Source organism: Salvia hispanica, chromosome 3 (genome assembly GCF_029641045.1).
Source record: "Salvia hispanica isolate PSC_SH4W2 chromosome 3, Shi_PSC_v1, whole genome shotgun sequence".
NCBI classification, from domain to species: domain Eukaryota; kingdom Viridiplantae; phylum Streptophyta; class Magnoliopsida; order Lamiales; family Lamiaceae; genus Salvia; species Salvia hispanica.
The window spans coordinates 37458875-37586585 of NC_142694.1; the positions used below are offsets into that span (position 1 = coordinate 37458875).

General features: G+C 34.0%; 19 protein-coding genes and 2 long non-coding RNA genes across 30 annotated transcripts; 6 read left to right on the forward strand and 15 right to left on the reverse strand.

Annotated features, from left to right (window-relative positions):
- The first annotated feature begins 8635 nt into the window (after nucleotides 1-8635).
- On the forward strand, nucleotides 8636-12138 carry LOC125211661 (cytochrome P450 734A1-like). The gene is made up of 5 exons (XM_048111553.2): nucleotides 8636-9135; nucleotides 9330-9553; nucleotides 9623-9867; nucleotides 9933-10323; nucleotides 11353-12138. The coding sequence occupies exons 1-5, from the start codon at nucleotides 8853-8855 to the stop codon at nucleotides 11776-11778; spliced, it is 1569 nt and encodes a 522-aa protein (XP_047967510.1). The 5' UTR covers nucleotides 8636-8852; the 3' UTR covers nucleotides 11779-12138.
- A 5210-nt stretch (nucleotides 12139-17348) lies between these two features.
- Nucleotides 17349-21391, forward strand: UVR3 (DNA photolyase family protein). Of its 3 annotated transcripts, XM_048112245.2 has the most exons (15): nucleotides 17349-17870; nucleotides 18275-18346; nucleotides 18499-18579; nucleotides 18671-18850; nucleotides 18924-18995; nucleotides 19244-19330; nucleotides 19412-19510; nucleotides 19595-19678; nucleotides 19921-20007; nucleotides 20119-20190; nucleotides 20273-20386; nucleotides 20501-20588; nucleotides 20670-20765; nucleotides 20889-21070; nucleotides 21211-21391. In XM_048112245.2, the coding sequence occupies exons 1-14, from the start codon at nucleotides 17532-17534 to the stop codon at nucleotides 21065-21067; spliced, it is 1650 nt and encodes a 549-aa protein (XP_047968202.1). In that variant the 5' UTR covers nucleotides 17349-17531; the 3' UTR covers nucleotides 21068-21070; nucleotides 21211-21391. The 3 variants fall into 3 exon arrangements, with proteins under 3 accessions (XP_047968202.1, XP_047968201.1, XP_047968203.1); XM_048112244.2 differs by having other exon boundaries at nucleotides 20889-21391; XM_048112246.2 differs by having other exon boundaries at nucleotides 18701-18850; nucleotides 20889-21391.
- Nucleotides 21392-22336: 945 nt separating this feature from the next.
- Nucleotides 22337-26069, forward strand: LOC125209114 (Rubredoxin-like superfamily protein). Its single transcript, XM_048108722.2, has 6 exons — nucleotides 22337-22647; nucleotides 22781-22860; nucleotides 22925-22975; nucleotides 24882-24948; nucleotides 25062-25141; nucleotides 25702-26069. Exons 1-6 carry the CDS (start codon nucleotides 22497-22499, stop codon nucleotides 25768-25770), a joined length of 498 nt encoding a protein of 165 aa, XP_047964679.1. The 5' UTR covers nucleotides 22337-22496; the 3' UTR covers nucleotides 25771-26069.
- Nucleotides 26070-30556: 4487 nt separating this feature from the next.
- Nucleotides 30557-31732, forward strand: LOC125212227 (uncharacterized). The gene is made up of 2 exons (XM_048112327.1): nucleotides 30557-30689; nucleotides 31224-31732. Exons 1-2 carry the CDS (start codon nucleotides 30636-30638, stop codon nucleotides 31599-31601), a joined length of 432 nt encoding a protein of 143 aa, XP_047968284.1. The 5' UTR covers nucleotides 30557-30635; the 3' UTR covers nucleotides 31602-31732.
- Nucleotides 31733-39049: 7317 nt separating this feature from the next.
- On the forward strand, nucleotides 39050-42505 carry LOC125211685 (Single hybrid motif superfamily protein). Of its 4 annotated transcripts, none has more exons than XM_048111579.2 (9): nucleotides 39050-39196; nucleotides 39499-39687; nucleotides 40286-40368; nucleotides 41036-41095; nucleotides 41218-41445; nucleotides 41527-41589; nucleotides 41891-41959; nucleotides 42114-42159; nucleotides 42272-42505. In XM_048111579.2, exons 1-9 carry the CDS (start codon nucleotides 39187-39189, stop codon nucleotides 42340-42342), a joined length of 819 nt encoding a protein of 272 aa, XP_047967536.1. In that variant the 5' UTR covers nucleotides 39050-39186; the 3' UTR covers nucleotides 42343-42505. The 4 variants fall into 4 exon arrangements, with proteins under 4 accessions (XP_047967536.1, XP_047967538.1, XP_047967537.1 ...); XM_048111581.2 differs by having other exon boundaries at nucleotides 40289-40368; XM_048111580.2 differs by having other exon boundaries at nucleotides 39499-39684.
- A 1359-nt stretch (nucleotides 42506-43864) lies between these two features.
- LOC125211019 (uncharacterized) lies at nucleotides 43865-45405 on the reverse strand. The gene is made up of 4 exons (XM_048110690.2): nucleotides 45277-45405; nucleotides 44530-44740; nucleotides 44148-44429; nucleotides 43865-43989 (listed from the first exon to the last, which is right to left on the reverse strand). The coding sequence occupies exons 1-3, from the start codon at nucleotides 45369-45371 to the stop codon at nucleotides 44148-44150; spliced, it is 588 nt and encodes a 195-aa protein (XP_047966647.1). The 5' UTR covers nucleotides 45372-45405; the 3' UTR covers nucleotides 43865-43989.
- Nucleotides 45406-46322: 917 nt separating this feature from the next.
- On the reverse strand, nucleotides 46323-51090 carry LOC125210551 (peptidyl serine alpha-galactosyltransferase-like). The gene is made up of 8 exons (XM_048110093.2): nucleotides 50572-51090; nucleotides 50061-50231; nucleotides 48955-49198; nucleotides 48589-48789; nucleotides 48030-48508; nucleotides 47765-47929; nucleotides 47403-47646; nucleotides 46323-47317 (listed from the first exon to the last, which is right to left on the reverse strand). Exons 1-8 carry the CDS (start codon nucleotides 50874-50876, stop codon nucleotides 46610-46612), a joined length of 2517 nt encoding a protein of 838 aa, XP_047966050.1. The 5' UTR covers nucleotides 50877-51090; the 3' UTR covers nucleotides 46323-46609.
- Nucleotides 51091-52486: 1396 nt separating this feature from the next.
- On the reverse strand, nucleotides 52487-54598 carry LOC125212503 (uncharacterized). The gene is made up of 6 exons (XM_048112698.2): nucleotides 54449-54598; nucleotides 54256-54316; nucleotides 54046-54159; nucleotides 53427-53506; nucleotides 53184-53308; nucleotides 52487-52820 (listed from the first exon to the last, which is right to left on the reverse strand). Exons 2-6 carry the CDS (start codon nucleotides 54306-54308, stop codon nucleotides 52749-52751), a joined length of 444 nt encoding a protein of 147 aa, XP_047968655.1. The 5' UTR covers nucleotides 54309-54316; nucleotides 54449-54598; the 3' UTR covers nucleotides 52487-52748.
- A 979-nt stretch (nucleotides 54599-55577) lies between these two features.
- LOC125213388 (phosphatidylinositol deacylase) lies at nucleotides 55578-64657 on the reverse strand. 3 transcript variants are annotated; one of them, XM_048113903.2, is made up of 19 exons: nucleotides 64147-64304; nucleotides 63506-63866; nucleotides 63135-63377; nucleotides 62621-62793; nucleotides 62345-62516; nucleotides 62035-62172; nucleotides 61773-61962; nucleotides 61352-61494; nucleotides 60760-60936; nucleotides 60551-60661; nucleotides 60321-60440; nucleotides 60063-60219; nucleotides 58874-59037; nucleotides 58670-58756; nucleotides 57706-58034; nucleotides 57393-57465; nucleotides 57001-57140; nucleotides 56287-56533; nucleotides 55578-56124 (listed from the first exon to the last, which is right to left on the reverse strand). In XM_048113903.2, the coding sequence occupies exons 2-19, from the start codon at nucleotides 63818-63820 to the stop codon at nucleotides 55810-55812; spliced, it is 3294 nt and encodes a 1097-aa protein (XP_047969860.1). In that variant the 5' UTR covers nucleotides 63821-63866; nucleotides 64147-64304; the 3' UTR covers nucleotides 55578-55809. The 3 variants fall into 3 exon arrangements, 2 of the variants coding, with proteins under 2 accessions (XP_047969860.1, XP_047969859.1); XM_048113902.2 differs by having other exon boundaries at nucleotides 56287-56557; XR_007174937.2 differs by having other exon boundaries at nucleotides 55986-56124; nucleotides 56287-56523; nucleotides 64147-64657.
- A 5514-nt stretch (nucleotides 64658-70171) lies between these two features.
- Nucleotides 70172-70593, reverse strand: LOC148930661 (uncharacterized). Its single transcript, XM_089067466.1, has 2 exons — nucleotides 70429-70593; nucleotides 70172-70387 (listed from the first exon to the last, which is right to left on the reverse strand). Exons 1-2 carry the CDS (start codon nucleotides 70591-70593, stop codon nucleotides 70172-70174), a joined length of 381 nt encoding a protein of 126 aa, XP_088923592.1.
- Nucleotides 70594-76592: 5999 nt separating this feature from the next.
- On the reverse strand, nucleotides 76593-78467 carry LOC125208908 (uncharacterized). 3 transcript variants are annotated; one of them, XM_048108434.2, is made up of 7 exons: nucleotides 78378-78467; nucleotides 78038-78100; nucleotides 77657-77724; nucleotides 77349-77543; nucleotides 77120-77282; nucleotides 76873-77006; nucleotides 76593-76801 (listed from the first exon to the last, which is right to left on the reverse strand). In XM_048108434.2, the coding sequence occupies exons 3-7, from the start codon at nucleotides 77659-77661 to the stop codon at nucleotides 76708-76710; spliced, it is 591 nt and encodes a 196-aa protein (XP_047964391.1). In that variant the 5' UTR covers nucleotides 77662-77724; nucleotides 78038-78100; nucleotides 78378-78467; the 3' UTR covers nucleotides 76593-76707. The 3 variants fall into 3 exon arrangements, with proteins under 3 accessions (XP_047964391.1, XP_047964392.1, XP_088922385.1); XM_048108435.2 differs by having other exon boundaries at nucleotides 77982-78100; XM_089066259.1 differs by lacking the exon at nucleotides 78378-78467 and having other exon boundaries at nucleotides 78038-78347.
- A 3162-nt stretch (nucleotides 78468-81629) lies between these two features.
- Nucleotides 81630-83551, reverse strand: LOC125213853 (peptide deformylase 1A, chloroplastic-like). Its single transcript, XM_048114612.2, has 4 exons — nucleotides 83189-83551; nucleotides 82386-82475; nucleotides 82238-82305; nucleotides 81630-82055 (listed from the first exon to the last, which is right to left on the reverse strand). The coding sequence occupies exons 1-4, from the start codon at nucleotides 83534-83536 to the stop codon at nucleotides 81815-81817; spliced, it is 747 nt and encodes a 248-aa protein (XP_047970569.1). The 5' UTR covers nucleotides 83537-83551; the 3' UTR covers nucleotides 81630-81814.
- A 6055-nt stretch (nucleotides 83552-89606) lies between these two features.
- On the reverse strand, nucleotides 89607-91080 carry LOC125213851 (uncharacterized). Its single transcript, XM_048114611.2, has 2 exons — nucleotides 90933-91080; nucleotides 89607-90833 (listed from the first exon to the last, which is right to left on the reverse strand). Exon 2 carries the CDS (start codon nucleotides 90827-90829, stop codon nucleotides 89792-89794), a length of 1038 nt encoding a protein of 345 aa, XP_047970568.1. The 5' UTR covers nucleotides 90830-90833; nucleotides 90933-91080; the 3' UTR covers nucleotides 89607-89791.
- A 1470-nt stretch (nucleotides 91081-92550) lies between these two features.
- LOC125213854 (uncharacterized) lies at nucleotides 92551-93170 on the reverse strand. The gene is made up of 2 exons (XR_007175030.2): nucleotides 92960-93170; nucleotides 92551-92791 (listed from the first exon to the last, which is right to left on the reverse strand). It is a non-coding gene; the product is annotated as an uncharacterized LOC125213854 (long non-coding RNA).
- A 1710-nt stretch (nucleotides 93171-94880) lies between these two features.
- LOC148930662 (secreted RxLR effector protein 161-like) lies at nucleotides 94881-95576 on the reverse strand. Its single transcript, XM_089066579.1, has one exon. The coding sequence runs from the start codon at nucleotides 95574-95576 to the stop codon at nucleotides 94881-94883; it is 696 nt and encodes a 231-aa protein (XP_088922705.1).
- Nucleotides 95577-97957: 2381 nt separating this feature from the next.
- On the reverse strand, nucleotides 97958-100515 carry LOC148930663 (uncharacterized). The gene is made up of 3 exons (XM_089067091.1): nucleotides 100500-100515; nucleotides 98094-98936; nucleotides 97958-97986 (listed from the first exon to the last, which is right to left on the reverse strand). The coding sequence occupies exons 1-3, from the start codon at nucleotides 100513-100515 to the stop codon at nucleotides 97958-97960; spliced, it is 888 nt and encodes a 295-aa protein (XP_088923217.1).
- A 4723-nt stretch (nucleotides 100516-105238) lies between these two features.
- Nucleotides 105239-105919, reverse strand: LOC148930664 (uncharacterized). Its single transcript, XM_089067030.1, has one exon. The coding sequence runs from the start codon at nucleotides 105761-105763 to the stop codon at nucleotides 105239-105241; it is 525 nt and encodes a 174-aa protein (XP_088923156.1). The 5' UTR covers nucleotides 105764-105919.
- LOC125209915 (uncharacterized) lies at nucleotides 105780-107776 on the reverse strand. The gene is made up of 2 exons (XM_089066580.1): nucleotides 105877-107776; nucleotides 105780-105787 (listed from the first exon to the last, which is right to left on the reverse strand). The coding sequence occupies exons 1-2, from the start codon at nucleotides 107774-107776 to the stop codon at nucleotides 105780-105782; spliced, it is 1908 nt and encodes a 635-aa protein (XP_088922706.1).
- A 3115-nt stretch (nucleotides 107777-110891) lies between these two features.
- LOC125212407 (glyoxylase I 4-like) lies at nucleotides 110892-112117 on the reverse strand. Its single transcript, XM_048112573.2, has 3 exons — nucleotides 111528-112117; nucleotides 111361-111466; nucleotides 110892-111296 (listed from the first exon to the last, which is right to left on the reverse strand). The coding sequence occupies exons 1-3, from the start codon at nucleotides 111680-111682 to the stop codon at nucleotides 111051-111053; spliced, it is 507 nt and encodes a 168-aa protein (XP_047968530.1). The 5' UTR covers nucleotides 111683-112117; the 3' UTR covers nucleotides 110892-111050.
- Nucleotides 112118-117185: 5068 nt separating this feature from the next.
- LOC148930665 (uncharacterized) lies at nucleotides 117186-122405 on the forward strand. The gene is made up of 2 exons (XR_016136481.1): nucleotides 117186-117447; nucleotides 121757-122405. It is a non-coding gene; the product is annotated as an uncharacterized LOC148930665 (long non-coding RNA).
- A 2992-nt stretch (nucleotides 122406-125397) lies between these two features.
- On the reverse strand, nucleotides 125398-126506 carry SHN1 (Integrase-type DNA-binding superfamily protein). Its single transcript, XM_048117668.2, has 2 exons — nucleotides 126348-126506; nucleotides 125398-126220 (listed from the first exon to the last, which is right to left on the reverse strand). Exons 1-2 carry the CDS (start codon nucleotides 126425-126427, stop codon nucleotides 125743-125745), a joined length of 558 nt encoding a protein of 185 aa, XP_047973625.1. The 5' UTR covers nucleotides 126428-126506; the 3' UTR covers nucleotides 125398-125742.
- Nucleotides 126507-127711: the final 1205 nt, after the last annotated feature.

Here is a 127711-nt window from a genome sequence, read left to right on the forward strand (position 1 = left end):
TTCGTTCGACGAATACCTGCACGTCGGAGAATCAACTGGGAGACTTTGTTTGTTGAACTTCTGCAAAGGCGTCCGGGCAGCCTTCACCGACGAATTTCTGAAGAAGCCAACCACCGTAGATTGTCAGTTTCTGCTCCGACTTCACAAACAAGTGCACGGATTCCCCAGGATGCTCGGGAGTGTCGATTGCATGCATTGGCAATGGAAGAATTGCCCTGTGGCGTTGAGGGGGTCATACATGAGCGGCCACAAAGGCACCCACCCCACCGTTATACTCGAGGCCGTCGCCGACTACCGGCTATGGATTTGGCATGCGTATTTCGGGGTCCCCGGCTCGAACAACGACGTCAACGTGCTCAACAACTCGACCTCTTCGCTGAAGTTCTGAATGGTAAAGCGCCAGCCATCAACTTCATCGCTAACAATCGCCAGTATAAAATGGAGTACTATCTTGCCGACGGCATCTATCCGAAGTGGCCAACCTTCGTGAAGACGTTCAACAGGCCTGCGGACGAAAAGCAGTCTCTTTTTGCGCAGAAGCAAGAGTCTGCTCGCAAGGATGTGGAGAGAGCGTTCGGGGTTCTCCAAGCTCGATTCAACATTATCAAAGCCCCGGCTCGACAGTGGTTTATGGAGAATATGGTCGACATCATGTATACGTGCATAATCTTGCACAACATGATTGTCGCCGACGAAGGACCTGAGGCGGGAAATTGGTTCGACCCTGAATCCCCGGGAAGCTCAACCGCAAGTAGTCCGCCTCGAACGGGAGTGCATCCGTCTTTGCAAGAGCGATTGTCTATTCGGGCAAGGACACGTGATTCTACCGCCCACGCCCAACTCCAGGAGGATCTAATGGAGCAAATTTGGGCAAAATTTGGCAACCGTTAGATGATCGTCACTAGAGAACTCCTTCTGCTTCTTTGCCTCCATTTTTTTTATTTGAGTTTAAGTGTGCAATTTGTAATTTCTAGTTTTTTATTTATGTCTTTTATATTTTTTTAGGTATTTAAATTGTAATTTTATTTTATTTAATGAAGTGTGTTTTTTATTAATTGAATTTGTTGGAATTAAAAATAAAAAATGAAATTGAATGAATAGTTAAGAGATGGTTAAGAGATGGAGGGATGCAGGTGTTGTCTCTTAGTTAAGAGATGAGTTGAAAAGTACAGTGGGGTCCATGAACAGTTAAAAGATGAGACGGTTAAGAGACTGATAAGAGACAAGAATGCGGATGGCCTCACGTGAGTGACAGAAGATGCAAGCAACACATGCTTAAATTTATGAAATTGAGAAAACCTAGGTAAATTAGAGTGATAATCATTATTCACACACAACATCAATAGTGCACTGCTATTTTGCCTTTTAGTGAGCCAAGGGTCCCCATAATCCCAGTAAAATACAAGTGTTTTTTGTTTTTATCATATTAATTACTATATACTAGGTGTACTATATTTTATCATATCATCGTATGTCTAGTGACTAAGGTCTAAGATTTCACTTTCATTCAAAATATATATACTTATTACTTTTTCTAATGTTTCATGTGATATGATCATGTCACGACTCACGAGTGAGCATATTATTTGTTTTTTTTTTTTCTCGAGATTTTTTTAAGCACATTAAAGAGTTGCAAACGATTCTCAGAAGAAAACATTAAAATAAAACAATCCAACAAAATTACAAAATTGCTTTCCGTAAACATTAAAATGTATATATAGTACTTGTAATTAAATCTGTTTTTCAGAATATTCTAACTTAATATAAACTTCTTTTCGCCCCTTATTTCTTAATAAATCAACTTGTTTAGTAATTGAAGTTATTTTCGCAAGATGCGCATTTTATTACTTAATTACTACAAGCTAATTAATCCTATAACTAATTCCCATAGACTAATCTCTTCAAGGGTATAATGGTCTACGAACATACTTTGATGGATGCCTATGATGAGACAAGTCCAGAATCTTAGTAGTTAGAAAAATACTAGCAATTGTTATATCAAAACAGTTGCTAACTTGATGGTGAAGATGCCTGTTGAATAATCAATTTAAAACTCCATCACCAAATTGGTTTTCATGGTGCAGAAAATTGATATAACAAGAGCTGTGGAGAGAGAGAAAGAGAGTGACAAAAGAGGCCAAATCTACATGATTGGATGATGCAGCTAGCATAAGATGATGATAAGAATACAAAGACAACAAACAGCCCATAGTGGTCAGCTTTTGGGAAGTTTAATTATATCTTCATATTTTAATTTTTTTTGGAAAATGTTGATAGATTCTTTAATGTTGGAAAGGAACTGAATTTCAGTTGCAGCTTGGCAATATGTAGATGATTGCACTGCAGAAGATAATGATGCATGATTGATCCTTGTTTGTTTTTGGAAAACCATAAAATAACGTAATAGGATTTTCATCCCCCTTATTTATCCATTTTGAAATACTACAATACATTACAAATGATAACCATATCATATTTAATAAAATAAAAACAATTGCTCGCTTTTGCCACTTGAATTAGACCTTCTCACATTTCCCTTTAATTTAATTAATTAAAACATGAGTAATTAATTTAATAAACGAATACGATGATTAATAGTGAGTAAAAATTTAGATATGCGTAAGAAATTAAAAAATTGACTACTAGCTATTAATATCTAATTTAATGTTCAAATATACTCGAATGGAAATTATTGAAGGAATATTGCTGTTTTTGAAAATCATGTTTGGCGTTCAATGAGTCGATATTCTAAAAAAGTACTCCGTATTATATTTATAAAAGAAAGTAGTATAATAATATTGTAATATGAGTTCCCAGCCTAATGATTCCATGATGATGCGACAAACATGCATAATAGTAGTATAATTATAGTGAACGTCTTAAATTTTTTTTAAAAAATTACCTAGTTTGGCCGTATGCATAATAGAGACACGGCCTAGCTAGCTAACCAAAAAATAGAGATTCACTTTTTAATGTGAATTAAAATTTAACCATTTAAAATAAAGGGACTATAAGTCTATAAGACTATAACTACAATCTTCTCATATTAATAAATAGTAAAAGAAGTAGTGTTAAAATAATTACAACAAACCTCGCTAATAATATAGACGGAGTATAAAATAATAAGGAAATTTACCTGCCGAACTATACGTCTATAAGTTAATATCGTCGATTCGTCGAATAGTAGTAGTATTACCATAGGTTATTGATGTGGTGGAATGAAAGGAATATAATGAGTATTTCCATGTTTAATAATCTCATTTCAATATGATTTGTAATTTACGTTTATTAAGGTTAATTGGTACACCACCTACATTTTAAAAATCGTCTTAACTCAATTTTGGTTTCCCAACTAAAATTAAATGACACGGACGAATAGTTATCGCTTTAATTAAACTGAAAGTATTTCTATTTCGAGAATTGGATTCATCCGTCATTTGTGTGAGCTTACCCTAGACATTCGTAGCCTTCTAACGATATAAGCTAGATTTCTCAACTTTTATCGAGGAACTAATATTAAGGATGTACTCAAGAACACATAAAAACATCTTTTGAGATTCTTTTAGATTTACGTTGTGAAATTACAATTGTATGCATCAATCTAGATATACGTTGTGAAATTACAATTTTACGCACGAACCTTCTGTGGTGTTTGAACACTAGCTACTATATACAATCAACGTCATTTCTTAAAGAATCAATTAAACATAAATAAATAATTGTGTATAGAATAACAACCAAAAAAAAATATGATCACTAACGGATACATATTTTCCATGTCATATTAGAGATAACCCACTTTTGTGGATTTATCCCGATTAAGATACCACACAAAATTTTTTTAATTTATTGCAACGATAATGATTTATTTTTTTCTACTCTTAATATACAAAGGAACATAGAATCTCATATCTTCCTAAAGAGGGCCATCATCATTAGGAAGAAAGGAGTATTGAAATATTTGTAAAAATAAGGATCTCCCATACACAATCAACTTTTCCTTCCCCTTTTTGGCGTTCAAAATCTTGTCGAAGGACATGTCGATTTAGCATTTAGTTGAAATCAATGAAATATGCTAATTCCTTATAAGATACTTCCTCCGTCCCCCATAATTTGTCACCATTTAACTCGACACGAGTTTTAAAAAATGTTAAAGAAAGTGAGTTGAAAAAGTTGGTGACGTGTGAGTCCTACTTTTATATATTAGTTTTATAATAAAATGTGGGTGAGAATGAGTTAGTGGAATACGAGGTCCACTACCAAAAATGGTAAAAGCGAAAGGTAACAAATTTTTAGGACGGATGAAAAGGAAATAGGTGACAAATTTTCAGAGACGGAAGGAGTAATAGTAACTTCTTTGTGGAATTATATAAATTCACAAAATTGTGTCAAAGTTGCTATCAACACTATCCATCTTTCAAAGATACTATTACTATTAAAAAAGTATTAGTAGTACTCTTTCAGAAGGATTAATATAATTGACAAAATATAAGATTATCTAACCTACCAATTTGCCATAAATTTCCCAACACCACACCCACTAACACATTAAATTCACCACCGCCAACTTAGTGGTGATTTATTGTTAAAGTGTGTGGACAGATATAATCTAAGTACAAATAAAATCTAAGTACAAAATAATCTAAGTACAAAATCAAAGTTATTATGTATAACACAAGTCAATTTTAGTGTAGTAGTACAAAATATTTAAAAAGGAAAAGAAAATAGATATAGAGTGTAATTTTAAATTGAGTATTTTTGGTACCAAACTCAATCAAAAAATAAATGAAACAGATGGACAAATGTAACGGATTGGTCAGTTTAATTGCACAACCAACAGGTAGTGGACTGGCAAAGAGTACAATCAAGCAATTCTGTGCTCTCTTTTATAAAAAGCACATGCCATTCACACATCTACCAGACAAACTCTTCACAGTGCTGTACTTATTGTTGCATTTCTATTTATTTTTCCAAAATAATTAGGAGTACAAAAAAAATGAGCTAAGAATAGGGATCAGTCACCTACACTACTACCTCATGGGAGGCCCTCCACCCATCCATGCTTAATTCTTGTTACTTATTGAATTTACATTCTATCTATGCATGTCTCTTTGCTTTGTCTTCACTTATTCATTTGAGTAACTATATATTCACTACCTACTAGGCAACCTGCCCTCTGTTTAAATAGCTTGGTCCACTTTGTTTTTGGTTAGGTAGTTTCTTTTCAATTTATCATTCTACCAAGTATTCAATGTTTAGTTACGGACTTGTCCCACGTCGAAATTGTGAAGTTTATAGAGCAAATGAGCTATCTCACTTGATAGGCCAGTGTAATCGTCGATACATAGCACAAACTGTGAGCGAATCGTACTTAAAAAAAATGAAGGAAGTTATGACATCGGACACTTCTAAGATAGGTGACCCAGTGATATGTTTTTCATACGCGATTGAGAACAAATTACATTGCAAAGACTTGAATTGGTATATGAGGATAACCGTCAATTTGGAAGTCGGGTTGTTAATGCCTGTCGTTTGGATGACCTGTCGTGGTTGGCTAATGAGTTGATGCTTTCATTAATAGGCCCAACGACTTGGAGTGGTGGGCTGGTGGCCTATGAAATAAGCCAAAGCACGATGAAAAGATTTGTATTGGTCTATAAGGACAACTGCCAGCCTGAAAGTCGGATCGCTACATCCAAACTTTTAAACGAGTTAGCTTGTTTGGCTTATAATATTGAGGCTTTTATTGAGAGATCCAACAACTTGAGGGCCGACTTATGAAATGAGCCGGCAATGGCCGATGAGTATTTGACAGCTAACTTAGAATATATAGTAGTCAATGTGGCTCATGTTAAATAGCAAAGGCACCTTTTGAAAGAGTAATATGAAACTGAAATAACTGAGCATATATCCATTAAAGCCCACGTTCGAAATATTTATTGATTTATAATTAATCCTAAATTCACGCTTAACTCATTTATTATCAATCGCATTTGAAATTTATTTATTGCAGCAAGATCTGTCCCTCTGTTGTCAACTGCGCTACACCCCTGCGGGCTAAAATTTATTTATCACATATTGCAAGGGTGAGCTTACTAAAAACGTTTATCACTCCAGAATAAAAGAGTACGTAAGTGAAGGGGGTTTGTTGTTGAGAACTCTAAAGTCGAAAAGAACTTTCAATATTTAATACTATAAATTATTTTTAAAATTACTTATTCTGAAAATATATACTCCACTCTACCTTATATTACGTACGTAATAACATTTATTATTAATTAATTATGAGGTTGCAAGGTTAGAAAAAAAGGTAGCACAAGGATTTTACCTACATATAATTAATTTGTTAAATACATGTAGTAGAGACAAGAGACATAGTATTAATATATTCTCATTTTTATAGGAAAAGGGAAAAACATATGCTAACCAGTTTTCTAACACTGCTCTCTATTTCTTGGAAAAGGAGACATCAACTCTGCAACTGTTTTGGAGAATAATGGTGTTTATATAATTTGATCTCATATCTTATTCTATCAAAAATTAAATATTTAATACATGAACATCTATATTAGTGAATTATAGCTTTAGCACAAAAAAAGAAAAAAAGAAATAAGGGTGGCATGTAGCGTAGTGCCAATCTTTTATATTTTGGTAAAAGTAATTATAAATGAAATAACAAAATAGAACTTATAGAAAACGTATCCGAATATAAAAAATACAAAAAGTAGCAAAAAATAGGTGCCCAATGTTCTAAAAAGTTGTGGGCCCCGGGCTGTTGCCTCCAGGCCCATCAAACGCCCCCAACCAAGCAAAAAAAAACGTATACCCTCAGTTTTTTGATTAATTATCCTAATCCTCAATAATATTAAGAAAATTAAAAAGTTAACTTACTATTTTATCATAATAAAAATATATATACAAAATTTTGAAAGCATAAAATAAATATAAAATGAAAAACATAACATAATCACATTCTCAAGTTTTGTAATGTGTTATTCTCCAAGTAGCGTATGCGGTAAGCAATTTTTTTTGTCAATTCAATTTATCTGCAGTTAGAGTCTCATTTTGGTAAACAGACTCTATATTTCAGTAACTCGTCTCAATTATATTTTGTTATAAAATACTCCTTCCGTCTTATAGAAATAGGTTATTTGGTATGAACACGAATTTTAATGCATAATTAGTAAAGTAAGAGAAAAAGAGAAAAAAGTAATTGAAATTGTGTAGTGAATAGTGCGGTCTATAAATAATGAAGTAGTAAAAGAGAGTGAGAAAAATGTTACTATAAATGAATATGAACTATTTGTATGAGATAGACGAATAAAGAAATATAGCCAATTTGTATGGGACGGAAAGAAGTATATTAACAGTTGAGTTGCATTACGTAAACTTTTTGAACCTCATATTAATCCGATACATTGTTGTGCTGGGTTTTGAGCTGGAAAATAGAGTAGTGAATAGGAGAGAGAGGGAGGAGAGTGGCCCCATGATGTTTTGGGAGTATTAAGACAAGATTAAGAGAAGTGGGGTAGTGATGGTTTGGGACAAGCAAGGCACATCCCCCCGCTAACACAGCAAAAAGGGAGCAATAAAATAGACACCCTTGTTCCCATGTGCATCAATTTAAGAGCATCCTTCCAAAACACAACTCCTCCCTTGCCTCCTTATTTCATCAAACTAACCACTCTCCTCCAAACACCCCGACCTCCTCATCTTCCTCTTCCTCCTCCTCGTCTTTCCAATCCAACTATTCAATCACCCCGTTGAAAAATTTTTCAAATCAAACACCATACATATGCGGATTTTTTTTGAAAAAAATATAGTACTAATTTATTTGTAGGCTTCACGCGTAAACATTATTGAAGAAATGGGGGCAGATTTGCGTGACATATATAATAGAAAAAAAGTGGGGAGGGGATTGATATTGATTAGGTTTGAAATCATAATTTTGTGAAACACATAAATAAATAGGAATATATCAAATCAATTGAAATGGATAATTTGTAGTAATAATCTAAATTTCCTGTCATTATATTACCTAAAACGTCGTGGAGACCCCCTAATATAAACTAGGGTCAAACATGCATGTGCCTCTTCCATTATTTCCTCCCCAAAATATGTCACAAGATAATTTTGTATAGAATAATATAAAAAGATTGCATCATCTTTTTTTCATTTTAAAATATGAAAGAAGAACACAGCAGAAAAAAAGGAGGCCAAAATTAAGCATGAAATTTCAATTTCCAAATAATTTGAGTGTAACATATGGAGTACATTCATAGCAAGGCATGGTATCTATTTGGTGGGAAAATTAAAGGCTTTTCAGGTTGGCCAAAGTGTTGTTTCTGGACACATGACATGATCAGAGCAATGGCCACAGCCTAATATTAATGTATGTCTCATAAATGAAATTCTCATTTATGATCACTGTTTTCTCAACCCTCTCTTCTCCACAATTCCCAAACTCCTCTCGTTAAATCAGTAAATTAGAAATCAAGAAAAGTCTGGTAAGGCCAATCTCGTCTTTCCATTCCCATTGAGTAGGACTGACTCGATTGACATCCCTACTAGAAAGTTCTCCCCGGCCAAGGCAAGGCAGGGGCAGTGTTGTCATTGGAAAGAATTAATATAGAATGAGGACACCTCACTTTCATTAATTTCATTTGCTCTCTCAACTAGTTGACCTTAAATTCTTTTAGGTTGCTTCTCCCCTCTGCCTGTTTAAGCCCATCTTCATCCTGTTGTCCTACACAACAGACAAGAAACCTCTACTTTCTCTTCTCTGTATAAAAACAAACACAATCCATCCAGCCACCAAAACAATATTCTCTCTCAACCAACACTTGAGAAAAATGGAAGATAGCCACTTCCATATGCTATGGCTTCTTCTCATCTCATACATTCTGATTGTGGTGGTGCTCAAAGCTGTGGTTCATCTGTGGTGGGCACCAAGGAGAGTTGAGAATTTCTTCATGAAACAAGGAATCAAAGGCCCCAAATACCAGCTCTTCTTGGGGAATTTGAAGGAATTAGCCAGCTTGAATATGATGGCTTCTGCTCAATCCATGCCCCCTCTCTCACACAATATTCTCCCTAGAGTCCTCTCTTTCTACCATCATTGGAAGAAGATATATGGTATGCTTATGCTTCTCAAATTCACATGTTACATATACATATACATACACCTTTTTTTCAAAATGCATACACACAAATAAGTTGGTGTGAGCTGTGAGGAACATTGTTTGTGTGTTTGTGTAGGGTCTACACTATCCATTGCCTTGGAGTAATGTGATTTAAATTTTCACCTTTAGTTCACCTCCTCCATGCAGGCTCCATGTTCCTAGTGTGGTTTGGGCCAACAGCAAGGCTGACAGTGTCTGATCCAGCCCTAATTAGAGAGATCTTCATCTTGAAATCAGAGGTGTTTGAGAAGAATGAGTCACCACCACTGGTTAGGAAAATTGAAGGTGATGGCTTGCTCAGCCTCAAGGGGGAGAAATGGTCTCACCACAGGAAGATCATCCAGCCAGCTTTCCACACTGAAAATCTCAAGGTATAGATAGCAATTAAATTTGGATTTAAAAAATAATGAATTAATTTGGTAAAATGAAATGTTTGGCAGCTGATGATGCCAATGATGGGGAAGAGCATGGAAGCAGCCATGATGCAATGGAATGAGGAAATGAGCAATGGTGGGAAAGTGGAAGTGGATGTATCAGATTGGTTTGAGAAAGTGGTTGAGGATGTGATCACAAGAGCCACTTTTGGGAGAAGCTATGAGGAAGGAAAGGCCATTTTTGAGCTGCAATCTCAGCAGATGGAACATGCCACTGAGGCCTATCAGAAAGTCTTCATCCCTGGGTACAGGTAAATTGCCAAGATCGATAAATCAAATGGGATAGTAAGTGAAAATCTCGTTCTATTTTGATCAGATTCTTGCCGACGAAAAAGAACAGAATATCTTGGAGACTGGAAAAGGAAATAAGGAAATCGCTGGTGAAGCTGATCGAAGGAAGGAGGAGGTGTGAGGGGGTGTCAGAGTCAGACGAATGTCCGAACGATTTATTGCAGGTGATGATAAAGGCGAGCGAGAGGGACGGCGACGGAGAGGAATCGGCGGTGGCGATGACGGCGAGCGACGTGGTGGAGGAGTGCAAGACGATATTCTTCGCCGGAAAGCACACCACGGCCAATCTGCTGACGTGGACCACGCTGCTGCTGGCCATGCATCCCCAGTGGCAGGAACAGGCACGTGAGGAGGTCCTCAGGGTGTGCGGATCACGTGATTGCCCTACCAAGGATGATCTCCCCAAGCTCAAAACGGTATTATTATTTATTATTAATTCCCTTTTCTTTCTTGGTCCCCTCTTCAATTCCTCTCATTACTGTCAAATATCTGCCTTGATTATTGTGTCTTTTTGAGTTCACAAAAAATTACGTAGTTGATTAATTAGAATGTCCAACACCAAATCTTGGGTTTAAACTTTCCATTTCTTTACTGTCCTACACAACACACACATTTCACAAAAATTCCCACCTCCAACCACGCCTCTTCACGCCTACCTATAAAGCGCACCTACTGCTATTACATTACTTAATTCGCCCTTCATTATTCAACATTACTTTAGTTTCACAGATATAATCACAAAATTACCATTTTACTTATATCCACCAAATCTAAATTCTATAATAATTAGTAACTTATAGTAGTAATTGCTGACATTGCCGTTAATGGACACACTAAGAATGGAATACGAGATTAAGCCCACAACAATTTCTTTTTTATTATTTTGATATTTTTAAATTTGCGAAAATTATCAGAAAGAAATTATTAATCTGATCTCTTGAAAAATTTAAAAATAGTTGAGGTACATCAACATTTTTTTTTTCTCTGCATCCACCATTGGCATTAAGAGCGGACACACACTAGAAAAAAATATTGTAGGAACTATATTCCTTTAAGTTGTCTAGTATTTAATATTTTTAGATGAGTGTTAGATAAAGGATAGGGAGTTTTGTATGATACTCCAGTTTACATAAAATTTAGTTAAATTTAAAGTCTTTATAAAAGAAAATATGATTTATAGGTGCTTAACCAATTAGCCCCTTTGATGTTAAGATAAGACATTCTCCACTCACATATCTCAATCACTTTTTATTTAAATTCGTATTGCACAAATTTGTGTAGTGAATGAAGGGAGTAACATAATAATTCAAGTCATAGTTCCTAATAATGTATATAATTGAAACTATTTTATTTGATTCATATCCAAGTAGTACTAATGATCAAAATCAAATGCATTTTGATAAAATGTAAAATAAATGGATCTAATCTGGTGGTTGATGGTGCAGCTGGGAATGATCCTAAACGAATCACTGCGGTTGTACCCGCCAGCAGTGGCAATAATCAGACGCGCGAAGCGGGATATGCAGCTGGGTGGGCTCCACATCCCCCGCTCCACGGAGCTCCTGATCCCAATCCTAGCCGTCCATCACGACCCGACCCTGTGGCGCCACGACCCGCACGAGTTCAACCCGGCCCGCTTCTCCAAGGGCGTCGCGCACGCCACCACCCACCCCATGGCCTACATGCCCTTCGGCCTCGGCGCCCGCCGCTGCGTCGGCCAGAACCTCGCCATCTTCCAAGCCAAGCTCGCCGTCGCCATGATCCTCCAGCGCTTCTCCTTCCACCTCGCGCCCACCTACCAGCACGCGCCCTCCGTGCTCATGCTTTTGCACCCGCAGCACGGCGCGCCCGTCGTCTTCACTAAATTATAATAATACTAGCAATTTTTTTATTTATTAGTAAAAAAGTATTGTTATTATTATGAAGAAAAAAAAAAGAATTTTCCGCCAATTAGGGGGGTTTTAATTTCTTCTAACTTGGGATGGGGAGTGTTTGGTAGGATTTCATCTAACCCTTTTTCACGTGTTAATTAGCTCATCAGCCCTCTAATTTACTAGGGTGATCGGCTAATTAAGTTGGTGTTAATTAGGTCATTTTGTCAAGGATTGATGGAGTGATCAAGAAAATCTATATATATGTATCTTCTCTATCTTTTGTATTTCGAATATGTAAATTCTTGGTTGTACACATCTTGATTTTTGGTTATTATATTGGCATTTGAGATGTCTGCATTTTCATTTCTTTTAGGTACAGATATTTGGACGCTCTAGCTAGTTATCATTTCAATGGGATATTGGAGGATTTTATTAAAAAATAATCCAATAATCACTAGTAAAAATTAAATGATGCGAATATATAATATATTAACACGTAATATATGTTTGCTATTATGAGTTTGTGATTGATCAAACTAAGTACTACTATCATAATAAGTTCAACTTACTAAATTTTTATTCCCGTAATCATACCTTTGAAGGAGTACATAGTAGTCCATATAGTTATGATGTTACTAGAATTTAATCTTTTTAATTAAAAAAAAGACTAATAACTTCATATTCTTGATTTTTTTTATTGTGGGCCCAGTGGCCCCACTACCATCCTTCTAGGTTCGTCATTTTGCCATGAGTCATAAACTATTAAAAGAATGTTGGAATTTAAAACTTATAAAAAAAAAAAAAAAAAGTGAGCCTAATTTATGATTTCTATTCCTCACGAAGAATGAGATTTAAATAAAATGAAAATGAAATATAAAATGCTAACATGTACTACTAAACTAGTTGTGTTTAAAAATAGTATGTAGTGTATTACACTTCATACCCTTTGAGGTTATTGACAATTCAAACAAAAAAAAAGGAAATGAAATCAAATTAGTACTACATAAATAGTTCAAAATAATGACTGGTGTCTCTATTTCTTTTCCTCTATGAAGTGTCCTTGCTGTCAAGACTATTTCTTGAAGTCTAGAAATCATATTCTTGGATCTGCCTATATTGTATAGCATGAATAAAGAATACGAATACAGCTATAATGCCTATAAATATAACTTAGAATCACAGTTTTGTACTAGTATTTATGAATAGCTGTTGAAGTGTCCCTTTTGTACTAATCTTTGCTTCCATTGCAGTTTATTTTAATTACATTTCATTTTTTTCTTCCAGAGTTTGCTTAAAATTGTGCAATTTAAATTACATTAGGCTTGCTTGTCGGAGCAATCACAAGGTCTTTCAAATAATTTTGCTGGTGTAAAAGTCAGTTGATGTATAGACAATTAAATAAGGAATTTATGATCTAATGAGATCTCAATTTTGGAATAGAAATTCAACTTCTTTTATGGAGTCTTGTCTTGGTTTCAATATTTTTCTCTTCGTCACACCCTTTAGTATGATGATGTCACAATCTATAATATATATTGCTACTACTGTAGTAAATTAGCTAAATCACCTTTGCTTTGTATGTTATGTTAAGATTTTCTATCTTTAGATAGCTATATCTTTAGTTCGCTTGATTGGTGGATATTTTGGCATGCATAATGTGATGTTTCTTAGCTGAATCCGATAGTGCTATGTTGTGATTTTTTTTCCTTCATGCTTACCTTCTTCTAGGGGGTCATGTTCTAGTTTCAATGCTTTAATTTTGTCTCTACATTCATCAATTTTTTTATTTTAAAAGTATTTTTTGTGGTTGTTTGTTTATTTCTTTATTTTGAGCTTTCTATTCACCATTAGAGGAATTTTACTTCATCATAAAAATACAACAAGAGGTCTGGTAGAGAATTTTAGATATTTATGGAATAAATTCTCCTCTAATTTCACATAGAATGAAGAATCACCATAAGGTGATAATGATATTCGATATAATATATTAGTAGAATATTATGTGGCACTAATATGATAAAAATGAGTGATCATGTGTTATACACATGCACCTTATAATAATGAAACACAATAATATACTCAAAGTTGAAAATCCAACTAAATTAGGTATTTTGCAATATTGTGTCTATACAACACGCATTGACTTATCATGATCGGATTAGATGTATTGTTGTCATATCCTGTGGCATACTACCAACATGCAATAATACAAACCAATGGTTCAATAATTAAAAATTTTACTTCAGAGCTCAGTTTTTTGTTTTATTCGATTTTACATTATTTTGTTCAGAAGAATCCTGGCACACAATGTAAGTATTTTATAAAGATTTTATCATTTCCATAAATGATTAAAAAACACATACAAATATACCAATATAGTATGTGTATGTGCCGAATTTTGCAAATTTTGATATGCAACGATTATCTTATTTACCGGAAAAATAGATGCACAGACAGCCTGTCTAAAGAATATATACAATTTATAATTGGTATTTACATAAATATCGTGGCATTAATTAAGCAATAATTGATCAATAATTTGTTGCAAGGAATTTATCGCCAATAATGCATTACTCATTAGAGTGAAAAACATGGGTAGTTGACTCTAATTAATTTATTTCAACTGTATGCTGAGTTATTAATTGTTATATCATGGAATAAATACTATTAAATGAGGTTCTGAAATTATAAATTAAATTCGGTTTCCCTCATAGGAACAATTATATTACTTCTTTTGATTAGTTTTGATCTTGTCTTGCAGAAGAAATTATGCTTCTTTCATGAATACTTTAACTATTCTCCTCCAACGCTACATATATTTTGCTTAATTACATATTATTATTATTATTTTAAAAGGACAATGATGATATCTTATTTAGTCCGTCGACATTATTCAAATTATACTACTAATTTTCTTCACTATTTATATTTGAGGTAATTTATAGGGTGGACTTGGAGGGAATACATCTTACCAATAATAACGGTCTTTTATATGCCAAATTCGGAATATTCATTTTGGATTAGAGGATTTAATTTGGATTTGAATAAATTTCTTTGTAGAATCTTTTTGCTTTAAAGAAATTGAACCACATACAGAATCTGAGAATAGGAATCTTGAATACTTTACCAAGTCACATTTACTGCCAACCAAAAGAAAATATTACTAGTGATTTTACATTCCTCGAATTTTTCTACGAAATTCTTTTTGTATTTAATACTCCATGAAATTTACTTTCTTGAAATTTCCCTTTCAGAATCATCCATGCATTTATTTATTTGTTCTGTGTTCTCCCAAAATTATAATTCACACAAAGCATAATTTAATATGCAATCATTTACACACAAATATTATTTAATAAGTGAAGACTTATTTATTTGTGCATAAAAATATCAAGAGACAAATCCCAGTTATAGTGCGATCGAGGTCGGCCAAATGTAGCACAATCCGATCGAAGTCAATCAATTTCTAAATAAAGAGGGTAAAAATCATCATTCTAATTATTTTCCTAATCGGATTCTGCTATTATTGTTATTAATATTAATATTTATTGTTATCGCATTGCTACACACCCACTCTCTCAGTTTTGATCTTGTCTCAACAATGTTAATATTAATATGTCATTGTAGTTATAAGTTACTAAGCAATTTCTTGGAAAGTCGAGTTCCTTATTTAATTTTATCTCAACAATGTTTTTGTATGAACAGAAAAGTTTTATAAGGCATCCCTCTTAGTTTTACCCTAAAGTAAAAAAAAAACTTCTACTAATAATTTTATTTAATGAGCTTAGCAGGTGGTTATTTTCTTTTTCATTTAGACACAATAACTGTATTATGGTCCAATAATTCGACCGTGGGCCTAGTGATTAGTAACTTGTAAATCATACATACGGCCCAATAATTAGTGTTGCACAATCAAACTTTTACGGACACTCGTGAACAAATATTACTCCCTCCAATCCTCGTTAACAGAGGCATTTATTTTCGATACCTAAGAATAGTGGGTTAAATTAATAATGAACAAAGTAGAATAAATAAAAGAGAATAAATAAAAGAGACAGAAGAGAGAATAAAGTAAAAGAGAGAATTATTTTTTATCAAATATATAAATGATGACTTAATTAACTTGGAATTTCTCAAAATATAAAAATGACTCTATTAACATGGAACGAAGGGAATATACTTTGACTCGATATACTCCCTCTAATTAAGTTAATATAAAACTTTTGGGCACGAAGATTAAGGAATTGTATTGAATAAATTAAATGAATGTAAAATAAATAGGAAATGGAAGAAAATAGGAAGATGAAGAGAAAATAAAATAAATGATGCAATAAAGGAAGATTGGTTGGATATTTTTTTTAGAGTGAATTACGTAAATGGTACCTGATCTTTCACTTTCGCACATAAATGGTACCTGATCTTTATTTTATATCGTTTTTGGTACTCAGTGACAAAAATAACCCTAGGTACTAAACATGTGATTTTTTTTTCATGGAGGATATTTTTGGAAATTTCAACTAAATAGTAGTACCAAATATGTGATTATTTTTTCTTCCTTTCTTATTTCTCTTTTTCTTCTTTCTTTTTTCTTCCTTTTCTTCTTTCTTTTTTAGTATTTTATCTTCCTTTCTTTTTTTCTATTTTCTCCTTAGTTTATGTTTCTTCTTCCTTCTTTTTTCTTTTCTTTTCTTTTTCTTCTTTCTTTTTAGGGTTTTTTACATACATCTAATTGCATTCACAATATAAATAAAAAACAAAATACCTAATTAAATTAATTATTTAAAATAATTAAATTAATTGAATATCTTTTATTAAATTATTGTATATTCATTTTAAAGTTGAAACACCTAACTAAAAATATCAACTTTTAATATCATTATGAATACAATTCACAATGTTAAGTTTTTATTAGGTTATATTAATTAGTTACTAATTTAATTTATAATGATAATAATAATAACAATAACAATAATAATAATAATAATTATTATTATTTGTGATTCATAATTTATATAATTATACTATAATTATTTATTAATTACTATCAGCTTTTAATATTATAATAATATTATTATTAGGGTTTAAATAATCAAATATAATTATAACTATAAATATATTTATGTATATTTGAATGATAATAATAATGAATTAATTATTAATTTATAACACTAAAATAATAATATTAATATTGATTAAAAATAATAGTATAAAGAGTGAGGTGAATGAGAGAAGATATTATAATATCACTTTTGATACGAATTTTTTGTATGCCCAAAATGCCCTCTATGATATAAATGAGAAAATATATTTTTTTAAGGGGCATTTTGGGGAGAAAATTATATCAGATACCAAAAATGTGATTTATAGGTACCGAAAATGATATAAAAGAAAGATCAGATACCATTTACGTGTAGATACCATTCACGTAGTTCACTCTTTTTTTTATTAAAAAAGAAAATGACTCAAGAAAAAAAAAAAACCTTCCATTTCAAAATCTAGTCATAAATAAATGCTGAAATAGCCATTAATAAAGCGGTAGGCTTTTGCGCAGACGCTACGTGGCATTTTCTCAGCCAATCCAACAATTTACCTCTCTCGCTACACTATCCTGCGCCAAGTGCGCATCGGACACGGAAAACACCTCGTTAAACGGCTACTATCGAAGCACCTCACCTAGGCGCATAATAGTGCAGTTTATGGCGGGAAACACGTCAACAGTTTAAAAACCGCTCACTTTCCGAATTCACTAAATGCGCTTCCCCGCTATCTCGCACCCGACGACGATGGCACCATCCGGATCGAACTCTCTGATTTGGTTCAGGAAGGGGCTCCGCATTCACGACAACCCGGCGCTGGAATACGCGGCCAAGGGATCGACCGCTTTGTACCCAGTTTTCGTGATCGATCCGCGCTACATGGAGCCCGACCCCAGCGCCTTTTCCCCCGGGTCGAATCGGGCCGGGTTGAACCGGATCAGGTTCCTGCTCGAGAGTCTGGCGGATCTCGACCTTAATCTTAAGAAACTAGGATCGCGCTTGCTGGTGCTCAAGGGTGAGCCCACCGACATCTTGTTTCGCTGCTTGAGTGAGGTACTCAATTTAGCAATTTTCAGATTTTTTTTCCAGAAATTGAATCTGAGTTTTGAATTGAAACAGTCGATGCTAAATTTGGTGAACAGATAAGATTAAGTAGTAGCTTCATCAGAAGTTTCATCTAAGCTAAAGTGTAAATCTGCTTTCTAATCCCTAATGTAGGAATTCTACACTTGAACTTGTGTATTTGGAGTCACTCGATGAATATGTAACTACTGCCTGCTATTCGTTGATTATGATCATAATTCTGCACTGGGAAGTTATATGTGATATTCAAATTGGGATTTGGGACAATTTACCGAGCTCTAGTCGACATGATTATTCTGCACTGCAGTGTATTTCTAACTTTATATGTTGTAAGTGTATATCCTAATGTCATTTATTTCATTCTGAAACACCAGTGGAGCATAAAGAGGCTGTGTTTTGAGTTTGACACTGAGCCGTATTATCAGAGTTTGGATGACAAAGTCAGAGTAAGTGTTTTTGGAATCATAATGCATTCTCTGCTAGTCATAATGTTACTTGGGAAATAGCCATAATGTGTTCTTTGAATGCACGAGGATTTAGCAGTTTTCGACTTTTCATCAATATTCTATAAGAAGAGGTTTAACATTGGCTCGTACAGAAATATGCTACTGCTGCTGGTATAGAGATTTACTCTCCTGTGAGTCATACACTCTTCAATCCTGCAGATATCATAGAGAAGGTTAGTATGCTTTGTTTAAAATTTAGTGGTTCCCTACTGCTCATCTTCAACGTATTATTTTCATCAACTCCATTTCATCGTTTGATCCTAGAACGGTGGAAAGCCACCTTTGACTTATCAGTCTTTTGTCAAGCTAGCTGGGGAGCCCTCTTGGACCTCATCTACACTTGTTAGTGATCTAAACCGGCTCCCATCAGTTGGAAATGTGGGGAATTGCCCCATCATTGAAGTCCCATCAATCAAGGAGCTTGGCTATGAGGACACACCAGAGGTATGCAATGACTTCTTCATTAAAAAGAGTGCCGAATTCAAACTCTTTGTAACAAACAAACACTGATTATCAGGATGAAAATACCCCCTTTAAGGGTGGAGAATCAGAGGGATTGAGAAGGTTGAAAGCTTCTATGGAAAACAAGGTATTCATGAGTACAATCTCCATTCTCCCAACTCTTCTTAAAGTTGCTGTGTTTATGGTGCATATATCTGTCTATCTGTGATAATATATTCTGAAATACTCTTGAGCTATGACTCTGGGCTCCTAGGCCTGTATTTAAAGGGTTAACCTCGGAATTTGATAAATTTTAGTACTCCATAGTTGAGATTCTGCTGGCTTCCCTTTAGTCTAAAAATATTGTACATGATATTCCTAATTCTCGTTTTGCAGGAGTGGGTTGCTAATTTTGAGAAACCCAAGGGTGATCCATCTTCATTTATAAAACCAGCAACAACTGTTTTATCACCCTACTTGAAAGTAGGTTATGCATAGTTTTCTCATTTTTTTTTTAATTTTCTTGAATCCCCCTAATCTTTTCTGTTTCCAAATTGTTGGAAGTTTGGCTGTCTTTCTTCCAGGTACTTTTACCAATGTATACAAGAGGTTCAGAGAAATTGCAAAAAGCACACATCTCCCCCAGTTTCCCTTCTTGGACAGGTTGGTTATGAAATTGCAAAAAGCACACATTTGTATACAGCCAATTTCATGAATTCGTCAAACTGACATTCTGAGTTGTTGTAGCTGTTATGGCGAGATTTCTTCTACACGGTTGCCTTTGGTACTCCTAATTTCGATCAAATGAAGGACAATAAAATTTGCAAACAGGTACTAATAAAGACTGTATTTTATGCCTTGAATTACAAAATACTGGTCATTCTTTGATATTAGAGGCTCATTTGTTCCTGTTATCATTCATGAAATAATGTTGCATGCTTTGTTTCCATCGTTACAAGTTCCGAGTGGTATAGGATATAAGCATGTTTTCGAAAGAAAACTACCACATAGTTGTCTCAGAGTAGGCCATGAGCTATATATCTTGTTATTTCAAGTCAAATTATTTTGTACAGATACCATGGAAAAATGACGATGAACTGCTGGCTGCTTGGAGAGATGCCAGGACCGGATTTCCTTGGATTGATTCCATAATGATGCAGGTCAGATTTGAAATTTGGCCAAACTTGTCAAGTCTTTCAACTTGTCTGCTAGTTCTGTCATGGATTGCTTTGGACAACCTTCACATCTACGCTTACTTTTTGGTCTAGCAGCTTAGGAAGTGGGGCTGGATGCACCATCTTGCCCGACACTGTGTTGCTTGTTTCCTTACCCGTGGAGATCTGGTACGTTACTTCAGAAGAATCTGTAACATACAAATACATCGTTTATACTCTTTGGTTGACAGTGTTGTGGCTATCTTCACAGTTTGTGCATTGGGAAAAAGGACGTGATGTTTTCGAAAGGCTTCTTATTGATTCGGACTGGGCAATCAATAACGCCAACTGGATGTGGTTATCCTGCTCATCATTCTTTTATCAGGTCTTCAAAAACTCTTGCCTATTTTCTTCATACTCTGCCGTTATATGCATGAAGCCATGAACTACTCAGGTCATTAACTGATTCTGATCATCTTTCTTGTCTTTTATTTTCCAGTATAACCGTATATATTCTCCTATTTCTTTCGGGAAAAAGTATGACCCTAATGGAAATTATATCAGGCATTTTCTCCCGATACTAAAAGGTACCCTCATACATTGCTTTACGATTCTTCAACTTTTCATGCACGATGGTTTGAACTTTGAAGCTCGCGTTGGTGTTGCAGACATGCCTAAGGAGTATATCTATGAGCCATGGACAGCTCCTATGAGCATACAAGTGAAAGCAAAATGCATAATTGGAAAGGATTATCCAAAGCCAGGTTTGTTGCCATACTAAAATGAAATCTTCTCATATTGTGTCATTACCAAAATTTCAGTACGGAATTTATACATACTGGTTTTTAGGTTTTATTTGAAAAAAATCTTGGTTAATCTGTATGCAGTGGTAGACCATAATCTTGCTAGTAAAGAATGCAAAGAGATATTATATGAAGCATATGAGTTAAACAAAAGGCTTAAGGGGAACTTGAGTGGAGAAGATCTTAAGAATCTGAGGAATAAACATGAGGAAGACAAGAGGCCGTCCAAATCCAAAAGGCTAAAACAGACCACCATTGACTAAGAGGTTCAATCTGTCCTTAAATTGGAGTATTTACTTTAGAATATCTTGTATGTCTGTAATCTTGAAGCAGAGGAGAGACTAGAGACTAGAGAGATATATGTGTAGTTCCATATGGTGATAATATATGTATGTAACTTTTGTAGAACTCACGTATGACGGAACTGTCAATGAATTCGATGAGTACTTGCACATCATCAAAAGGACGGTGCGAGAATGGTAGATGATTAGGCCGCGCTACATGTTCATCACATCATCAACTAAACAAAGTTGTAACTAGAGCAACAACTTGAATCAATATGGTTGAAGGGTTTGTTTAATTTTCAATTTGACTCTCTCTTTATCGTTGAGTGTTGTGCTCGTCCTTAAACGAACAAAAAATAGATGTCGTGTACTAGGCTCCTGAAAGCATTCCCAAATAATATACGAACAGAGTTAGTTGTAAAAAAATTACACGATAAAAAGGTACAAGATTTAACAATAGATCGTCAAAAAATGCAGGTACTCTAATGCTACAAGCGTTTACTTAGTGCCTGTTCGGTTTATTGTATAAAATAATAGTGGATGCAATATAGGACAAGAGGAGGACGGGCTTTATCTAGGATTATTTTAATATTAGATTTTAGATTACTGTTCGGTTGATTTGATAAATTTAAGACAATTGAATAAGATTTGCATATAGTGGAAAAGGATTACTGCCTATACAAAATATAAAAGCATAATTATAGCACAAGCATTAGTATTTATTTAATTATTTAATTTTCACCACCTCCTCCATCACCATTCCCCAAACTTAAATATTTAATTTAATTTAATTAACATGACTACCCATTTTCCCAAATTTTGCAGAGCCCTTCTTTTCATACTAGGAAATAGTGCACATCAGCTGCCGATAACAATTCACACCCGACCACAGAATAAATAGATCAAAATAATTTGTTGTATAGTTGGCGGTGCACAGCGGGGTGAAGCAGAGGTGGGAGAGAAGAGAGATGCGACAATTTTAGTCGCAGGGGTTAGGCCCAGATGGATAGTCACGAGATTAGAGTCAAAAACAGTCGGTCAATGCGGGCCGTGATAAAAGAGACGCGGGCCGGCGGGCCGAGTGATAGGCTCTGTCATGGTAACCGAACGCTGGATAATCCAGTGACTGAGATTGAGTCCGGTGGAGTAGCGGCAACCGAACGGGCACTTATAATTTTATTTTATTTTGTAAAACAAATTTAGTCAAAATATTTGATCCGACACGTGCGACAATCTCCACACAAGCGCTAAAATTGAGGCACCCTACCCCTCTGTCCGCTGCCGCCGCCGCTCACTCGTCTCCCAACTTTTACCTTTCTACAACCAACATTTGCTTTTCTAGAGAGAGAAACAAGCTGTCACCAATCAAAGGGGGGTGATCTTCCGAGGCCACAATCGGATCCGAATCATGTTCACACGCCTCGCTGTCCGCCTCCGCACTCTCGCCCCGCCCCGATCCGCTTCCAAAACCGCCCAATTCTCCCTCGGATCTTCCAGACCATCGGAGAATGTCGTCCGTTCGGCCCCCGTTTTTTCTCGCCTCTTCTCTTCTGAATCCGGTCTAATTTCTGCCCTTTTCAGGATCTTTTCTCTTCGATTTCGGTTCGCGTGAATGTGAATGTTATTTCAAGTGTTTGCGCGTTTTTCCTTTTGGCTGTTTGGTGATTATAAGTCAATGCTGTTTATTGATAGGGAATGTGCCTAAAAAAGTAGAGGATATAGTGCCGATTGCTACTGGTCATGAGCGTGAAGAGCTTCAGGCCGAGATTGAAGTGCGTCATTTTTGCTGTTTTTTGTTTGGTGTTGTTTATCTTACCAGAGTTTTGTTTGGTTCAGGGAAGGGACATTCTGGAAATTAACCATCCGTCTGGTCCATTTGGAACAAAGGTTAGTCCATAAATCATTTTGTTATAGCTACAATTTCGGTCCATGTTTTATCTGCTACGAGATTTTCTTAGGCTCTTAATAGTCTACTAGTGATTAGAAGTTCTGTGTTGTATTAATTTTGATGAGAAGGATATTTAAAGTGTGACGTGGCAGATCAATATTGGGTTTAATGGGAAGGCGCCCTATCTTAGCTCGGACTTAATGAGTATTGGACACTGTGCTGTAAGATTATGTTTTGAATAATGAATATAGAGACATGCCACAGGAGCCACTATATAATTGCTGTGCTTATAGCTATTGTGGCTCTTTAAAAGTTAGTAAGTAGCAGTATTGTTTATCTAGGAGTATTATGTTTGGAAAATCTGCTGTTTAATCTTAATAGATAGGTGCATAACCAAGAAAAATCTGAAGGACCATCTTGAGTTGCTTTGTGGCCTTTTTACATCAATATGTGTCTCATATAATACTCTAGTAAATGATCACAAGAACTCTCTGTGTGTGTGGAGGAGAGAGAGAGAGAGAGAGAGAGAGATGAATAATCACTTTAGTGCATTTCAAAGGTATTTTCAAAGGATTGACTTGCATATTTGCACATTCTTATTAAACTAGTGCTACATGCATGTGAATGTTGATATGTTTACCTGATGCAAAACAAATGTTTCTAGGCCTTGTCTCATGGTAGTTAGTAGATATGTGTCTCCCTTTCAGTTACCCCTCATACCAAAAAGAGTAACAATGAATTATGATACTTAAATATTGAATTGAAATTTGAAAGTTCCATATCCGGATGTTAAAAACAAATGTGCTTCTTTACTCAAATTTACCACCAGTGCGCTGGTTCAGTAGACGAAGTGAAATGCAATGTTGATCCCCAGTCCTACTTTTGGCATGCTGCATTCACCCAGGTTTTCTTGGTTGTGTTGATTAAAGAGGCAATAATCAATGTTCATCCTTCCTACACCTACCCTTTGTCTTTTAGTTGGCTAAGTCTATCTCAGCAAAGTGCAAATCCAAAACAATCACGTCAAAACAATGAGCTGCCTTGTTGTGGTTGAGAAAGTAACCGTTTTGGGGATAGTTATTGAGTATTGACTTAGTTGAAATCCTGCTAATACCATTCAAATGTTGTTGTATGTATTTGTATGATGAATATCTAAGCTCGTAAAATTGTGTGCTTCATTATGTGTTCGTATTGTGTATATCTATGGTCATAAAAATGTGTACTTCATTAGCTCTCACATATTTTAGCATGGAAATAATATTTTTAACAAAGATTATAAGTATATGTTTAGTGTATAAGAGAAATATGCATTTTGAAATTTTTCATGGTAAAAGATTTACATGACTTTGTAAATTTCTATCTGTTATTTATTGTAATTATTGCATTTTAAATGAAGTAATGGTCCTTGTCAGTAACTCTATTGTCTCTTATTTAGAAGATTATGGTGATATGTTTCATTAAATGCATCTTTGATATTCATAAAAATAAAGCAGGTCTAACATATTTTCCGAAAAGGCCTTAACTTGAGTAGGTGATGAACTAAGTCCATTAAAATCTATATTGAGAGCCAGTTCCCTTCCCTATCCTATTAAGCCAACCTTAAACCCAACCAGTTGTAATTTCTGTGCTTCTATTTTAGTTCTGCTTATTCCTTACTGTTGGTGGTTTGCTCATGTGGAACTAGCAACTAGTCGAGTGCAGTAGTGACAGGTGATCTCTGGGCAGAAAGCCAGAATATTGTATTTAGCATCTCGTTTGGTAGTTTGTGTTGAGTAGTCCATCCCGATGCATTAAAAAAATATTGGAAGTTTGGAACAAAGAATAACCTAGACATTAACTTATGGATGAAGTCTGTGTGTGTATATATTAAATTTTATGCTCATCTCAACCTGTGGTTGCTGGCAGGAAGAACCTGCTGTGATCAAGTCTTATTACGACAAAAGAATTGTGGGATGTCCTGGCGATGAAGGCGGTAAGCCAATATGCGTCTATCTTTTGTATCTTTTTTTTTTTACTATACAACTGTTCTATTTCTGCATGCACCTTGAGTCTCTGACCATATGATCTGCACCTGTAATTTTTCAGAGGATGAGCATGACGTAGTTTGGTTTTGGCTGGAGAAGGGTAAGCCACATGAATGCCCAGTATGCTCACAGTACTTTGTGGTAAGTCACACTAAATTTACTAGCATATGTGGGGACTATGCCAACCTCGTGGACTTGTTAATAATTCATTCATCCTTAGTCTTTGCATGACATATCTACAGTTTTGCTATATTTTTTAATCTAATGAACGTAACTATGATTTCATAGCAACAATATGTTTTACCGTTCTTAAGTATATCAAACTAGGTGCAGTTTACCTTTCTTGTTCGTTTTCAGACCTGATTTGTCGCAAATGCTGAATCACTTTTGATTTCCGGTATTTAAATGCTGGGAAGCATGAAAGATTTAATACCCTGCTTTTGTCTCTATGATATTATTTTATTGTAAATAGCTTGGTCTTTTTATGCCATGTGGAAAAGGATGCCTTGTTAGACATTCGAAGTTCTATAAGGAAACCGTTTGTTAATGTCATTGTTATTTGGAATGCTTTTTAAGAGCATATTGAAACAGAAATTAGAAATTAATGTGTTAAAAGATAAGCCATTTTATTCTTATGTATGCTTTTGGAACTCCTCACAGTTATTGCCCAAAAATGTCATGACCCCTTTATTTGTTGACAGCTTGAAGTGGTGGGCCCCGGTGGACCTCCCGATGGACACGGGGATGACGAAGATGATCATCACCACTGAAAGTCGATACGGTCATAGATTTTGCTGGTAAAAGAAAGACTTGTTCAGGCGAGAGAATGATGGATCTTGTAATATTCTTCAGGACAATATTATTGATTTTGCTTGGTTTTCTAAAGGATATTTTAGTCTTGGTGTTGCTTTGGCAACAATTGAAATTGTTTCTCTTGGTTTTGGGGCTTTAAAGCATGATGGCTCATTCCGCCACTCCAAATAACACTCAAAATAATTTATGCCAAATATATCGTCTTCAAACGTGAAGATATGCATTTAGAGCTACCATGCTCGTGCCATTTTCTCTATGTTTTTTTGTTTAGAATTAAATAACTTTTCTTATTAATTTCAACTTTACATGTGGAATGATATTACTAATCTGTTTTCAATTTGTTCGATTATTTCAAAAACCTTTCTGAACCTTTTAATGTTTCATGAATTTATTTTCCAGTTATACTATTTATTTGCATCTCATTATCGATATTATGCTCATCTCATTGGATAAAATATATTTTGAAGATAATTCGAGTTGTAGAACATAAATCAAAAGGGAAAAAGATCTAGATATTATTTCTAGCTTAGTAAAAATCTTATACTCCCTCCGTCAAGTGACCTACTTCTTTTGGGCACGGGATTTAAGGAATGATATTTAAATAAGTTAAAGTGGAGAGAGTAAAGTATGAGAGAAGGAAAAGTAGATGAGAGAAGAGAGAATAAAGTAGGTGGAGAATAAAGTAAGAGAGATGACTTTTTGCTAAAAATGGAAATAAGTCACTTATAGTGAGACACCTCAAAAAGGAATACAGGTCACTTATCTTAGGACGGAGGGAGTATAAAAAATCTGGAAATAGTTTAGTCAAAATTTTAACCAAGTAGTAATGATCAATGGATCAATTGTGTTGATGAAAGCTTAGTCATTGACTCAACACCTTGTAAGCCTATAAAATGATATCAAATGAATTCAACTTTGTTTAACCAGACTGCTTTTATCTAATGTATTATTACTACTTTATTGCCAATAGTAATAATTTATATAATAAAAATATAAATTACTCCTTGTTTTCTGAATTTAATAAATGTGCATTGAATAAGAGTAAAACTAGTTTGTGTTTGTCATTGACATGAATTGCTGAGACATGATTATGAAGATTAATGTTGAGCTCCAAGAAGATAATGTTGAATAGCGTCAGATGAAAGTTCATTGATTGTTTAATTAATATCAGTCCCAAAAGAATGTTGGGAACCATTTAGTTTCGAATTGAATACTGACTCGAGAACTAACAAGAAGCATGTTATTGGGGTAGTAGGTAGATTGCGTTATTATTGCAAAAACTTCTCTAAAGATGCTCATGACATCTTACACCGGGTAGATTCCTAACTTGTGTGCTCTATTTATAGATTTCTCCCAAGAATATTAACGTTACCGTCTCCAAATGTTGATATGTTGCTAGCTTATTTTGGTGAATTCAATTTTTTTTGGAGGGTGTTATGGGAAAAATATAAAGTAAGTGGCAATTATTTGAGTGTTTTGGGAATGAGATCAAGCATCTTGGTTCTTGAACGGTTCTCCAGTTCTTGGTTAATCGGAACCGGAACCGGAACCAGCCGGTTAATTGAGGAACCGAGAATCGAAGAATTGGTTCTGGTTCTGGTACTAGTACTGGTATCAGCAGTGGCAGATCCAGACTTTTGAATTGGGGGTACGAATTTTATGGTAAATAAATATACAATATTTTAAAAATTATTCATTAAAATATAAACAAAAAAGTAAATTTTATACATATACATATAAAACTACTACCACAAAATAGTACCGGCAGTGGCAGATCTAGACCTTTTAAATTGGGGGTACGAATTTTATGGTAAATAAATATACAATATTTTAAAAATGATTCATTAAAATATAAATAAAAAAGTAAATTTTATACAAATACATATAAAACTACTACCACAAAATAGTATTCCCTCCGTCCCACAAAAGATGTCACACTTGTGGGACGACACGAGATTTTAGGAGGTTTTGTTTTGTGTGTTAAATGGAGAGAGAAAATATAATTTTTATATTCATGTGAGAGAGAACTTTTTCTAAAAAGGGAAATGTGACATCTTTTGTGGGACAAACTAAAAAGGAAAGTGTGACATCTTTTGTGGGACATAGGAGATTTTAGGAGGTTTTGTTTTGTGTGTTAAATAGAGAGAGAAAATATAATTTTTATATTCATGTGAGAGAGAATTTTTTCTAAAAAAGAGAAATGTGACATCTTTTGTGAGACAAACTTAAAAGGAAAGTGTGACATAGGGAGTAAAAAAAAACTTCCTAAAATAACTATCTAATATAAATGAAAATAGACTTGAGATTAACATAAATCGATCTCAGGTCTCGGAATGGATAAAATACGCCCCCAACCACTGCACCACTAACACTTTTGGTAATGAGAAATCTGAATATAATATTATGTTGACAAATATTTGGGTACCCCTTATCCTAAGCTCGATCCGCCAGTGGGTACCGGTTCCATTTTAAAAAAACGGTTATGGTTCTTAACTGAGAACTGGATTACAATTCAATTTTTTTTATATAATTTAATATACTAATAAATCTAACTTAATATAATTAATATTGAATTGAAATGAAATAATTTGAATCATTGACAGAATTTTAGGTCTAAACCATGTTAAATTTACGAACTCTATTTTCTGAAGTATTTAAAATGCTAACACTTTTATGCTTTGAATGATCTACAATTATTTTCCATTCAATTTGATAAACTAACTACTATGAGTAGAATATCATGAGTTTGTTTTTCCATAAGTACAAGATCATTTGAAATAATAGAAATTTAATATTTTAACAAATTTGATGTAATAATTCATTTAACATGCGATTTAACTTGTTTGTGAATAATTTATTAATTTTTCTGTTTTAAGCAAAAAAGTCACAACAAGATTATTTAGTATTGGAAATCTCATTGAATAAATGTTTAGCCAAAAAAGGGAAAATGAAATTTCAGTTTTAAAACTTCTTTTTACATAAGAAAAATGCCAAATTTTAGAACTTCTATTTTTATTTTAAAAAAAATTGCCAACATAAATTAGTCTGACCTAATATTTGTTAATTCGTTTGATGATTCTTTACGACATAGTACACTTGACATCACTCTTACCCATCAACTAACGACATGAATATTGTTGGTTGTTGGTTTGTATTTTTTGTGTTTATTTGAATTTTTAGGTATTAGTATTTGTTATATTTTTATATGTTGAATTATTATGTTTTTCATATTTAAAGTATTTAAAATTACAAATACATTCTGATTAATATTACAAATCGGTTCCACTACCATGGTTTATGAAAAATTGAAACCGGTCAACCAATTTGGTTAGAACCAGAACCAGTCGAATAAGCAAGTCTATCTCTAAGAGAGGCACGAAACATATTTTGCAATAGATTTAACTTTCCAATTGTATTCGAATTCATCCCTAACATCTTAATTTTTTAAATTTTTTTGAGGTTAATCTTAATTAATCATGATCCAATAACGAAAAAAGAATGTTTTACAAAATCTCTAATAGTAGTAAAATGTGAAATATGTTATACTAATGTGAAATATGTTATACTTCTCAACTCTATTCATAATCCATTAATTAAAATAATATTTTTAATTTATTAATTATAGAATAAATAATTTATCAATTGAAGTGTGAGTAACAGTAATTATGTTTTTCACCAATAATGTTTTACTTTGACAATGCATGATGTACTTGTGATTAATTATGCTTTTAAATTCTCACATATTCTATCAACGTGGAACTAGTTTACATTTGATTATGCAGTTATATGCTTTTAACAGTTCAGATAGATGACAACTAAGCAAGGAATTATAGAGTAAGATATTTTGTGTGTGAGTAGACCAAGCGATAGAGAGGATAATACCTTTGGCCTCACAATCGAGTCCTCCGTGGTGCAGCATTTAAATTTAAATTCGTTTACTAAAAAAAAATGGAGTTAGATATTTAGAAATTTTGATGGAGGCACAGTTGCAGTTCTGCAAGCTTCAAAATTTTGAAGCAGGAAGCGAATTGCTCAACTACTAATGTAGTTCCAAGGAATTCAAGGTGGTGTTGTCAACTTATGGATTGATGTATTTTGTTTGAAAGGCAATTTTTTTAGCCATTTACACCCCAAACTGGCCATTATCTTTTGTACTTGTAATATGAGTCTAGTGATTTTTTTTAAATTAATTTGTTCCCTAAGCTGAGTTATTATAAATGTATATATTTGATTTAGCCATTTTGATAGTCTCTTGATCACTAGCTAATGAAGTACTCAATTATATAATTTCATCAAAAGTGAGGTAGGTTCATATGGTTTTGACTTTTGACATAAATTTTTACTGTAGTCTATCATGTTATAGGGTCCATCAAATTTATCTTTTCTTGTATCTGATGTTAATAACATCTCCATATTATGCTGAAGAATGGTTTAAATGGATACAATACATACACCGTAATAATAGAGAGATAAGTAAACTAACTAGAATACAGTTACTAGCAGTACTATCTTTCTCAATTTGAATTTTGTAATTATTTTGTTTCAAATTTAAGAGTAATTAATTACTCTAAAGTTAGTCTGCATAATTTCTTTACTTCGAATTTTTAATGATAAAGTAGAAACGAAGTAAAAGCTGAGTGCTGAATCACACGTACACGCGTCACACAAGTAAACACGTGGCACCTCCTTGTTTCCCAGGAAACTCTATATATATCCAATGCAATTCCGTTCCTTCTTACCTCAATATATTCAACTCTTTGCTTTCCAACAACAAACACCTTCAAATCAAAGTCAATATTTTCACTCAAATCATCCCAAAAAAATGTCTTCTCACGAGCAAAGCTACAGAGCTGGTGAAGCCAAGGGCCATGCTCAGGCAACTCTCCTCTCTCTCATGATTCCCTCTGTTATTCACTATTTTAGTATTTCCTTCTTTTCAGAATAGGAGTCTTATTTAGTTATTGCATGAATTTTAAGAAAGGCAAAGAGACTAACTTGAATAAGTTAGTGAAATATGAGTTTTAATTATATATATGAGTTTTATACTACCTCCATCTTCTAAACTTTGCCCCAGTTTGATCCGACACGGGTTTTAAAAAATGTAATGAAAAATTAATTGAAAAAGTCAGTGGATTGTTGTTCTACTTTTATATAATAATTTTATAATAAAATGTGATTAAGAATGAGTTAGTGGAATATGGGATCTACTGTTAAAAATGGTAAAAGTGAAATGAGATAAATTTTAGAGAGGGACGAAAATGGAAAAAATGGGACAAATTTCAGGGACGGAGGTAGTAACAAAATATGAGAGGAATAAGTTATAGAATATGAAATGAAATAAGACTTTTGTTCAATATTTTTATTGTGGGACGTTGGACTTATTAAGTAATTAGTTGATAAATAAATGCAGGAGAAAACCGGGCGTGCGATGGATGCGGTGAAGGACAAGGCTGAGGCGGCGAGGGACAAGGCCTCGGAGGCCGCAGACGCAACGAAGGAGCGCGGCCGCGAGACCAAGGAGCAGACGGGGAGCTACGCGCAGGCGGCCAAGGACAAGGCCGCCTCAGCGGCGGAGGCCACTAAGGAGAAGGCGTCGCAGATGGCGGAATCGGGCAGGGAGACGGCCGCTGCTGGGAAGGAGAAGACGGGAGGGTTTCTGCAGAAGACCGGGGAGCAGGTGAAGGGGATGGCGCAGGGGGCTGCCGATGCGGTGAAGCACACTTTCGGGATGGCGGAGGAGGATGATGAAGATGTTGTGCTTAAGAAGAGAGATGATACTAATTATTAAGTTTGTTTTTATGTGGTTTTCTTCTTGCTTTTTTTTTTAGTAAGAAACCGACTTTGGAAATCTCTCTCCCTCTTTTCTTAGGGGGTGTTTAATTTTAAGTGTGTTTGCAATAAAACTTGATACTTCTCTTTTGTTTTTGTTCTCGTTTAATTTTAATGTGAACTTTAATTAAATTGCGTGTGTCATTTTGATAGTTGAATCAATAGGGATAATAGGATCATATGTTCCATAGATGTTGGCATGTTGCAATGCGTGTTATCATTTTTTTTATGGATACATCTTCAACAAAAATAAAAAATTGATTTTGTGAAAATATCCTTTTGAGTGTTACTATTAATTAATTCTATAGAAGGTGATTAATCGAAAAATAAATATGAATGATTAAATATTTATTGTTTATATGGAGGAAATTTTAAAAATGTATGAAATTGAAATATTGAACGTTGTCATCATGGTTGGTGAAATTTGCTTCTTTAATATGAAGTTCCCTTCTTGAAAATCGCGGATCATCTCTACCCCATAAAGAAGAAGACAAAATCGTTTAATCGAATCCAAAATTATAGAATGAGTTCGATATTTTACTTTCTCGAGTCCTCCCACATGTCTCGTTTTCATTTTTAGTACACCCAATGAAGATATGTCACACATCATTATGTGAAAGAGCCATCACTAAAGTTTTATTGTTTCTCTCTGTATTTAAAATTTTAAATGCATTCTACTAGAATCTCATCTCATCTCATCTCATCTCATCCAATAAGTGAGATATAAATTTTCCTTTCTAGATTTAACAGTAACTTTTATAATCTCATCTCCAATGAGTGAGACATCATTTTTTTTCTTTCTAGATTTAATTATTTGTCGATATTTAACGTGTACTAAACTCAAAGTAGACATCTTAGTTAGTCTTGATTTTGATTTGATTGTTTGTCACATATCTAAATTCTAATACGATTGCAAATTATGTTTTAAAAATTTAATTTGGTTTGTTTTTGTCTAAATGACTATATGTCTATTATGTTCCTTTGTTCAAGGAAAACTCAACCTAACTTTTCTAGTCTTCCCATCTCTATTTATTACTCTTATTTTGTCAGTGTTTACTGTTTAATTAATCACAAAAACAATTTGCTGAATAATAGGCCCTCGTATAAGTTGTTTATTAAAGTTAGGGGCGAGGAAAAAAATTGAAAACCGAATATCCGAACCGAACCAAGCCGAAATTTTGAAATTCGGTTCGGTTTTTTCGATTTTTTGGTTCGGTTCGGTTTTAAAAAATTTTAAAAAAAAATCTGTCGGTACGGTTCGGTTCGGTTTGGGCGAAAAAAAAAGAAGAAAAACCGAAAAACCAAATTATAATTTAAATATAATATTTTATATACTTATTCTATTAATTTAAATATATTATATCATATATATAATATATTTTCTTTTAATATATTTTATATAATATGTATTATATAGGGATGTATTCATATACTTTTCTCATATTTTGTTCTTTTTCCTTTTTAATCTTGTTCATCCATTTGCAAGATCTAATGGCCCAAAATAGGTCCTGATTAATTAAATTATATTCATTAAAATAATCGAAAAGGGCCTTATTATCTTTCACATTTAATTTAGTTATGGTAAGTAGCTTGATTTTCTCCATCAAAAGATTTCAGACTTTATTTTCTAATAGGGTCTTATTTTCTAATAGGGTCTGCTGTATTGTATTTCACAATTTATGTAATGTATGAATATCAGTGTATAATGCATTCATTCTTTTCCGTAATGTATGATTTATGGCATATAATGACTATAAATTCTGATATGCATGTTGTTTTGTTTTTATGTGTAGTGTTCGTTATACCAGAATGTTCTCCACAATAGAAGCTTAATTTGCACAAGTTCATAAAACTTGAAATTGTTCACAACTAGCTAACCAACAAGTCTGATATTATCACTTCCAACATTAAGCTATCAAAACAAAAAAAAAAAAAGGAAAAAAAACAGTGTTCCAATCCCAAAAAAACATCATATCCATAAAGTATCCATACGATCACTCCCCATACTTCTCCACCCCATACATCCTATCCACTCTTTACGGGATGTACTGGTCTTTGCTTTGTCCTCTGATAATCTATGCCGAAGCTTCTGGGCTAATACAATTAGAATTACATCATCTACTGCTTCATCAAAATCAACGCGACGCTGCTTACTTGCTGACCAAAAAAAAGAAAGAGACATATATTCCATGAGTTTTCTGTAATGCACAAAATTTTGCACATTAATGTTAACTAATGAGTAAATAATGCATAAAAATCAATTTATCCGATGCATAGATAGACACCTTTTCTCAATAATGTAAAATGTCTACTATGTAATGCATAATATCAGCATAATAATGCATAATATGAACTTAATAATGCAAATATTTACTATTACAAATTGGGTAACTAATACAAAGATTCAAACTTAGAAATAGTACAATTTAGCTTATACTTAAAAACGTACACACCATTACTTAATAATATACATTTTCAACTAAATAATGCATATTATTAACCAAATAATGTACATATTTGAAACTGTTTCAATGTAACCAATGTACATATTATTATCCGTAAACACAATGAACAAATAATGTTCATTTTCAACCAAATAATGCAGCATATGTGCATAATATTGTGACAACAAAGGACAACACTTCAAACAACAATTGAAAAGAGATATAATAAACTTATAATGCTAATAATAATGATACAAATGCAAAAAAAAAAAAAAACTGAATAATGCACCAAAATGGAAGACAAGAAACTTGCAGAGTGTTAAAATGGCGCAGCATTCTCACCTTCGGATTGCGTCGGCTGACTTTTGTATGGGCGACCTCTTTTCGACATCCCAACGCTAACAAACACAACAACAACAGAAACCATTTTAGATTTTACACAGAACGATAGCTCATTCGTCTACGGAACCAACAAACATACAACCTATACCCAAACCTAAAGCAAAATCGACAAATTCAGGACGAATTCAACCCAAAAAACTAACATCAAACCAAATACAATTCAGAAACCAACAATAAACATCCAAATATTCATAACCCATCTTCTAATGCTCACAGTTCCACATTTTTTCAAAGAAATCAAACTAAAAATCGCGACTTTATAAGCTTACCCTTTATGAAAATCGGAGATGAATTGTTGTCCGACGGCGCCCGCGAACTAAAATCGGAACTTTGAGACTCGCAATCGTCCACCCACGGTCGATTTTCACAGTGAGAATCGAATGAGAGACTAGTTGTCGACGGCGGCTAGGGTTTGAATGGGTTTGAAAAGGGAAAGAAGTTGTTTTGATCGTGGTTTGACGTGATAGAATGAGAGAGAGTAAGAAGTTGGAAGGTCTATGAAAAGCCCGCTTAATTATCGGACCTTCCGTTTTGAAACGTTTCCAGACATTACATTTTTACTATTATAACCTCATAATGCACAGAATACTACTCATAATGCAATGCGGCATTAAATTCATAAATCTAATCTTGACCGTCCACTACTCTAATCTAATGGAAGTGATTAAGAAGGAAATAGTATCTTAAAGGTTAAAAGGAGTTTAATGCTCCCCGTATTACTAATTTTATATTATACTCCCTCCATCCCACTTTAGGAGTCCCAGTTTACTACTTTTGAGTGTCCCACTTTAGGAGTCCCGGTTGGAATATTCCATAATTGGTAACAGGCCCCACATTCCACTCACTTTTTTCCACTCACATTTTATTATAAAACTAATATATAAAAGTAGGACCCACATTCCACTATCTTTTTTCATCAACTTTCCTTTGTATTTCTTAAAACTCGTGCCGAACTCAACCGAGACTCCTAAAGTGGGACGAAGGGAGTATATTTATATTATATTAGTATATATAAAATAAATAAGTTATATATATATATATATTAATATATACTCCATATTTTTTCGGTTTTTATTGAAAATTTCGGTTTTTTGGTTTAATTCGGCTCTTTTAGTTCGGTTTTTCGGTTTTTCTGTTCGGTTCGGTTCGATTTTGATTTTCAAGGAAATTCGATTTTTCGGGTTCGTTTGGTTTGGGCAAAAAACCAAACCGAAACCCGAATGCACACCCCTAATTAAAGTCATAATAATGTTTTTTAGAGGTAATTAAATAATACATACAAAATGTTTCACCAATGTTTCAATTTAGTACAAAAAGTTTTAAGTTTACGTGTTTCATACAAAAGTTTACTTAGTGCTCCAAATATATATATTCCGTTAAATCCTTCTAACACCGTTAACTCTCTTCTTTTTTCTTCCTGTTCACTCCCAAATTAATAAATTAGGATTTTACCATAAATGATCATTGTGTATTAGCTAGTAATCACTCTGAAGAACTCCGAAGAATTCAAGATCATTCTTTTCTCTCTCTAGATTCATGGTTCTTCCATTTCTTGCTATTCTACACCATCTGCATAGTTAGGGTTTCGGAACCGCCGCTTCACAAACCGGAACCGGCGGCGATTCGGCGGTTCTAGCGGGCCGGTTTAGGTTTAACAAAATGTGAAACTAGAACCGCCGGTTCAATTAACTTTTTTTTTATTTTTTATAAAAATTGATTTTTATATATAAAAAACAACTTTCACAAATAAATGATAAATGAATATAAGAATATAAGAAATTCATAAAAACCCATATATTTGATGGGCTTGTGAATTCTGTGAAACCATTCTTGGTTATTTCTCTTTTATAGAGACATCCTTGAATGTTTTAGGTTAAACTTTCGATATGAGACAAAATGTGTTGAAGTATTTTCTTTTATAACTACATGTTTAGAGTATTCATTCATCTTTTTCCAATCTGGGATACAAAACTTTCTTTGGTCTTCTACTTTTCTTTATTTTTTGTATAATATATATATATAAGAAATTATTATTTGAATATATTCTTGATTGATAAAAAAAATAATTATTGACAAATATGATTGTATATAGAAAAATAATTATTTGTATAATGGTTATCATTAGATTTATACAATTTGTGTTATAATTAATCTTTATGTGTATAATAGTATTTATTTGTTGACATGTACATAAATTTAAACATAAGCAAATTGATATCGATAAATAACCAATGAATAATAGTTCATGTAATAATATTTGTTGTTAAATAATAATAATAAAAGATAGAGTATTAATATAGACAAAGAATGATGAGACATCTATCATATAGTTATAAATAATGACTTTTATCCCACATTGAAAGAAAGAGTAACACATCTAAGAATGTATAACTATAAAAGAGAATAATCCAATACACACTATCTTCCAAATTAAAGCCTCAAAATTTCAAATCCAACTTTAATATTGACATTTTATAAATCAAAGGTCTAACTTAAAGTATTGTTAAAGTATTGTTAATTGTTTATTAATTTTTATAAGTAAATTATAATCATTATAAGTTGTAACTTTTAGTCTTGTTCAAATTTATTATCAATAAAATTGTAATTTTCACCTTATTGTTTGAATTTTATTTATGCATATTTTATTTTATACATAATAAAGACAAAAAAAGACAAAGATAAAAAAAAAATATTCAATTGCTCATACTTAAAGTTAAACCTTTTGATTTTTAAAATATCAATACTTCAACTGAAAGAGAGTGTATTGGATTATTCTTTTTTATAATTGCACATTCTTGGATGTGTTACTCTTTCTTTCAATGTGGGATAAAAGTCATTATTTATAACTACTATATGATAGATCTCACATCATTCTTTTGTCTATATTACTCCTACTACTCTATCTTCTATCTTTTTTGTATATTCATTAGTTGTTTATCATTATCGATTGCTTATGTTTATAAATTTATGTATATTTTAACTAATAAATACTATTATATACATTAAAAGAATAATTTTTATACAAATTGTATAAAACTAACGATAACTATTACACAAATAAATATTTTTCTATACAAATCATATTTCTCAATAATTATTTTTTATTTATTTTTATCTATCGAGAATATATTCAAATAATAATTTTGTTTATATATATTATACAAAAAATGAAGAAAAGTAGAAGACAAAAGAAATTTTTGTATCGCACATTGGAAAAAGATGAATGAATGCTCTAAACATGTAATTATAAAAGAAAATACTCAACACATTTTGTCCCACATCGAAAGTTTAACTTAAAACATTCAAGGATGTCTCTTTAAATGAGAAAATCAAGAATGGTTTCATAGAGTTCATAAGCAAAAAAAAAAAAAAAATTAAACCGCCGAACTGGCCCGGAACCAGCGGTTTTCGCTGGAAACCGGCGGTTTTGAACTAGCACCGGAACTGGCAGTTTTTTGAACTGGAACCGGAACCGCCTAGGACCTAGCCGGGCTGGTTCAGGTTCATGAAAATGTTGAACCATGAACTGCCGGTTCTGAATCAGAACTGGCGGTTTTTGAACCGTGTGCACACCTATGCATAGTTAATAAAAATTGGGATATTGACATCTCTAATATCACGAAACTTTCAAAAAGTTGAGTTTTTCCCACGAACTTTAAAATTGACAAATAATATCACGAACTTTACCCCGTGTTTGTTTTTTCCCATAAATGAAAAAATTCCCACAAATAATATTATGATACCGATTTTTTTTCGTAATTTCTCGACAACAATTTTAAAAGTTTCAAGTTTTTCAATTTTTGAAGATAGTTTTTCTTGAAGTACACCCTCTAAAATTGTTCTTCAATCTATTAAAATAACATGAATTTTTCCATTCGTGGGAAAAAAAACAAATACGGGATAAAGTTCGTGATATCATTTGCCAATTTTAAAGTTCGTGGGAAAAACCCAACTATTTAAAAGTTTCGTGATATTAGATGCCAATATTCCATAGAATTTTACAAAAGTTTTGCAAACACTTAATTGGGTGTGATAAAAGCACTCTATCATAACATTCTATTATTTGCTATATCACTACAACACTTATTCCTCTCTTGCTCACTCACATACAAAGTAGCCCACAAATCTCTACTTCCTTTCTTCCCGACAAAAGGAGGTTTCATACTACTATATCTTCTTCTTTTAGAAAGAAAAAAGATATTGAATCCTGAACAGTTTTATGCTTATAATCTTAGAATTCTGATTCTGATATTAAAATGGACGTAGATTTGGGAGTGAACAAGAAGACAAAAGAAGAGAACTAAAGGTGTTAGAAGGATTTAATGAAATGTATAAATTTGGAGCACTAAGTAAATTTTTTGGTATGAGATACATAAACTAAAAACTTTTTGTACTAAATTAAAATATTGATAAAACATTTTGTATTTATCATGTAATTACCCTGTTTTTTTAATTAAAAATGTTAGTACTATGTGAAGTCTACTCCTTATTGACGTGAATAAAAGAAAAAAGGGGTTTTCAATTATTAAGAGCCAGGAAGGGAAAGAAGTCAAAAGAAAAAGCATTCTAAAAAGAGAGAACCAAATCAAGAAATTGGCCCACTATATATTGCTATGGCTCTCTTCTTCGTTAACGTCGTCCACTGCTCCTATACTGTTTCTCCGCCACCACGATTCTCTCTCTTTTCTCAATTTTCCGATGGCCGCGTGTAAGCTTTCTCTCCCTCTCTCAACTCCCACCGCTTTCTTTATGTTTAATGCTGTTTACATCTCATGAAAATGCGATCCGTGCCGATTCCTTTCCAGCTATGCTATTCTTCGTTAACGAATCGTGTTATTGTGGAATTTGTGCAATTAGGTTTTCTCTATTATCGTGCATTTAATTACTTCGATTTTTTCGGCAGTTAGTGTGTGGATTTCGTGTTAATTGTTGAATTTTGATTATTATCGTGCATTGGGGAGAACAAAGATTTAATTTTTTGCTGAATTCTGTGGTGATTAATTGTTGCAGGTGGTATTGGGCCTTCAGGTGTTAAAATAAAGAACTTGGATTTTGGTTCTGCAAGGCCAAAATTGACAACTCTGCAACCCTTGCATGGCTTAAGAACGCCCAGAAGTCTTCAATTTGATGGTTTAGTGTTGTTGAATAGACCGAAGAAGTCGATCGTTGCATTTCGAACTTCAGCTATTGAGGATGGTTGTGAGTACATTTTATTTTGGTGTTTCAAGATCTATTTGTGGTGGCATTAGCCTCTCTGATTTGAATTTAAGTTTCATTGTTGATGCATCTTTGTTATGAATGGCCTCATGTTGACACTAGTGGGAGAATTTACTAATTGTAGTGTAATCAGTTTAAATAGTAGGTTGTTTTTTGGTGAATTGGAAAGGGCTTGTCATTGATGGATGAATACTCCATAAACTCAGGCAATCATCTCATATCTATTGATTGTTTCTTGGACATGCTTTTATCACAAGGATTTAGTGAATTATGTTCTTTTCTTCTTGTGAATTGACTAGTTATATATTACACCAACACAATTGCCAACTTGATAGTTTAGCCTATCAAGTACACCATGATCAAATGGAGTGACATATTTAAAGTAAGAGAACTCAGATTTAAGTTCAGTGGATTGTAAGCATAAACAGAAATAGTAATGCATATGTTTGGAAGAAATAAAGTAAAATCCTTCTGTATTCATTTGACATCTGCTGGTCCAAATAAACATTTTGTTTCACAGCACTATATATGTTGCACCCTTCACTTTCTCTTTCTAATGCAGCTTCTCTTTCATTGACAGCAGCAAAAGCCAGTGTGGAAGATGATTCTAAAGAAACTGTAGCAACTGATGCAGTCAGCCCTCTTATTCCGAATGCATTTGAGGTAAGTTGCTCAAGATTTATAATTATATACATCAGCTTTATTTAGCCTTTTCCTGAATATTGAGGTATTTTCCATGCTGTGGCTTTATTGATTACTAAGATCTGACATCATTGAAAGAGAGATTTTAATAATTTGTCTGTATCATCTGCTGTGAATACAATCAGCCATCCGCATTTTGTAGTCTTCTGAAGAAATATCTAAGAAGTCAGATGCTATGTATTTTCTCAAACATTTTTAACATGGAAGCAGCCCCCTAGGAGGAGTAAGATAAAGAAAAATAGGAAAACCAGCTTCTAACTGATTCAAGATTCATTCCATATCTAATTGGTAGTAAGCTAAGAACATTGAATCAGCTAGGGAAACCAGCTGCTAACTCATCAGCAAGGAGAATAAGGTGAATGTTGTCAACTTTTTTCTGCGTCTTTTATTTTACTTTTCTTTTAACAGCTAATGGTGGATTTATATCGTCTAAATTTCATATGCTATTGTTAAGGCTCATTGAAAGGGTCAACTAATCTTTAGTTCTTTCCAAAGTACATACTGGATGAAATGACTGTTATGCATAAATGGCAGTTTTTTTATGCTGCTCATGAAAATTTGTAATGTATGGTCATTTGTCCTCATCACTGGTTGGTTGCAGCCATCTTATTGAAATCTCATTTTCCAGGTGGAATCTCTTTTGGCGATACTATGTGACACAACATCAATTGCGGAATTTGAGCTTAAAGTAAGCTATTTGTCCTATTTCTCATATGCTAATTTTGTTGTTGTCTATGGTTAGCTCGGAAAATCCTTTAGCCTTGTAGTTTACCCTTACTGTTTTGATTTATCCTGTATGTTTATGATCAGCTTGGAGGATTCCGGTTACACGTCTTAAGAGACCTGGCCAAACAAAGTGCACCTCCACAGATTCCTGCTCCTGTTACTGCTCATGCAGTTGTTGAGACATCTGCTGCAAATGGCTCAGCGTCATCACCATCGTTGGCACTCTCCGTACCAGCTTCTGCCCAAGGTGGAGGCCAATCTCTGCTTGATAAGGCAGCAGATGAGGGCTTGGTGATACTTCAATCTCCTAGGGTAAATATCCAATGGTTATTTTCTGTGAAGAATGATGGAATTTCCTCGGTGTTTGCATCACTAACTTTATATTGGATGCAGGTTGGGAATTTTAAAAGATCCAGGACCATTAAAGGGAAGAAGGCTCCTCCTTCTTGCAAAGAGGTAGCTGTGTGTGTTTGTGTGTTTTCCTTTATGGGGTTGGTAGTATTTATCTCATGTGTTTATGGAACGGTGTGGCTTTTATAATGATTTTGTGACTCTTGCTTCTAGAAAGTGTGTAGTTTTTTTTTCCTTTTCTCAAAATATTCTGACAATTTTAATCATTTGTAGCTTACATATGTCGTTTTTTTAACTCGATGATATGGAATCAGTGTCACAAAGAAGATCTAATCTGTAGTTGGATATACTTGCATTCCCTATTGAGTATTGACTTGATTGAGTTGTCACTGTTGTTGCATAACAGAAAGACGAGGTAAAGGAGGGACAGGTGCTGTGCTATATTGAACAGCTAGGCGGAGAGATCCCCATTGAGGTTTGTGTCCGCCTTTCTTCTTTACCCACATGGTTGAGTTCAAACACCATTATGTTCATTTTTTTATTTCAACACCATTAGTTACAAATAATGCAGTTAGGATAAGATGTTAAGAGCTGACCTGTTTCGATTCTCTCTCTTTATTTTTGATCAGTCGGACATATCTGGAGAGGTGGTCAAGATACTTAAAAGGGACGGCGGTATGCATCTTCCTTCCTTTTTGCTTTAGTTGATGAAAGAGTTGGGGATTTTTATTACTACTTTGCATACAACATATGCTAATAATCTGGGTGTAAATCTTGTCATTCGCAGAACCTGTTGGGTATGGTGATGCCCTTATCGCTGTCCTTCCTTCGTTCCCCGGAATAAAAAAGCTTCAATAGGTTGACATACGGTCCTTGCAGCAGTACTTGTTCCGTTCCATTCTCTCTCTCTGTTCTATGCGTGAATGATTATTCTGTGATGTGGATATTGTTGAGAATCATTTTGGTAGAATCTCAGATTATTTGAACTTGGAAATGGAATAGTAGAATATTTATTTTCTCATGCTGCCTGTTGCCTTCATTTCTGTTAACTTGTTGAAGCATTGGCTTTATTTATGTATTCCAATTTCCATATTTTTTTTTTAATGAATTCAAGAAAAATATGATAAATCGATGAGCTACAAGTTATTCTATTATTAACAACATATTTATTTTGTCAATATACTTATTTTAATTTGAATCAAAATAGGATATACTAACGTTAAAAATGATATAATCAAGGTGATAATAGAATACTTAAAGAATCTCAACTATTGTATGAGCGATCTTCATTATGGTTTTGTCGATTCCTACAAGAATAATTACTCCCATCGTGACAATTGAGTTTTATATAGTACTGTAGTACTATGAAGTTGAAAATGTATGTTTTTAACGGCATCTTTAAGGGAAGAGGTAAACTAATATAACTATCATATTTACTTTTTCTTCATGAAAAATTATTCTCTAAGGGAAGAGGTAGTTGAAAAGGTATTATATATTTTCCCATTTTGAAGAGGTATCTTTACCTCTCGGAGAGGTAGGTAAAATCATATAACCACCATATTTACCTTCTTTTCATAAAAAATCATTCTCCAAGGGAAAAGGTATTACACCTTATGTTTTTTTAATGCTTTTATACTAAGTAATATTTTATTTTTTTTAAATGATATACCTTTCTATATACCTTTTATCCTTAGAGTTGATTGATTTTTAGAAAGGTATATTGCACTTTTTGAGAAGGTATAAACATGATATACATTTTTCATTTACCTTCTCCCCTTGGAGATGCTCTAGGGGGAGAAGGTATATAGAAAAGGTATATTATGTATTTACCTTCTTAAAAAGCGAAATATACCATTCTAAAAAGTAACACATTCCAAAGGGAAAAGGTATATAGAAAGGTAAATGATTTTTTAAAAATAAAATAACAGTACAAAATGCATTAAAAAATATAAAGTGCCCTTTTTAAATACCTTTCCCCTTGGAGAAGGGTTTTTTAATGAAAAAAAGGCAAATATGGTAATTATAAGATTTTACCTCTCCATCCATGAAGAGGTAAAGATGTTTCTTCAAAATGAGAAAATGTATAATACCTTCTCAAAAATACCTCTCCCCTTGGAGAAGGATTTTTCTTGAATAAAAGGTAAATATGATAGTTATATTAGTTTACTCTCCATTTACCTCTTCCCTTAGAGATGCTCTTATCATCTCCAAGGAGAAAAGGTAAATTGAAAAGGTATATTTCTCCCTTACCTTCTTAAGAAGGTAATTATACCTTCTCAAAAAGTTATGAACTCCAAAAGAAGAAGATAAATGAAAAAGGCAAATAAAAATAAAATTTTTTATCTTTTCTTCCAAAAAGAGGTAAAAATACATTCTCAAAATGAAAGAAGGTATAATACCTTCTCATATACCTTTCCCTTGGAGAATAAAATTTTATATAGAAGAGATAATTCTCTTTACCTCTTCATTTTCCCCTTCTCCCTTGGAATGCTCTAAGTTCTAACACTGTATCAGTAAAAGTGACAAAAATCTGTGTGAGCTTTATCACATTATGAAAAGACAGAAACTGCTACATCAAAAAATATGCATATTTTGCTCAAAACAGAGAAGTACGTACATCACTACAAAAAGTGAGGAGTTTTAACCAAAACACAAGACTCAACTCAACTATATTTGGGTTTGGACCGATTCTTGAGATGTCTAGCCACGCGGCCGGGCTTGCAGCATTTGAGAAGCTTCCTCACGTCCCGTCTCATAGACAAGAACGCGATAACCATAGTCATAACCATCTCCGGAAATAGGCAAGCACCTGATGCATGTTTACCGCCAAACACATCCTTGGCAATGCCCCATAGGACGAGGATTAGGCCGAAGTAACTCATCCTCCCATGCCTCAGCAGCCCGAGAAAGGCACCCGTGACAGAGAGGTAGCTACCTGCAATAACCTGTGGTGAAAGTGAAATGAATCCACACATCACAAAACAGTTAATCATAATCTCAAATTTCCAAGATTTGACAAAATATGATAGTATAATGTACACAAACCTCCAACTGTTTGAGATCAGTTGGTTTACCCTTCTTAAACTTGTAAGGATGCAGCAGTTGATCAGGGCTCGGAACGGCTGCGCCCTTCATCAGAGATCGTTTAACTGCTCCGGGGTAGAGAAGGGCCTTCACCACAAATTCAGGGAGGAATCCACCCGCGCAGGCCATCACCTCCACCGGTGTTTGGCAAGTGCCTATTCTACATGGAACTCTGAACATCCATGAAAGACAACTGCCAACTATCAATCATACATACTCAATCACAAATTTATCAAGAATGTTGATACATTTGAATTTCAGACATCATGTATAAAATCTTCACAATAGTAACCTAAAATGCATCATTTTCTTCCCAGCCTTGGTCAATTAAACATTTTAACATCATTTAAAATTTTCAATACATATTAAACATTACATTTCATCAAGAGTGATAAATGCCACAAAATTGAAAATCAAGATTCTACCAATTCTAACCTAATTCCCAGCTATTTCCAAGGTGAAGATTATTCTAAAAAATTATACTAGTAATAAAAAATGAATCAGAATAATGATAGAAAACATATGCTTCAAGGGATTAATTAAGAAATTTCAACGTTAGTAAAAGGGTTAGAATCATAATCAATGAGCCACATTACCAAATTCAGAACCCTAATCTATAATCTTGGAAGATCTTTTAATCCCCTTTACATTTCATATCATAACATTCATAAACATTTTCATTCAATAATACACAGATAAATAACGTACCTGAAAAGTGGGACTTGGACAATAATTATGAAAAAGTACAAAAGGGAGGCGAAATTAGATATGATTTGTGCCCATTTTTTTGATGAGAATCCCATGTTGCAGAAGAATTGGAATTTATAAAACCTAATACTTTTTCCTTTTTTGACAGTTCTACTAATATTGATTATTTGATTATATAGTTTGATACGTTATAAAAGGAAATAATTCTATTATGCGATCCTCATTAATTTCACACCTTGCACAAAAATTATTCTAGAGGAGTTTTAAGATACATAGGTTAATATAGTAGGAGTAATATATTGTTCATGATTAATTCTAATGTATGTAAAGAAAATATATTTAATGTTATTTGGAAAATGTAATTGTATGCCATTGTTCCATATTGCTCTTATTTATTGTGTATATATTTACCTCACAAATTATCAAACAAGAATATTTAGTAAAATAAGATTTTTATGATAATTCAAATAAAGAAAGTGAAGTATAACGTGAAATATTTCAATATAAAAAACGTTGTATAACGCCCAATTCTTGTAAACCTGATTGGACAAAATTTCAAGCTATAATATTTATATTAAATGGGCCAAATGTAAACCATTGGTAAAAGATAAATGAAAACTTCATTAGTTTTGGAGTTTCAAGGGTTAATTTCTTAAAAGTTAGATAAACTAAACAAAATTTGTATATCAGATTGGTACGAATCTTTCATTTCTACTCAATAGTAAAATGATTACCCCTTTTTTAACCTTATAAAAATCTCACTTATCATCAAACTCTCAAATGAAAAACATTCAATACATATATTATAATAACAATAATTTTCAGTAGGCTCACAAAATGAGACCAATCAAACTAAATATACCGTTCTATTGAATATGACTCTGGGTTTATCTAATGCTCACAGCTCAATGAAGATAGTTGTTGCTGGTTTTAATTAAAAAATCATAGTTTATGTCTACAATTTTTAGCTTTTTTTTCAAAAATATGTTTGAACACACAATTCACATTTTATTTCCAAAATCCTCAACAAAAAAGTTTGATATAAATGACAGAAGGAAAGAAAGCAAGAAAGTTTCTCACATTCACATTTTATTAATTCTGTATAAATATTTTTCCTACAAAGAATTAAACTCCAGGTATACTGTGGTTCCAAGATCATTAAAACTTGGATTGTAACAATGGAGCACAAATCATACCCTTCGAGCAACCGGAGAGACGAGCCCGCCATGGACGCCCGTCCTTTGCCACGCTTCAGATACAAGCGCGTTGCTCCACTCGGCTTCTCTGCGCGTTAGCAAGCAATGAGTCGTCGATCACAATATACCAAGGGACGCTATGCCATGTCAGCGTTCCGATCCCACAGCCCCGTGTACGAGCTTCGTCTCTTGATCTTATATGGTTTTCCGCGCTTCCTCTGCCCTCTTCGACTCCATACCATCACATACATCACTACTACAAAACCCGCGATGGAGAATGCCCAGAGGCACATCATCCAGACTCTCACCGAAGTGAGGGCCTGGTTCGTCTCTGCTGGCGGCGACAACTCATTTGTTTTGGTATTCACCTCCGAATCCTTCCTCGAGGCATCAATTCTCTCGACATTCCCAATCTTCTCCCCGGTTGTCTCTTGATCCGAAGTGCGCATGGCAGGAGGATCTGGCGCCTTCTGAGTCGTAATTGTAAAGGAAGGAGGACGACGTGCTTCTCGTGTTGGAGGGGGCAAGGAATTGGGATCGGGGCATTTCTTTCTATAATAAGCACGTAGAGCCTGGTTTAAGGAATTTGCACACTCTATGCTAAGCAAGTCGCGCTGCAACGAATCCTCGTTAGACTGGTCGAGCGTTGATGCATCCGGAGGGTCTGGAAACGTAGCCCAACATTTGTCAGCAACGTCCATATGTCGCCATTTAGCTTTGTCGAAGCTCCAGTTACCAACCCTAAACTCCAGGCCGTAGTGAAATACTCTGTAGCTCACACCGCGTTCTGGAACGTATCCCGGGTATATCAGGATGTCGTTGCTTATGACATGCCGTAGATTGAACTGCGCCGAGAAATTAACCACACGCGCTTAAAACGTTATCGGAACATAAATCTGCTTTTAACAATTTAACAAGTGCTTGAATTACCTCTGCCGCAGCAAAGGAGTAACCATACATCTCACTGATCCAACCAGCTTCATAAATATCGCCGGTGAACTTTTTCGGCCAATGGCCCATATCAGCTCTGACTTCCTCCGTTTTGTGCAACCAACGCAGCGCAAATTTTCTGAGATCCGCTATGTGCATTATGATCACACCTCCGACCTTGTCACAAAGTTGAGGGTTGCGAGTGTGGACCTTGGCAAGCTCATTGTCACAGCCAATAAGGTAGCTGTTATTGCATCCAACAAAATTCAAGTAAACTTTGAGTAATCCTTCGTTCTAATAGAAATTTTTTTTAAAGGTTGATCGAGCAATTCATGGCTAATATGCAACAGACGAAGTCTTACTCATAGGGAGTTGAAACTGGTCTGCCCTTCGCTGCTTTGAACTCCCACGGCGTGATTGGTCCTCTCATTATCATGTCGGCATCCAGGATCACAATGTATTCTGCATCGGTCTTTACATGGTTAATCCAATGCACGACCGCAGCTGGTTTATTGATTGCTGGATACCTGCATGAGCATTTTACGCATCAAATATTTGTCGAATTTTTCATTCATTAGTAGCTCTCAACATATTTTCGAACCGATATTATTTTTAAGAAGGCATTACCAGTCTCCTGTTAATGGATGTCGGCTCATAGACGGGACATAATGAGTGGGAGCTAGATTGCGTCCTTTGTATTGCTTCAAGTCCTCGTCTGTACAACTTAGAAGCCTCGTGATTTCCCCTGGCTGGCCGCTCTGGTTGAAACTATGGACAAGACCCAAAGTTTGCCAATCGAAGTAAGGAGTGCATTCTGTTGAGAATATAGTATGTATTTTTGGGTGAGGCTTTTCCGGTTCACTAGTGTCTTGCTTCTGTTCGTGAACATCCTCCATCATCTGAAGGCTTTCCCGAGTCAGTTTTTTTGGTTGTGTTAGTTCTGCGAACGTTTTGCTCTTCAAGAAACTCAAATATTTCGACCACTTTGGCTTCTTACAGCCATGTTTTTCATGGTTCAACAATAGACCCTCGTTTATGGTATTTATGCATTCTAAATTAAGAAATAGAGCCCGTCGTTTGTTTGCATCCCTTTCCATTTCTTTCACCTGCAAGAGAAATATTACGAATTAGACATCGCAGAGCAGAAATCAAGTTACGAAGCTTGGTTTATGAAATGCGAGCATGCCTCTCTAGGATAAGGAGGTTCAGGAAAGAGGCGCCCACAGTCGTACACAATACTGTCTTCGTGATGTTCTAATTTACTGAACGACCAATTCCCGACACTAAAAGGTAAGCCATAGTGCATGAGGATGGGCTCAACACCCTCTCTAGGAACATAGCCTGGATAAATCATCAAGTTATCATTTATCTTGTGACGAAGTCCCACCTGATGAAGCAATTCACAAAGTCATCTATATACATATTTATGTATAAATTTTATAATAATAACACATTTATAGGCATGAAGTAAAGATGGGTAATATTAGCAACTGTGAGGACGAAATCAATGAATCGCCTTTCAGTAATTGATATATATAGGATTAAAAGTTACCTCCGCGGCACCGAATGAATATCCATACATTTCACTGATCCACCCTGTTCCATATATATCACCAGTGATATTGGTAGACCAATGAGCTTTATCTTCCCGTACTTCTTCAGTTTTCGATAACCACATGGGGGCAAAAACTCGAAGATCATCAATGTGAAAGGCTAGAAGCCCACCAACCTTGTCACAGAGTTCAGGATGCTTTGTGTGTAACTTAGCAAGAATATTGTCACATCCAATCAAGTACCTGCTCAAGGTATGTTACATGACAAAACTGGAGAAGTTTATTCGGAAGAAAATCTTTGTAAGTGGTAAATGAACAACAAATCAAAATGTCATATTTTTTGTGTTGTTGATCTGTTTATGATTCGTCAAACTATGTAAACTAAATAATGATTGCAAATACTAGCTGCACCATGAGATATGTAACCTGCCATGGCAACGTTGTACTTAGGGAAACACGATCTACGGTAACTAAGTTGAAATGAATAAATCATTACCATATGAATATCTTAAAGGTAACAATAGAAATAAAATTGATTGCAGATTATGATCAAGTCTGAAAGCTTTGTCAACGATAAAGAACAGAGAAAATACCGTTACTAAACTATATTTTCTCAATCTTCTAGCAATATGATAGACTAATAGCTTTCAATTTGACACCCAGCTTGATGAATGAACATCCTAATTATGAAAACTTAACTACAAATATATAGAACAGAACATCTGTCTTCTAGTCAAAATAGAAGCTTAGATCATAACTTGATGGGAAGAGTGGGAAACTTATCAGTCATGTAATTTTTTATTTGTGGGATCTTACATCGTAGATATTTCTACCAGATAAAATCCAAAGGAGTGAGATTAGGAATATACAAGTTGCGTACAACAGCAAATAGCTGCTCTCCGAGACATATAAAATGGTTAACGAGGGATGTCCAAGAGAGGACGAAAGATAGAGAAGATAAGTATGGCAATGAAGGGGGGAAAATTCCATTTTAAGAGCAAGTTTAATCATTTCACCTATATATAATGGAATTTCAAAACAAAATAACCGACGATTAAATGACTATAACCATGAAACAGTTACTAATATGAGTTACTACAATTACCCATAATATGCAGCCACTGGTCTGCCTTTCTCAGCACCAAGCTCCCAGGGCAAGATTGGACCTCGAACGATCATATCAGCATCTAATACTACCACCCAATCAACGTTTTCCGCTTCTTTGCTATGTTTAAGCCAGTGGGCTACACCGACTGGTTTGTTGATCGCCGGATACCTGCCATAAGAACCGAATAGTACAGATCAATCTTAAACAATGGCTACATTATGTGCTTTCCTCTCTACTAGGTATGTGTAGCTATTCCTCCACTTAAAAATCTGATCTTGAATCTATCAACATAAAAATGAAATCCACTACCTTATTAAATAAAATCTACAAAGATGAGCAATAAAAGAAACAAAAATCCCACTTGTCAATATCAAGAATCCAACCCTAACCTAAGCATTGAATGCTTATAAATCAACAACAACATGCAAGCAGATGGAGAAATTAAACTGGTGATCATAAAAAAGATGACATTTTGATGGACTCAAAATGGAAAAAAAAAGGAACTGACCAATCACCAGTCTTGGGGTGCAAACTCATGGAAGGGACCTCAAAGGTGGGAGCCAAGTCCATGCCTTTGTAATTCACCCTCTCTTGCTCAGTGCAGCTCAGCAGCCGGGTAATCGGGCCGGGCTGCCCGGCCTTCCGGAAGCTGTGCATGAGCCCCACCGTCTGCCAATCGAAGTAATTCTGGCACTCCACCGAGAACAGAGTGTGGATTCTGTACGGCGCGCTCCCAGCCACCACCGCCTCCGCCGCTCCGCCTCCGATCGCCGCCGCGACCAACGCATAATACAGAAATCTAACGACTGACATTGTCGCATTGCCGAGAATCGAAAATGGGATTTTTCTAAATTGTTAATTTTTGCAAAACTCAGCTATCTCTCTCATCATTTTTTTTTCCCTGTGTATAATAAATGTGGGAGATTAAATTCAGACGAAATTTGCAGTGATCAATAGTTTGAAGAAATGCAAATTTTGGTGGTGAAGCAGAGAGGGGAGCATTATTTTCGTTGACTAATTGAACCGACGCCGTTTTGTCTGATTATTACCTGCAATTTGTAGCTCTAAACATTATTTTCTCATATTTTATTCAGAAAATACCACAGACTTAGAATGATTATGAGTAAATGATCATATGCTATGATATTATTAACATGAAATTGAAACGAAATTGGAGCATCTCTTTTTTTTTCTTTTATATTTATGGTTCAAACAATTATTTTTTCCTTAAAATTCTACACTCAGCCAAAAGAGGCCGAGCCTTGGAAATTTCCATTCCGACGATGTTGAACTTGAAAATTTGAATCACAAAATGCAATGTTGGGTTTGTTTGATTTAACACATATAATTAAATTATCCAAATTCAAGTCTGAAACGGTCTATGTGATTTTGGAGTAATTTTGTTTTTGTGGAAATTAAATAAGCGAAATCCAAAGTGTGCTAACTAATTTACAGTAATAATAACTTTCAATATTGTGTATTAAAAATATCAATCCACGTATAAATAACGGACTGTGTTAGTGTGCTAACTAATTTACAGTAATAATAACTTTCAATATTGTGTATTAAAAATATCAATACAAAGACATAATTATATCAATACAACATATAAAATTTAAATATCAACACAAAGACATAAGTTTATTAGCACAAGAAGATTGATAAATTTATGTCTCTATGTTGATATTTTTAACAAACAAAGTTGATATTAGTTATTAGTTATTACTGTAACTTAATTAGTATTTGATCACGCATCTATAAATAACCCATATAAATTTGATGAGTTAGACTAAAATATACTCCCTCCGTCCCGCTTAAGATGACACGTTTTCCTTTTTAGTTTGTCCCAACCAAGATGACACATTTCCTTTTTTAGAAACTTTCTCTCTACAATTAATACACTCAACAACTTTTACTCACAACTATTAAAATATTCACCTTTCTTTCTCTCTCTATTTTAATATTTTCACCCACCTTTTCTCTCTCTAATTAAACACATTAACCCATTTCTCCTAAAATCTCGTGTCGGCTAAGGAATGTGTCATCTTAGCCGGGACGGAGGGAGTAATTGGGATCAAAACAGTATTAATCCAAATTGTACGTACTATACTAATCGATGAATAGCTATAGCACGTCATTTATCAAAGACGCAAAGCATAAAAGTATCAGGTAGTAACATTTTAGTAAAACTGTGATGCATATCTAAATTCTTGAAAGGAACCAACTTAGAAGGAATAAATATATCACACCCTTCCTTTTATTTAGAATAGATTATTATAAATTTCAAAACTAATCTACCTGAATTTCTAAACAACGTATTTTTAAAAAATTTAAATTGAAATAATATAGTAACTGTTTATATCATTCAGGTCTTAAATCATAGATATATGTAGCTGCGAAAAGATAAATGTGACCATGATAAGGCAATCAAAAGCAAGCCAAACACTTGAAATGCCATAAGATTCTTTGAAGAAACTTGCAAGCTTCCACAAAATCTAAAGGTATGGCAAGATTAAACTAATATTAGAACACAAAACTAATATGCAACAACAGCTACAACCACATGAATACAGTCCGATAGCCAGAAACAATCTGTAGAGAGCATTACGAGATAAACCCATAAGTGTGCATCCACGCAGCAACTGTAGCAATAAGGGAGGCCCTTTTCCTTTGTACACCAGGGGATTAGAAGTCAGTTGGTGGTTTCAACCGTATAAGTCTCTTGATTCTGTCTTTATCTGTGTTCTCCAGCAGACCCTTCGAGAATGGAAAAATATGTTAATTGCACCATTCATGACTGTCACTCTTAATTTGCAACACAGATCAAATAATTTAGGAAGATTCAGTTACTCATAATCTTTGGATCATAACTTCGTACACATATAGTTATCTATAATAGCTATCTTAATAAGATGGAACCTCAAAAAAGATCATAACAATGCTCATAGCTAGATATCAAGATTCAAGACCACTTCAATAGAGTTTTTTTTCCTCCGAAAAAAAGCTAAAAAAGTACTACTACCAGGTAACTGACAATAATTCAGCATATAGATTTCAAAGTATTTCCACTAGAAAGTAACAAATGGTTGTAAACCAGAAAAAAAGGTCAAAGAGCCTCACCTTCCAGACAATCTCATCCAGGCACAAGCATATTTTACCATATTTGTCAAGGAAAAGGCGTTCAGTTGGAGGTTTTCCACATACATCCTTCAGGGCTGAGGTTATAACAAAGATAGCTTCTGACACTAAGAAAAATACAATGTCAACATAGAATTACAAAGAAACGGATATGCCTGACACACTGAAAACTCTGTGGTGGGATGTATCAGACTGAGTGGTTGCCTAGCTGAATGAATTACTTACAGGCAAGTTCGTCATATTCATCCTTGCCAACAACGAATATACTGACATCACCAAGCACTGTGTATACAATATACACCGACCTGTATAACAGAACACTCAGAGATGACACAAATAGCAAAATAGTTGGAATATCCAAGTACTAATATATATTCTAAATTGCACATTGTCTCTAAATTAAATTACAAAAGCAACAGGATGTCACTAAACAGATACTTATTCAGCTGAGTAAAGTAGTCCTGCTAAAATAATTTCATTATCTAACTTCTCATCTTCAATTCGATAGTAATACCTAACCGAAGATAAGTCCAAACAGAGAATTTTTTCTATAACCATAGCTACAAAAAGTAACTTGAGTTGAAATTTGGAGGGAAAATAAAGCACAATATAATTATGGAGCAATAAAACTAAAGACAACAACAATAGTACAATACCATAACTTCAGGTATTTTAGATGTTAATGACATACTAAAACAATAAACTGTACACTGTGCCAAGGCATGAATGTTCAGATATACACTGCTAGATAATTCAGGTGCAAAAATCAACAACAAAATTTTTAGCATTTAACGGTTAAGTTTGACAAGAAAAATGATAAGAAGATACATCAAGTTTCACATACTTGTGATTAGCAACAAGGAGCTCCTCATTCTTGACTCCTCTAAGATTATCCACTCCCAATTTCACTAAGAAAGATCTCCAATGCAAACGTTCCTCTGCTGGAACACCGTTAAAACTACAACATCCAGCAATCAAAATAAACAAATCAAAAAGACAAAGGGCAACAACAATTCGATGGCATCCGATCGATCTAGTTTGTAGGTTTTCGTACCGTTCGACAAGAATATTGCCTTCCGAATTTGCGATCAGGACGGCGAGCAACATTTTCCACTCTGCAGGTAGTCGATCAAGTGATTAATTTCAAATTTCAAACTGTATAGTGCTGAATTCTGCTTGTGAATGAAGTTGCGATTTGATTGCATCAAATAAAAATTGAAAAAAAAGCAGTGCGAGTCCTGAATTACCGTATTTTGTGCGTGAGAAGATGAATCTAGTAGCACGAGCTGGATTTGGTTATGGAAGGGGAAAAGATGAAAGGGGATCCCGCCGAAGCAAAGGATTCGGTAAGCAGGCTATGGATTCAAGCCAGCAAGCAAATTTTCTTTTTCGGATATCGGTCCAAAATATAATTAACTTAAAAATTGGTCTAAAAATATCATAAATTTAACAATTTTTTTTTTGTTTCAACTTAAATAAGATATCTTCCACTTAAAACTTATTATACGCGGACAACTACGAAATGTTTACGATATTTCAGACTATTTTTTAAGTTTTTGGCAAGTAGGATCAAAGCCACATAAAAAACTACGTTGATTTAATAGTGTCAGGTAACATGAAAAAAATACATGTAAATTAGTCGTTATTAACCTGCTATAGGAAATGACATTTTACTTTTAAAGTTCGTGCGAAATATCAAACTTTGGCCAAAGTTTACGATTTTAGGGGACAATATCTTTTTTTTCCATGTTTTCTTTTTAATAATATAATTATTCTTCTTTTTTAGTTATGTAATTATTTGATAGTTCTGATTTTTAATTCTACACACTAATAATTTTATTGTTTTTTGCACTATCCTCAAATAAAAAAATCCTTCATATTTTATATTGTTTTGATTTTTAATATTTTTTTCATGTTTCCTTTTTAGTTAAATAAGTAATCTTCTTTTTTAGTTATGTAATTATTATTTTTAGTTATGTTACTATTTGATTTTAAATATTATACTCTACGTAATGTCCTCAAATAAAAATATATTCGGTATTTTAAATTGATTTCATTTTTATTATCGTATTCTTATTGTTGTTTTACTATTTAAAAAAAATTAATTTTTAATATTATCCTTTTATTGTTTTATGCAAATATCCTCAACTAAAAAAAAAATCTTGCTATTTCTACTTGTTTTCATTTTTAGTTAATTTTAATCTTGTAGTTTTATGTATAATTATTTCAGTACAATTTGTAACCCAAATAAAGCATTCTAGATCCTATGTAGATATATTGAGAGTAAAATGATGTAGAATAGTATAGGTAATGAAAATTAACTACAGTAATTTTTATAGACGTACAAATAACCATATCAGGGGATGTGAAAATAAGTGACAAATGGAAACAAATCAAACTATAGAATTAGTGACCATCTAAAAAGTTTCTAAATCAGTTCAAAACTTTTCTGCCAATCAGAAACTAGAGACAAGAATGGCTAAGGAGTTAATTTCTATCAAAATTTAATCATGTACCAACAAATACACATTTCTACAACATCACAAACTCAAGTTCTCAGTTGAGTACAACAGGCAAGAACTAATCCCTCAACCGCAGAAGAACTGAATCAATGTCTGTGGGAATGTTTTCTGTTGCGGTGATATGCCTCGCCGTTCTTCCTCTGTATGACTCTGAAAGCGAAGGAGACGACTCCAATTGCAGCCATTGCGTAAAAAACTCTGTAGGGAGCCAATGCCAAGGCTGAAAGATAGGAAAAGTATCCAGCAACAAGATAAGCAAAGCTCAGTCGAATTTCCCAGGATCCAATGGGAAATAGATAGAAACTGAATTCGGGCTTGGAATTGCATAAACCATGCAGTACGACCCCAATGCTGAGTACAGAATCCCAGAACCACGGAAGATTTTGACCAATACCAATCCGCTGCATATGTAAAAGCACTGGGTCAGCAGTAGAGACTAGAATGTGATTGTTCTAAAACTTAAGCTTGAAGTCCAAATCACACAATGACACGAGGAACTAGGATTTAAAGATGAGCAAGCGACATATATTTTTCAGCTGAAGATCTTGTGTTGATTATCATACCTGAAGCCAGGCCACAAGTGAAGGGACAAACATCAATACTGCAAGCAAATGTAAAACAAGCAACCCATGCCGGTGGTGGAAGATCTCTAATTGTGCATCACCATAGCTTTTTGTGTATTTGGGGCTACCTCTAAGTGTCTCATTTGTCGGGAACAGCTTGCTGTTGTTATCGTAACTGGAGTTATGTACCATATCAGTACCTTCGCCTTCACTCCCAGATTCGTAAAATTCCTTGGTCTGGACATGGCTGCGAAATGAAGCCATCAAAAAACTGTTTACAAAGACACAAAACAAAACTTAGATTGTATTAGTAATGGATAAATGTAATAATACACGTGAACTCGGCTGCCATTACACCACTAGAAGAAGAAAACAAGGATATATCCAAACATAATAATCAATGGCTAAAATATTTGGGGCACTAATTTAGCCACTAAACACCCAAAAAAACATGTGTTGTATGTCCAGATTTCTCTAGCACTAAAAACTTTACCCATTAAACACTCAAAACCTCGTGTTAAGAGTCTCGATATGTGAGCTTCTCTTAGGCTATTAAGTATTAACATGGAAGTAAAGAGCTTGCAGGACAATCATTCCACGTAGCAAGCAACTTTCTTGTACTACTATTACATGTCCTCATCATGTATGCACTACCACAAGAAAATTTCAAAATAAAGTATTACTGTTATATGAAAATAAGGACAGTTTAGAAACCTGGATAGAGCACTGTGGCAGCCCGGAACGTGTGATAAGAGCAATACAAATAGGCCTAGTGCTGGATGCACAAGACACACCAACATAACAGCAAGCAATGACGTGATAAGCAGAGGATTCGCCATCAAAATCCTTACCACCTGCCCCGTGGAAGATTGAACAAGGAATACAAAAGTAACACTTAATAGTTCTATCTCGGATCAAACTAAAGATGTTTGGGTTTTAAAAAGAAAACAGTACCAAATGTCAAGACTAATAAACGATGTGTTTACAGGTTGCTTGGTCAACTGCTTAACTATTTTAACAGTTTAAGAAGTGTCAGGGTGGGGAGGAGGCAACCCAAATTCAAATCACAAATTACAGCATATACGAAGTGAAACATCAAATATTACCCTGGTAGATGCAAAGCTGGAGGAGATCCGTTGGAGAAAATGAAAGGAGAAGTTCCTTTCACAAACTTGCCACCTGAAATATTATTTTGGTTTTTAGCTTTTGGCAAATATAACAGTGTCCCCATATTAGTTGCTTGTAGAACAGAAAGTTTGAGATGAAATTGCTAACGGTTATATAGGGACTCCATAACAAAATGAGATATGACTATCTATCAACCTAAAACTTTGAATAAAGTGTTTATGGGTAAGCTCATCATTTGCATGCAAGTGAGAGAATGTATATGCAGGCACACAAATAAAAAGAATTACTAACCATTTCTTGACAGCTACATGTAGAATGCCGGCTACATAAAAAAGCATTTGGGAAAGTAATATCAAGAGAACTATCGCGCCATTTGCAAAAACATAACAAAGGATTGCGACAACAGTGAAACTTATAATTGGAGGAAGGGCTTTAGAGCTTAGGCAAGACAAGAGGACAGCAAAGCAAATAGGCAATATGGCGAGGAAGAAAAATGCCCTAGGGATTCGCAAGTTTGATTCAACAGCAGATAACAGCGATGGTATAGGCTGGTCAAGTTCCCATGCATATGCTTGCCGCATCAGAGCAAAAAATGCAACAGAGAAGCATAGACCACTGATCTGCATGAATAGGTTACAATTAGAGCAAAAACTGTAAGCAATGTGGAAAAAGCTTAATGAATAAATTTGATGGATAAACTGTAAGCAGCATCAACTGATCAACTGATATATTAAAATGACAAATGTCAAATTTCAGTGATATATCCAGATTAATAAAAATCTTCATTATTATGAACCAAGCATTATTGTAACAGATAAAAGAGTTAAGTAGCAAAACCACCCCTATCATTTTCCGCAAAAAAACATATAGATTCATAAAGTTTGTTCTGTGCAACTTGTCCCTAACATTAACATCAATAAGTAAATAGATTCTCTAACACTCACAAATTGGAGAAAATAAGTTGCTCTGTCTAACAAATAAGGGGTATTTTTGCTACTTAATTTATATATAAAGATATTATTATGTCTACATATATTAATAAATAAAAATATTAAATTATACTAGTATAATTTTCCTAATCAAAAATTTGATTGTGATATGTCTTCTTAATTTATACTACTATTCATAATAATTTTATAAATTTATTGCATTAGGCATAATATGTGCAGTTATTCAAGATAATTTATGTATAAATGCATAAAAACCATCCGAAAGTTCCAAGTTTGAAAAAGATAGATGCTAAGAACAAATGTACCTGAGAGAAGTATAAAAGCAAGAATCTACCAGAACTAGCAGTAACGGAGACACCAATAGTGCTTGCGTAAGAGCAATGTGGGTCTATCTGAAAAGAATATAAAAAAACGTTAAATAACAAAAGTAAATGAAAAATAACCTCTAAAGTACCAAAAAAAATTTCAGACAGCAAGTTCCAATAAGTATCATTTTTCAGTCACAATACCAGTAACAAAACATTTGAATTGTCAGAATTTTGAGAAGAACTCCAGAGTGCTGGAGAAGAATCCACAACAATTGTTTCAGAATACAGATTAGGGAAAACGTGCAGGCCAGATATCGCATCCCAAGCAAGTGCCACAGGTGGGAAACAGCGTCTCTTACAAAGTCCTGCATTCACGAATTAATTCAATACAAGAACAAAAACAGATGAAGCAACAAGATCTGAGTTCCGTCTAGAGAAGGCAGTAAGATATTTTAATAGCATCAACATTAAGAAGTGTTAAGCAGGCAATCTATTATTGTACAATCAAAGCAAAATTATACAGATATATAACACCCAAAAAATGTAACCAGGGTTTAGTTCTTAGGATTGCAACTCAAGGGGGGATAGAGAGAGAGAGAGAGAGAGAGTCCGGACTTTGAGTGAAACAATGAATCCAGAGGGATTGCAAAACTAGAATATACAAGCTGCCTTACGTATAATAAGTGATCAAGTATTTGAGCTACACTTGAAACTTTAAAAAAATCAATCCTGGCTGGCAGAATGCAAATTCACATTTCATAGAATGTGTGATCTATTCAATAAACTTCTTAGGCTGCCTAACTAACTAATTCAAGTTGGCTAATCTAATATACAAATTTCATGAGGCTACACACTATGATGCTATACATGATAAGTTTTAATGTTGTGTAGACATTTTTTGAAGAATATAGCAAAGCTCTTGACAGAGATTCCAAGTAATTAATCTAGATGAAGGATTTTAGAATTGTTGTGACAAAATAGAGTAATTGTGTAGTAATCGAGACAAACTGAAACATAAAGAGACACGGATTTTTGTGGTTAACCAACGTTGTGCTGGCACACAGACGACGGGATAGGCCCAATAAGACAATTTGGGCCTACCGTTTGGCTAGCGGCAAATAATACAGATTCAAGGCATACTAACAAGAAACTGATTTCCAATATGTGTCTTGACTCTTGCAACCAGAAAGTCAATTTAAAATAATGCACAGATTACACAAGACGCACGTGAAGGCCCTGCTGAGTCAGAGGATCCACTTTCTCTCAGTTATTAGGGTAGATGGGCAACTGTAATAAGAGTTTAACAGACTGGGCGAGCTCAAGGACTTAAGTTCAAGAAATAACCTATGAAAATTGTGATACATGATAGGGGGTGTGAAAGAGCACTTACTACTTGTTTCCTCATCTCCAGACTCTTCAATGGGAAATTCTGATTTTTTAATCCCACAGCCAGTTGTTTTGATAGATAAAGAAACAGGAAGAAGACCTAAGCTAGCAGAGAATGTAAGACTGAGAGCAAGAGGATGATCTTCCTTCAAAGTCATATCCTGTTACACAACCAAGTTATGAATATCAAAAAAATTGATACCCAAGATTTGCTGAATTGCCTATCATCTTCAGTTATTAAGCTATATCTCAGAATCTTAACCTGTTCCGTGTATAATGAACTGATCAACTGGAAAGAGGAGAAAACTTTCTCTCCATCCTTTGGATTGAAAAATTGTCCGACTCCCATGGATGCAGCTGGTGGGGGTCTCCCTGAAATAGTCTGAGAACAAGAAGTTTCTCAATGTAGACATACAAAAGAAAAAAAATACTCAGTATTATATAAAGGGGGATCTTATTGCTACTTATTACAAGTTGCAAGATAGTACGTACTGGGCGGGGAGCCACAGAAACTGTCAGAAACCGAAAGCCATGCATATCTTGAGGACCCAACCAAAATATTGCAGATGGAGGAGCTTGTTCAGTTTGACTTCCTGGCTCAATCTTACAGGAAAAATGGACATGTTCAGAATGGGAATATATAAATATGGGTTCACCGCTCATGAGAAAATGCTCTGGCTAAAATAAAGACAACATAATACCTGCCTTGGAGCTGGTCCAGATGGAACATGCACCATTTTAGCTGTTACTTCAACAACCCGTTTGTTCATAGAAACTTCTGAAGCTGAAGTTTCCTTCTCTTGCCAAAGATGTAGTCTCACACCAGAACAAGGTGAAAGATTTGTGACGAAAACAAAGTGGTTTTTTCCATCCTCACCCTGAAATTCAAAAGAGTTCTATCAATCCTGACCGACAGTTATATTACCATTTAATGAGGTACCAATTTTTATCAACAATCCGTATTATAGCTACCAATTTTCCTTATCTGTTTCTCTCTCTAGCTATTTGTAACGATATACACTCCACTATGTACAAATTTTCTTAAATGGTGAACCCAGTAATAATAAGAGAATACTAAAGAACCAAGCCATTTAATTTCTTATATTTATACAGGGTAACATGACTAAAATATGAGAAGTTTACAACCCTGGCAGAGTTCTAGATTTATGAAGCTATGGAAAAGCCCTATATAACAGGGGAGATCAAGTTATATCAATTTCAAACCCTTTCACCCCTATAACCTTCCTCATAAAATCCAAATAGGAGTAGTTTCTAAAGTCCTTTGAAGCTAACCAGTTTTTGAATGTCCAACCATCGTCTTCTCCCATCCATCGCTAAAACAGTGATAGTACTGGTTTGGATGTAGAGGTCTCTTTCAAGTCCATCTTCACTCCATTGGCTACTACTTGGACAACCAGATACTCCAGAACTCAGTCCTTATTTATCAAAAGCAATTTAGAAGCATTATTTACACCAGAAGATCAAGAATAACACTACCAAGAGCTTATTCCTTGCGCAACTAAGGTTATTTTAGGAGATAGTATAATTTTTCATGAGTGCCTACATGCCAAACAAATAGTTAAGAAATAAAAACTGTCTGGGGCCAATAAAATAGTTAATAGCTATTGTTTCTGACACAAAGTATAATTGACTAATGAAAAATTCAAGCCGGGTGATTCAACCACGCATAAAACCATGAGAAAAAAGGAAGTACCAGGATTCACTTTCTTCTTTTTATCACGAATATGGTCAGATTTATGTGCTTGTTGCAGTTGTGTCGATGCAAAGAAGTCCTTCGGAATGCCACTATCGAGCATTTTTTTGAATATTCCAAGTCTTTGCTGTACATCATTTAAAGGTTGGCCTGTCTTCGTGTCTATCAGACTGAGGAGAGTGTGAGACATCTACAAAGCAATTTTGGAATTTAGGGCCCCATACACCGGGTACTCCAGTATATCATTATCAATATGACTTACTTGCACAACTAGCTGATTACACCATAAGATAACCTGGTGCTCCATTGATAACCACACGTTTCTCATGCCAGTACTACTTATGAAAAAGCCATGTGTGTGAGGAACAATGCCATCAAGGGACTCTAATTTCGAGCGTACCTGGAATTGGAGAATAAAAATATGCAGGGAAAGTAGGATAACGGAATACTAAGACAAGTCTATGACATGATCCCACAATAGAAAAGCTCTCGTCTGAATGTGAGTTCACACGTTTCAATGAATCAAACCTCAAGTAGGCCAATATAATATGTGCAAGGACACATTTATTTACCTGGTAATCATTATAACCACCAGAAACAGAGATGATGACAACATGGGAAAGCAAAGGATCTGACAAGTAGCGCCCAGTTCTAGAGGTTTGGACCTCATATCCTTTCCTCCATTCCTGATTTACTTGTGCATAATAGTGGCCCAAGGATGGCTGTAATGCCACAGGAGGAGACCTGGAAAAAATTGATACATTGCTGACAACTGTATAAACTATCTAAGATTTTTTTTACATACAAAAAGAACTCCAGGGAACACATTAAAGGGATTATAAATTTACTGATGGGGCGTAGAGAGCGTCAGAATAGTTTCAACAGCAAACTTTCTCAAATGGGGGTGCACTACTGCAGCCCTAGCAACAAAACCACCCATAGAGTGACCAACTAATATCACGCTTTTAGGGAGACCACCTTTTGCATGCACAGCATGCGATTCTTTATATAGATCCAAAATCTGCAATAATAAACAAAATAGCTATTAATGGAAGTATAAGATAAATTAATGTCATATGTCTTGATTGTATAAATAGAGTATGGCCAGCAAAGAAAATAAAAGAGATTATTGAGCCTAAGTCAAGAAGTAAATTATTTTCTATATCAGGCTGCAGCTATTAACTACCAAGTACCACAAAAATAGGTGTATGAAATATATCCAGTTAAAGTTGAAGTGAATATTTTAAAGCTAAAACAGGTATGTTAATATGTATGCCTGTAATTGATTATGGTTGCAACTTTTATCCAGACTCAGCATGCCTGCCTAATCGTAATTCATGCAATTAGTGATGAAAGCGGTACCGTGTGAATGGCATATACTACATATTCTGCGTGTTCTTGAAGAATCCGACCATCCATTGCAGAATGTTCACCTTCAAGATCCACTGCGTACCAATCAAGCATGGAAGTATATTGACTAGGTAACAAAATGTTAGTCAAATCAATATCAATGCCCTCTCCAAAAATTGGATAAGCGTGGTTAGAGTCCCATTCAAGTGGACCTCCTCTATAAGCCCTATCAGACTCTGCACCAAGGGATCTGACCTGTATAGACACAGGAAAAACTTAAATCATGGTATTATGGCTAATCAAAATGACAAAAATGTCTGATATGTCGGGATGGCATAGTACAATTGCACAAAAAGAAACACCAGTTGAAATAAGAGGCTCGCCTGTTTGTAGCTTCCACCATTGCCTGGGATAAAAAGAACTGGCACACCATTTATATTCTTAAGGTGATCATTATAATCAATCTTTCTCCAGCCTTCATGGTACAAGAACAAACCATATTTACTAGTCGACACATTCTTAGGCGTGGGAAGTGGAATGTATGTCGGATACATATACGTCATGACACAACCATTTTCTACTGGCTTCAGCAGATGATACACTCCTGGAAGCCCAATCCATATGGACACTATAACCACAGTTGCTACTCTAAACTTCGCCCTGAGCGCTTTCATGTCTACACTATCTCTAAGCCCCATCCAAAATCCAATCTCCAATCAGCAGCATCAGTAAGAAGTTTGGATCCTAAAGCCATAACCATAAATTAAACACAGCATTATGAATCAAAATACGCTACCAACGAGCAATCCAAAGGATCGCTACAAAACATCCTAACTAACTAAATTGTAACCAGCAACTCCGAATCCAGTAGTTGCAAAACTTTGAAATCATTATATTTGAAGCTCGCGCCCTTGAAATTAAACAAATCAAGCGTAATGAAGACAAATCCGCAGCTCGAACACACTTTCTACCCCAAAAATAAAAGACAAAAGAAATAAAACGGAAAAAAGGAAGAGTTAGTTACCTCAAAAGTGTGAGATCCAGCTGAGAATTATTGGAGAACAGTAGGTTGCGTGGGGATGGGGGAGAAGCGAGCTGATCGGAATCCAAACGAAGAGGTTTTCGCTGAGTTATGGGAGTAATTAATAAAGTTTGAATCGTTACATAGATAAAAAAACAGCATTAAATGTTTAAGAATTAAGTGAAAAAAACAAAGAAAAGAAAAGGGATTTAAGAGTTGGTCCAATAGAGATTTGACACGTGTACTACTTTTTTGGTGGGTGATTTATCCAGTTCATAAATCTTCATTCCTTAGATTCTCCGCCGGGAAACTGCAGCATCACTCCAAATTTACTTGATCAATTTTGTGATCATCAATCCAATCAAAATTACGAACGGAAACGGATGTAGAGGATTGATATGTGAATGAATGAAGGAATGGCAGTCGCCGCGACGTCTCTACGCCAATGCTTAAGGATAAATTTGGAAAATGCAGTGTGCAATCAATCCGATCCCAGTGCTTGGCATTTCCCGACTTAAAATCGAAATTAGATAACGAATTCCACGATTCTTCGCGCATCGGAAGGGTTGTCTTTTAGCAATCAACAAGGATGATGAATACATAAAAAAAGACCAGATTCTAAACACAAAATATTCAGTCATCCATCCATACTAAAGTGGCAAAATGACCCATTTATGAATCTTTTACGAATGGAAGTATTAACTTATTTTTAGGAAATATTCATTAAACTATTTTCATTAAAAACTACTTAATCTTTAAATATGGAAAACCAATAATATACTACGTACATACTTAAATAAAGGATAATTAAAATTTTATTTTCATATTAAGCTACTGACTAAATGTATAATCGTTTATATGCGTTAAAAATAAAGAAGAATGAAATTATTGTCATGCTTTTTATTTGAGCTGATTTTTTCAATTATATATGTACTGGACTCAGAAATGATACGTTGGAAGAATAGATTGGATCTTCTTTCAATATTACTAGGTTGATTGTTTTGCTCCTGTATCTTTTAAAAGGAAAAAAAATCTTTGAGAGTCTCCCCGTAAATTTTAAAAATTATATCAAACTATTATATTTGTGTAGAGTTTTCAATTATATCTATAATTGTCACCATAAAATTATAAACAATACTAACAAAGTGTATGATTATAGTTTTCATGGCGGCGAAAAAAAGATATTATTATTATTATTATTATTATTATTATTATGCAATATATACGGGAGACAAAAAAGATGAGTATTATTATTATTACAAGTATGTAATATATTTTATACAGGAGACGACTAATATTTTATGGCTATAATTTTCTTTATCTTATGTACTGGGTAGTGATCGATTGCTAACTCATTATTTAATTGTTAACTACAATTAATTTAAAGTCATAAGATTTTAGAAAGCGTGTGGTCTAGAATTTGCCACGTATAATTTTTATTTTTATTAATAAAATAAAAAAAAGAGTAAAAAAAACTCCAAATTAGGGTTTTGGATGAAAATGTCAATATAGTGTTTCGAAAATATCAACACAATGCTTTGAGAATGTCAACACAATGCTTTAAGAATGTTAACTCATTGCTTATATTGACATTCTACATGTATTATATTGACATATTTTATATAGTATGTTGACATTTCTGCTGTACGAAAAAATTAAAAATTTTCGAATTTTTTTTCAAATTTTGACGTCGAAACATATGCATGTAGGATATCGTTGGAATCCTTATAAAATTATCTTTAATTTGATATATGTTATATGAATTTAAAGTTTTGGGATTTCTTTTAAAAGTTAGTTATAACTAATTAAAAATTTTCGAATTTTTTTTCAAATTTTGACGTCGGAACATATGCATGTAGGATATCGTTGGAATCCTTATAAAATTATCTTTAATTTGATATATGTTATATGAATTTAAAGTTTTGGGATTTCTTTTAAAAGTTAGTTATAACTAATTAATACCTCTATTGATATTTTTTGGAATTAATCCTATGACCTTATTGACTTTTTTGTTGATCGTATTGATATTTCAGAGTTGATGATTTAGGCCTTTAATTTGAATATTTAATGGCTATTATTTAATTATAATTAGCAATTAAGTATTGAGTTAGCAATATAACATTTCCCGTACTTTTATGTATTGAAAAATATACAAAATTAAAAGTATAGCCATTATATCATTTTTCTATCTTCTTTTTCTCATGCATGTAAACGATTATATACATGCTTAGTAACTTAATATGAAAATAAACATTATCATATATAAGATGCAAAAAATATAATGGCAATTTATATTTAATGATCATGCTATTTTCCATAAAAATGAGTTTGATGAATCTCTCTCTAAAATAACTGTATTAAATTTCATGTCTAGTTGAATGTGGAAAATGTCAATTTCTATTTAATGATCATGCTATTTTCCATAAAAATGAGTTTAATGAATATCTCCTTAAAATAACTGCATTAAATTTCATGTCTAGTTGGAACTTGGAAGTGGTTCTCCTTTTATCAAATATTCATTGGTTGGACACATCACATGTTAATCCACTTTGTATGGATAGATCCCTGAATATTTTTTCTATTCTAAATGATTAATGACACGTAATATTATGAAACTTTCTAAAAGTTAGGTTTTTCGAATTTAGGGTTTAGAAATTATTCATTGGTGTGAAATAACAAAACTCGGGGTAAAGTTCGTGATATTATTTGTCAATTTCAAAGTTCGTGGGAAAAACCCAACTTTTAGAAAGTTCCATGACATTAGATGTCAATATCCCTATTCTAAATTATCCCTTCGCCCATGAGTAGGAATTTCATTTTTCCATTTCGATCTGTCCGCGGATAGAGTCTGGTTCATTTTTAGGGTTTTTTTATTTATTTATTTATCATAGATGGTAATAGACCCCACATTTCATACTTCTACTAACTTTTTCCACTCACATTTCATTTAAAACCAAAATTATACTCCCTACATTCCAGTTTAAGAGTTAGAATTCGTTATGGCACGTATTTTAAGAAATTGATGGAGTGTGGAATAAATGAAGTGAGATGATGTAGTGTGTAAGTGTAATAAATGAGTGAGTTGGTGGAAAGTGAGATAGTTTGACTTTTTGGTTTTTTCTTTTTCTTTTTGGTTTATTTTTATGTAGATAATGACATTTAGGTGTAATTTTGATGAATAATGGGGTAAAATTTTATATCCAAATATGGAAGATTCTAAATGTGACTCCTAAAATGAGACGAACTTTTATGGCAAAATGTAACTCTTAAACTAGGACTGTGAGAGTAATAAATAGTTAGAGCGGAGAGAAAGTAAAGTATCATCTTCCCACGACCGAAAAGAAATAAGTATCTCATTTATAGTGGAACAAGGAAAGTATATACGAGCGCGACTCATATACCCCTAACTTTTTTACCCCCTTAAAATGGCGACGAAACATATAACTTGTAAAAATCTTTCCATTTTCCAAGTCCATACGATTTCTTAACAATTCTTAACACATGGAGTATCAAATACTTCAGCGAAGGAAGTAGTAGTATTTACTCCCTCCGTTTCTGAAAATTTATTACCTATTTCCTTTTTCGTCCGTCTTTAAAAATTTGTCACCTTTCACTTTTACCATTTTTGGTAGTGGACCCTACATTCCACTAACTCATTTCCACTCACATTTTATTTTAAAATTAATATATAAAAGTAGAATCCACATGCCACTAACTTTTTAAACTCACTTTCTATTACATTTCTTAAAACTCGTGCTGGGTCAAATGGTGACAAAATTTGGGGGACGGAGGAAGTATTTGTTTGATGTGCTTATTTGGAAATTAAACGTACTCCTACTACTACTTGTTTTTAAGTAACTAGTGTTAACACCCGTGCTATGCACGGGTCATAGGATTTTCAAAAATGAACACAATTGGTAAGTAATTTAAAATTTAAAATAAATATAAATACAATATAGAGAAAAATATCAATCTTTGTCCGCGAAGTAAACTATTTAGTAATAGACACATAATTTATAAAAAAATTGATTTGTAAAATTGAGTGAAAAGTAAGACAAAGTAGAATGAAGAGATAACGATGTTATATTTAAGAATGTAGGATATAATTCCGTTGATTAAAATGTATATAAGGAAATGTGCAACTAAAATGAATTTTGAGGGCTAATCTTACACAACTACAATATAATGAAATTAGAAATACAAAATATTAGTTAACAATTTAACTGTAGATCATAAGTTTCCACAACAAAAATCATAAAAATAGAAAAATAGAAAGTACAATAGTAACAACAACAACCAGGAGTTTATAAATTTTGAAAAACTTCTTTGTAAACAATATTAATAGTAGAATCTCCGCTCCTATCAATATCATCTTTACAAACTAATATCTTCAAACCATCATGACTTGTGACTCTTGATACAGCAACATACAGTTGCCCATGACTGAAGACGGGTTTTTTCAGAAACAATCCAACATGTGAAAGCGATTGACCTTGACTTTTGTTAATAGTCATTGCATAACACAATTAATGGAAATTGTCGTCGTTGGAATTTGAATGGCAACGATGGATCAGATGGTATTAAAGTCATTCGAGGAATCAACACCTGAAGACAACATTATGACCAGCCAATACTTGTCCCTCCAAAACATAGTCACCTAAACGTGTAATAATCAATCGGGGTGTCATTACACAAACCATTAGAAGGATCTATGTTCCTTAACAACATCACTGGAGTACCAACTTTCAGCAACAATTCATGATTAGGAGTACCTGAACATTTCAAATTATTCAAAAATTCAATTGTATCAATATCAGCAAAACCATTTGATGTCAAATCAGAGTTTGATATACTATCAGAGCTCAAATAAACTCTACCTTGAGACTGATCCAATGAAATCATGAATTGATTAACCTCATCAACTACCTCTAAAGTAGGAGCAAGTATTGTACGACCATGCAAAGAATTACTTAACTCATGGGGATTCATATACAAAGGATATATGTTGGAAATAATGGTTTTAAGAGGATCTCCAGAATTAGACAAAACAATGTCAGAAGAAAGATGAATAGATACTTCACCATCATTTGGACCACCAATAACCATCTCCAATAGAGGCAACCCAAGAGGAAAAAGCCTCTAACTTGGAAGCTTCATCACCATATTGAACACTCAATAGTCTCATGTTTTTTGTCAACCTCAAAACTTTACAACTCCCCCAAAGATAAGAAGAGTTAACGGTAGCATTGACAACATCTTGCCTGGTACCATTAGGAATAACTGGTAAAATTTGTCTAAAGTCACCACCAAAAACTACAGTTTTTCCACCAAAAGGTTGGTCCATACTAAACTCATTACATCCACGCATAATATCTCTGAAACTCCTATCCACGACTTTTGTACAATGTTTATGGATCATTGGAGCTTCATCCCATATAATAAGTTTAGCTCTCAAAATGAGCTCAGCAAGTGCAATCCCTGGTTTTATATTGCACATCGAATCTTCATTCACATTGATAGGAATCTTAAAGCGGGAATGAGCCGTTTTACCACCAGACAATAATAAAGAAACTATACCACTAGAAGCGACATTCAAAACAATATCACCCTTCGAACGAATCCCTGCAGACAATGTCTTCCATATGAAAGTTTTACCAGTATTATTGCCATCCTTCAGTCTGATTCACCTAACTAACTTTAGGTGATAATACCTGCAGAAGTGTAATTACATCTTTGTCATTTAAAATGGCCTGTAATGTTTGCTAAAATGATTATATATTATATTAAATTTTAAATCTTCTATATGTCTGGGAAGCATAACTAATAACTATAAGAAGTAAAATATAACTGAAATAAAAAAAAAAGGATTATAAAATAAAACCTCAGAATCTTCAATATAATACTAAATCATCATCTAAAGCCATCGAACAATGCAAAAAGGGAAAACACAATGCAAAAGGGAATACAATATTAAATCATCAGCTAAAGCCATCCAACATAAGCAAAACACAATTGTTTCAACATCCAACTAATCAGAACCACTATCCTTCTCCTCTTTCTTCTTCTTCTTCTTCTTCAACATTTCACCAGAGGAATCATTTTCATTATCAAAATCCACCTCCAAACATCTTTTAACTGGGCTTTCAACATCACATTCAAGACTACTCTCCTTAGCTATAATTGATAAATCAGGAGTGACAAATGCTTTATCAGAAATATGTAAAAGTATATGATCAGTAACAAACTATATTAAATAAGATAAAACACGATAATCAAAGTAAATACCTCAACAAGTTCTGATCCAAACAACATGTTAGACAATTTTAACCCAGGGGAAACAGGCTGTGAATCCAAACTTTCAGGCACATACTTATCAACAATTTCGGGCAAATTGCAAACTTTAATGACTTTGAAAGGATATCTCATAGGAATCTCCAAGTTATGTATCATCTGAAGTTTAAATAAGCAATTTTGGCCCAAAAGTTTATCCTCTATCTCCTTAGGAATATAGTCACATTGATGAATTTGAGTAACAAAAATAGTACTCCCTCCGTTCCATAGTAATGGAGGCAAAAATTTTCGGCACGGAGATTAAGAAAAATTGTGCTAGGTGAGTTAAGTAAAGAAAGAATAAAGTGAAAAATAAAAAAGATAGAGAGATGAAAATAGAAAAAAGTAAGAGAGAGTAAAGTAGGTGTGGAAAAATATGTTGACTTTTACTAAAAAGGGAAATGACTCTATTACTATGGAACGAACGGAAACGGAAAAATGCCCCTATTACTATGGAACAGAGGGAGTATCAAATAATCTATTCTATAGAATCTAAAATATAATTAGCTAAAAATATACCTCATAAGGAGATACAATAACGTCGGAAACTTTCTTTCCTAACAAAATTGCAAGTTCTCTGTCCCACATCAGTAAGGAAGCATTGCTTGTATTATCGACAATGTTTATAACAAACCTATATCTGCATAAAATATAACTCAAACGTGTCATATCAGAAACTATAATTAATTTGTATTCATTAACTATGTTGTAGCTCTGGAAATTGTTTAATACAGCTTTCTCAAACCTTTTCAATGAATGACCATAAGTCTTCGTACAGACCGAACAATTATATTTTCCTGGAGAGAATTCATCAACCTTTTTATAACAAACCTTGCATGCATCATAACACCACGTCTCATAATGACATTCTACATACTCAACCTGCCAACTGCCCAATATGATCCACCCTGTGAATCAAAATAAGAAACAAACTGACATAAGATTATACATTATTGTTGTTTTTATTATTACTAAGGTTAAGTGTTCAAAATAATTCTCATAAAAAAATAAAATACATCAAGGCAATAAGCATTCTCTAATGTCTTCAAGTCAAGATTATCAAATTCAGAAGTAATAATTTGTGGAACTTGGCCTAAGGATTCTAGAATTCTGAACCTTGAATCCCCTGTTGATTAAGGAACGAAATAATTCAAATTTAACTTAGTTAGTGTAAATAATAAGGCACTTAACAAATACTGGCACTCAAATTCTCAAATTGCAGAATCTGAGATTTCATTAAAATTTAACTTAGTTAGTGTAACTAATAAGGTAGTCAACAAATACTGGCACTCAAATTGCAAAATCTGAGATTTAAAACCTGTTCCTAAATTGCTTTACTTCAGAAGTGTCAGGATTGATAAGCACATTTGAAGCATCAAAATGTGTAGATATCCTTATTTCACCTAAGATACAAAACAAATTTAATAATGTAACTAATTAAATTAAATAAATAATTTAATACTCCCTCCGTTCCACTTTAAGAGTCCCGGTTTACCATTTTTGGATGTCCCACTTTAGGAGTCCCGGTTAGAATATTCCATAAATGGTATTAGGCCCCACATTCCACTAACATTTTTCCACTAACATTTTATTATAAAACTAATATAAAAAAGTAGGACCCACATTCCACTATCTTTTGACTCAACTTATTTTTAACACAAGTATACCCGCAAGTGTACGAGGCTAATGTAGCAAATAGTAAGCAAAGAGTATCTGATATGACCACAGGTGCTCGACGTCAAGGATCCTCCCTTCGGCGTGAACCATGGGTTGATTGGGGCCCAAGGATGAAAGAGAAGACATGTCAAGGATCCAATAAAGCTAGATGGCCTCCCGAGGGTGCAAGGAATAGAGAAGGCTCGGATTTGAGGACAAATCCTTTCCAAGAAGGGGAGTATGATACGATCATGGAGGTCGTGCGTCAAGGATTTCAGCTACAGCTGGATTCAACCAAAAACCGTCCTATCGAGATGATATCCGAAAGCTATGAAACTGCCACCATTGTCTTCGTCTTAGAAACGGCTTTGCGTGGGTATCTTGCACATCCCAATCGGAGTCCGAATGAGGGAGTTATGGCGGTTTTACGGAAGTCGCGCAGAGAAGGCCGGGAGCTTCGGGAAAAACGCCCGGCCGGGCGTTTTTTTACTGTGCAAAACGCCCGGGGACAGGGAAAACGCCTGGGCCGGGCATTTTGACATGTGAAAAACGCCCGACCGGGCGATTATGCCGATTTTTAGATTTTGTGGGCCAACTTTCTATTTTTGGACCCATAGTATAAATACCTCTTGATGTTATTCCATTTCCTTAGGTTTTTGCTGAATTATATGCTTGAGAGCTTTGTTTCCTCTTGGAGAGGGTTTCTATCCAATTCCTAGATTTAGGTTGCTTGAATCCATCAATTGCTAGTTCAAGCATGGGATTTCCATCAATTACTAGTTCAAGCATGGATCAAGTAGAGGTATGCTTTGAGGTTTGTGGTTCCCTTGAAGATCTAGCCATGGATGCATGTTAGTATGTTGTAAGTGTCTTAGCTTGCCTCATCAATGACTATGTATCACAATTTCCACTCTATCCAATGTTACTTCTTGTTTTGATCATCTTAGTTTCCTAAATTCTTGTTGGGTTGCCATTATTGATACAATAGAAAATCTACTTCACAAAAATATTAGATCAATCACCTACAAATTGGATAAATCCTTGGGAAATGGATCACAAAATACATGGATCCACATCAGTATCGTATCCACAGAGACAATGAGTGTCAACCTAATTACCACGAATCAACCTCAACTACTATCTAGATGAATCGGAATTTTGGTTTTTCTGAATCTATTTAAAAGCAAGGTAAAAACAATTAAAAATAACTAGAGAACTAAAAGCAAATAAGAAAACGGATGTAGATCAAGGATGAGAAGGTAGAATCCTACGGGATCGATAACAACTATCCTATGCTCAACTAACTTCCTAACTATGCCAACAAAGGGTCTCAAGGGTTATTAAGCTATCACTAAGGTAAAACTATATCTTTTCTCAAAGCATATAATTTGTAGATTGTTACCTAGAACCGAAGTCTCCTTCCTAGAACTAAGGCAACAACTCCTAATAGCTCCTAAGATACTTAGCTTCATTCAAAGGCTCAAATCTCTCGATTATATTGGCAAAGACGTCAATTTCTTCTCTTTCAAATTAAACTACTCACTTCTCAGTTCTTGTAGTAAAATCCACATGCATTTATAAGGTGATTAGTCAAATAAACGTATAAGCACCGAAGAAATCAAAATAACCACATGAGCCAAGGCATAGAAAAAAGGAAATCAATTAAACATAAGAATAATTGTATCTCCCCCGTAGAACTCTACGAAGGATTTAGCTACTCATGTTCAACACAAAAGTCAAAGAAATATTCAAAGAAATATTCAAAAACATTGTTTGAATAAGAATAAAACTAAAAGTAGAAACTCCTAGAATTGGATTGGGCGGATTGGAGGCCTCGTCTTCAATCTTGCAATGAATACTCGTCTTCTGCTCGTTCTTCTCTTCTTTCTAGGTGAAAAAGTGGTATATTTTTTTTTTTTGGGGGGGGGGGGGGGGTAGGAGGCGTGTATGTTGTGTTTGGAGGCGTTTCCTAGGCATATATATACCTAGGGTTGACTTTGGGCCCGAAATAAGCTGTCCGACGAAGCTGGCGGGTCGCCAGGTTGGGTGTGCGTCGAAGCTGGCGAGTCGCCAGCTGCATACGGCGTTTTTTTCGTGTTTTGCAGGCGGGTCGCCAGGTTCGTTTGCATGCGAACCTGGCGGGTCGCCAGCTATATCACTGCTCTGCGCAGTCTTGGTAAAACGGCCATAACTTCTTCTACCGAACTCCGATTGAGACGTTTAAGATATCCACACGAAACTCTTTTGAAGACGGAGAGAATGGTATGAATTACATGCGAATCGGACTTCAAAATATCCAGAAAATCTGTCTCGAACATTGAGCAGCTGCACATCCACATATTTTGTACATTTTTCTACACATTTTTCACAAAATGGTCAAAATACCAACATAATAGAGAAGTAGCTATAACCATGTCTCAAAGTACACAATATATGATCAAAACCAAGTAAAACTACCCTCTAAAGTCATGCAAAATCCAAGTGAATCATCTTTTTTAACCAACTTTCCTTTACATTTCTTAAAACCCGTGCCGACTGAATGAAGTAATAGCATGAATAAATGAAGTAATAAACTAACGAAATGAAGTAATAGCACGACTGAATGAAGTAATAAGCTCATAACAATAACATGACTGAATGAAGTAATAAACTAACGGAATGAAGTAATAACATGACTGAATGAAGTAATAACCCTAAACCCAACTGAAAGATAATTATGTCATAACACATTATGAAGTAATAAACTAATGGAATGAAGTAATAGCATGACTGAATGAAGTAATAAACTAACGGAATGAAGTAATAAACTAATAGAATGAAGTAATAACATAAATAAATGAAGTAATAAACTAACAGAATGAAGTAATAGCACGACTGAATGAAGTAATAAGTTCATAACATACATTCATTTAGTTCATTATGTAGTGAATATAGTTCATTATTTACTCCAGCAAGTTTTTATCGAATAAAAAAATTTTAAAAAAAATTTAAAAAAAATAATTAAAAAAAATCTAAAAAAAAACGTTTTTATTTATTAAAATATTAAATTAATTGTAAATTAATCATATCCATAAGATTAAGAAAAATGAGTGGCCCTAATTTGATCTCTAATTCGGTCTTTAAGGGTGGATTTGTAGTTAATAGGACTCTTTTTAATATATATAAATATATAATATAAAATATATAAATATAATAAAAGGAAACACAAACATACCCAAATAATAATAGGATTTGTAAAAAGCGAAATTGTGTGATAAATATTAAGTCTTAGAAAAAAAACATAGATATTAAATCCATACTTACATTGAACTAATAATTAAATAATAAAATAATCTACAGAATATATGTAACATATAAATATATATATATACATATATATACACTAAAAATGGCTAAATCATAAATAAAAAAGGAATGAAACTTGAAAATCTATTTAAACCTATTCATCAGTGGACCATCTAACTTGGCCAATAAACACTATATTATTGAATATGGTCTATTTAAATTTAACATCTATCTCAGGAATACAAGTCGGTTTTAAAAAACCTAAAAGTCATTGAAGGAGGAGGAGAGAGAAATGCAGAATACACAATCAATACAAAGGGAGGAACATGTGTTCTCACGCATGGAAGCTATGGAAACTATGAAATCTTAAGCTTAATAGACGAATTTATCTAAGATTTTATCACTCCAGTTACATATGACATAACGAATTTGTGTCAGAACTCAATTATCCATAAATGTGTTTAGGTTTAACATATTCAGAACTAAATTATTTATAGCCCCTTTTGCGTAGGAAATTATTCTTAAAAGTGTTTATCGAGAACATAATCAGTTATTGTAAAAATTATTTCTGCTTGAAAAATTCCTGTATGTTTATATCTCTTATATTGTACTCTTGTATCTTGAGAAATTGTATCTTAATAACATTAAGCTTTCAGTTTTTGCAGGCTGACATTGTTAGCTGAAATACTTGAAAGTTCTTGCTTTAGACTATAACATGCTCATGCCTGTTCCTGGTAAGGATTATCTTCTGGTTCTTTATTGATCTTATGTGTTTATAGTCAAGAAAACTAACATATTAAATTATTTTTTTCAGGTACTAATTGCATTGGAAATTGAATAATGGATGAGCAACAGTTTTGAAATAAAAAAAATTATTTAAATTGTATTGTAAATTGAACCGAGCAACAGTTTTGAAATAATAAAAAAATTATATTAATGAAACACATAACAAAACAGTTCCGCCAAAACAGCCATCAATGGCAATCTTGTTATTTTTAATACAACTCTCACTCTATATTAGTATAGATAGATTAATTAATGGCTTTAATGGTTTCAAACTTTCAATCATATTTATGGAATATCTTATTGGTACATTGGACCTCATAATTACAACAGACGTCACTTTCTTTCGAACCATTATGTTGGTGACATATTTTTATTTCATTTTTTGTGCTGAAATAACTGAAATTTACTGAGTTGAATTGGAGAAAATCAACAGCATCATATTTTACCTCCACCAACATTTAGACACAGTTTATAATTTTACGTGTATCAATCACATTTACCATTTAATCAGTGCTGTAAAACCAGTTTAATTTCTACACAAAGAACGATTTCAACACTGCGACCTCCAATCAAGTCAGTCAGTGAGCTCTTCCATTCGGCCCTGTTCATATCAATACAGTTTCAGTCCAATTGCCACAGAAGATGTGATTAACAGATAAGTTGCAGAGCTACCTGAGTGATGTATTGCTCAGCATCAGTTCGTCGCAGGAACATGATAAGTTGGCTACTTGATCACTCAGTGCAATCCCACCAATATCATCAAGGACTCTCACCTTTATGAGCGGATCTTTTGGAGGAATCATATCCTGTATATCACCTCAACATAAGATAGACTACATGATCGTGCAAATCATGTACTAACAAGAGCATACTCTCCTGCTCCTGCATAAGGTTGTGTGCAGTGCATAGAATTAGTTACCACAGTCAGATGAAGATCGAGCTCTGCCATGTAGGATTGTAGAGTTGCAGCATGATTTTTGAAATACTCTTTTTCACTAGTACCGAGTTTCTCTTGGATTTCTTCAGGAAGCACGCTGTCGACCATCCATCCCAAGCTTCTGATGACTTCTGCCCGTTTATATCTATAAAAACAAGGTTATGGCCTTTAAAAGAAAAATGTTGGCTGAGAGTGAGGTCTGATTACTCACACGTAAGCCATGAGACAGCGCTTATTCCGGACCAGTGAAAGGTGATGCACCAGTGCCCCAAACTGATCAGATTTCAAAGCATTTTGGATGAGTTTCTTCTCAGCTTCAGTGTTGCTCGTACCATCTTCTGAAATTCCAATCTCCTCTTCCAAACTCCTTTTATCTTTCAAGTTATTTTCATGCTCTTGTATTTTCCTAGCATCATCAAATCCAATAATTTGAATAGGAAACCAGCATAGAAATCTGAAGTCATGGAAAAAGGGCTGTACATAAGACTGTAAGCATACAAAATGCACTAAAAAGCTAACCTCATTAAAGGCTGAAGGTGAAGGAGATGCACATCACATTCTTCAAGAACTTGAGCAAAAAGGTCATTCTGTGTATGCATAGAAACGATGTGAGAGTGAACAAAAAAACGAACTTGCACTTATATCCTAGCAGTAAAGATTTAATCATGCCAAGTACAGTAGAAAGAATTTCAAGCCATGAGCATAGGCAAGTAGAAGAGTAGTCAGAATTGCTGAAATGATTATAGCTTGATTTAATTGTCACATTTTTTCCTATCAATACCATCATAAGACCTTTAAAAATGCAAATCAAGCTCCACATAAATTGAAGATCTGTGCTGCTTACATTGAAAGTAAAAATCTGGCCATGTTCAACACTAGCAAATTCCTTCACTAACTCACCTGCTTTCCTTCAGTACATTTTGCCCCAAATTTCACAAACGATTCCAAATATTTGCAGCCAAACTGCAACACAGTCATTTCATCAAACACAATAGGTACAGAAATTCCTCAGCAAAAAACTCCTTCAATCAACAAGATCAAATAAGGAGCGCAAGTGAAACAGAGTTAACAGACCGAAAACAGACAATTGAACATGATGAAGAGGTTCACGAGACGATTTTCGATTTTTGAAATCGTGTTACAATTCAAACTTCTAGAATAAATTAAATCAGAGTACTAGCTAAGATCGCATAAAGAACAACGAAATTTGAAAGGCTTGCATCCATCAATCAGTAATTACCGTTTTCTGAACTTTGAAATTGTGGAAGGCGATAGATTTCTGACAAATGTCCTAGTGTGATATTCAGAGGCTAAGCTTAGTTTTGGCGGGAGATGTAAATTCATTAATGGGCTGGGCCATATGTAGTTGCTCTACAAAATGGGCCCAAGAACCACACACTCCAATTATGATTAAACAAATTAGAGAACTCAAAATATACTCCCACCGTTTCTTCATAGTTGAGTCGTTTCCTTATATGCTAACTTTTTCCTCTTTCTTATTTTACTCTCTCTACCTTTTCCTTTCTCTTACTTTTTTATCTATTTGTTTAACACGCCCAACATTCATTTCTAAAACTCCGTACCGAAAAGTTCCATCTCAACTATGAAAAAACGGAGGGAGTAACTAAGAACAGATCTGACACTGTAAATAATTACACATTTTTATGACTTTATCACTACTATATATTGTCATTTTTATTAATAAATGAACAGAAATTTTAAAGTCCTAAAACTTTTGACATCAAGCATTAACCACCAATGACGGAACCATATAGAGATAGGGTAGGACTTCAGCCTTTAATGACTTCATTTGTTAATATTTCTTTTTTATAAATTTTTATAATTTATTTCTTTCCGTTGGGCTGCCAATGTACTATAAACCAGCTATATAATTTTATAATTCGATAATAAAATAAGAGGTTTTGTTTTAGTAGGGAAATAATATAACTAGTCCATAAAATTCCTCTTATATAGAGTCAACAAGAGAAAGTTAAGATACAAATTCTATGTCAGATCAAGGAGATATAGTAATTACTTTGGACGATAGATATAACAAGTTAAGATATTATAGTTTAGATTATAATTAGTATATGTAATTTTTTGATAGATTATTCGATTTGTAGTTTTTTTGAGGGTCCATAAAAATTTGTAGCAAAATAAACACATATAAAATGCATATAACTTTTTTTTAACATAACTTGCAAAGTAAACATTGAGATGTATAGTTGCAGAATAATTTAATACGAAAAAATTGAATTGAGACCAGAATTCCTAAGAAGTCTACAATGCTCAGAGACTGAGGGGCACGAGAGAGCCTGGGTTTGAGATGCTCCGGAAGCACTTGGACCGGATTATATACTTTCTCCTTTCCCGAAAAGTATTAATTATTTTTTTAGTACTTCATCTATGAATAGTATGAACTGTCTAATTTTGAAATAGTTAAACGTCACATTTCCCATGTATTTCATTTTATTTACAACTTATACAATTACAACACACTACTAATGATATAGAGCTAACTCTCTACTAACAACACTACCATTATCTCATTTTCTCTTACTTTACCAATTATAAATTAAAACTCATGTCAATCCAAATGTTCATTCTTTTCATGGATGAAAAAGAGTATTAATGTACTAATTTTTAGGATTTTTATTTTATTTTATTATATATATCTAAGAAGTATTTTCATTTTATATATTGTTTCGTATTTTAGTTTTAGAAGTATAATAATGAATAATGTAAGTCAAATGTTCTTGGCCTTGGAAGAGGGCGTATATTGTAGGAGTTGTTGTCTGAAACAAAAGTAGAAGAGAATAATGACTTGGCAAGAGTTCAGGCCCAAGGCAAGGGCGCACACATAATATAGATGCTTTTATTCTTCAATTTTCCAAGATGAGTTACCAATAAAATATAAAAATGGAAAAGGGGAGAGAGAGAAAAATAAGAATCGATGTTGCTTGGTCAGATCAAATAATATTAGCATTAGCATTGATGTTACTCAAAAGTAAGGATTAATATAAGCCAAAACTAGTTGGGCATCTTTTTGTCTTGTCTCATGAACTTCTTTGGTTTAGATTCAAAATTTAGAATTTGATTTGCTTACTAAAATTATTGGTAAATCGAGATCCCTTAAGTTATATACTGCATACATATATATACATTCAAAAAAATCGTAGTCAAAATAGATTTGTAAAACTACAATACATATGGTGTAGTTATGATCAATGTGTATTTTAATTCATAAACAGAGTGAATCAAAGCGTTAGTGTTTTCAAAATCTATCCGATCTCATCCTTCCTCAATCGATAGCCTCAACTCCCCCCCCGAACAAACCCCATATGCAGTGCACTATTAAATGTCATTTAAATTGGAGGATGGCTATCAAATCATCCAAATTTTACAATATCTAACTGTGTTGTTTTTGTATTTTTGTACATGATATCATTGTGATGAAGGGAATTGGTGAAACAAAATTAATAGCATCATCCTCACTTTGGAGAAATGGATAGTATTGAATACCAATGTCTTTGTTTGTGTATGTATCTATGTATCAAACACAAATGTGTATCCAACTACAACCTCTTACGCAATATTTATTATGATAGTGATGGCTACCCATAAAATTTATATCACACCAACACTATCACTCATGCATTGAATTTGGGTTGACATAGTTGGCTTTAGTGACGAAGCCACACTGGGGCCTGGGGGCCCATGGGCCCCTCGGCAATTTGGATTAAACCTAGATATAGTATATTCATGATGATTAAACCTAGATATAATATATCTAGGGTAGATGGTCTCAGCTTCTGTCTCTAAACATGCTAGACCCGAGTTCGAAACTCCTACAAAATGAGATATTTATTGATAAACGGATGGAGTAATAACGGATTGCCCCCCTCCCCCTAGTAACTTGTTTCGTTCAATGATCGAATGTGAAGATAGAGTGCAGAGCTTGAACAAAACAGCAACAAGAAAAGAAAATGAACACGACAATTACGTGGTTCGGCTCTAGGCCTACGTCCACGGGCAGAAACTAGTGTGTGCTTTATTGATGAATCAACTGGAGGAATACAAGAAACTCTCAATCTCACTAAGAACTTACAAGATGAAGATTTCTCTCAACTCGCTCAAAGACTACACTGCTTTGAGAGCTATATCGCACAGTTGAAGAACTCACTTACTTCTCACTTGATGATTTTACTCTTGAATTAAAATGAATCTCCTTTTGACTGCAGTACTTATATATCCCGCTGCATTATTCAAGAAGTGAGCTAACTAACTCAACCACTATGCCCAGCTCCTTTCCCAAAATTAGTTACACTCAACGGTCTCCCAATCTTGAGTCTCGCTGTTCCAACGGCTATATTTCCCAAACTCCCAAATCAAGAAGAGTTGTTGATCAGCTCAACCTTTAACATCGAATAAATAAAAATATTATCAAAATAAAAAACAAAGAACTTAGTTTAAATAGTAGGACGAGTATGCATACAAAAAGAAAAAGAATCTAATTCACATAACATGTCAAAAATATCATCAATGAGCATGTTTGTCACAATCAAATTGTGCTTAGTTTTACTCTTCGGCATACATCCTTGACGAATTAATGCGACAAAAAGAAGAAGCAAAAACAATTTCCAATAGAATTCTGGTGAGTTTCTTAAACGCAAATGGTTAGCGAGCACCCAATTTAGGGCAACCAGCAGCGAGTGGCAAATCCAAATTTTCTACAGTTCGGAATGTTCTTGGCACCATCTTGTCGACGTAGAGTGTTCCATCAAGATGATCGCATTCGTGTTGAAAAATCCTAGCTTGCCACCCCGAAGCATCAACTTTGATTGCTTGGCCAAATCGGTCAAAACCTGTAACCTCCACCTCTGAGTGTCGTTCCACTATCGCTCTGAACCCATCAACGCTGCATATAAATGAATTCCATCACATTTGAGCAAGACAAGGAAACGAAGACCTGTGACTTTAGCATGTTTCAAGTAATATGTGGTGCGGACTGTCTATCAAGGCTGACCAATAATTCAAATAAAATTGTCGAGTTCCAGCAAGTACACAAATAACGTAAGTATAATGTTCCCTTTGTATTACCTCAAACAGCCTTCGAAGAAGAAAGCACTTTGGTTGCCCTTCTTTTTCAACTTGGGGTTGATCACAACCTGCACTAAAAGAGCTTTGGACTTTACCCTAAAATTGAGTCTCATAACCATATCAGATGCTCATTTTGATATTTACATACCAAAAGATCAAAAGGTTGTCTGTTTTGTGCCTTGATCTCTTCCTTTGTCGTATATCTCATGTACTCTATTGTATCTTCCAGAACAATTATCTGTTTGCAGACAAACAGAAAAGGACTTTCAACTCTACCAATTCAACAAATGCAAACACAATTACGGTCTCTTTGGTAAGAAAGATTAGCCAATATTAGCTTATTAATCTGGACCAGACAATGTTATCTTAGTATTCGGTAGAAGTGAGTGATAAGACGCGAGCGGTCTCTAGTTCATTGTTCCTCCAATGATTAGTAATCTCAGCCTTTTTGTAAGATTTTGATTTTGGTATTTGGTTCAATTTAATTTTTATGTTGGATGTGAGTTCGGCAGGGGAAGAGGCAGCTGCGGGTAAAGCAAAGTGGAAGGTGGAAAGGACAAAAACGTAACTATACGGCTTAATCTACGAAACAATCAAGGCTACAATTTACAAAACACCACACTAATTCTATATTTGTTTTCAATTTTATCTATCAAACCAGCAACATAATTTTTATATCTTGGTTTTAGCTCACCAGGGCTACCAAATGAACCATTAGTAAAATCATGAATTTTCATATTTCTTCTACAACATGGAGAGATTAGAATAAAAGTGAATGTAATTGATGAACAATAACAGTTCAAAATTTTAAACCCTGCTCCAATTCAATCAAAGTCGTCCAATCCTACTAACCTTTTCAAAACCTATAATTCCATAATGTCACTACCTAGCTTAACAATTCCAATTAAATCATAAATTCTCCCCAGATGAAAAATGAGGATACTGACTAACCTTCAAAGGGATGCCAATTTGTGGAGCAGCGAGGCCAACCCCAGGCGCCGCTCTCATCACCTTCACCATCGAATCTATAATGTTCTGGATCCGATCCGACCCGATTTCCTCGGGTCGAACCTCCTGAGCCGGTTCGTGGAGGACCGGGTCGCCGGCTTTCACGATCTCCGGCAGCACATCCTTCTTCTCGCGCATGCCCAGGAACCATCCGGCTCGGGCTGCCGAACTGGAGCTCCGGTTTCTTACAGGAGGTCCGAATGCGCCGGGTCGGGTCCGCGAAATGGGTCTGAAGTAGTGATGAGTTAAGGGAAGAATGCGGTGAGTGAATCTTTGAATGGATAATTCCATTGCCAACCAATTTTGCAGCTCTTTGATTTGCATTTTATTTTATTCTAGAAAAATAAAAAGCTGGGCTCAAAATTGAAATTGCCATTTTTATTGGGCTTAAGTTTGTTTCTAAGAAAATCTTGTTTGCCCATGATGATGAACAATTCAAATTACATTTTATATACTACTACCCCCGTCTATAAAAATTTGTCACTTATTTCCTTTTTCGTCCGCCTTTAAAAATTTGCAACCTTTCACTTTTACCAATTTTTATAATGGGTCATACTTTTCACTAACTCATTCCTATTCACTTCAATTACATTTCTTAAAATCTGTGTCAACCGTCAGGTCAAATGGTAACGAATTTTGAGGGACAGAGGGAGTAATATGAAGTGAAATTTTTGTACTGATACTCTAATAGCCCAAAATTTTTGTACTCCCTCCGTCTCAAGATAAGCGATTCACATTCCTTTTTGGGACGTCCCAAGATAAGTGACTCATTTCTTTTGTGGACATTCTCTCTCTTACTTTTTCTCTCTACTCTATTAACTCTCTTATTTTATTCACTTTCCATTTTACTAACAAAATCTCATTTTCTTAAATCTCGTGCCAAAAAGTTTTGGCTCACTTATCTTTGGGACGGAGTGAGTATTTGATACTCTAATAGCCCAAACCTTATTAATATTATTTGTCCCATATTCATACTAAAAAATAGCAAACCTATACGCTCAATTAATTGTTACAGATGAGCTATTTATTACTCATATTATTCAAATCCAATCCAACTAAACTATGGATGCTCACATTTAATTGGTAACCCTTACAATATACTACTAGTATAGTATTTAAATTTGATATTTGTCTCTTCTAAAAAAATTATATTTGTCGTGAAATTACACGTATTAACACTTGCTCGCATATTTCAAATCTTAATTAATGGTTACTTAGATATTGTCGATTTACTTATATTAAAACAAAATCATTAATAATCACACTAAATGTAAGAAATAATCATAGCTCGACGACTTTGATCCTAGAACTAGAAGCAAATGGAATTTGGAAGCACAAACACGTAAAGCTAACTACGTAAGCCAACGTGCATTTGAGTGGACAAACAACGCAAAATGTGGTGATAAGTTTGCGGCTTTCGGCAATTAATTAATAAATTAGCATGGATTAAGCCGCAAGATTTTACTCTTCTGAGTTGTTCTAATCACATTCGTGTGGGTAATTCTTACATTAAATTCTAGCTCATATTCTTTCAAAGTTGGCTTCTTTGACTTTTAATTTATCTCTATATGATTTAACTATAAAATTAAAATATATTTTGATCGGACCAGATCAAATCCAGATACCAGTCTATAACGGATTTAATCGGAGCATATAGGAGTGCACCTCTAGGAAAATGCACGCTGCTATAGCATTAATAGAACTATAGTGTGAACGATTTACGACAAAATATGCACCCATAAAATCTATAAATACTCTCCTCCGTCCATTAAAAGTATATGCACTTTCTATTTTCGTCTGTCCCATAAAAATATATACATTCTATTTTTGAAAAGTTATAACAATTTAATAATGTATGTCCTACTATCCACTAACACTATTTTAACTACCATTCTCCTATCTCTCTCTTATTTTACTAATTTTGTTTTAATTTCCGTGTTATATCCATTGCTTATATTTTTATGGGACGGAGGGAGTAAGTAATAAATGACATTTCTAAGTATTGTAAGAAGTGATTTTAATACGCCATTTCTTTGAGATTTAAGCCCATCCTTTCAAAATTAAAGTGATCGCGTGACATTAAATGCGTGCATGCATGATTTGAAAAATAAACCGTTTCATATATATAAATAAATAAAAAAGCATGGAAGACTGCATTTTCAATTTTTATTTTAGCGTCGGCAACAACGCAAATTCAGTTCTCATCTATAAATACAGACAGCCCAATGCCCATCCCAATTAAGTCAAACAATTGCAAATCATCATCAAAGAAAGAAAGCACCAAAAATAGCTAAAATGAAGAGTTCCATAAAATCACCCTTTCCCTACCCAAAAATCAATGAAAATGGAGAAGAAGAAAGAAGCGTGGTGTTGAGAGAAAGATCATGTGGCGGGGAAGGTGTGATAAAAGTGGCGCCACCGCCACCGCCACCAAAGAAGCTGGAGAGGAAGCCGACAGAAGATATCAACGCAAGCGCGGAAGCGTTCATTAGGAAATTCAAGCAGCAGCTGCATCTTCAGAGGCTCGAGTCTCTTGAAAACTTTGAGCAAATGCTTAAGAGGGGAGCTTAGAGTTAACTTCTAAATTTTCCCTAATTATTGCTTCATCCTAAGATTTACTTCAATTTTTATTTGTTATTCTACTTATGTAATGTAATTATATGTGTTATAATGCTTATTTTGGACTGTGGTTGGTTTCTTAGCCAACTATTGTTGAGCTGCATTTTATCATGATATATACACTTATTAGATTGGAAAAGTTGAATGTAATGATATCGTCGTACTATTGTGTTACTTTTTTTTAGTTGATCCAATTTCTGGATTTATCCTACTTTAGAATGGACAATAAATTGATCCATAGCTTGCTTGGAGAGTAGGTTTGGTAATTCAGTTGATTCGATTATTAATTGTATTGATTTGAGTCATGTCTTAATTAGTATTACTGTCTCACTGGTGCAATGCACTACTCATTTTATTTTCTTCACTCTTTATATCTGGGACGGATCCAGAAATTCTATATAGGTGGGGCAAGAATCTATACAAATATATTTTAAGAATTTAAGCAGGGGCATATGAAAGGATATTTCAAAAAATCCTAGAAATTAATGATAAAATAGCATATAAATTTTTTTTGAGGTGGGGCATTTGCCCCTTGTGGTAGAACATTGGATTCGTCCCTGCTTTATACTGTGAAATAATTTTATCAAATGATAAACAATATTATCATCATACAAACTCTAAAATTATAAATATATATAACAAAAATTTATCATAAAAAAACATAATCAAATAACTTTTTTAAAAAAAGGTACATAAATATTTTATTTATGAATTCACCAGACTCCCACATCTATCCTTGGCGCAATCGAAGCTACAGCCGCAGCCCTAGCCCCAGCCATAGGCAAGGTTTGCACCGCGATCGAAGTTACAGCCGCAGCCCTAACCCCAGCCACAGGCAAGGTCCGAGCCGCGGCCATAGTCGGAGCCCCACCGGAAACGGTCATAACAGGTACCATCGTCCTTCTCCGAATTACTCTTCAAAAGTAATCCATCCGCCAGCCATTACTTGTCATTAGTTTTCTTTTCGGGTGGAAATCACCCGGAAACGCACAAAATCGATGGAATTCGTTGATACCGATGATTTGACCTGCGTCTATTTCGCCCCACTCAGAAAATCATTTCTGCATGACCAAACTCGTATATAGTGTAATTTTGAGATTTTAGTAGGGGTATTTAGTGAATAACTTGAGTTATATTCAATAATTTTAGAAAAAGTTAAAATAATTTTAGATAAAGTCGAATATGTGGAATATTAAATAATTTTAGAAAAAGAAATATTTTTCAAATGGTTTCTCTCCAACCAAATGAATCTTAAATAGTGTGTTAAACGTTATCTTACACATTTCCTCTCTAACCAAGTGAGATTTAATTCACCACACAAATAGATAAGGAGTCATTATTAATGCTATTTTCAAATAAACAAAAATGAATAATCTCGATTCCAACTAAGTTGAATAAATTACAATCTCAAATGACTTAAAATTTACACGGAACTTGCAAAACGCGTTGAGAAATCAAATGAGAGTATGGAGGCATGATGGTTTTTGGCCTTTGTTGATTGTTTAATGCGGCGAAAACACCGTTTTACTAATAGTTTTCAAATTTTATTTTCTTTATTGTAACATTTTCGTTTTAGATTTGAATCTCATATAACTAGTGGGAAAACTATTTCCGCAATCAATTTCTTATATTTAATAATAATTTTTATTTTCAAAAACTACGATTCTATTCTAAAGTCTTGTTTGATTCAATCATTCTTGAAGATCAATTGACCATTGAGAATTTGTAAGAAGACTTAATTACTAATACTAAATCATAAGAATAATATAATGCCAATTAATATAATATGGGCTTGCATGCTTATGCTTAAAGAATCAACATCAAACATTATCATCTACATTAAGCACGAGAACCTATTATTATTATTATTATTATTATTATTATTATTATTATTATTATTATTATTATTATTATTATTATTATTATTATTATTATTATTATTATTATTATTATTATTCAATAAAAGGTTAACTATTCAAATAAGCTACACACACTATTAAATTCCACATTAATTAAAGTATCGAAATTAATGTATTTTGTTAATGCATCATTAATTATCATGATAAATACACAAACTTTTTTTCAAATAAAATTAATTAATTAATTAGTTAAATAGAGCAAAATGGCGGGTGAGATATTCCCCCCATGTGAGCGTTTGATGATACGGTTCTTAATTTGTTTATCATCCTTTTTTAGCAAAACATGTCTTGAGTAATCTTTTTTATATATGTAAATATTAATTTAATAAGATTTCTTGGTTTTACATCTTAAATATCTAGTTGTGATGGAAACATTCAACCACAGTTGATAAATTAGGATTTGGTTTAATTTTGAAAAGTCTCTTTTCTTCTTTTGTTTTTAGTACTTGTATATAGGTCTTCTTTGAGCTAGTTTACATGCAAAAGAATCATATATTACTATAATTTATAACTAGTAAAATTGAGTAATTTTATAAAAACATGCCAACCATAAAATGATTCCTCATTCCTATATGTTTCATTATAATATTCATCTATGTAGTTGTAAATTATCATCACGATTCACTAACAAATATGCATGTAATTATAAGAGAGAATTATAGTAACTGAATCAAAGGATCGATGTCCAAATTGAATCAAAGGATGATGTCCAAATTTCCTAACTATCAATCCAAATGTATAAGGGTCTGATCAAAATTATAAGATAGTCGGATAACAAGCTTAGGACTACGAATGCATCAAAGATAATTGAAGAGGTGGTTTTTTCTTGTTTTTTGTTTGTTGCTTAATTAATGCTTTTTATTTCCCAGTCTTACTTGTTGTGTTGATAATATTAATAAAATTATTACTATCAAATAAGTGGTGGATGTACTATCTTTTATTCTTATATTCCTAGGCAAGAAACATAGTCGCTCAAGCCAGAAATTGGCAAAGACTAAAATAAAAACAACAACTACGAATCAAAAGAAGCTCCAACCAAAAACACTAAAAACTTGAAATCCAACCAATATATGTATCATCAAATCAAGCAATATGCCCAAACAAACTAGCATACCCAATCAAGCAACGAGCCCGGCGAAGAAAATGAGTGGAAATATATGCATTCCACCCTTTCTAACATTCAAAATCAACATCATTCACACATTCAAAATACTTATGAGATTTGGCAACTAATCTTCATAAGGTTAAGTCGCCTCAGATATCAGAATGGCAAAAAAGGATAACATAAATATTTAGAGCAACTCTGAAAGTCCAATTATACAAGTTGGTCGATTCTCTAAGCATAAAATCCACCACAGCCTAACAACACCACAGAACACAACCACCAGTGACAGACAATGGAACAAATTACGGAAATGTGTAAGTAAAAAATCTAGGCATGTAAATCAGGACTCGTCGAATATATGCATAAGATAGAGATTCCACCACAGCATCTATATTTACTCGAGCTACTGAGACCAAATAATTCTGACTTGAAAGCTTATTCATTCAATGCAGCAGGCAGGTGTTCGAGACTATACCTTATCTTGTACAGGGATTATGGCAAAATGATATAAAACTTCAAAAGATCGAAATGAAAAATATAACCTTCACCGAAGAAATTAAATCCTTCTATTCTATTTTTGCAGATGCATATACACATCCTAAAGCTAATCTAATCATGTTGTTTGGAAATTGGAATGAATGATAACTAATGACTAAACAGAACTGCATTTCTCTACCAAAAAGGTCAAAGCACATTAGTCATTACTCCCAAATGCATCTGAGTCATAACATGATCTATATAGATAGGCAAGACCAAAGACATTCTAATACGAGCATAATCAAGAGACTTCAACGCATAATATTTGCTATTAAACATTCCAAACTCAAGAAAGTATAGTCAAATATAAATGCCAATCTAAAAGGTAAAAGCCAGATACTGACATTGGAATAATAGTAGACAGAATCAATCTTCATCAACCTCGGCAACCTTTCCACCAAAGGGATCATGAGAAGGACCAGTGTCCTGACCAATATGACGCTGCACCAAGCGCTGCAGATCAGCCATAACCTTGTGCTCGCGCTTAGCCTTCTCCTCATAGTTAAACATTGCAAGGGCTCGTTTGTCCTCAGCACTGTACACCTGGTTTTCTTTTCTTATACGAATGGCATTCATCCTCTGGTGTCTACTACCACTCATCACATATCTCAGAGTCTCAAACTTGGAAATTTCATCAGCAGAAAGCCCCACTTCTCCTCTACGAGGGATACGTTCCCCTTGCTGAACATACTGAGCAATAGCATCACCTTCACCAGGCCTAAGCGCACCACCGTAGCTAATGTGGCCTTCCGCCCTCGGCAGAGGCATTGGTCCAACCACTTCATCCTCATCTTCCAAGTTTTGTTTCTTTCGTGACTCCATCATTTCTTTAAACTTAAGTATCTCTTCATTAACATCTATGACCTCACTTGCCTTAAAGTCCTCTGCATCAGCTTCCAAATCAGGAGCATGTGAAATCTCAATATCCGTGTCTTTCTTCGTCTTGCTTCCTTTCGAGGATGACTTCTTCAACTTCACATCAGAATCCTCATCTCCGCTTTTGGCTTTCTTCCTTCTCCTGTGACTTCTCTTACTGCTTTTTCTTCTTCTCCTTCTCCGTTCTTCCTCAGAATCATCCGAGCTCGATTCTTCGCTTCCACTGTCGGAGGATAACGTAGGCGATCTCTTGCTTTTCTTCCTAGAATCATCGGATTCAGATGCAGAACCATCCGATTCAGATTGACTCTCTTCCGCTTTCAACACCTTACTATGTGTCTCATCTTCACCTACAAAATCCTCTTCTGGTCCCCTAGGGGGGCTAGGAGTGCAATTCCAAACACAATTTTTAAACGACTCTCTCAGTTTTTGCCGTTTGAGCCGGCGGTACTCTTCGTAAGGGAGGCCTTTCAATTCCTCATCAAAATTGGCAATACATACAAATTGCTTAACTTCCTTATCCGTCATTTTGCTGTAACAAAGAGGAAATATTTACCTAATTCACCTCGATTTGATTTCGAACTATTTAACAATGCAATATTAAAAGAAAAATGTGAATTCGAGAGATTACGGTATGTTCAAGCAGATAGCCGAATAGCCGAGATGCGTCGATTTCTGCAAGCGAGGGCGAGGGCGAGGGCGAGGCGTCTCTGCGTTTAATGAAGGCGACAGATTTAACCCTGTAGACTGTAGTTCATATATATTGGTTCTGGGTAGAGATGCCCACGGTTCGTAAACCGGCGGTTCCGGTTCGGAACCGCCGGTTCCGGTTTCGCAAAATGTGGAACCGGAACCGAACCGTGAGGCTTTTTGACGGTTCCGGTTCCGGTTCCAAAACCGGCGGTTCCGGTTCCGGTTCCGAACCGCCGGTTTTTGTACGGTTCTCACGGTTCCGGTTCGGTTTTGGCGGTTCCAACGGTTTTTTTTTTTTTTTTTTTTTTGCTTATATAATTTGGAATTTTGGATTTATACAATAAATTGGAACAAGGCAATGGATAATTTAAATTGAAATAAGACGAATAAGGTGAAAATCATATCAATTTTATTGAATTTATAGATAGAGGGGGGTATTTATAGATAAAAATTTGGGGGGAAATCTGAAATTGAATTCAAAATTCGAATTTAAAAAAAAAAAAAAAAAAAAAAAATTAAAACGGTCAAAAACCGCCGGAACCGCCGGTTAACCGCCGGAACCGCCGGTTAACCGCCGGTTTTACACCCGAAACCGCCGGTTTGGTCAACAAACCGTCTGACCACCTGCACTCAAACATCCCATCGAAGCTGCAACGTGTCAGCCTTGTGTTCCGCGCCAAAACCGAAAACCGCCGGTTTGGCGGTTAACCGCCGGTTTTCACGGTTAACCGGCGGTTTTGGTAAAAAACCGCCTGCAAAACCGCCTGAAAAAGCCGACCATCCTACCGATAGCTGGCCGCCTCGAAAACGTCGCCGGAACCGTGAAACCGCCGGTTAACCGGCGGTTCGGAACCGTCCGGAACCGGCGGTTCGGTGACGGTTTCGGTTCATTAAATTTGGAACCGGAACCGGCCCGCGGTTCAAATTATCACGGTTCCGGTTCAAGATTATTGTCACGGTTCCGGTTCCGAACCGGAACCGGCGGTTCCGGTTTCGCGGTTAACCGCCGGAACCGAAAACCTTGGGCATCTCTAGTTCTGGGCCCAACTGATGGGATATGGATTATATATTTTTAATATTTTAATATGGGCTTTAGATGTACCCCAATTTCAACATTGCTAATGCTAACTGCAGTATTATAATTTTATTTTTATACTAATTTTAGTTTAATAAATTATTGATGTATAATATTCAACCTCAATAAATTATGGAGTACTAGTATTTTTATTCTGATACAAAATTTTAATTAGTATTGTGTGTTCAAGTGAAAAAATTAATTAGACTAACCTAAATATTCATATCGAACTTGATTTGATTTGAAACAAAGTTGATACGCAATTTTATTTAACTACCATAATATTTTAAATGGAAGCTAAATAGTGTGCCGCATAAAAACACATGTAACAATTGACAAATGACAACTATAACCAAATCTCCAATAATTGATTCTAAAATTCACCACGTATGTCAATATCAAATTTAATAAAACCCAGCCAACTAACCAACAATAAAATAAAAATATGAAATTAGTATTATAGCAACTTGTTTATGAGAAGAAAAAAAAAAAAAAAAAAAAAAAAAACCTGTTTCTGAGATATCATCGCAAATTCTGTACGCCAGTAACATTACTAAGATCAAACAAAACAAACTAAATTATAGAAAATTTTAACCAGTATTAAGCATTTGAATGCGTCTAAGTAAAATTTGCATCCGAATCAACCAGCAGCGTCCACAGTGCGTGCACATCTTCGCACGAACACGACTTCACATCCTCGTACAATACATATATCCCACGCCCTAAAACAAGAAACACACTTTTCAATTTGTTACAAGAAGCTAGTAGTACAGAAGCAGTTTAGAATATAACCATCAACGAAGAAATAAGAAAAAAAACATTGTAAAACCGATCATAACAAACACAATGTATACGGGAGGAGGAAATAATGATTTTTCGAGTAAACTTACGCGTTCTTCGGGTCTCCCGGAATCTGCCCCAGAATTTCTTCAATGGAGAAAGAAGAGAATGAAACCATGCCATCACTATAAGGAGAGGAGAGACCCTTTTTCTTCTCCACTTTTGTTTCAAAGTTTGGAAGGAAAAATAGAATGGGGTTTAATTTAAGACTGTAGGTTTCCCCATGAGATTAAAAATAAATTTGGACATCACCACTGTTTCATTAAATCTACTTTTTTCCACTAATGTTGCAGCCAAGAATGTTGTAATAAAATCATACTACTATCCCTTTTCTTTAATAAATCTTTTTTTTTTTTGTATTGGTGTGATATCCCTATCACAACAACAGATATGATTTATTCTCTAATTATGGGAGGCGGTAAAGTTTAATTAAATTTGTAGTCAATTGACAAATTTGATACTCTATTGCCTAGCTTGATTAGTGTAAATTGTAATCATGCCCATCTTTTTAAATTTTTTCTTAAATCAAGAGACACTTTCCTTGCTTTGATTTGAGAGGCCATATCATTATACTTCATGAATTGAGTAATTCTTGATTTGTTTGATGATGGCCTTTTTTTTTTTTTTTTGATTTCCTAAGACCTATTTGTAGTTATCTTCTTGTTGACATTTTAATTAAGTACGTGGAGTGTGGATTAGGAGATAGTTATGAGTGATGGTGTTCCAAGACCCAAGTAAAGATGGCCTAATTAACTTAAAATATTAATTTTGGATGAAAATTGCCACTTGTAATTACTTCAGAATGGCTTCTTCTTAAAGCATTGGGCAAGAGCAATCTTCACAAGACAAGATATTGTTTGGCTTTCTTTATTCAATAGGATAAATTTGGGCAGGATGGAGTCATGGATGGAATTTATTAGAATGAATTTTAACTAAATAAAAGATGTATTAATGATGAAAAAAACATAGGGTTTTAATTCAAACTAATTGGTGATAAGTGGACTAGTTACGTTGAAATACGGTGAACTCAGTTATTTCTTTAAATCGAGATGTGATATTTTATTACTTCATATGTCAATAATGTTGGAATCAAATCAATGATTCACATAATTCATCACATAAATCACACATGTCGAATACGATTGATAAATATAAAGCGGAAGCGTACATGGATTAGGATTCATGATGTAGTTGATGATTCTGAAGTATGGAAACTAGTCTTCCAAGTGACAACGCTCTCTCACAGATTCTCTGTAATCTGTAGAGTCTTGATTTTACGTCTGATCAATAGGAATGAGATTCTATTGACCTATTTATAGGTTGCACTTGGGGACCATAACCATTATTTAGAGAATAAGTCCCTAACTTTATTATAACTTTAATTTCACCCATAACAAAATTAAAGTTATCCAAAGTAGTATCTGCACAATAGTCCTCATACTTTTATAGATAATCGTTTGACCCTATAAATTATATAACCTTAGTAGATCACGTAATCGGGTCAATCAATAAATAGCCATAAATATTATACAATCTTTAGACTATTATGTTGGATCATATTAAAATGTTCCAACAATCTCCCACTTGGGCCAACATAAAAGTCACCAAATGATTGTATATTACTGAAGTTGCGCGCTTACTATTTATATTAATCATCTTTACCGATCCGGTCTACTAAACATGTTAATATAGAACCAAAGAAGTTTAAGTCACAACACATATACATGACTAAACTCATCAGTGATCACAAATATCAACACATCTAGCAACACAAATCAAAATATGAGTGTGCAGCATGAAAATTACATGCTATGTGATCTTTTGCATATCTATTTTCAACTGGTCCTCTGAAACTGTAGTGAGATCAGAAAATACCAAAGTATAATTCAAAGTAACTAAAACCAAAGTAATTAAAGTGCACTTAATATAACTGAAATTCAATGTTATTACATAGATGAACATAAACTCCCACTAAACCAAAGTATCACAAGGTCGAATACCCATGTGAAATACATGCTCATGAAAGACCGAAGGCGGTAAACCTTTAGTGAAAGGATCCGCAAGCATGGAAGTCGAACCTAAGTGTTCAATTTGCAATTGTCTACTCTGAATTCTATCCTTAACAGCAAGGAACTTGATGTCAATGTGTTTAGACTTCGACGAGCTCCTGTTGTTGTTGGAGTACATGACTGCGGACTTATTGTCACAATATAACTTGAGTGGTCTTTCAATACTATCCACAATTTGCAGTCCTTGAATAAAGTTTCGCAACCATACTCCATGTTGTGATGCCTCAAAACAAGCTATGAATTCTGCTTCCATTGTAGAGGTGGCTATCAATGTTTGTTTAACACTTTTCCAAGATATAGCCCCTCCGGCGAGCATAAAGACATAACCTGACGTGGATCTACGACTGTCTTGGCATCCCGCGAAATCCGAATCAGAATACCCAATGATCTCAAGCTGATCCGATTTCCTATAAGTGAGCATATAATCCTTTGTTCTTTGCAGATACCGCAAAACACGTTTGACTGCTTTCCAATGATCCATACCGGGATTACTCAAGTATCTGCCTAGCATGCCTACTATGAACGCAATATCCGGACGCGTGCATACTTGTGCATACATAAGACTTCCCACAGCCGATGCATAGGGAAGTAATTCCATTTCCTTTCTTGCAAGCTCGTTTTTTGGGACATTGATTCAAACTGAATTTATCACCTTTAGCCACAGGGGTATCTCCTGGTCTACAATCTTTCATGTTGAATCTTGCCAAAACTTTATCGATGTAGCTCTTTTGTGATAATCCAAGTACACCTAGGGAACGATCCCGATGTATTCAGATTCCTAATACAAAAGAAGCATCACCAAGATCTTTCATTTCAAATTTTCTTGAAAGAAATTTCTTGGTGTCACGTAATAAATCTACATCGTTGCAAGCAAGTAAAATGTCGTCGACATATAGAACCAGGAAAATGAATTTGCTCCCACTGAACTTATAGTATATGCATTCATCAACAGGATTCGTCTCAAAACCAAATGAGACAACAACTTGATGAAATTTAACATACCATTGACGAGACGCTTGTTTAAGACCATAGATGGATTTCTTAAGTTTGCATACTATCTTCTTTGGGTCACCAGACACAAAGTTTTCAGGTTGCACCATATAAATCGTTTCTGTAATGTCACCATTAAGAAACGCTGTCTTTACATCCATCTGATGTAGCTCCAAATTAAAATGAGCTACTAGTGCCATGATTATTCTGAATGAGTCTTTCGTCGAAACTGGAGAGAAAGTCTCGGTAAAATCGATGCCTTCCTTTTGAGTAAAGCCTTTTGCTACAAGACGAGCCTTATATCTCTCCACATTGCCTTTTGAATCCCGTTTGGTCTTAAAAATCCACTTGCAACCAATGGGTTTCGCACCTTCAGGCAATGTGACAAGATCCCAAACGTCATTGCTTTGCATAGACTTAATCTCTTCAATCATAGCATCGATCCACTTTAGAGCATTAGGGCTTTCAATGGCTTGACGGAAAGTGACTGGGTCATCTTCCATCACTCCAATATCTACCTCATGCTCTTGGAGATATACAATATATTCATCCATAGATATTGCAGGTCTCCTCATTCTAGTGGATCTCCTTAGTGGCACTACTTCATCATGTTCTTGAGGAGGTTGAGGTTGTTCTTCATGTTGTTGTTCGGGAAGTGGAACAGGAATTACAAGAGTGTTGTCTTGTTCTGGAATGAAGGGAAGTGAAATCGCTTCCTCTTCAAAGACAACATTCTTTATACCATCTTCCCCCCCAAAATCAACTTCCTCAAAGAACCTTGCATTATTCGTCTCAAAAAATGATCTAGTTGTGGGATCATAGAACTTGAAACCCCTAGACCGCTCGGGATAACCTACAAAACAACTTACCGTTTTAGAGTCCAATTTATGCTCGTGTGGCCTATAAGGCCGAGCTTCAGCTGGACAACCCCAAACATGTAAATGAACTAAGCTGGGCTTTTTGCCCGTCCATAATTCATAAGGGGTTACGGCAGTTGCTTTAGTAGGTACTCGGTTTAGGATGTATGTTGCGGTCTTAAGTGCCTCTCCCCAAAGGGATTCTGGCAAAGTAGAATGACTGATCATGCTTCTAACCATATCCTTGAGGGTTCTATTTCGTCTTTCAGCAACACCATTCATGGTAGGACTACCAGGCATAGTGTACTGTGGGACGATTCCACATTCCTCAAGAAATCTAGCGAAGGGTCCTGGACGTTGTTCACCCGAGCCATCATATCTACCATAGTATTCTCCACCACGGTCAGATCTGACGTTCTTAATTCTTTTTCCAAGTTGATTTTCAACTTCGGCCTTATAACTCTTGAACGTATCCAGTGCTTGAGATTTTTCACTTATGAGATATAAATAACCATATCGGGAATAATCTTCTATGAACGTAATAAAATATCGTTGACCGTTCCAAGATGCAGTAGGAAACGGTCCACGGATATCTGTATGGATAAGTTCTGAGACGTCTGTAGTCCGATTGGCTTCAAATCTCCTAATATTTGTTTGCTTCCCCTTAATGCACTCAACACAGACTTGAAAGTCTGCCATATTGGGAATGGTAAGAATTCCATCTGACACAAGTCTTTCTATTCTCCGTTTGGAGATATGACCTAAACGTTTATGCCAAATTGTAGCAGAATTCTCACTTATTAATTTACGCTTTGTACCTCGTGAGTTCACATGCAGGGCTTCATTAAATGAAGTAATAGTATTAAGCAAATAAAGATTATCGCCATAAGAAAGAGAACCGGTGCCAACCAAAGTTGAATTTAGATAAAGACTAAATCTACTATTTCTAAATGAACAAGTATAACCGAATTTGTCCAATACAGAAATAGAAATTAAATTCCGTCTAAATGACGGTACAACAAATGTCTGTTCTAAATCCAAATAACAACCAGTTTTTAGTAATAATCTAAATGTGCCTATTGCCTCCACTTCAACTTGTTTGCCATCGCCCACATAGATGAATCTTTCAGCATCAATCGGCTTTCGGCACTGGAGGCAACCCTGCATGGACACACTTATGTGAGTAGTAGCACCAGAGTCTATCCACCAAGTATGTCCAGGTACAGAAGCTAAATTAACTTCTGAACAAACATAAGTGAAAAATGTACCTTTCTTCACGCGCCAAGCGTGATATTCTTCACAATCATTCTTCTTGTGTCCATCTTTCTTGCAAAAGAAGCAAACTGAAGCTGATTTTTCCTTCTTAAACTGTTTTGCAGATGGACCCACAATATTTCTGGAGGAATCAGGAAGAATCCTCTTCCCCTTAGCGAACTCGGAAAGAACCCTCTTTCCCTTGTCTCTTCCTCGTTTACCCCTATAGCTTGTTGCTAAGTGAGCACTTTCTGTCTTACTTTGCTTCAATCTCTCTTCCTCTTGAACACAATGAGAAATCAACTCATTCAATGTCCATTTATCCTTCACAGTATTGTAACTAACTTTGAAGTGATCAAATTGATGAGGAAGAGATATCATAACCAAATGCACTAGTTGATCATCACTGATCGTCAAATTAAGTGCCGTAAGCTTTGAAGCAGTGTTTGACATTTCCATAATGTGCTCCCTAATTTCCCCTCGGCCATTATACCTCATAGTCACAAGTTTATGCATCAATGAAGCCGTTTCGGCCTTTTCATTGCTTGCGAAATTCATATCAATGGCCTCGAGAAATTCCTTAGCAGTTGCTTCTTTCGGGACAGTACCGCGAAAGTTTTCAGGGATGGCATGTTGCATAATCATAAGACTCATGCGATTGGAGTGTTCCCACCTCTCAAAAGTCCGTTTATCCTCATCGGAACTTTCATCAGTAAGAGGGGCGGGTTGCTCCGTCCGAAGTGCATAGTCTAAATTTGCAATCCCCAAACCAATCAATACCTTGCTTCTCCATGATGCATAGGTATTGCCTTTTAGCACAGGAATGGAATTTAGAAAACCAATAGCAGATTCTTGAGCTAGCAAAGAACAAATATAACAAGTTGGACAATAATTAGCTCACGTAAATAATAAGTAAATAAATTAAATAATGACAATTCCCATTTCAAGATGTCGGCACAACATTAAAATTTCATCTTTGGACAAAATAATTAACTTGCAAGTGACATCTTAATACGTAGTAATCAAACAATAAGTCTTCCTTTGGGCCGACTTAGAGTCCACAATGACTTAAGGATAATCTCATATTATTACCACAAAGTACACAAGAAACACGGCCAAATAACAATCTTCCTTTGGGCCGATTAACTATTCGCATGTATTTCAAGTATACAAATATCCTATATATTCTAAATAAATTAATCTACACATTAGAGCTCACTTTGGCAAGGTAATGCTTCAATTAATTTAATTAAAATAATAGAAAATAAAAGATTAAGTCATTATTTAATTAATTACTACTTAATAAACAATTAAAAAAAAATTAATTGTTTTACACTTTCAATTTTTGGGCTATTTTGCAAATATTATTAATAATTTGAATAAAACAAAATTGCTCCTAAATAAGCCCACAAGAAATCATAAGTTACGACTCTTGAGAAAGTAACCAACAATTTTAAGTCAGTTATTAAAAATTGAGTCATAAAACGTAATAGCTGCTGTCGGCTATTAAAATAAAAAATTTAAATAAATGAAAAACTTTTGTAGGCCAATGATTTAGTATATTTTAGCAAAACGACTAAGTCAAGTTTTGATGCAAAACATCCCAACTATTCAGCCCCAAGAAACTGAATCAAAATTAAACAGACGTCGTCGTTTCACAAAACAAAGCCAACGGTTCACCGCCTCAACCACCATCAACCGCTCCAACTTCGTCGGAACTTACCGACTCTCCGTTCGTCGGAATAAAAGAATGGCGGTCAGAATCAGTTGAAAAATGAATTTTAAAAATAGATGAATGAAAATTTGAACACAGAAGTTCATTAAATTTTCGACGAATCGATGAATTAATCAAAACCAAAACTGCTCTGTTAAATTTCGAACACATGAGTGCAGAAAATTTGAAGAAATCAACATAACATTTTGATCTGAAATTCTCCCAACTAATTCGTCAAAAGAACATGAATGGGGTTGATAACCAAATATTCAAAAGTTTTCAAATCGTAAAAGTTTTCGTGCATATAAACTCTCAATTCATGAACCAATCACATATTGGTTTGCGTGCATTAAAAATCAATCACTGTTGAAAAGCTTTTGAATGAATTAACCAAACAATTTCAAATTTTCATCCGAAATTTCTTCAATAATTTGTCAAAAGAAATCTTGTGCTCGCATTAGAAAACATGGAGGAATTGATGAACAACACCAGTAAGGTCAACAACAAATCACAGGAACAATTCGACCACATAATTTTCATAAACTGAATCCAAACGATGAAAAACCATAGATAAACGAATTATCAATTCGTTCCAACATGTATTGGCTCTGATACCAATTGTTGGAATCAAATCAATGATTCACATAATTCATCACATAAATCACACATGTCGAATACGATTGATAAACATAAAGCGGAAGCGTACATGGATTGGGATTCATGATGTAGTTGATGATTCTGAAGTATGGAAACTAGTCTTCCAAGTGACAACGCTCTCTCACAGATTCTCTGTAATCTGTAGAGTCTTGATTTTACGTCTGATCAATAGGAATGGGATTCTATTGACCTATTTATAGGTTGCACTTGGGGACCATAACCATTATTTAGAGAATAAGTCCCTAACTTTATTATAACTTTAATTTCACCCATAACAAAATTAAAGTTATCCAAAGTAGTATCTGCACAATAGTCCTCATACTTTTATAGATAATCGTTTGACCCTATAAATTATATAACCTTAGTAGATCACGTAATCGGGTCAATCAATAAATAGCCATAAATATTATACAATCTTTAGACTATTATGTTGGATCATATTAAAATGTTCCAACAAATAATTGATAAGATAGATAATTCATATAAGTGCACCAAAGAGAAATTACGTAATGAGTTTTAACCTTAGTTAAAAAAGGGAAAAAAGAAATGAGTGGTAATTTTTTGGGAAAAAAAAGGTCAGAAAACCATGTGTTCTTTGTAAATAAAGTGTGTGCAATTTCCACTTATAGCAGAAATTATTTCTGCATCTTCAGAGGCTCGAGTCTCTTGAAAACTTTGAGCAAATGCTTAAGAGGGGAGCTTAGAGTTAACTTCTAAATTTTCCTTAATTATTGCTTCATCCTAAGATTTACTTCAATTTTTATTTGTTATTCTACTTATGCAATGTAAATATATGTGTTTTAATGCTTATTTTTGGACTGTGCTTGGTTTCTTAGCCAACTATTGTTAATCTGCATTTTATCATGATGTATACTTATTAGATTAGAAAAGTTGAATGTAATGATATCGTCGTACTATTGTGTTATTTTTTTGAGTTGATCCAATTTCTAGGGATTTATCCTACTTTAGAATGGACTAATTGAATAGATTCGAGTGTCTTAACCTTAAGGGTGTGATTGGTAGCAAAAAAGGGTTTTCAAGGTTTCACGTATACAGAGTTTTTCTTACTTTTACGGATAATGTTTTCCATGGTATAACAGTGTTTGGTACATTTTTTCTAAATTGAGAAACCACACTATCAAATGTTTGGTAGAAATTGGTTAAGAGTTACACTCATGTGGATAATAAGGGAAATGTCAATAATATCCTTGAGTATGGAGCAGCTCTACATGTTGATTCTACAGGGAAGTAAAATGGCGGCTACTTTCTTTAACTTTGGCGCCATCCTTCTCTCATTCTCCATGCAACACCTTCTTGGTACCCTCATTCCACCACAATTCCACAAAATACATCTTCTCCATCCAATACAGCTGCGATGTCTACACATGTGAAGAAAAAACTCACATACTAGGGCAGCCCGTCGAGTATCAGTTTTTGTTTTTCAAATCTGAGAACGTCTCGTTCATATGAGTCCGGACGATGACCTCGATTATAATAACAATTGTCTCTGACTCCGACCTCTTTCGCTGACTTTCGTTAACCATCCTACATAATTTGAAAACAATGAAAGTTCATGGCAAAACAACAATATCATCACTGCAATATTAATTTTTTCCACAAACACGAACAGAACACGGCTCCAAGCAAACACATTGAACAAACAACAACAAAAAAGGGTATGGGACTTGACAAATAACAGCTCAAATTATCAATACACACTTTAGACTCAACAACCGAAAGATATAAGTCCAGAATGAACACAACCATAGTTACTATCTGAGAAATTACTTAGACATATCGCAGAACAAATCCAAAAAAATGCATTATCAACACTGCAGAGCCACAATCTGCACCCCTAATCATTCACACAATCTCCCAAAGTTACAAAATGATTCATTGTGTTGCAAATGGAGTTAAAGCTGCTAGAGAAATCAAGACAAACCATAGGCACAAAAGCAACAATATAAACAGAGATCAAATACTTAAATTTACGGTTTCAATTCATAAAATTCTCAATTAAACAACAAGATATAGGCAAATACATCCGTTCAATTCCAGTGACAGAGTACGAAACAAACCTCGGTATACATGAACTGTTGCTCGACCTTCTTAATAACGCTTCCTTATTCCAAGCACTTGAAAGTGCCCTGGAGGAGCTCGGGTCGGACCTCGCTGGTGCATGTGACGATGCCGCTGATTGGCCACGTGCTTGACGATCTTGGCGGTGGCCAATTCCCTGAGCTTCTTCACCAGGGGGAGGTTGTAGAAGGCGAAATTGATGTCCTTGTTCGGATTGTCGTCGGCGATGATGGTAGGGCGGAGCTCCATGATGAAACCCTTGCAGGCGCTCTTGAGGTAGGGCTCGAAGCGCATCGCAGTGGATGAACAATCAGACCAATTCCTTAAACTTTCACAACACAAATAAACAAATAAAATTAATAAAAAATGCAACAACAAACAAAACACATTATTGAACATCAAATCTGGAGGATAATTTTGCGATTAGGGCTAGGAAATTGGGGGATAATTTTAGGCGTCAAAGCCACCGACGTACCTATATCAGAATGTTCAGATCGACGGTACCATTGGGTGTTTTTGGAGTGGATGCGCTGCGGAACTGTGTTGCAGTTAGAGAAATGGGAAGGCGAATTCGGAAACAAGATTTATCACAAAAATCGGAATGTTCAGATCGGCAGTAGCATTGGGTGTTTTTGGGGTGGATGTGCGGCGAAACTGTGATTGCAGTTGGAGAATTGGGAGGGCAATTTCGGGAGAAATCTTGTTTTTAAGATTTCTCACAAAAGGAGGAAACTTTATATCACAAAATTCCCGTGATAGTGTTTTCACTCAAACTCAGAAAATTATCTCACTTCCCTGGAAACCCGACCCTTTTCTACCGGGCCAGCCGATAATGGAATGAGCTACCAAACATTGTAGAAGGATGATGAACAGTACCTTTTTCGACTTTTTCACACTTTTTAAGAGCTACCAATCAAGCCCTAAGAGTTAAGATAATACTAGATTACTAGTGACACACTTGTGCAATGCACAACATTTTATTTTCTTCACTCTTTTATAGTGTGTAATAATTCTATCATACGATAAACAATATCATATATCATACGCACTCTAAAATTGTAAAGAGTGAACTACAAAAATGGTCCCTGAATTATGGGTTTATCTCGTCCATAGTCCTTGGACTTTAAAAATATCGCCAGTAGTCCCTGGACTAAGGGTTTATCTCGAAATTGGTTCTTTTGGCTTTTTTTGGTACGAAAATACCCTTTGACATTATTTTGGGGGGTTTGGGCAATTTGGTCTTTTTACACTTTTAACATTTTAAATCTGATATTATTTTAGTTATGTACTAACTTTGATATTATTTCAAAATTATCATTCTTCTTCCATTTTGTTATCCTTCACTGAATTTGTTTTTTTTTTTCAATATTAGATTTAATTTTATAAAATTAAATTTAATATTTAGATTTTTAAATATCAATAAATATTTTTAATGAAAACTATTAATTCATGGACACTATAAATATTGATTAACTATTAATTTTTGTTATTTAATATAATATTCAATTGAATTGAAGAAGTATAGAAAAATAATATTAATCATGATGGAAAAATAAGAGTTATTCTATTTAGCCTCCGTTCGATTGTTATAATTGCTTGTGATTAAATATTATGAAGTTGACTAAAAATTTGATCCTACTTAAAATTTTATATAGGAGTATTTTTGTTGAAATTTTCTAGTAAAATTTGATTGTTTTCAAATTAATAAACGAAAATTATATTAGTCTTACATTAGATGCATATTTATTTCAGAATAAATTGTGTTATAGTCTATTTATGATTAAAGCTAATTAAATATTGATTAAAACTAGGCATTGTCATACCTTATTGATTACATAGTACTATACACTATCAAATATTGATTATAACTATTAATTTTTGCTATTTAATAATTTTTATAATTAAAAAAATTTATTGATATTTAAAAATTAAAATTTAAAATTTTGTAAAATTAAATCTAATATTGAAATAAAGAAACAAAGTGAAGGATGACAAAAGGGAAAAAGGATGATAAATTTGAAATAATATCAAAGTTAGTACATAACTAATATAATATCAGATTTAAAATGTTAAAAGTATAAAAAGACCAAATTGCCCAAACCCCCCAAAATAATATCAAAGGGTATTTTCGTACCAAAAAAAGCCAAAAGGACCAATTTCGAGATAACTTCTTAGTCCAGAGACTACTGACGATATTTTTAAAGTCCAGGGACTATGGGCGAGATAAACCCATAGTCCAGGGACCATTTTTGTAGTTCACTCAATTGTAAATATATATATAACAAAAATTTATCATAAAAAAATATAATCAAATAACTTTCGAAATAAAAAATGTACACAAATATATTGATTAATAAATTTGGCAAAAAAAAAAAATATGTACATATTTTGTTGATATTATGATCATCTAAATTAAAGTATTTATATTTGTTCATTGTTCAGTCTATATCGTCCAATTTGTTGGATATGCAGGAAGGCCAAATTTCAACCATATATTTTTATGGATGAATAGCCCAAGTTCAAAAATAAGACATCGTGCTTTAAAGCCCCAAAACCAAGAGAAACAGAATATTACTCCAAGCAGGGACGGAACTAGACTTTCAAATAAGCCGGTGCTGAAATCCTTAAAAATAATAATAACAATAATAATATAATAATAATAACAATAATACCAAAAATTTCAATTCAAATATAACGTCTTTACAATTTTTACGAGGCTCTAGATGATAATTGTTTCCGACGTGTCGCCATTTCTTGAAATCGTCGAAGAATGGCCTCATTTTCAATTTTGTTAAAAATATCCTTCTCAATGTATACAACTAAGATATCATTCATCCAACCGTCTCCCATTCTGTTTCGCAAATCAGTCTTGATAAATTTCATCGAAGAAAATACTCTCTCAACAGAGGCGGTCGCAACAGGAAGGATCAGAGTCAATTCAATCAAACGGTATACCAAGGGAAAAGCCTTATCTCTTGTGGTAGCGACCAAAATCTTTGCAAGATTTCCCAAATCTTCAATATTGGAGAACTCGACTTTATCAACTATATCACTGATATAAGTTTTAAGTTGATATTGGAGAGCCATACATTCAGTGCACGAGAAGTCATCCGGATAAAGTTCTGCGAGACGGACCAACTTGTCGATATTGAAGCTAGCAAAGGAGTTTCTTGGACTAAGGCAATTCATGCAAATAAGCAATTCCGTATTTGTTTCTGGAAAACGATTTTCCATCTCTTGAATAACTAAATCAAGAACCTAATAATTATAAGTAGTATGAAATTAGAATACAAAGAAATATTTAATAATAATCATAACTAAGAAATAAAATAGAAATCGTACCTGACAGTAAACCTCCACCTTGTAATGATGATAATTTGTAACGCGTTCCCCTCGTTTCATTCGCACACCAAACTTGACGGCATCATCCATATTGATGACATCAATGGAATTAGTCACACAAAACTCTTCAACCTGTCTCACGAATTGGTTCCATCCATTCTCCCGAAAGTCTTGCAAAGTCCTTTTAGTTGTATCAATCAAAGATATAGCTTGAACTATATTTTGATCCCGAAGTTGCAAAACTTTTGACAAATCATTTGTTGACCCAAGCAACTCAATCATCAAGTGTAAAATAAAAATAAAGTCATAGCTTCCAAGCCTCATACTCAATGTTTTTGATATACCTTTATTATCTGGATTAGTACCATCTTCATACACATTTTCAAGTACTTCAATTACCGATGACCACATACCTTTTAGACGAAGCAAAGTAGTGAAGTGTGATCCCCATCGAGTGTCACCCGGCCGCCTTAAACTCATCTCTTGATTTAAACCTCTTCCACTTTTAATCTCTTCCCTTTCTAGAGATTTGACAATTTTCTCATGCTCAGCTTGTCGTAGTTTGTCTCTCCTTTTACAAGATGTTCCACATGTATTTACAATCATAGTGACAATGGTGAAAAAATCACTTATAGCACCATGTTGTTTTGTAACATTTACCACGACTAGTTGGAGCTGATGAGCAAAACAATGGATGTACTTCGCAGATCTATTTTCATTCAGTATAAGGGTTTTTAGACCATTGTACTCACCCCGCATATTTGATGCACCATCATAGCCTTGACCTCTTAACCGTGATAAAGATAAAGCATGCTTAGCAAACACTGAGTCAATCCCTTCCTTCAATGACTTTGCTGTAGTATCAGTGACATGTACCAAGGCTAAGAATCTTTCTATAATCTCTCCATTATTGTTCACGTATCTAATAACCAAAGCCATTTGCTCTTTTATCGATGAATCTCGCGCTTCATCAACCAATAGAGAGAATTTGCGATTTTCAATATCTTCCAAAATAACTTTCGTAGTCTCAACAGCACAACAATTTGATAATTCCTTTTGAATCAAAGGACTAGTCATCTGATTATTACGTGGAGCGTTCTCCAATGTAACTGCAGCTACCTCTTCTTTATGCTCACAATACCATTTAAGTATCTCTAGAAAGTTTCCCTTGTTTGTAGACGCAAATGATTCATCATTCCCACGAAATGGCAATCCCTGTCTTAACAATAATCGAATCACATCTAAAGAAGCAGTCAAGCGAATGCGGTAGTTGACTTCGTCTTCCTTATCATATTTCCTCAAATTGTAATCAACACTTTGTCTTTGATTTTTAAACCCTTCAAAAAGTATTCTGGCCTGATCATGTGTGCTATTTGCTGAACCTTCATGTTCTCTAAAAATAGCAAGCGCCTTTTTCCAATTTTTAAAGCCCGTACTCACGAATACATCATCTCCAAAACGATTGGCATTAATAGGCTTGAAAAGATAACACCAAAAACAAAATGCCGCTTCTTTTTCAACACTATATTCCAACCATATATGTTTTTCAAACCATTTAGCTTGGAAGCTCCTTTTCTCTTTACCATACGAAGTTTTCCTAAAGACATGACCTTTCGGTTGACAAGGCCCCTTAGAGACATATTCTCTTCGAATGCGATCCCTTATTTGAACATCATAACTAGCAATAGGACTCCGTAGCCCCGGGTCACTAACTATGTTTTCCGGATTAACTTCAATATTGATTCTTTCTTGATTCAAAATCGCATTCGGGTCACTAACTATGTTTTCAGAATTAGCTTCAAAACTTGCAACATTGATTCCATCCTGGTTCACAGTCGAATTCGGGGTTGCAATACTCGAACTAGAAGTTGAATCATTCCTTGATTTTTTAAAATATCGATGCATAACTGTAGCCAAGAATAAACAAGATTAATTAGATAATTTGCATTCGTACATTTTAAATTATTGCAACGTGTAATCTACTAATAAGAAAGTAAGATAATGCATTAGAAAAACATTTATGTTAAATTCATGCCACAACTGCATATTTTTATATATCAAATTGTAATGATTCAAAAACTTGTATTATCACAATTCTCAAAGGTTAATTATGTTTTTCCTATTCAAGCAACAGAATTAAAATCATAATAAATAATTTTAGGTTTCATGCCATTAAATCAAAGTAAAAAGTTAAAATCACAATTAGAATCAAACCTTTTAATTTTTCTACAAGTATAGGAGACCCTTGACCTCTGATTTCTGATATGATTTTGCGGCTGCTGTAATTTGCGTGCGCCTCCGATATGATTTTAATTGGAGAAGAAGAAACGTTACTTGTAGTATAAATTTGGGCTTCTATATTCAATAAAGGCTATTTTAGTTTATCTATTATTATTATTATTATTATCATTATATATTAAAGGCCCAAGTCTAATACTCCAATCCAATATAATTAATGACCCAATTTAGAAGCCCAATTTCACCATGTGTCGTCTTCTTCAAATTGGGGGTCTCTCAACCTCTTCGCCTCTTCCAGAAACTCACAGACGCAGTATACATAAAAATTCAGGCTATCCGAAGCCGGGGCGGAAATCCGACGGGGCGCGGCTGCATAGGGGGGGGTAGGGGTCCGGTTCCGGCCAAGCCCCCGCTGGAGCGGTGGCTTGGCCGCCGGTATCTCCGTCCCTGACTCCAAGATCTCATTCTCTAATCGTTAAAAGCCTTTATTTACCAACAATTTAACCCAATGTTAATAACTATTGTTACATCCCAATTACCAAGTGGGCCTGGTTGAATTGATTTCACATTTATCAACGGAAACAAAGCCCAACTTAATCCGCTTCAGAAGTGGGTCTGGATCAACCCAAACCTCAAACTTATCATCCCCAGATGGGCCTATGCTAGACTGAACTGGCCCGGCCCACTTTCCGACTCTAAAGTGCAGAAAATAAAACGTCTCTATTAAGGTGAAACAGAAGGAATACTTACTCCATTTGATAAGATGGTGTTATTTTAAAAATGTTAATTTGCTTTTCTAAATATATCACCAACGTTACAAAAGCCGTCTTTATTGTTGGCGTCCCAACTAAAATTAGAGGACGCAAATGAAAACGTATTAAAAAAAACAAAAGGTTAAGTTAACTTATCCTTAATTTAAGAACTTTCTTTTGTGTCATAAAATTGTTGCTATTTTTAAAATTTTCTGACGCTAGTAATTTGCATCTTGATTTTTGGATCCTTAAAACATACAATAAGTTTTCTTAGCATCGATATAATGTCTATTCATTAGTACTTTCAACCATTTAAAAAATTGATCAATAATAATCATCATTTATCATTATGTAGCGTGTGATCACTGTAGAATACATTAAATATCTTTTAAGGATATAAAAATTGAGACGCAATTATTAGTATTTGATTTTTTAAAATAATCGTAATTTAAGACAAAAAAGCATCACTAAGTTGAGGGTAAATTATTTTAGTTTTTATTTTTATTTTTTAGAACACTTTACTTATGTCATCTAATTTTAGGTGGGATACCAACAATAAAAACATACTCCCCCTTGTCCTATTTTAGATGACCCTTTTTGTTTTTCACACATGTTTTGAAAAAATTATTATAAATAATTAAAGTTAAGGAAAAATAAAGTAAGAGAAATAATAATGTAGAAGAGAGTCTCTTCCATATTATTATTTCTTAATTTACTTTCCTTACACTTTAACTATTTATTATAATTTTAACAAAATATGTGCGAAAATCAAAGGGGTCATCTTAACTGAGACTGAGGGAGTATTATAAAGCGTTGTGGTATAATTCGAAACGTTAATAAACATCCTTAATAGGACCAAAAAAAATATTCTTAGTTATTTGTATTGTTGTAGTGGTTATTATTAGGGTTTTTGGCTTTTTAAACCAAAAACTTTCCCCGAATTCTGGTTTTTCCCATGAACTATGAAATTTGTTTTTAAAACCACAAACTTTCACTTCGTTTGGTTTTTCCCCCGACGGGTCAATGGCGAAACCTGGGTTGTCTACGTATCAATTTTAATCCTATTTGTCATTAAAGTGAGGGATGATTATTATGAGAAGAAGAGAAAGGAGAGCTGTGAGGAGATAGGTGGGAATTTCCCCAATATGGGGAGCCTCCCGAGCGCGCCGGAGGGTGAGCAGGTCGTGGCTGGGTGACCGTCTTAGCTCGTCGCGGTGGCTGGGGAGGTCGAAGTGAGAGGATGAACGAAGATGGCTGAATTTTGATTGAGTCGTAAAACAACGTTGTTTTAGGGTCCTAAATCCGGCTTCCATGTCATTTTTTCGACTGTCCACGTTGGATAATTTCTAGACTGGAAATGTGTTATTCGGGTCGGATTGGGAAAAACCAAACGAAGTGAAAGTTCATGGTTTTAAAAACAAATTTCATAGTTCATGGGAAAAACCAGAATTCGGGGAAAGTTTTTGGTTTAAAAAGCCAAAAACCCTTATTATTATTAGAACTCATCATAAATTGATCGATGAATAAGTCGTGACTAGAACAATATATTTGGTATGATGATGATGTTACTATTTTCTTAACTCACACTAGTTACACCCATTCACATGTAGAATATTTAATACTATAATGTTTTTCTCAATTAATATGTATGTGTAAAACTTGATCATAAATAAATGACCGATTGGCTAGAGGAGCATATTTGGTGTGAATGGATTCTTCTTTATATAGTAGAATTTTTTTAATTATTTTATTTTATTTTAATTATTTATTAATAGTATATTTTTTCAAAATAGTATAAAAAAAGTGTAATAGTATCTTTTATGAAAGTGAGGAAATATTATTTTTCGATCTATGTTCATCCATATACACAATACATATTTTTCCTTTCTTCAAAATGTGTTAAAAAAACCCATCATAGAGTAATAAAGATAAACTAAAGTGTGATCAAAAGGTTGGAAATTTAAATAATGTAATCAAGTTGAGTTAGTAGATAAACTAATTGTGCCAAATTGAAAAGCTATGAAGTAGTATTAGTAGTAAAATTAAAATGGAATTCCCAAACGGTTAAAGCATCTTATTACGACGAGAACAAAGTGAAGAAGATAACAAGCAGACAAAAAAAAAAGAAAAAAAAAGGTTGGCCAAATCGGATTTGTTATGACGTACAAGTCCAAACAACCCCCAGCTTCCTACGGTTGTACCACGGGGAGATGGATCTGCTGCGGCTCCAAGTTGATCCTCGAGCACGAGCGTACAACTTCCCCAGCCAGTGGTACCATGGGGATGTTGTCGCAATTGCATATCTCGATCATGAACCCATCCGGATCGTGGAAGAACAGCTGGTCCACGTACACCCCGCCTTCCTCTACTCTCTGCCGCACCAGATCAATCCCCATTTCCACCAGCTTTTTCTCCACCATCGCCATGTTCTCGCACTGTCATCAAATTTACAAGAAATTAACTATTTTTATTAGAATTTTCTAGAAATTGAGTAGCTACCTGAAAAGAAATATGATTATCTTTGGGATTAATCACAGTTTTCTTGGGCATTTTTTCTGGATCGTCTGATCGCAGTAGATGTATCCCAATCCCGTGACCAAACAGCCTGCAAAAAAAAAAATGATGATGATAGTAAATATTTTAATTTAAGATGAATTAATTATTACCATGCGCCATCAAAATCGAATGAACCGGGCCTTCTAACTGGCACAAAGCCAAGAACGTTCTGATAAAAATCAGCAGATTCTTCAACTGATTTGCAAACAAGCGAGATATGATTCAAAGAAGAGAGACGTAATGGATTTCCCTTGTTATCCTTCATCTTCAACAAAAATATTAAAGAATTTCTAATTCTTAATTAATTCAACCCAAAATCTTTATCAAATCAAATTGAAGATTTTGGGGAAATAATCGAGAAAGTTGGAAGAGTGAGATTGTGTATAGGAAGAGAGAAATAGATTGATAAGAACAAGATACAAATGGAGGAACGCAGAGCAATTTATAGAGTAGTTTTGAGCTCTGTTTGGAGTTTGGACAAGTGTAGGGTGTTTTCTCTTAACAAGATTCCAGCGTTTTCTCTTAACAAATTCCAGCGTTCGGAGGGATAAAATTTCTCTTAACAAGATTTCGGTGTCGCGATTGCAATCATCGGAGCGGAGGGATAAAAGGTAATCGCTCCGACGGATAAAAGGTAGTCGCAGAAATTTTGTCCGTCGATCAAACTAAGAACAATACAAAATTGAAATTGAATATTTCTGATTGATTTCCGAAGAGAATAACAATAGCCCTATTTATAATACTAATACTAAAGAAATAAATATCCTAATTATATGGAAAGATATGACAAATCACTAATTAACTAACTAACTAAATAATAATAATAATAATAATAATAATAATCGTATCACCAATTGTTAAGAGATGATTTCTTTTAACAAGATTCCGGCGTCGAGATTGCGATAGTCGGATGGATAAAAGGTAGTCGCGGGAACTTTGTCCTTCGATCAAACCAAGATCAATACAGAATTGAAATAAAAGCATAAAAATAAAATATCAAGATAATTGTATTTCTTATTGATTCCCAGAAGAGAATAACAATAACCCTATTTATAATACTAATAGTAACTTAATGAGCAAGAAATAAATATCCTAATTATATGAAAAGATATAGCAAATCACTAATTAACTAACTAAATAATAATAATAATAATAATAATAATAATAATAATAATCGTATCAGTTTCTTACATGTGACACGTAGATCCCACGTTGCTGACTGAGATTGTGAATTAATGGATAGTATTTTTGGTAACAACTTGGATTAAATCAAACTATTCCAAAAGTGTTAATAGTGTAAAGGGATCACAGCTAAGCACCTATCAAATTGTTGGGTTAGGTCCCAAATTTGTCGGCGTGTGGGTCAGAAAGATAAAATGGTTTCACCTGAGATAGCATTTTCAAGAAAAAAATAGAAACATTTTTTGGTTTAGGAAAGCTCTAGAACCACAAAAGTTAGTTCTTGCCTGATTTTAATTAGATTGATTTGGAGTTTGGAAATTAGTTTTATGCTTTGATTATAGTTTGTTTCATGTTACTTTCAATTTCCTTTTTTATTTCAACTAGAAAATTGCTCACATGAACATATAAATGAGTGAAGTATTTGAAGATTTGATATGTTATAAAAACGCCATATTTCATTTATTTTAAAAATGATTTATATATTGTGTGTGCGTGCACGACGAGCTCATGGTTTTTCGGAGGAGGAAAGGATATACATGTGCTGTGAGAGAGTGCGTGTAACAAAAAGTTTACGTTTAGTATTCTAAAAAAACTAGGAATTATATTTATAGTACTACTGTATAATTTTATTTTTTTGTCTCACTTGACCTATTTGCGAGGATATATCTTGATTTGAAAGGTAAAAGATTAACCATGTACTTGTAGTTAATGTACAGTTGTGCTCATGTCTCTTAGTATACAAAGTTTTGTTTGAAAATGTTTGTTGGGCTTACTAGGATGCTTATCTTGATTGTTGAATAAAATGAGTGAAATAACTCTTCCAAACACGAAACTAAATCTTAGTTTATCGTTTGACGTTTTTTTTGTTTTGATAATTCTTCATATTTGAATTATCCCAATTGCACGTTTAAATAATGTCTCAGGTTATAGATGCATGGATACAACATGACATAAATGGTTAAGAACATTATTTGATCAGTTGACTATATGACTTAGAGAGAAGGTATTAAAATAATAATCTTATTACGTAGTCCATACATTAATTATTCGTATAGTAAAAAAGTATAATACTTATATTAATAAAAACACCAACTGCATTTTGCACCTTAATTAAGCGGAATTATTTAATATTTATATTATTTATTTTATTATTATTAGTTAATCTCATAAGAAGCATATTTCTCTTATGCACATGAAAAACAATTAAAGCAGCTGTCTGTGACATAAAAACACAGAAGCAGCAAACACAAAATGATAGGAGTGAAATGATTCGGTAGCAACTTGTTTAACACTTTAATTAATCAAAATCATAATTAATTAACCTTAGGTGTCTATATTGCACTTTACTTAATTTGGTCGAGCTGGCTTCACATCGCACTGATGCAAGTAAAGAAAAATATTATTGAAAGACAAAATTTATACTATATTTATATCGAAAAAGAAAAATGAACTAACAAAAGGCCTAATAGATTTAAGTGAGCTCAAAAGCCTCATTACGTGTTCTCGTTCATCACTTCAAAAGCTTACTAGTTTAAATCATAACTTTAGATTAATTTCTAGTCAAAGTTGGTATATAGTTTTACCCTATATTTTGAAGTTTGATAATTAATGTTAAGAATTTGGGTGTTGTCCTTGTCACACACGCTATAGTGTAAAATTGATACGTGTATTACCACTCCTTTGTGGGTAAAGTAAAAAGTAGTAAAAGGTAAAAGAAAAAGGCGGTGCAGCACTATGCATTTAACTTAGTGAAATGAAAATTTGATTTGTCACTATGCATTTAAGATTTAACTTAATGAAGTACTATAATTAATCATCACCAGTTTTCCGGTAAACTTAGGTCTTAGCACGTGGAGTATTACCAAACAGAATGACGATCAAATAAGGTCTAATTGTCAAAACGATTTCTCTTCAAATACAATAAAATTGAGTGTTTAAATCACCACGGCTATAACAATAGTAAACGGGAACCATTATCCTCCTTAAAAATGTGCCTTGCCACCATTAATAATTTTCTTTTCCTTGTCAATCATATAATTCCTCGTCTTCTTTACTGCTCCCTCCGTCCGCAAAATGTTATCCATGTTTGACTTATCATGAGTTCCCTCCGTCCTCAAAATGTTATCCATGTTTGACTTATCATGAGTTTTAAGAAATGTGAAGAAAAATGAGTGAAAAAAGTTAATGGAATGTAGACCTCATATTTGTATATTAATTTTGTAATAGAACGAGAGTGTAATGAGTTATTAGTAGAAAGTGAGGTCCATTTAACAAAAAAGGGAAAAAAAAAAGTGAACAATATTTCACGGATGGACCGAAATGGCAAAACTGGACAATATTTCATGAACGGTGTATAAAATATTTACATATATTAATCAATCATATGATTTTTGAATTTTTTTTGCATAAATTAATGTAAATTGAATGAAAGTCAATGGGAATACTCAACAGAATACTACAATTGTAGAGATAGTTGAATCAATTGAAGTAAACAAATGAAGGAAGAATGAGTTTTTTTTTTTTATACAAATAATTAGTTATTTTTTAAAACAACGTTATTTTTTTTTAAAACAACGTTATTTGATGTTAAAAAGTTGTCCATCTCTTTCTTTTCATCCTAATATTGTACTTAGGCATTTCATCTAAACTTTATTTTGGCATCGCGATTCAATAATAACTCCAACGAATAAATGTCTGGAGCTCTATAATTTGATCATGATGGGATACACTAAGTTATATCAAAAGGACAGTACATTCACCTTGATTAAATTTAAATTATAAATTACTAAGTTCTAAAATTTGATTAAAAACATTATTATTAATCGAAATTTAACCCCCATTGCTTTCAAGACGTGGTTTCTTTTGAGTCCGTAAACGTCAAATTGATCAAATGATTGAAGCCCCGAGCGGCGACGCTAGTAGAAATTTATTGATAGCAAATGATTTCAATAATTAAATTGATTCTCATTTTGACCTTTTAAAATAATTTTTGTGCATGAACATTATATCTTAGTCGAATTAAATTATGTTGATGTCCTTTTCATGTTTCACCTTCTCCAGAGGCAACATACATTATGAAGTGGCAACAATATTAAAAAACATTAAGAAATCGCTTAAGTAACCTGCTCATTACTCATTAGTAATATAATATCACTAATTTTCAAGCGAAATTCATCATTACTTTGACAAATCGTATCTTTTGGTAGGAACTAATTAAATCATGCATATACAAATAATTTCGAGTTGATTGCGGTTGTCTATAACCGTCAGTTATTTATTTTTCCTAATCCAGTTGCGTATTGGTTGCAACTATATGAAAATTATTCGTTACAAAATAGGAGTATTGTTCAGAAAAACGTGTGTATTATTTGGGCCGTTGATCCACTAGACAGAGACACGTATATACGTAGCATTGTGATCATTTGAGATTTTTTATGCTAATTGAGAAATGAGATGCAATATCAGTCACTCATTTTTATTAAATGAGTGGTTCAAATTTTTCCACATACAAAATATCTTTAGATTAATTAATTATAAAATGGCAGAATAGTAATATCATGGTAAATTTTATTCAATAAATATTTTTTTTAATTTTTAATTTTATTTTTTTATTAATTTTTTTTAAAATTTTTTAAATTTTTATTTTAAATTTTATTTTAAATTTTTTTTAATTTTTTTTTTAAATTTTTAAATTTTAATTTTTCAACTACATATACAATCCATGTCAACTACACACATATAATGTCAATTATGTGTACAATCCATGTCAACTACACACATATAATGTCAACTATGTGTACAATCCATGTCAACTACGTATACAATTCATGTTAACTACATAATATAATGTCAACTACATGTACAATTCATGTCAAATAGTATTTATTGAATAAAGTTGTTGACATTTGATGTGTAGTTGACTTGAATTGTATACGTAGTTGAAATTTTTTTTTAAAAAAATTAAAAAAAAATTAAAAAAAAATTAAATTTTTTTAATAAAATTACAATTATGCCCCTCTGTTGACATAAACTACATGCTGTTGACATTTCACAAATATTCTGGATGAGTGGTTGAGATTGCATCTCAATTCTCAATTAGGTTGATAAATCCCAACCTAACAAGACCCTACATATGTATGTGTACTTATAAAAATATTTTACATACTCGAATATTTTACATTAATGTGATTTTTAAGAATGAGTGACTAGAATAAGAGCATAAGGAGGCTCGCAACTATATGACGTTCACCTACCGCCGTTACGAGGGAGAGAGCCGCATCCGCAATCCTTCGACTGATGATATGTCGTGCACGCTTCCATCACTCGACCAGACACATATCCTTATATTTTGAGGCAAAAATTATGGGTAGATAGACCATCAAAGATAATACTGACTTATATAATAAGTTAACTAACACTTAAAATAATCATATAAGTGTATATCTAACCATTATCAACTTATTGAAACTATGATAGGTTAAACTAACGCAATTTTGAATTCCAAAGTCCATATAAAATTCAATGTGGGTTACATTTAAATATTGGGCCAAACAATTGAATTTTAATATTTGGCCCAGTAACTCATATTCTGATCTTCTCATAGCGTAAATGAAAGAAACACCTTAATCCCCTCCGATATGCTCTTCCAAATCCTCCATAAACCCTTGACGAAACGATTCACTCCATCACCACCAACCCTCTCCAAATTCAGCAGCACCAGTACCACTTCGAGATCGACGATGAGGACTGCCCGCGCTTCTCTACGTCGCCGTCTCGCATTTGGAGTACGGCACCACTCTTGAGACTGGATGGAATCGTTCGAACCCTCATTGCTCTCAATTGCAATAGGTAACCCTTTATTTGGTGTTTTTCTAGATTCGTTTTGTGGTATACATGAATTACTATTTGCTTGCTTCTGTGGACTTGTGCAACCAGATCCGATGCTAAGATGACTGGATTGATGGGAAATGCTAGCATTTTCAAGTGTTGAATTGGTTTCTAACTTATTTTCATCCAATCTAATGATCCTTATACAAGGAATAGATTAGTTTTGCATATGATAGATTAAAACCACTTCGAATCATGTGAATTGTTGAATTAGGAAATGACATACAGCGTGTGTGGGTAGGTAGAGTAGATGATCTTGTTGTTTAGGACTTAATCATCACTGGCACAAGGTTGAGATTATTTTTTTTTATTAATAGATGAAGAATCTAACTGTATTTTGTTTAGACTGAATCAGAATTTGTTACAATTTGAATCTTTTTTCTGCTTACTGGCCCAGTTAATAGTATTCCCAAACCACAAGTATGTATTTTTGACAATGTTTATGATCTTAGGAAAATAGTCAAAAGACCTATTTTTTTGAGTTAGGCCCTTTTCAGTAATGGTGTCTGGGGATAGACAACTTTTCAACTAGTATAGAATCTCTAGATATGCTTCTCTTGCTGTAGAATTTAATATTTCATGGTTATGCTTCTCCATTTGCTTTCAGAAATTTAGAAATATTCTTACTCTTTAAATTTGTGAACCTATAATAATCAAGTAGTCCTAATCTTCACATCTTCAGATATGAGTGGGAGAACTGATGCATTGTGAATTGTGATTCCAACGCTCACCCGACCATATTATAATATAAATTGCTCCCATGTTGATATATTTCTTTCACATGACTCGCCCCATTCGAAATTTTAGCTTATATTGCAATTTGCATCATACTCTATGTTATAGAACAAGATTCTCTTGACATCAAGGTTACCCAGACGGCCAGACCTAGGCCATGTTTGAATATTTAGGGAGTTTTGGATTGAACGTATTGGAAAAATGTTGTGTGATTGGTTTTCTTGTAACTGTGCACAGACAAGACTACAATATCTTGTGCCTTGGGGCGATAGAGGGTTGTTTTGGAGGGAAATGTTCTTAGGAATATGATGTATGTATCATTTTTTTTGCTAAGATTGGAGGATAAAAAAACTAAATGAAATTGTGCAAACATTGTGCTAAATGTTTCTAAAGCCTGATTTGTTTATCAGATTTGTCCTCTGTCAAATAAAATATGGTCTCCACAATTTTAGAAATCTAATTCCTGTAATCTTTCAATGATATGCTACATATCGAGCCTAAGATAGCATTTGAACAATTCCATATCAGTGTCGTATCATTTGGTTCTCCAAAATGATGAGAAACATAGCCTACTCATGGCTCCATTTGGGAGTGAGAAAATGAGTGGTTTGATACAGAACAAAATATAATCCGCAAAAACTGAAAAATCAAAATTTTATTTTTTGAAAACTGAACCGAGCAAGACTTGTATCAGATACAAACTGAACAGTGGCGGAGCCAGGATTTTAATCATGGGGGGCCCAATTTACTACTTAAATTTTGTTAATTTGTCTCGGTGTCAAGTTGTTTCAGTATCTACAATATAAAATTAACTCGAATATAAGTAATAGAGAGATGTACGCAAGAGATGGATAATGAGATAATTAGAGGATGGTAATAAAAATAGAGATACAGTGACTATGTCAACATCGATATAATTAAAGAATATAGTATTTTTTTTTATAATAAAGTGCATAGTATTAAAATTAATTTTGCTAATATTATATACTTATTCATGTAATGAAAGAGTTATTTTCTATTCATAAATACCATAACACTAATATTAAAACAATATTATATTATGGCATATTTACATATTTATGTTCTTAAATTATGAAAATAATTCTTAACAGTTACAAAAAAAAAAAATTTATACAAGATTACTAGCTAAGATTACAATTAGAGAAAATAAACAAAATTATTAACATTAGAAAATCTAATAGAACATAAACATATTCAAGAGAAAATCTAAAGATATATAGAAAAACATTAACACAATATCCAATAGAAATCTAAGGAGATAATGATAAAAAAAAAATACACGCTGCAAGATCAAGATTCGAACCTGAGATCAATTAGTTGCAAGTGTACCATCGTAACCAATTACTACAATACGAACTTAGCTAATTGTTTCGTACATATATAATATATAGGTAAAGTTCGAAAGGGTGAGGGGCCCAAGGGCCCCCCTGGCCCCACCCTAGCTCCGCCCCTGAAACTGAACCATACTAAAATTTATGTTAGGTTTTGGCAGTATTTTCTGAAGGTGGGAGAAGGCAAAGATAACTACCAGTCTAATAGGCAACCTAAAAGAAATAAACTCCACAGAACAGTGGATAGACTGTTTATAAGCAACCTAAAATATTTGATGAGATGCAGCCAGTTCTATTTTTTCACTAATTTTTACTATGAAAAAACTGAATCAACAGAATTCTAATTTAGTTTTCTCATTAGATGCTGAATCAAAACTGCTTCCCTAGTGGAGTACTATAATGGAACCAAACCGATATTTTGGTTTTGGCTAGGTTTCGCTCCACCCCGTTCCTTTCCATTGTGATTATAAGCCGAAAAGATAAAAGTTTGAGGTTGTGGAAGCTTGCTCTACTACTCAATATTTTGGAACAAGTCTTGTGGTACAAGGATGGACAGAAGTATAATATATGCTGGGCCATAGCAAAATAAAGCAAAACAAATTTCTCCAAAACTTTGTGGGGATTTGCTTTTGGGCCAATTCGTTTTAAAGTTAGCAGGTTCTAACCTCTTTTTTAAATTGAAATAAACTACTATAAAATTGATTGTTTTAGTTACAGATTTAGCACAAATGTTCCCTTTTTATTTTAAATCATTCTGACAACTTAATCTTAAAATGACATTTAACATCTGAATACTTCTAAATATGTCTTGTGAGATAAGCTCATAAGCTCTTCTAAATGAGCTTGTGCCTAACACCCTTTTAAGTCCCTCATGCTTTCACCAATTTGGTTAATTTGTCACTTTGGTAGTTAAGTCTGCAATAACATGCAAGATATAGAATCGATTTTAAGAATTTACAAGGTTTTTTTGATGATACATTAGGGGATGGGCACTCAATGTTAGTATTCACCATCATAATTGAGATACACACACATATCACTTGTATATGTGCAAATGGACAATAGGCACTGGTCCTTTTGTAAAATTTCTAGTATAACATATTGACGCATGATTCTAGTGTAGGTAAATTTTAGATGACAGGAAGTTCCAGTCTTCCATAATTATCCATGTCTCCTATGTCATTGTCCCCGTCATTGATATAGAGCTGATAAATTGTCTGAAATGCACTGGATTGGCAAATTCATGTTCAAATCAACAATTTATCTAGAATCTGCCTCGAGGTTGTAGGTTTTTTTGGGCAACTAAAGCTTTATCTTAACTACAATCCTTTTCATAAATTTTACTAGTACTGAAGTTGAATGACTATTGACTAAAAATCCATATGGGGAGGTTTCCAAAGAGACATCAGATGTGAAGGAAATTCATTGTGCAGCTGTCAGTCAAGTTCTTGGAGGTGCTATATTTCTTATCCAATCAGTGTACTCCAATGAACATGCGTTCCTTGAAAGATCGCTCTTTGACAATTTAAATGCTTATGAATGACATGACCCCTGTACTTGATTTACCCTGATAATCCCCCTCCTCCTCTCACAATCACCTACTTTTCATCTACAATCTTTTCTGTACTTTTCACAATTGCTTTGAAGATTGAAGCTAGCTGATTGTATAGTGTTACATCAATTGGTATCAATGTAATAGTGATACTGAATAATTGTTGGCAATAAAATCAGTTCTGGAAGAAAAAGTAGGATTTGATTGACTGTGAAAGGTTAGTTTATTGGTGAAAAGAATTTGGAAGATGGTATTTTCTGTCTCTTACACTGCAAAATGCTCCCATCTCTATCTTTCTCTGGCTTTCATATGATTTAGTCCTTCAGAGTCATTTTTTATGGTCCAAATTTAGTGAGCATGATGGGATATGTCTCATACTATTTCTGGTTTCATGACTTGTCATTAGCACCATTTATTTGATTTTACGTCAAGGGGTGCTTTACTAGATTGACAATACATAGGAGATTGAGTATATGAAGGATACACGATTAAACAAGCTTAAAATGTTCGATCCATAAAATTAAGTGGTGGATTAGCTTAAATAAATCTTAAGTGATAAATTCCCGAGTGATCGTTTATTTTCCACTTATGATCTTACTAATGCGTGATTGTAATTAATATTTGGATGAAGGAGTGGCGAGCCAGCTGCGCAGAGTGTCTACTCAAACTTCACACTTTTGCTGTGCAAAGATCCCACAGCCGAACCAGAGACCATAAACATGGTATGATGTTCGGGGAAGAGAAGTTTAAAACATTTGAAGCAGGGGAAGATGATGATGCTTCAGTTGACATAGATGATCAGTTGTATTTTCCTCTGGGAGAGAGAGTCATCAACATCTCAAAAGAACATACGAGATCTCATACACGTTGAGATCACCATTAGCGCTGTGTGTGTGATCCTAACTGCTGAGATTTGGGTCTGAAATGTGGTGCCAATCTCAACAATAGCCAGTGCTCATGTAGGCAGCACAAGGTTAAGGAGTTTGTTCATGGACCCCTTGGAAATTTACGAAAACAGATCCAGCAAACATGATTCGTTTGCTCTGTAAATGGAACAGGGGAGTAGTTGAAAATCCAAAAATGAATTTGAAAAAAAAAACTCCTATACAAAGGAGGAAGTTAGAAATGATATCAAGATATCAAGAGGGCTTGAACTCAGCACCTCAAACATTAATGTCTAAGCTCTTTACTACTAGGACAAACGCTCTGGACTTGAATTTACATTAAGTTTCATGTTCATAAGATGCTTTGATTTATAAAATTCAAAATAAAATTTGAGAGGTCGTGATAGTATGATACATATTAATCATAATTGAATTATCAAAAAAAAAAAATTGATCGTGCATAAGTTATAAGCTTTTAATTATTATTCTATGAACGGACTATTATAATGGAATTGAAAAACTTCATCAAATTGTTAACCTATTATGGATTTTATATTATGGTTTGAGTTTTATAAGGATCATTTTCAACAATTTAATTTTAGCTATGAGAATAGTTAATTTTTCTTGGAACTCATGGTGACTCATAACTCACTTATATATAACTAGCAAATAACACAAAATACAGAAATTTTTCCCGCCTAAAGGTAAAAAAAACAATTGGCAAATAGAAACAATGAAATTCATATCTAACCTACTTTTTAGGTCTTCCCCACTAGAAATAACATTTAGCCCATTTGAAAGGGGCTGGATTTGATTCAGAGAAATCTACACCACATGGCTTTCTTATCCTAATTCTGCAACTTTTCTTCAAATACTTTGATAGCTCCAATTACCAATTTTTCTCAGCTTAGTGAATGACTTATAGTATTATACAGATAGGCACCACGTTACTTTTAATTCCTACCATTTTAATGTACTTAGCATTCAAGACACTCAAAAAAATCTCACTTTCTTTCTGCTAATTTAGCTGATCGTGACACCACACTTTATCATGTTTTTTTTATAAAGTACTTGCACTAAAATATCTATCACATATTTTATATATATGTGTTGTGACTATGTCTTATGTGTATTTTGTATAGTTATTAATTGCATCATAATTTATTCTCGATCGTGTATATGGCAGTTAGAGATTTGTAACAACTTTTTTTTTTAGAGAAAGATTTGTGACAGCTTTGACAAAATTGCAACATCGGAAAATTGACCTTTGTATGATTTGATGATGATGTTTGCCTTATCTGTGTTACAAAGAAATAGATTTCTCCATCGGTTTGGAAAACTTGTACTACATGTATTACTCCTTTCGTCTCCGATTAATTGTCACTCTTTAACCGAGCACGGGTTTTAAGAAATATAAAGAAAAGTTGGTTGAAAAAGTTAGTGGAATGTGAGATCCACTTTTTTATACTCCATCCGATTCCACAAAAGATATTACACTTTCCTTTTCAGTTTGTCCCACAAAAGATGTCTCATTTCCTCTTTTGGAAAAAGTTTCTTCTCACATCAATTATAAAATTATATTTTCTCTCACCACTTAACATACAAAATAACATCTCCTAAAATCTCATGCCATTTCCCAAGTGTGACATCTTCTCTGGGACGGATGGAGTATTAGTTTTATAATAAAATGTGAGTGAAGTGAGTTTGTAGAATGTGGAACCTACTTACCATTTATAGTACTCCTAATAATGAAGTGTGACAATTATTGAGAAACAAACCGAAATGGAAAAGAGTGACAATTAATCAGGGACGGAGGCCGGAGTAATTTTAAAGCCACTTACTATTATTGAGACTGGATATCGGTTGTTAGATGTGAATTTTAGACAACCTTGACCGAGACACATGACAACGCTACATTATTAACTGGAGAGGTTGTGGGAAATTTATAAAATTTGATGTCGCGTTGTATATTATTATGCAAAAGTATAATTAATTGTTATGTTGAAATATTATTTATTGTTGCGCTTAATAGAGTATATTTTAAATTGTTGATGATCATATTCGAAGACTACTGAAATTTTATTATACCCAATTATCCTACTAATTATATATCTCAAGGCTTTTTTATTAAATATAACTCTCTCGATTTCGATTAATTTTTACACACCATATTTTACACTAAATATAACACCATATTTCACACTAATTGTAATCTTATAAGGTTCTATGAGATTCAAACGAAATTCATTCAAACAAAATTTTATTTGAATATTCACATGAACAAATGTGCACAAAAAAAATAGTTAGATTATCATTATTCAACATTAACAAAATCTTATATGAATATTAACATATATTTTGGTCTCTATATATCTTCTTTTTTTATTTTATTCTTAATTTATTACTATATTAGAACCTAATCAAAGTCACTTTAAAATATGATAGAGTAAGATTATCATTATAGTGATGATAATTGTAATTAGTACTACAACTATATTGGGGCGAGTTAAGAGATTTGCTATTGGTCAAGAAATAATTTAGAAATCATTGGCTAGTTTGTAAGGAACTATTTCAACCGGAATCCAAAGCTGGCTTATTAGAGTACTATTAATTTAATAAGTCATAGCTAGCTAGCTGCCTCCTTAGATAATTGTTTCTAGCTTTGGAGAATATGTAAGCAATAAGTGAAGAAACTATTGAATTATGTAGAATAATCTTGCACACAATTATTAGTAGTAGTCGTCTCCTAAAAATCAGAATGATAGATATTTGTCATGAGAGACGTTTTTGTTCAACTTTATAGTACAGTATGATTTAATTTCATCTTCTTGGTTGGGAACGATCTAGCTAGTGTTCTAATTAGAGTTTAATCAATTAGTACTATGCTTTAATTTTTTGAATAATGCATCATTTCAAAAGCTATTGATAAAAATGAATTTATGTCATTTACAACTTCCACTGTTAACCTTAGATAATACCATCGCTAGCTACAACGAAAATAGACGATAAAATCATAAAAGTATGAATTCTTAAGATTTTGAGATACGTAAAATATTCATATTTTAGAATCTAAAGAGAGTTTCGAACGTAATTTAATATTTTAATATATATGGTGATGTTTTAATGAAAATCTATATTGGCGGAGCATCTGTTTTGTGGATAAATACTGTAATACCGGTTCGACTACCATTAGGAGTGAATATTAAGTTCAATTTAATTTAATAATGCAATTAATTTCATTGTGAATGTAGTGGCTTTAGTTCTTAAGTTCATAGTAGTAATTTGCATGTGCACTACATGGCCATTCATTCAGCTACTTCATAGTTGAGATTAATTTTGACATAATTGAATGAGAGGAGATAACATAATGACAATAAAAAAAAATAGGTAGCTCAAATAATAATATTATCAATATCAAATGTGTACAAATCAGAAACACAATTTCATATAGACAAGACAAGACGTTAATTATACTATATCTCAAGCCTAACTAAAAACACCCAATGGAATCAATCTACATAACATATATAGTAGTAGTAGTAGTAGTAGTATATTATATCCCACCTTCACAAATCAAAGCAAATTGGGCCTTTTTTTCCTTACCAATCACCAAATTCCCACACCAATTATATTGTTGAAATATTTATAGTGTAAAATCACAAAATCACAATAAAAATCAATAAAAAGATCCATACGAATTTGGAATGAATCTGCATGCATACTGTTTGATGAATCAATTCCTGTTGAGAAGCTCCTCAATCATCTGCAACGCCATCCTCTCCTCCTCATTAATCCCATCCGCCGCCTTCCCCCCCTCCTCCGCCGCCGGATCTTGCAAATCGGCGGTGCTCTTCTTCCCGAGCTCCACCGTCATGACCCAGCTCGAGTTCGACCCGGCCCGCTTCTGCCAAACCCCAATGTGGGAATTCTCCGTGTCGAGCCTCAGGCACGTCAGCGACGGCGACGGCGATTTGCAGCATTTCCGAAGCTTCGCGCTCAGGATCGACGACAGGGAAGCCGAGCGCGAGCTGCTCGGAAAATTAGACGGCGCGGCCGCGGAAATCTCGTTTCCCGCCGCGCCGTCTTGATGAGCGGCCGGAACGGGAAAATTGGTCTTCGCGTTGCGGCCGCTCATCAGAATCGCCGCCTCGTCGTAAGCCCTCGCCGCCTCCTCCGCCGTCTCGAACGTCCCCAGCCACACCCTCCGCTTCCTGAGATCATAAATGTTAGTATTAAAAGAGTGAGAAAAACTAGGGTTTAAAAAAAAAAAAAATTATTTACACATAGTTGAGTGTGTGAGTGTGTGTGTGTGTGTCAGAAGAGATGTAAGATTTTTACAGAAGCGGGTGGCGAATCTCTGACACCCAAGAGCCCCAATGGCGTTGTCTGACACCACGAAACTTCTTCGTTTGTACCATGATTTGTTGTCTGTCGGCTTCCCTATTCTTGATGATGATTTAATAACAATTGGAAATGCAGCACAGCCAATTGGAGTATGGTATATATATAGAGATGAATAACATCAATAAAATCGTTACATTAAGGAAATAGGGGCCTCTTCGTATTTCTGGTGCAGAGTAGTGGTCCAATTTTGTGGGCCATGGCTCCTTATAGGGCGGGCCTCTCCTTTAATATTAGTCCCCCCATCGATAAAATATGTTCAAGTTTAATTCGCCTCGAGTTTTAAGAAATATTAACAAAAGTGAGTTGAAAAGGTTAGTGGAACGAGAGTTTTACATTTATATATTAGTTTTGTAATAGAATGTGATTGTAAAAAATTAGTAGAAAGTGGGGTTTATTTACCAAAAATAGAAAAAAAACAAAGTGGATAACTTTTCACGGACGGACAAAAATGGAAAAACTAGACAATATTTCATGGATGGAGGGAGTACTATCTAGTCCATGAAAAATAGTCTTGATAGTGAACAATGTCATTTTAATATGTACAAAATTGATAAAACAAGAAATATATAGATAATATCGTTGAAATATTATTAGTGAAAAATAAGACATAACATCTCCTTAAGGAGAAAAATTTATCATGAATAAAAAGGGGCAAATTTTATTGGACGGATCAAAAATGGAAAAACATGACTATTTCATGGACGGATGTAATATTGTTTTTGGTAAATTTATTGAATAATTTTCCTTAGTAGTAGACTAGTACTCCCTCCGTCCCAAGAAAGATGACCCCTTCCTTGGACGGCACGAGATTTTATGCAATCTTATTTTGTGTGTTAAGTGGAGAGAGTAAAGTAAGAGAGAGGGAATAAAGTAGAAATAAAAGTGTTTCTATTTTTGATAATGGATCATCTTGATTGAGACAAACCAAAAACGAAAAGTGAATCATCTTCAATGGAACAGAGGGAGTAGTACTTACTCCATTATAATAATATCAGTAGGGTACATATATAGAATAGAGAGCCCATTTTGGCGTAGAATTAATCCATGTGAATACTGAAAATAGATGCGTAGCTATGGTGGAAATAGCACGTAAAAAGTAAGCCAAAGAATTGCTGTAACTTTTCCTCACTGTTTTTGTTTCATTAGGATTTTTTTTTGGGACAAGAGTGTTGGTTTTGGATAAAATCACTGATAGTAATTAATTGTGGATAGTTAAATGCTCTATATTGGATGAGACGATCATCTATTGATTGTTATACAACCTTTTATTATAAATTTTAATTTTAGCTGCACATTGC

Excerpts from the sequence above, each read along its gene's own strand:
- UVR3 (XM_048112244.2), top strand. The coding sequence starts at position 17,532 with ATGCGCTTCCCCGCTATCTCGCACCCGACGACGATGGCACCATCCGGA. Across the intron at positions 17,871-18,274 it reads TGTTTCGCTGCTTGAGTGAG|TGGAGCATAAAGAGGCTGTG; the intron begins GTACTCAATTTA and ends CTGAAACACCAG. Across the intron at positions 18,996-19,243 it reads AAGCTTCTATGGAAAACAAG|GAGTGGGTTGCTAATTTTGA; the intron begins GTATTCATGAGT and ends CTCGTTTTGCAG.
- LOC148930662 (XM_089066579.1), bottom strand. The coding sequence starts at position 95,576 with ATGGAATTACTTCCCTATGCATCGGCTGTGGGAAGTCTTATGTATGCA.
- LOC125213853 (XM_048114612.2), bottom strand. The coding sequence starts at position 83,536 with ATGGAATTATCCATTCAAAGATTCACTCACCGCATTCTTCCCTTAACT. Across the intron at positions 82,476-83,188 it reads AAATTGGCATCCCTTTGAAG|ATAATTGTTCTGGAAGATAC; the intron begins GTTAGTCAGTAT and ends GTCTGCAAACAG. Across the intron at positions 82,056-82,237 it reads TTCTTCGAAGGCTGTTTGAG|CGTTGATGGGTTCAGAGCGA; the intron begins GTAATACAAAGG and ends ATTTATATGCAG.
- LOC125211685 (XM_048111579.2), top strand. Across the intron at positions 41,446-41,526 it reads TGATACTTCAATCTCCTAGG|GTTGGGAATTTTAAAAGATC; the intron begins GTAAATATCCAA and ends TATTGGATGCAG. Across the intron at positions 41,960-42,113 it reads GCGGAGAGATCCCCATTGAG|TCGGACATATCTGGAGAGGT; the intron begins GTTTGTGTCCGC and ends ATTTTTGATCAG.
- LOC125208908 (XM_089066259.1), bottom strand. The coding sequence starts at position 78,115 with ATGACTGTGTTGCAGTTTGGCTGCAAATATTTGGAATCGTTTGTGAAA. Across the intron at positions 77,544-77,656 it reads CACCTTCAGCCTTTAATGAG|GAAAATACAAGAGCATGAAA; the intron begins GTTAGCTTTTTA and ends TGATGATGCTAG. Across the intron at positions 77,283-77,348 it reads CGCTGTCTCATGGCTTACGT|ATATAAACGGGCAGAAGTCA; the intron begins GTGAGTAATCAG and ends TTGTTTTTATAG.
- LOC148930663 (XM_089067091.1), bottom strand. Across the intron at positions 97,987-98,093 it reads CGCTTGGCGCGTGAAGAAAG|GGTTGCCTCCAGTGCCGAAA; the intron begins GTACATTTTTCA and ends GTGTCCATGCAG.
- LOC148930664 (XM_089067030.1), bottom strand. The coding sequence starts at position 105,763 with ATGGAAAATCGTTTTCCAGAAACAAATACGGAATTGCTTATTTGCATG.
- LOC125212407 (XM_048112573.2), bottom strand. The coding sequence starts at position 111,682 with ATGAAGGATAACAAGGGAAATCCATTACGTCTCTCTTCTTTGAATCAT. Across the intron at positions 111,467-111,527 it reads TTCGATTTTGATGGCGCATG|GCTGTTTGGTCACGGGATTG; the intron begins GTAATAATTAAT and ends TTTTTTTTGCAG. Across the intron at positions 111,297-111,360 it reads ATAATCATATTTCTTTTCAG|TGCGAGAACATGGCGATGGT; the intron begins GTAGCTACTCAA and ends ATTTGATGACAG.
- LOC125212227 (XM_048112327.1), top strand. The coding sequence starts at position 30,636 with ATGTCTTCTCACGAGCAAAGCTACAGAGCTGGTGAAGCCAAGGGCCAT. Across the intron at positions 30,690-31,223 it reads AAGCCAAGGGCCATGCTCAG|GAGAAAACCGGGCGTGCGAT; the intron begins GCAACTCTCCTC and ends AAATAAATGCAG.
- LOC125211661 (XM_048111553.2), top strand. The coding sequence starts at position 8,853 with ATGGAAGATAGCCACTTCCATATGCTATGGCTTCTTCTCATCTCATAC. Across the intron at positions 9,136-9,329 it reads TCATTGGAAGAAGATATATG|GCTCCATGTTCCTAGTGTGG; the intron begins GTATGCTTATGC and ends TCCTCCATGCAG. Across the intron at positions 10,324-11,352 it reads ATCTCCCCAAGCTCAAAACG|CTGGGAATGATCCTAAACGA; the intron begins GTATTATTATTT and ends TTGATGGTGCAG.
- LOC125213388 (XM_048113902.2), bottom strand. The coding sequence starts at position 63,820 with ATGGGGCTTAGAGATAGTGTAGACATGAAAGCGCTCAGGGCGAAGTTT. Across the intron at positions 62,173-62,344 it reads GTGGTTATAATGATTACCAG|GTACGCTCGAAATTAGAGTC; the intron begins GTAAATAAATGT and ends CTCCAATTCCAG. Across the intron at positions 60,441-60,550 it reads TTTCTGTGGCTCCCCGCCCA|ACTATTTCAGGGAGACCCCC; the intron begins GTACGTACTATC and ends TCTTGTTCTCAG.
- SHN1 (XM_048117668.2), bottom strand. The coding sequence starts at position 126,427 with ATGGTACAAACGAAGAAGTTTCGTGGTGTCAGACAACGCCATTGGGGC. Across the intron at positions 126,221-126,347 it reads GAGATTCGCCACCCGCTTCT|GAAGCGGAGGGTGTGGCTGG; the intron begins GTAAAAATCTTA and ends TTATGATCTCAG.
- LOC148930661 (XM_089067466.1), bottom strand. The coding sequence starts at position 70,593 with ATGATACATAACTTGGAGATTCCTATGAGATATCCTTTCAAAGTCATT. Across the intron at positions 70,388-70,428 it reads TTGGATCAGAACTTGTTGAG|TTTGTTACTGATCATATACT; the intron begins GTATTTACTTTG and ends TATTTAATATAG.
- LOC125209915 (XM_089066580.1), bottom strand. The coding sequence starts at position 107,776 with ATGCATCGATATTTTAAAAAATCAAGGAATGATTCAACTTCTAGTTCG.
- LOC125209114 (XM_048108722.2), top strand. The coding sequence starts at position 22,497 with ATGTTCACACGCCTCGCTGTCCGCCTCCGCACTCTCGCCCCGCCCCGA. Across the intron at positions 22,648-22,780 it reads CCTCTTCTCTTCTGAATCCG|GGAATGTGCCTAAAAAAGTA; the intron begins GTCTAATTTCTG and ends GTTTATTGATAG. Across the intron at positions 22,861-22,924 it reads AGCTTCAGGCCGAGATTGAA|GGAAGGGACATTCTGGAAAT; the intron begins GTGCGTCATTTT and ends TGTTTGGTTCAG.
- LOC125211019 (XM_048110690.2), bottom strand. The coding sequence starts at position 45,371 with ATGGGATTCTCATCAAAAAAATGGGCACAAATCATATCTAATTTCGCC. Across the intron at positions 44,741-45,276 it reads GTCCAAGTCCCACTTTTCAG|AGTTCCATGTAGAATAGGCA; the intron begins GTACGTTATTTA and ends ATGGATGTTCAG. Across the intron at positions 44,430-44,529 it reads CTGATCTCAAACAGTTGGAG|GTTATTGCAGGTAGCTACCT; the intron begins GTTTGTGTACAT and ends CTTTCACCACAG.
- LOC125213851 (XM_048114611.2), bottom strand. The coding sequence starts at position 90,829 with ATGACGGATAAGGAAGTTAAGCAATTTGTATGTATTGCCAATTTTGAT.
- LOC125212503 (XM_048112698.2), bottom strand. The coding sequence starts at position 54,308 with ATGTTGCTCGCCGTCCTGATCGCAAATTCGGAAGGCAATATTCTTGTC. Across the intron at positions 53,507-54,045 it reads CTCCTTGTTGCTAATCACAA|GTCGGTGTATATTGTATACA; the intron begins GTATGTGAAACT and ends TCTGTTATACAG. Across the intron at positions 53,309-53,426 it reads TGAATATGACGAACTTGCCT|TGTCAGAAGCTATCTTTGTT; the intron begins GTAAGTAATTCA and ends TATTTTTCTTAG.
- LOC125210551 (XM_048110093.2), bottom strand. The coding sequence starts at position 50,876 with ATGTCAGTCGTTAGATTTCTGTATTATGCGTTGGTCGCGGCGGCGATC. Across the intron at positions 50,232-50,571 it reads CACCCCAAGACTGGTGATTG|GTATCCGGCGATCAACAAAC; the intron begins GTCAGTTCCTTT and ends TTCTTATGGCAG. Across the intron at positions 47,647-47,764 it reads CCAGTTTCAACTCCCTATGA|CTACCTTATTGGCTGTGACA; the intron begins GTAAGACTTCGT and ends ATGCAATAACAG.